Source organism: Cibotium barometz, chromosome 58, assembly GCF_041138505.1.
Source record: "Cibotium barometz isolate CiBa-2024 chromosome 58, ASM4113850v1, whole genome shotgun sequence".
NCBI lineage: Eukaryota > Viridiplantae > Streptophyta > Polypodiopsida > Cyatheales > Cibotiaceae > Cibotium > Cibotium barometz.
The window spans coordinates 34,247,190-34,391,368 of NC_141103.1; the positions used below are offsets into that span (position 1 = coordinate 34,247,190).

The 144,179-nt window shown below is 43.0% G+C and overlaps 2 protein-coding genes and 1 pseudogene across 3 annotated transcripts; 2 read left to right on the forward strand and 1 right to left on the reverse strand.

Annotated features, from left to right (window-relative positions):
• Positions 1-10,332: 10,332 nt before the first annotated feature.
• Positions 10,333-11,890, forward strand: LOC147606205 (uncharacterized; annotated as a pseudogene).
• Positions 11,891-29,168: 17,278 nt separating this feature from the next.
• LOC147606206 (pentatricopeptide repeat-containing protein At4g19191, mitochondrial-like) lies at positions 29,169-75,852 on the forward strand. 2 transcript variants are annotated; one of them, XM_086792360.1, is made up of 4 exons: positions 29,169-32,942; positions 33,061-33,215; positions 75,180-75,284; positions 75,516-75,852. In XM_086792360.1, exon 1 carries the CDS (start codon positions 29,266-29,268, stop codon positions 32,443-32,445), a length of 3,180 nt encoding a protein of 1,059 aa, XP_086648486.1. In that variant the 5' UTR covers positions 29,169-29,265; the 3' UTR covers positions 32,446-32,942; positions 33,061-33,215; positions 75,180-75,284; positions 75,516-75,852. The 2 variants fall into 2 exon arrangements, with proteins under 2 accessions (XP_086648486.1, XP_086648487.1); XM_086792361.1 differs by having other exon boundaries at positions 33,061-33,210.
• Positions 75,853-87,227: 11,375 nt separating this feature from the next.
• Positions 87,228-92,753, reverse strand: LOC147606207 (heat shock 70 kDa protein 15-like). The gene is made up of 9 exons (XM_086792762.1): positions 91,235-92,753; positions 90,900-91,139; positions 90,632-90,727; positions 90,312-90,539; positions 89,601-89,798; positions 89,168-89,314; positions 88,787-88,936; positions 88,553-88,683; positions 87,228-87,911 (listed from the first exon to the last, which is right to left on the reverse strand). The coding sequence occupies exons 1-9, from the start codon at positions 92,402-92,404 to the stop codon at positions 87,707-87,709; spliced, it is 2,565 nt and encodes an 854-aa protein (XP_086648888.1). The 5' UTR covers positions 92,405-92,753; the 3' UTR covers positions 87,228-87,706.
• Between the last annotated feature and the right edge of the window lie 51,426 nt (positions 92,754-144,179).

Genomic DNA, 144,179 nt, shown 5'->3' on the forward strand with positions numbered 1-144,179 from the left:
CTTTAGGATTAAATTCGAGTAATTTAGGGTTAGACTACGACCACATGAGAAAGGTGGGCCAGTAAGATGCTTACCCATCTCTCAAATCAAAAATTAAGCAAAACCTTGTGACCATTCCCATTTCTTTAGTACGAAGAATGGATTACCGATGATTTAGAGAAGTTTTCCTTAGACCCGGAATCATCGAGAAATAAGTCAAAAATTCATGAATTCATCGGTTGGTTACCGAGATACTAGTATATCTCATGTCTTGCCACTACATTCAGCAAAGGAATATGAAAAATGAGTAGGAAATGGGTCAATTTTAGTTACAATTGAGTTTTCTAGTTTTTCGTAAGTCAATGTAGACTCTGAGCTTCCCATTCCCTTTTGGGACCATGACTTAGTGATAGCCATTTTGATTTTTGTCCATAAGAAAGATGAATCCAACTTTTAGCAACTTGTCCACTTCTTCCTTGATTGCTTCTTCACATAGTTCAACTTACATATTTTTTATCCACAAAATGAACTGTTATGATGTATTCATAGTGTTTTTTTGTTATAATTTGATTCTCAAGGTTGTGTATCCTTGTCTAATTCCTCATCTCATATTGGTTCTTAAGAACTTACCGTGCTTTCGAAGATGTGGTAGTACGCCAAATCAGTGTCATCATTGAAATCAATGATACTAGTGTGGTGATGGCATATAACATATCTACATTCCTTCGCCTCCACGCCAAAGCAAGAGTAAGATCTAATGGTATAGTATGTAGTGGTTCTCTATCAGGACCCTACTTAGTTGGATCCACAGTAGGACGTGACTTTTGAATCAACCCCTATTTGTGGTCTCCCACCACAACTTTAATTAATCAAGTATAGACTTAATCTTGAACTTCCAAAGAGTGTAATTTATCCCATCTAATTTTCTATTACCAAATGATAGAGGATGCACACAAGCAACTATGTTATCTGAAGGTTGTCCATCTCTCCAAATTTTCCTTCAAATAGTAAGCTACCAAAAATAAGCTTTGCCTAGATCCTAAGCTCTGATACCATGTAAGAAAACATAATAATAGAAGTAGGATCTTCATAATACAAAGCAATGAATTGCAAAAAGAATTGGTGAGTAAATAATACTACTACTTACAAACTTTAATTACAAAAATAACTGGAGAGTAAACAGTATTACTACTTATAAACTTTGATTACAAAACTTGATGATTATCCACCCACCCATGTGCTTCAGATAAGGAGCTTTGATAACAATCTAGATAAAATCTAGATGGAGGATGTCTTGCTTACAAAAGTACTTGAATAGAACAAACTTGATTATGAATAAAAGAGACTGCCAAACTACTCTATATATAGTACCCAGGGTCAGGTTGGATATGGGTCTCCACATATCAGTTACCCCATGACTTATTAGTCCAAAATGACCAATTGACCATATCATCCAATTAGGATGATATTAGACTACAATAGACAAGCCTTACAACACAAGAATTGTGTTGTCTTGGTTTGCTATCCATCACTCACTATAAAGCGGTCACATGGCCTACACAAGCAAGCATTCTACTTGGCAAACCAAGTCTACACAAGCCATCTCCTAACTATCTGGACACATTTTGACCCCATCCAGTGTTTAAATAAGGAATTATTGGGTGCCCGAGTGCTCGTTTAGAATGGATACTCCTCATATAGAGGGCCTAACAAAATAGAACACCTCTGTCACCCACAATAACAACATGATGGTGGAGCATGGAAGAGAAAAAGGCTTTTCCAATAACCTTATGCTTATCTCATCATGCCATTTAGCTTAACCAATTGCCCCACCATGCTTGATGTGTTCAGCCTTCAAGGACCTCCTTTAAAAGATCCTAGAGATATTTATTTATGACCTTTTCTGCACTCAACATATTTCTCATCTTGGACTAGTTTTTGAGAGATGTGTACTCTCTATGGCATCTTATTGAACCCAACATGACAGTGTCATCCTTGGACACATTTATTGTCTCCAGAATGTGTTAATCCCGTTTTGGATTAACAAGTATGCTCCTTCAATTGAGGACATCAATAAGTGTCATGTAAAGGCACTATAAAAGTTGTACATTATGAGATATTGGCCACCCAAGGCCTTAGTTAAGTAAGTTTTGGGTGCCCAAGTATGAATAAGGGCCAAATGTATATAAGGCATTTTCTCATATAATGAATGGATACAATCCCCCTTTGTGCTATTGAGAGCTCTTCTTTGTGTCTTGAGAGAGATTGAGAGAGAGCATTCTAGAACTTGTGCCTCTTCTATGCTTGTATGTTGCATGCTTGTGTTGGAGAGTGAGAGAGAGTGATTGCCTTATGCGACAGTGTGAGCGACTCTTGGATGCCAGTGTGGAGGTGAAGTTTGTAGGTTTGGAGCTTAACAAGCTTGGAGGTCTCAAGGGAGCCAAGTTCAAATCATTGGTAAGTGCCCTACGACAGTTGTGTTCTATTGCTCTTCCCTTAGGTGAATGCATTGAGTTCCCTCTTGGAGGTGTGGTAGCCCATAACATTTTTGGCACCGCTGCCAGGGAAACACCTTTGTTTCTTCCTTCCTCTTAGAGTTTCAGCTCCCATTGCATTCTGGTAGTGCATTGTGTAAGAAATGAATGGATAAGATTCGTGTGGAAGTGAAAAATTGTGAGAAATTGGTTGTGTTTATTGTGTATTTTTCTGGTGGAGTTGTCTTGGAAGAGAGCTTCACTGTTTTTTCTAGTTAATTTTGATGTTTGCATCACTGGAATCATCAACGTGAATGAGTAGGTTGGTGTTATGTTTTTCTTTCTTTTCAAAATTCACAAAAATAAAAAAAATAAGGAGCCATTGACTGTGCCTTTAACTTGTATTACACTCCTTAGACATGGCACAATCATTTTGGAAACAATCTTATCCTCCTGACACCTTTGACACCACGAGGTTTGACAAAATTAAGAATCGTGAACGTGTAAAAAATCGTTCACGACATGAACTATTTCAGAGCACTTCATGGCATGAAACATTTTCATTTCAACCATTTTAGAATCCTTCATGGCGTGAACCATTTTTACTTCACGACGACGACGTGAAACCTTATCTCTTCACAGCATGAACTTTTTCTGCAATTTCACGCCTTAAATCAAACTCACAAACTTGGTTTAGTTAGATTAAGGCTAAGGAAGTCTTGAGAAAATTAAAAATCATAACAAGGTAACGTGGAATTCTGAGTCCAAAAGCAAAAATTTTAAACACATGAGTGCAGAATATCGTTCACAACGTGAACTGTTTTTTGACACTTCATGCCGTGAACTGTTCTCTACAATCTCATGGCCTCAAAAACAAGTTGATAGAATCTGACCAAAATTTAATTGGGCTAGAAAAATAGCTTATCAAATCATATATACATGCACTTGAGGTATCTGGAAAGCTCATCGGAGATGACCTCACTCCTCCTGAGACGATAGTGCATCAAATCACCCAGGATCTTCCTATTAAAAGAGTGTGGGTTCAGGCTATTCAGAAAGCACTCAATTGAGTGTCCTAAGGAATTTGACCACCGTGCTAGTAGTGAAGAATCCATGGAATAAGGGATGCGATACTCTAGGTTTGGGGAAGAGGAGAAACCACCCTCCCCAACCAAATCCAATGGTATCATTGATATAGCCCGGGGATTTTTTGGTCTCCAAACTAGCAATGATAAAGAAGCACAATCTGTGGGCATGGGTCCGTCAATCAGTGCTGGACTTGGTCCAAGGCAAGAAGTGCCTATCCAAACTTCAAATTCGAGGCTGTCAAACACTGGCACCCCCCGAATGAGTGTGGCCAGGACGGGTCGACCACCTCAAAGGAAGTAGAGTTAGATCTGAAAAGGATCGAGGAGGAACGGAAACCTATGAGATTTGAGCTTAAGGAAACAAGAGCTCGATACTCGAAGGGCTAGAGCTAAACAAAAAGAGATGGGAAGTATAAACTTACCCTAATCATGGGGTAAAGAGCTAGAAATAGTCATGGGACGAAGTGAGGGAGAAATTCCCAACTTAGAACCCATTAATGAAGAGCCTAGAGCAAAGGCAGGGTTTGTAACCCTAGATGAACAGGATAACCTACCAAGAGTGGCAAGCAAAGTGGAAGACCGCATGTACACCAAAAAGGACATCGGGCAGATGATCAATCATCCTATGTTCCTACAAGACATGGAACTCTTAATTCTACAAAGGCGTGTAGAGGTGGCTAATGATGAGCCATTCCAAAGTGAAGTGGCAGGACCATCCCATAGACCGGAGATTCCTAGAAGAGCCAACATAGGAAGAGGAAGAGGTATAGGTAGGGGGGGGAATAATTCCTCAAAAGACCAAGGGTGGATCCAACCATCGATCTTAATGCAGCCACAAGGACGGATCTATTGAATATGGCCGTGGAAATGGGTCGAGGAATGGTCAGGGAACTAGGCACACTGCTCCAGAATCTCGACCCTCCCAAATGAAGCCACACATCATTTCCAAGGTCGTTCAAAAATTCTTTGGGGATGGGAATCGTATTCAACATGTAGAGATTTTTGAATCCACGTGAAATCGGGCCAGTCCATGATGTAACAATGATTCATGCTTTGTCACTGACCCTAGAAGGGAAAGCACATCAATGGTTCCAAACCCTCAAACCCGAGGATAAGGTTAACTTCACACGACTTAAGAATGTGTTTGTGCCCAGCTTTGCCAGAAGTGGCAACAGATAGAGTCTTGTGACACAGTTGCACAATATCAAACAAAAGGAAATGGAGACGATGTGAGAGACTATGTATCTCAGCTAAAGCACTTAAATTCAAGGTACAAAATATAGGAAAGGCTAACTTGCGACCAGTTTTTGCCTTGCTTCCAGAGAGGAGTTAAAGACCACAAGATGCATGATTATCTGGTTGGTATGGTTAAAATGGTGCGCTTCCGGTACGATGGGCGAGGGCCAATGAAGCGGTCCCTGAGTGAAGTGTTAGGACACCTAAGGAGGATCCTAGAGGGTTCTAACTAGGCGATGCACGGGCTTGCGGCTGCTAGGACACCCATGCGTATGTCGAGGAAGATATGGATGGACTGGCAAGGAATTATCTATGTGAACTAGAACTTGAAATCAAATCTCATTGGTTGACTAGCTGGTCTTTAACGGAGAGTCCGGATGACATTTTGATTGTAAAACATTGGACTAGAATTTTGAGGATTATGATGGAAACATTATGGTTTCATTCCAATTCTGTTTTAAAGATAGCTGAATCTGTGAAAAAGATAATTTCATATTGGGTATGTAAGTGGTGTGTCTATTTTGTATTTTGCTTGAGTGCCGTCGGCGGCTAGGGGGCCCGGCTAGGGGGCCTGGGAACTCTTTTCCCTGGTACCCGGGACAAAACCAAATTTTTATAAAAAGGGATCCCACCAATTCAGTGGTTGGGTGGTTGGCTAAAACCCATGGGCTGACTGGATCGGTGGATTCCTACAATAAATTTAGATACGTTCAAGTTACGCTAGTTAGAGTAAGTCCCAGGAAGATTCTTGTTTTATGGGAAAGAATCAACGGCTGTGCCTCGCCTAAAGGGGGAAAAAGCGATGATTTCTATGAACCAAGTGCAAGTCCCTTCCTTGTTCTGGCCATGTGACCTACGGGTTCGGTCAGAATAGAAAGGATAGTTAAGGCCTTGACCCGTTAGATAAAATTTTCGTTAGAAGATTTTTCTTGGTGGAAGTCGCTCGAGTTTTCTGGGCAAGGGAAGTCTTTCTAGTCTCGGTTTTTTCAGAGGAACCGCCGGATTTTTTTATTTATTTTTTTCGAGAAAAGATCCTTTCATTAGTTATTAAAAAAACACCCGCTGGGCTACAAAACCCCTCTCTTGCTCATAAAAAAAGGCAGAGCAGAGATGCAATCAAGGCAGCTAGTGAGACTCTCCCTAGGTGCAAAAAAGTACAAATAAAAGTACACATAACTGAGAGGCTATATCATACAATAGGAGGGGGGGAAATCCAAACAGGTGGCCTGTAGTGCCAGCGGGGGGTACCCGCGTGTAGAGTATAGAAAGGGCCGCTGCGCCAAGTGGTGTGGAAGGCCTGGCGCCGCAAGATCGCTTGATCCGCCGAGTTGCCCCAGATGCAGTCATACTGTCCTCGCAGGGTGTGAATCAGCTCTCCTGCCAGATACTCCGAACAGTCTCTGCTGGTGGCTCCAGTCTCCCCTCAAAGGCCCTGAAACAAATGGGCTCTCCAGGTGAATCATATGGTGAGGCTACTGAGGAGCTCCCATCATAAATCCCTCTCCTGTGTCCAGTCGACAGACGAGAAGTCCGATGAAGGAACAAGGCGAGGCTGGCCCCTAATGAATCTGATGGCTTGGCTGTCCTGCTCCGTCTCGTATCCCAGAGCAGGCCCTGACGAAGTCGACCAAGCAGTGGCTCCCCACGTATACAAGCCCTCTGGAGGGAGGGGGGCCAAAATACACAGCATCCTCAGCCAAATCTGTTGCGCCTATGGACAGTCCCATAGGCAATGTCTCTGTGTCTCCAATGGGTGGCCGCATCGGATGCAGGCCGACGGAAGGCCACTGTAGACAAGCCAGGTGCCAACTGCAGAGCCCCTGTGGGGCAACCAGCCACCACTGGAAAGTCGAGATCCTGCATGCCTGTCGACTAGCCCAGAGCTTGGTCCAAAAATCCTCTAGGAACTCCTGTGAGAGTCCCTGTGCCGCCAATGCTCCGATGCAGCTGGAGAGACCATCCTCCTCGCAGTCAAAATATGCCTCCCCAGCCGAATAGTGTACTAGAAAAAGGTGATCTCTATGGCCTCGGGGGACGCATAAGGATCCTGCCACTTGTACTCGCCAAGGTCCCACTAGAGCCGGGCCAAGGGGCGCACAACATATGCCACTTCCGAGAAGCGGCGGCCACTACCCGTATCCTCTGAAAGATGCACTCTGCAACCAAAGGCGACTCCCTCTGAAGTCTGCCCTCATCCTGTATCTCATAGTAGAGGCATCTACCATCCTCAGTGCAAGCTCTGACAGCAATCAGGATCTCCAACTGTGTAAAGGCTCCCATCCACCGTGGGGCCGCTGGCTCGAAAGGCGTGAACCACTCCTTAGTGAGTGCCTCCTGAATGTCATCCCTCATAAAATCAGCCCCCCTCTGAAGTGTGACTCAGCCTCTCTGCCTGGATCTCCTCCGAGAGACTGCAAAAGGCCTGCCAATCTCCAAAACTGCGTGCTGGGCCTGCCCACCAATGGTCCCCAGGCTAGACGAGGCCGAGAACCCAGCATATGACCATGCTTTATGCATATCGCGGGGCTCCAGATGAGCGGCTGTCTGGCCCGCTCCTCATCACAAGTGGGAGGTCTCTAAGAAAGCCCCGGTCTCAGCAGCTCCCAAGCTCACAGGATGCTCAAGGCAAATATGTCCTCCCATCCTCTACTGAGGCATGTCCTCCTCATCTCTATGAAGATCCAACGTATCTCTAGTGCCCAAGTGCCCCTGTTGGGGGAGCTCTAGCTTGCAGCCGCTGAAAAAGAAGCTCCTTCCAAGGCTCAGCGCCTGGAAGCAGTCCCCAAATAATAAGCTTCCCCAACAAGGCTCTACTCTGATCAGTTGGATCTATAATGCCCAAGCCCCCCTGGGCCAACAGAAGAGTAATAACTCCCCAAGCAACCTTAGCCTGGGCCGGCTGACCATCCCGCCCAGACCAAAGAAAGTTCCTAATCAGCCTCTGTACCTGGCTAATGCAAGAGCTTGAGAAGATCCAGCAAGACGTGGTGTACCACATAGTCACTAAAGCACCTGATTTGTCACCACCACCCTCCCAGCCAAGGATAGCCGAGCTGTACTCTAATATAAAAGCTTCTTCTGAATGCTCAGAAGAAACGGGGTGATCTGCTGCTCAGGTGACAAATCAAGTCCAATCTGGCATCCCAGATACCGCACTGCTGTGCCAGGAGGAATCCATCTAAATCTCGGGTCTGGGCTCCATGCCGAAGCGGGAGCGCTACTGATCCAAAAAGCCACTGTCTTGCGCCAATTGATCAATGCTCCCGAGGCCACACCAAAAACCTGTAGTAGCGACTGCTCTGCCCTCTGTAGATTGGCCTCCTGGCCATGCAGAAATAATCGCGTGTCATCAACAAACTCAGAATCAAGCAGGTCTTCACCCCGGAGGACTGGAAGCTGGAGTCCTCTCAAACCTGTTGGGTAAAGGCAGTGTGCCTGCATCCAGTGTCCAGTCGCCCACATGTGTACACACATCTCCTTATTCTTTTAGTTAGTGAATAAGGGGCTCACTCTCTCTTGGTTGAGACAGTGGATAGCTCCACCCCCCATCTCTCGTGTCTGCTCTCCTCCTTCTCCCTCTCTTTCTCTCTCGTGTGTGCTTGCTCCGCTCCCGCATCGGTCCAACAACTGGTATCAGAGCGACAGGAGAGTCGGGGTGTGCATGCCTCGTGTGCGTGCTTGCGGTGTGCGGTGGAGCTTTTGGCCTCGAGTACGGAGCTCGGCCGCCATGGAAGCTTGAGAGAGAGCTTCAGGGACAGAGAAAGCTTGAGGGCCATCCCTAAGCTTGAAAGATCGATTAGTAGGTGTGTATGCATTTGTAAGTGCTAATTTGAGAGGAGGATTGCAGAAACAGATTTCCGCAGGTGCATTTTTTGGCCCGAAAATCACTTTTTCGGCCATAAATCCCTCATACGAACTCAGATCTGCACAACCCAAGAGCCTTTTTTGGGGTTTTGGCACGTTCCGAATGCAATGGTGGTGTTCATTTGACCTTATTCTAATCACAGAATTTTTTGCAGCAGCTGTGTGCATTTCGGATCTCCAATTTTGACGTTTTTCACAGGTTCTTGGTACTATGTTTTGCAGCTTTGGGGCTGATTTGCTCCAGTGCTCATGTACGTGAAATGTGGTGAGCTTTGGATTCCGCTCATGCATGAGCAATGATGCTCTTCGCACAGGATATGTATGCTTAAAGCAATGATTTGCAGGACATGTATGCTGATTGCGTGAGACAGGTTTTGTGTGCTCTTTTATGAGCATTGACAGGTTGCAGGTATCTCGCCAGGTCTTGTCTTTGAGCTACACGTTGTGTAGCGTGGCCGTATTGCACATTTTCTGGTAGGTTGACAGGACACGATTACTGGTAGAGATGTATGCCTATTGTGGGTCTCGCTTTTGAGCGTGTTGCAGGCTTGCAGGTGGGGTTATTTGTGGTCTTTATGCATGCTCCTCTTACAGCGAGTTGAGTTTTTCTCGTGCATGACCATAGCTTTGTTGTCTCCTACGAGCACAGGCGCCTTGTTGGAGTTTTCTCCAGTCCACAGGTTGCAGTTTTGGCAGCGTGTATGCTCTTGGTGCCCAGTGTGTTGGCTTAGAGCAGTGGATGCCCTGTTGAGCTCTGAGACACAGTGTATGCATTGTTGACAGTGACAGACTTTGGGTCAGAGTTGCCATGTTTGGCATTCTATGCTCAGTGGGACATATGCTTAGTTATATGCCTTGACAGCTCATGCCTTGGTACACTTGACATTGGCAGTGTTTGCCTCTTTGGTTGCTTGTTGCCGTGCTTGGCATTGTGTGTGCTGACAGTTTTGGGCTTTGCCATATGCATTTGTGAGCTGTGATAGCTCTTTGGCATTGTGGATAGCCCTATGTATGGTCATTGAGGACACGTACTATTTAGTCAGCTGATTGGATTGCAGCCATTGTTGAGGGTCGAGTGAGGTTTTCATTGAGCTGGGGGATACCCATGTCCGGGATCCTTTCGGTGATACAGGTACTGGAGCGATCCTGCGAGCACCATAGGACCCATGCATAGTGTCTGGTCACCTATGTCAGATGCAGTGTGATTCTCCGCAGTGATACTTTGTGTTGAGACTTGGTTGTGCTCTTTTGAGAGCTTTACACCTTTAGTTTTGGGCTATTTTTGCCTTGGCTGGTTATTTTGGTTTTTTGGCCATTTACTGCCGTTATGCTGTCGAAATTTTGTCAAAATTTGCAGCTATGTGATGCCTCTTTGTGCCATTGATTGGTAGCGTGTATTTCGCTACAATTGCTCTCGAGTGGGAGATTGTGGTATTCTCGAGCATTCGTTGCTCACAGAGGTTTTGGCAGTGTATACAGCCAGCTTGTTTTGATGCCTTGATATTGCCATTGGACTTGCAGTGTTGAGCACAGTTTGGTGCAAGTAGCACAGTGGTTTGCTGCGAGGTTTGCAGGTTATTCTTGTTGGTAGGCATCTTATGGTTTGGATTGCGTCAAGGATTCCGCATCCGCCACATACAGTTGTGCGCATTGGTTGCTTGTCTTGTTGTTCAGTGTTTCCTTGCACACACATGGCTCTGGATTCCGTCCAGCATGTTGTTGTCCGTGTTCCTGATACAAATGAGCAATCATTGTTGCCAGAGGTTGAGACGTTGAGGTCTCGTACACATCATTCTCGTTCTTCCCATCATATGCGTTGTTGGCATTGTGGCCACACAGGGCACATTAGGCATCGTTGCTTCAGGCGTATGAGGCAACAGAGACGGAGATGTATGCATGATGCACAGACTCCTTTGACACAGGTGAGAGAGGCAGCTACAGTGACTGAGTACGCCAGTGACGGTGATGTCACCTTTGCCTCTAGTGTTCCTCTTGCATACTTTGATGGATGCTCACTTTCTCCACATTGGTTGCTAGATGCAGATGCTATGTTTCACGTCACGTCTCATTGTGAGTGGTTTAGCACATTTTCTAGTGGGAGACTTGGTTGTATGCATCTACATGGCTCAGTGTATGAGATCGCAGGTGCAGGAGACATATGCTTGTCATTGCCTAGTGGTGTTTTGTACACACTTAGTCATGTGCGCTATGTTCCAGATTTGGGAGGACAGAGTCTCATTTCAGTGAGACAATTGTTTGACAGTGGGCTGTCATGTACTGCTTGCACAGCAGTCCTTTTCGATGCAGTTGGGTTCCTTAGAGTCATAGCTTGAGGAGCTAGGTCCTATGTTGTATACCCATTGCAGTTTTTGATATACGAGACGGTAGAGTCTTAATTACTACACTAACGTGTAATGAGCGAGAGACGAGGCGAGTCTCATTCGCGAGTGAGCTCCAGTATGCTCCAGAGACATAGCAGAGCAATGAGCTTGTTGTGCATGATACTCCTATGCTAGATAGACAGGTAGAGCGGTTCTGCTCTAGTGAGTCACGACTGGAGGTAGTTGTGCAGGAGTCTATGCATGGAGAGTTAGAGCAGATGTGCTCTAGTGAGACGTTATTCCTCCTAGGACGGAGATGCCTCCTTTGACGGAGATGAGTGACTTAGAGTTCTTTGACATGCTTATGTCAGACGAGTCATAGGACGCTCAGACATTGGTCGAGCAAGTAGAGTCAGCTATGCATGATACGTCTATGTATAGACAGGTAGAGCGTCTTTGCACTAGTGAGTCACAGTAGAGTATCGGAGAGGCCATACAGTGGCCGAATGATTGCAGTGGTGCTGATTCTTCGGTTTTGCAGTCATTCTCATCTTATATGCCTTTGCCAGATGATGCTGACATTGTGATGCATGGACAGGTAGATCCTGAGGATGCATATGGCACTAAGGTTGCCGACAGTGATAGGTTGGCTGAGATAGTGCAGGTTTCGTCAGCTTTCGAGTCTCTCATGTCTGACCTTTTGGTCTCGAGACCTGATCTTGCTTATGCGATTGGTGCATTTGCAGTGGGAGTTGTTAGCTGTTCGGTGGCTGACACTGGCATTGTGCATTGTGGAGCTTTGCAGGTCCTTACTAGATACCTACATGAGGTGCATGTACGCTCTAGTAGTGTTGCGCACTCTGAGTGGTCGCTAGAGCGCATACAGGTGCATGCACGTACTTGGAGTGAGCCAGTGGGCGTAGGTTGAGAGCCGTCTTCTCTCACCTCTTGTATATACTAGTTGTAGGCTAGTTTTTCTCTCCACTTATCGGCACACAGCCTTTAGTGGGAGAATGTTGGGTAAAGGCAGTGTGCCTGCATCCAGTGTCCGACCGCCCACATGTGTACACACATCTCCTTATTCTTTTAGTTAGTGAATAAGGGGCTCACTCTCTCCTGGTTGAGACAGTGGATAGCTCCACCCCCCATCTCTCGTGTCTGCTCTCCTCCTTCTCCCTCTCTTTCTCTCTCGTGTGTGCTTGCTCCGCTCCCGCATCGGTCCAACAAAACCAACCTCCTCTGCTGTCAGATACATGCTCATAGCCTCTGCAAAGAAGAGAAAATGGAACGGGGCAAGAGGGCATCCTTGACGGACTGATCTGGTCAACTCAAAACTCGGCCCCCGTCCTCTTGCCATCAACACCTGGCTAGAGTATAGAGCTACCACTCCTCGAATCCAGTCTGGCTCAAAACCCAGGCGAAGCATAGTGCATTCTCCTCTGCCTCTCTAACCTCCTGGCGTGCCTGGCTCAGCTGGGACGCCACCCACCCACTCACATGTAGGTAGCTACTCCTGAAGACGTTGAAGCGAAGCAAGGCTACGTCTCAAGCGACGCTCCCGCTCTCAAGTCTCTCCCAGCCGTGTCAAGGCTATATCGTGCAGAAAAGAGCTGAGCTCGATGAGTCCCTGGGCACACTGGCCTGCTGCATCTAGGTCAGAGCTCTGGCTATCATGCCATATCCTCTTAATGTCCTCAGAAAGACTGGGATCTGTAAGTATCCTCTCTGGGATCTTCAACTGCAAGCTGGTCTCCTCCACCAGTGTCAAGATAACTGGCGCATGGTCTGAAAAAGAGGTGCCAGCGAGAATGCCAATGGAGCCACCATGCTCCCCAAACCTGTCGCCCACATAGAAGCGATCAATCCGTGATAGATTAGTCCCTCCATGTTCGGCGATCCGACCGAGAAAAACTAAGACTGTCCCCTGAGAACGAGAGAAAGCCTCATGCTGCCATGCATCAGTGATCCGCAGTGTCATACAAAATCGCTCTCAAGCTGCAAGCTCCGTGCCGTGCACTGTAACATGATTGCCTCCCACCCTATCGGTCGGGTCCTCAAGCATGTTGAAGTCTCCCCCAACACACCAATGTGCGGCCTCGGGCAATGCATCTGTAACAAGGGTCTAGAACTCTGCTCTGGCACTAACATGGTTGGGCGCATAGACATTGAGCACACCAAAGTGCTCATCATGCATCCTCAACATAACATACTATGCTCTACCAGGCACAATGACCCCGCGATCCACAATGGCCTGCCGCCATACATCCGATGACCATACATACTCCTCCTTGCCCCCCAATGGGGCCAAAACCTACAGACCAAAATGTGTCCCATCTACCAGGCATCACCGAACCATATCTCTGAATCCTGCTCTCACTCAAATGGTGCTCCTGCATCATCAGAATATCAATACTACCCCCAACCAGGCATCTTTGAAGCTCCTGCCTCAAGCAACCACGATAACGTACATAGTGTGTGCCGCCAAGGCCCTGTACATTCCATGAGATGATCCTCATGGATGACCTGCTGAGGTGGAGGCTGTCTCAGCCATACAGCGGGCCTTCGCAAAAACAAGTGGCTTGGATGGAGAGTAATCCCCATCTGAGCGACTACGAATCTGCCCACCCGGTGTGCTGCAAGAGTCTCGGACCAGGCGCCAGTTCTATGTCCCATAGCGACTGCCTCCCGCTCGGGGAGAGAAACCTCATGTATGCATACATAGCTAGGGTCTCATGCTAGGTCTGCCACTATGCGAACCACCAAATGTCGAATCCCAGAGGCATCCGCACTCCCAGTATCAAAGAAATGTGCCAACTCCCAGAGTCGGCCTATCACATCTGTCATCTCCAAATCACTCACATGGTGAGAAAACTCAACTGCCTCAGTCTTCAAAATACTAAGAGCGAGATCCAGAGTCCACTCCCGATCGCTAGTGCCACAAAGAGGGAAGGAGAAGGCCACCGCTGAATCAAGTGCCTCCTCCCCTCGGGCTGGAGGTATCACCACATGAACTCTGATGGGTGCTGGCTCATGGGGGCCCTCCGCTCCAAAAAGGCATGTGAAGGAGTAGTCGAAAGCCTCCGAGCGCTGTCTAGTGTCGAGACTACTCAACCGACTGCGGATAGAGGTTATCCGTGAAGCACGAATCGGCATGGTAGGTCTCCTCTGCGGTGCTCGAGCAAGGTCGGTGCTCAGTGCCCGCCGGACTGCAGGTGAGCACCAGGGTACTGCCAGTGCCTCCCGGGCGGGGAGCTGAGGCAAGCGGAGGGGGAGGAGGGGCGGAGAAGGGGGTGGGGAAGGAGCCACTGAAAAAGCGAGAGCAGGAACGGGAGGAGGCGAAGGTGAAAGCGAGGCGGGATGGTGGGACGAGGGAGGGGGGGTAGGGGCGAAGGGGTGGTGCTGGCATCTCCTGATCCTCAGTCTACGCTGGGTTCTCCTCCTGGAGGGGAGAAAAGCTATTCCTCACTGGAACCCAGTGATGCTGAGGCTGTGACTGCTTCTGCGTCGGCAGTCTCTGGGCATGCTGCTGTGGCTGTCTCCCTCTACCGCGCCCCTGTCCAGGCTGCCAATTCGAGGTCTCTGTGGGCTGAGCAGGTGTCTCGGAGGCTGCCTGCCAAGCTGCATCTATGGGCAGGCCATCGGGGGTCTGCTGCTGCAGTGAAGGTCGGGGTCTCCTACGAGGGCACGCCTTGGCCAGGTGGCCGACCTGCCTGCATATAAAACACTGGTTCGGGAGCCCCGAAAACTCCACTCTCTGATCGATCCATCCCCCCTATCCTAGGTAACTGAATGACCTTCAGAAGGGACGAGATGTCAGGAACCAAAACTTTGACCAAAGGCCAGCTACTCTAGCCACCACTGAAGTTACTGTGGGGCCAGTCTCAAGCACCAAGCCCACCAATGATCCTATCCCTAGAAAGGAGCGGTAGGTACTCACGGCGAAGACCAGGAAAGCAAACTGTAACAGGGAATAGGCGCTCTCCCTGCTCGGCCGGCTGCTAGGTCGAAACCATGCTACCAAGGTTTGAAGAAAGCCCAAGCGCCCCTGATGTCAAGGGGACTCATGGCTAGGACCTGGGCCACGCTCTGGGCTGTCTCGAACTCAATCTGGTAGTGTCCGCGGCCCAGAAACTGAACGTCCAGGATCTTGCCCACATCTGCAAAAGAAGGCGGCGGGCCTGGAGAAGATCCCGGATCTCCCCTCTACTGGGGCGAGTGCCAACTATGCGACAGATGGTGGAATGTGCCTGGAGGCATTCCACCTCTGTGGCGAGGCTTGCTTCCTCTTCTGGAGAAAGAGAAAGCCTGATGGGGGTATCCTCAGGGGCGGGCGAGGGGGCTGCGGAGGAGTCCCTCTGAGGTGGGGCGGGAGGAACCTCCATCAGAGTCTGAAGCTGAGTCGAGGGCGAAGCGATAAACAGGGGGTCCTACAAGAGCCAAGCTGCACGAAAAAATGGAGCGGGGAGGGGAAGAGAGGGAAGGGCGAAAAAACAAAAAAGGGGGGGTGGAAGACAAAGGGGAAGGGGCGGAAGACAGAGGGGGGCGGAGAAAAAATAAATAAATAAATAAATAAGAGAAAAAGAAAAGAAAAGAAAAAAGAGAGAGAGAGAGAGAGAGAGAGAGAAAAGGGGTGGGCGGAAGGCAGATGCGAAGAAAAAAGGGGCAACGGGGAACGAAAGGGGGGGCGGGGAAAGCGCGCAAGGGGGGGTAGGGCGGGGGCAGGCAGGAGGGCAGGACGCGAAGGAAGGGGGGAGCGGTGGGCGCGAGGGAAACTGGGGCAGGCGGGCAGGGGGCGACAGGCGTGAAAAGGGAGGGAGCGGGCGCAAGAAACACAGGGGCGCGGAGGGGGGGTGCGAGCAAGCGGGGAGAGGCTAAGTCACGAGGGCGGGGAGGGGGGGTGCAAACAGGCGGTAGCTCGAGCAAGGTGAGGTGCGAAGGCTTCAGCGAGCACATTCGTCGACTTTTTTCTGTGATGGTGTCTCGACGAGGAACCGCCGGATTAGTCTCTCGTCTAGACATTCTCGTGGGCGAGGCCCTGAGTGGGAAATCTTGCCCCGTGCACGCGAGAGAGGGTGCTACTTCCACTGCTAGCTCCCCGGATTCGAGTGCACGGAGGGGGCAGGGGTCTCACAACCTTGCATTGGCCATTGCATCTTGACTGGCAAAGACACTGTCTTCTTCTTCCGGGCTCATCTCTAGAAAAACTAAGTTGTGATTCGGACCAATAAATTGGCCTCTTCCTTTCCGGGTGCTTTTTCCAAAGTGCCTCCTTCTATCTGGACTTTGTGTTGTTCCTGCTAGGTGACCCCTTTCTTCCCCTTCTTATCTGAGGTCAGTTCTTGCGCCACCGCCAGAGTCTTGGGTTGCATGGATCTGGTCACCGCCATGGGGCTGATGATTTGGTCTCGCTTGTGTGGTCAACCGGGTTACTGCTTGCTTATCTATAGCTTCGATTTCCACTGCATTTACTACGGGTGTGGAAGCTTGGGATCCCTCTATTTCTACTTTATGCTTTCTCCATATTTCACACTCTGAATTCCAGTGGCCTTGGCCATGGCAATAAAGGCATGTGAAGACAGGCCTTGGGGAACTAGACATGTCCCTAGGAGGAAAGTTTTCATGGGGACAGAATTGGGGTTTGCGGTACTGGTCTGGCGTAGCTATTGGCTGGGTGGGTTGGGACTGTGGCCACCACGAGAGGTTGGATTACCGGTTGTTGCGGAGGGGTTCTCCTGCCATTGTAGCGAAAGGCTTCAGTTGTATGTGTGGCCATCGTGTAGATGGCACACCAGAGTTCATTCAAGCCGCATTCATCGGCTCCATGTCCATAATTGTGACACTTCACACACCAAATGTCTCACCGGATGGGAGGAGTGGGCGTTGCACCTTCACTGGCCAACTGAGCCATGGCTACAGCCAAATCCTTGGTTGTCTTCCCTGCCTTCTTGCTCTTAGGCCTAGTCTTACGATCTTCCTCCTCCTCCTCCGATTCCTCATTGGCTGTGGAATCATCGGAATCATCCTCTTCGTCCAAAGATCCGGATGAGGATTTCTTGGATTTCCTTTTACTATTGGACTTTTCCTTGATTTTGACCAAGCCCACCGACACCCGCTCTGCTCTAAGAGCTGAGTCCACAAGCTACTCCATGGTGATTGTAGCTAGGTCAGCACTAGCAAACGGAGCATTTGAGTTGCTTGTTGAGGCCCTCAGCGTGCGAAATAAGAATTGAGAATTTCCTCCACGGGCCGATTAGCTGCATCTAGCCCTGGATAAGTTTTGGAAACTTTGTAACATAATCTTCCACTATCATTCTCTTCTAGTTCATTCTCCACAGCTTATCCAGCACATGCATGGATGTCTTGTCTTCTCTGAAGCATTGAAGGAATGCATCTCGGATGGCATCGTAAGTGGGAAAATGGGCGTACTTATATCGAGCAACCCAAAGAGCGGCACTCCGCTGGAGTGTGGAAACAAAGGCAGTCTTTTTGAGGTGTTGGTCAACCGGGCCAAGTACATTGACACACCAAGCCGTGTTGAACATTAGGATGTGAGCATCTACATCATTTGAGGATTTCTCAAAAAATTTGGGATACTTTATGTTGACAGCTGGTTGTTGCTGCATCATGCTGTGGTAGTAGAGGGAGCGAGGCTATAGGGGTGGTAGTGGAGGTTGAAAAGATGCAGGGGAGAAGAGAGCTTGAGCTCTTGCAAGCACACACACACTCACAAAACCCTAAAAGAGAACACACAAGGTAAGAGGTTGAAAATCCTTTTCTTCTTCACACAACACTCAACACAACATATACAAAGATAAGAGTACACCCAATATGAAAAGGTACTCAACCAAATACATACTAGGGTTCTCTATAGTGTGAACCCAACTAAATGAGCTGGCGCTATAACTATGCCAGTCTCTAAAATGGCTGTCACACACACAGCCTATCATCCCACTGGCCGCATATCACCCATGATCTCACCAACCATGCCAGTGGTGTAAGTGTGGGGCCTATCCCCCAAGCGGGTCATCAGTGTCCACCGCCTCACTAGATGAGCTCGATATCTCAACACTCCCCCTCGAGCTCAACTCCATCTCATGTACACCAAGCGAAGCCCTAAATCTATGGAGCTTCTCTATACCCAATGCTTTGGTGAAGATGTCAGCGACCTGATCCTGTGTGCTGACATAAACAAGGTCAACGTCTCCAGCCAAAACCTTCTCTCTGACAAAATGGTAGTGGACCTCTATATGCTTCGTGCGAGCATGAAAAACTGGGTTCCTGGGGCCAGCTGTATACTGCTAATGTTGTCACAAAAAATGACAACTTGTCTATCCACTGATAGACCCAAATCTGCAAGTAGCTTTCTCAACCAAGCTACCTCACATGCTACCATAGCAGCACCTCTGTACTCGACCTCTATACTGGATAGAGCAACTGTAGGCTACTTCTTGTTGCTCCAAGTCACAGCAGCACTCCCGAAAGAAAACATGAAGCCAGTAGTAGATCTTCTATCTGAGAGATACTACCAGCCCAATCAGCATCTGTGTACCCATGTACACAGATCTCTGTCCCAATTTCATAAAATAGTCCGCAATGCAAAGTAGACCTCACATACCTCAGTATGCGTCTCAATGCATCCAAATGCGGCTTCCGAGGAACCTGCATAAACTGACTCACCAACCCAACAGCATAGCTCAAATTTGGCTTGGTGATCGTTATGTAGATCAAGCTTCCTACTATGCGCCTATACATAGTAGGATCCTCCAAAATCTCTCCTGAATCTGCACTAACTTGCCATTCTGATCCAATGGCACTAAGATAGGCTTACAGCCTGTCATACCATACTTGGACAACATGTCTAAACCATACTGTCCCTGCAGTAATCCAATACCATATGGTGACCTAATCACCTCAATGCCCAAGAAATATCTGAGCTCCCCCAGATCCTTTATCTCAAACTTCTGTCTAAGGAAGATCTTTACATCAAAGATCTCTGCATCATGGGGCCCCGTAATGATCAGGTCATCAACATAGATGACAACAAGCACAACCCCTCTATCACTGTGTCTCACATACAGCGAGAAATCTGCATTGGCTACATGAAAGCCAATAGTGACAAGATATTCAGAAATCTTGTCAGACCATGCTCTTGGTGCTTGTTTTAAGCCATACAAGGCTTTCTTCAACCTGCAAACATGCTCGGGGTGACTCACATCCTCATAACCAGGTGGCTGCAACATATACACCTCTTCCTGCAAATCCCCATGCAAGAATGCATTCTTTACATCCATCTGATGTAAAGACCATTGCTTTGACGCAGCCACTGCTATCACAACTCTCACTGTTGCCATCTTGGCAACTGGGCTGAAAGTTTCCTCATAATCAATGCCATATATCTACGCATATCCTTTGGCTACCAATCTAGCCTTGTACCTGCTTATGCTTCCATCACTGTTATGTTTTACTTTGTACACCCACTTGCATCCAATGCCTTTCTTGCCTTCAGGCAATTGCACTAAATCCCAAGTCTCATTTCCATATAGTGCATCCATCTCCTCATCCATAGCTTTCTCCCAACACACATTCCAATAGCCTCATCAATGCATGTGGGCTCTACAACCTGTACAACTTTTGCCATGTATGCATAGTGATGTGCCACATAACCATCATAGGTAAACCTCTGCACAGGATTCTTCACTCTCCCAGATCTTCGCAGCTTTGCATTCATGGCTTCCATAGACTTCTTTACACCAGGTGTTCTCATAGCCGGTATCCCAAGATCCTCATCAAGGCTCACCTCTGAGCCACTACACTCTCCATCAACATGAGAATGCCCTGCTGCAGAAATGTCAGGCATCCTAAGGGGCTCAATCACTTTCTCTTTGCCTTTATGTGATGTACTCAGCATTCTGTGCAACCACATTTTCACTCACATCAGCCCCAACAGCTTCTTTTTCAACAGTATACCAGCTACTCATCTCATCAAAAACAACATCCCTACTTACCGTCAACCCACGTGTAGCAGGGTTATAACACTTGCATCCCTTTTGCTCAAGGGAATACCCAATAAACACACATTTTTCAGCTTTTGGATCTAGCTTAGTTCTCAGCTCATCTGGCACATGCACATATGCAATGCATCCAAAGACTTTCAGATGAGACAAATGAGTTTTTCTGTCGGTAAACCTCTCCTCTAGAGTTACATAATGTATGGCTGCAGTTAGAGTCCTGTTCATGATGTAAACTGCTGTAGAAATAGCCTCGGCCCAATAGCTATGCGGCATATTCTTCTCTCCCATCAATGCTCGCGCAATCTTAGCAATGTGCCTGTTTTTTCGCTCAGCAACTCCATTTTGCTGCGGAGTGTATCTGCATGTAAACTGTCTCTGAATACCATTCTTCTTCAAAAATTCAGAGAACTCATTGGAGAAGTACTCTCCCCCTCCATCTGACCTTAGGCACTTTACATATTTCCCTGTTTGCTTTTCAACCATAACTCTGAAATTCTGAAAATGAGTGAACACCTCACCCTTCTCCTTCATGAAGTATACCCACAATTTCCTTGTGTGGTCATCAATAAATGTCACATAATACCTGTAGTCTCCCATAGACATGGTCTTCGTAGGACCCCATACATCTGAATGCACAACATCTAATGCATTTTTGCTCACATTTTTGTCACGTGGAAATACATGCTTTGTTTGCTTTCCAAATTGGCATGCTTCACATATTTTTTGCATACCTTCAACTTTAAACTTTGGCAGCCCTGTCACAATTCCTTTAGTCTGCATAGACTTCATTCTCTGTACATTCACATGTCCAATTTTTTTATGCCAAATGTTTGTGTCTACAACAATTCCTGAACCATTTGCAAACATCGCAGCACTCACTTCAGGCATGTTTACATTCAATGTAAACATTCTGCCCACTCTATTGCCTTTTGCAACCAACCTGCACTTGTCTTTAAAGTCTTCAACATAACAATCATCAAGGTTAAACCGAACCTGCAAACCCTGCTCAATCATCTGGCCAACTGAAACCAGATTCTTCGTTATGTTCGAAACATGAAGTAAATCTGCAAGGTACTTCACTTTGCCATCTTGCATAGACAATGGCCATCTCCAACAACATGGGCAATTGGATGAGCAATGTCATCCCCTGTTTCCACAAAACCTGGTCTTTCAAGGTTTTTCATCTTCTTGAACCACTCCCCACCATGACTTGTCATGTGGTTCGAAGCACCTGAATCAACGTACCATACATCATCTTTATGTGCTGCTTCAACATTTTCACACATGGCATTAACGACATGCTGCATAACAAACAACCTTTCATTATCCTCATTGTTTCTGCTCGAGGATGCATAGTTGTTTTGCTGCAATTTCCCATTTTACATGTCAGCCTGCTTCTTATAACAATCTGCCTGCACATGTTCAGGCTTACCACAATAAAAGCATCCGTGTATCATTATACTGCCTTTGCCAATTTCCACGACCTCTTTGACTCCCCTTGCCTCTGAATTGGCCTCTTCCACCTGCGTGTTGTTGTTGTTGTTGTGAATTTTGGGACTGTTGTTGTTTTTGCTACTGGCCATAATTCTGATCACCTGTTCGGCCACCTCCTTGGCCACGTCCACGGCCTCCTCTACCTCGTCCTCTTCCTAAACTTGTGTAGAAGGCCTGTTGCTCTGAACTGTTTTTGTTTTGTGAAGACTGTTAAAGCTCTTCTCTTCTATAATCAACATAGACACCAAATTTGTGAAATTGGGAATGTTTTCCTGAGTCTGAATAGACGTCTTGAACGCCTTGTATTGTGGCCCGAGACCACGTAGACAGACTTCCACCTTATCATCATCATCTACTAAAACGCCAATAGATGCAAGGGATACCCTTGATCTTCAATGCATAGTCATTCATAGACATACTCTTTTTCTCCACAGTATGAAGTTCATTCTTCAACTGTATCTTTTGTGCCTTGGTATTCATTTCATAGAGTTTTACCAAGCTGTCCCATGCCTCCTTGGGGGGGACTTGGCATCCTGTATGTGCCCAATCATGGTGTCTTGTATACTGATAGAGAGTCAATACATAACTTTTCTGGCTCCTTGGTTCCAATCCTTGAACTCTTTCACATCTGCAGCAGTCGGATTGATCTCCGGTATCTCCGCTGCCCTCTTCATGCTCACCTTCTTTGTAGTCCCAGTAACCCTTTCCCATCAGGAAATTTGTCAACCTAAACCTCCAAGCATGTAAGTTGTTCTTGTCAAGCTTCTCAGCAACAATCTGATTTATGCCATCATTTGACATCTTGCTAGAAACAGCACTCTAGTGGTTTGTCCCCTGCACAAACTGCTGTATTTTCTACAACGATACTATACTACACTCAAATGTCACAAAACCAGTGACCTCAATGTACATACATTTGGTACAATTGAGGACTCAAATTAACCATTGGGTATGTGATACAAATCCCTATAACTTCAAATTGCAATTCGGAGATGGTTTGATACTCCAACCATTTAGTACAGATTTGTTACCCTTGGCTTCTTCCCACGCATAAGATCCCTTGTGGCATCATGCAAGCCAACATCCTATATATGTTTTCTCTTTCTCGCCTTTTTTGGGACACCTCTTTTCGTTGGAGTTTTTGTCAAAATTAATTGCAGCACCAGTTGTTTCATCTATTTGTGATGCCTCAGTAGTACGGTGAGAGCTTAAACCTGGAACACGGTGAACAAAAACCAAGCTAGAATTCTAAGCCAAACATCATGCTATTAGTAGAATATGAGTAGAAAAAGTAGTCAGGTGCATTATTGTTGGTGGTGTCCAGCACACATGTTGTGTTGACATTTCTATCTATTCCAAAAAGTTGTTCTAAAACCTAGAAAAGATCAATGTTGAACTTCAAAAGGCTAAATTTCCCTTCATTTTTGCGCTCTAATGTGATCATCTACTGATAGCTATCTCTCCCTCTGAAGGGATGTTTCTTTCCCAAACAGGGATCTCGCGGAAGGCTTCAAAAATGCACTTGTACTTCTCATAGGCTTGTTTCCAATCAATTATGACGCCATGTTTTGCACACATTCCAATAATGTCAATTGATTTCTCCTTCGTGTTTTTTACCTTTTGGTACAAATCAGAATCAGTACACATTTCATCGTATTGCATTCCAGGATGACTATGTCAAATCCCAAAAGAAGCGGCCTGAACTAGACTTGCCTTCCTGCTTTCTACGGTATTAGCATTCCTCTTGCCCCTTGCACGGAAGAACTTAGCAAACCACTGGTGTGGGATTTTCTTCATCTCCAATCAGGGCATGTGATGGTGGGTCACATTGACTAAAGTTTATGAATTTGTAAAAATCACCCATAGGGGGGTTTTGTGGTTGAGGGGTTGTGAATGCAAGTGTGGCTCACGCACGTCGGCATTGTAATAATGCAAAGGGTGGATGTGGAATAGCTATTGAGACTGGCTGACTAAGGAAGGGTTTTGAAAGAAGGCCTTTTCTCTCCCTCCATACATGTATTGTTCTTGCAAGATCGTTTGACTCGAAGGTGGCTGATTCACTTGACTCGAAGGTGGCTGACTGTAAATAATGATATCATCCTCATGGATTGATTCACTTGACTCTACATTCATTTGCTAGGAATGATAAGATGGCGGGGGTAGATGACCTATACATTCATATACATCAGGTCATCTAGTTGCGCCATATAGCCGCCAGTGATATAAATGTCGAACGGTCATGCAAGCACCTCGTGAGTGCCAGCTAATGTTGAGCTTGACATCTCAACACTCCCCCTCAAGCTCAACTCCAGTTCATGAACTCCAAGCATATCTCGAAATCTGCGGAGCTTCTCAGCTCCCAAGGTCTTCGTGAAGATGTCAACAATCTGATCCTTGTGTGCTGATGTAGGCCAAGTCGATGTCGCATGCCAAGACTCTCTCCTTTGATGAAGTGGTAATGCACCTCAACGTGTTTCGTCCGCGCATGGAAAACTGGGTTCCTGGCCAACTGTATACTGCTAAGATTGTCACAATATATGACAACCTTTCTCTCCACATGCAACCCCAAATCAGCAAGTAACTTGCGTAACCAAGCTACCTCACATGTTGCCACTGCAGCTCCTTTGTACTCTGCCTCTGTACTTGACAAGGCAACTGTCGGCTGCTTCTTGCTGCTCCATGTCACAGCAGCACTCCCCAATGAAAACATAAATCCACTGGTAGATCTCTTGTTTTAAATGCTACCTGTCCAATCTACATCTGTGTACCCATATAGCTCCAATGGTACACCTCCTGCATAAAACAATGCATAATCAACAGTGGCCCTCAAGTATCGAAGTGTGCATCGCACATTGTCAAGATGTGGTTTGCGCGAAACTTGCATAAACTGGCTCTCTAAGCCAACAGTGTAGCTCAAATCTGGCCTCCTGATCGTCGTGACAGATCAGACTCCCTACAATCTTCCTGTACATAGTGGGATCCTCCAACACATAACCTGCATCCGCACTAAGCTTGCCATTTTGATCTAATGGCACCAAGATTGGCTTACATCAATCAGCCATCCCATACTTGGACAACATGTTCAATGCATACTGTCTCTGTGTGACAACCAAATATCCTCAGGTGTGCGAATAACCTTAATTCCCAAAAAATAGTGCAAATCTCCCAAATCCTTCATCTCAAACTTCCTTTTGAGAAGACTTTTCACATGCTCAATCTCTTCCAAGTTGTCACCCCCAACAATAAGATCATCTACATATATGGTAATGATCATAATACCCTTATCACTCTTGCGCACATACAAAGAGTGATCTGCATCTGCCAAATGAAAACCAATAGTGACAAGACACTCAGCAATCTTGTCATGCCATGCTTGTGGAGCTTGCTTCAGCCCATACAAGGCCTTATGAAGCTTACATACATACTCTAGGTGACCTATATCCTCAAAACCTGGTAGCTGATCCATATACACCTCTTCTTGCAAGTCACCATGCAAGAACGCATTTTTTACATCCATCTGATGTAAAAACCAGCCTTTAGTTGCAGAGCCACTGCAATCACAACTCTCACAGTTGCCATCTTTGCAACTGGGGCAAATGTCTCCTCATAATCAATCCCATGTGTGCACATATCCTTTGGCTACCAATCTAGCCTTGTACCTGCTTATGCTACCATCACTGTTATGTTTCACTTTATACACCCACTTACAGCCAATAGCTTTTTTGCCTTCAGGTAATGGCACCAAATCCCAAGTCTCATTTCCATACAATGCATCCATCTCCTCATCCATAGCTTTCTCCCAACACACATTTCCAATAGCCTCATCAAAACATATGGGGTCTACAACCTGCACAACTTTTGCCATATATGCATAGTGATGTGCCACATAACCATCATAAGTCAACCTTTGCATAGGATTTTTGACTCTTCTAGATCTTCCTAACTTTGCATTCATGGCTTCCATAGCCTTCGTCACGCCAGGTGTCCTCATTGTTGGAATCCCAAGCTCCTCACAAGGCTCATCTCTGAGCCATTAGAATCTCCATCAACAAGAGAATGCCCTGCAGAAATGTCAGGCATACCAAGGGGCTCAACCACTTTCTCTTTGCCTTTATGTGATGTACCAACTACATTTTCAAGACTAGTATTATGGCGTAGCCTACCACTCCATGGTCTATCAACAGAACCACTAGATGAGGACTCTCCTGATCCACTCAATGACTATGATTGCTGACCTGCATTCTGTGCAACCACATTTCCACTTACATCAGCCCCAACAGCATCAGGTCCATGGTCTATCAACAGAACCACTAGATGAGGACTCTCCTTGTCCACTCAATGACTATGATTGCTGACCTACATTCTGTGCAACCACATTTCCACTTACATCAGTCCCAACAGCATCCTTTTCAGCAGCATACCAGCTACTCATCTCATCAAATACGACATCCCTGCTTACCCTTAATTCACGTGTAGCAGGATTATAACATCTATATCCCTTTTGCTCAAGGGAGTACCCAGTAAACACACATTTTTTTGCTTTTGGATCTAGCTTGGTACGTAACTTATCTGGACAAATTAGGTTTCTTTCCAGTAAACCTCTCCTTTGGTGTTACATCATGTATGGCTGCATGTATGGCTGCAGTAGGAGTCCTGTTCATGATATAAACTACTATAGACACAGCCTCAGGCCAATAGCTATGCAGTATATTCTTCTCAACCACCATCAATGCTCGTGCTATCTCTGTAATGTGCTTATTTTTTCGCTCAGCAACTCCATTTTATTTGTAGAGTGTATCTACATGTAAATTATCTCTGAATGCCATTCTTTCGTAAGAATTCAGATTCTTGCTCCTTGATTCCAATCCTTGAACTCTTTTATATCTGTAGCAATTGGATTAATCTCTGGTATCTTCGGTGTCTCCTCATGTTCACCAATGTAGTCCCAGTAACCTTTTCCCATCAGGAAATTGGTCAATCCAAACCTCTAAGCATGGAAGTTGTTCTTGTCAAACTTCTCTGCAACAACAATCTGATTTATTCCATCATTTGACATCTTTTCTGCAACACAAATTTACCAGCAACAACACTCTTGCTTGACTTGCACAAACTGCTGTATTCTTTATAGCAATACTATACTGCACCCAAATTATCACAACGAGTGACCTTACTTTGCATACATACACTCAATGGAAACTTTGAGACCTTTTTGCAGCACACACAGTGTCTGCACAAACAATCGCCCTTCCTGTAGTTCCAATAATACAGTTTTGCAAAGAATTGAAACTTACCCACAGTGCTTGTGAACGCCTGTCTGCGAATTGAAAAACAGAGGTCCAGACGTGTCCAAAATGCATTTTCAGCTCGAAAAACTCTATGGGACAATATAGTTGCCTTGTAGCTTTTCTCCCGCGATGAAGAAAGCTCTTCAATCGAAGTTCGTTTGCCGGTGCCTCCCGAAGAGCTCCCGACAAGGGTGTAGTAGCTAACACAAAGAGGGAAGAGTAGATGAAGCTCTTACCCTCGTACCGCTTCCTGTGCTTCTCTTGCTTGTTGCTCCCTTAGCATGAACCAGTTTCTGATACCATGAAAAGATGCAGGGGAGAAGAGAACTTGAGCTCTTGCAAGCGCACACATACACACACACACACACACACACACACACACACACACACACACACACACACACACACAAACCTTAGAAGAGAGCACACAAGGTGAGAGGCTGAAAATTCTTCTTCTTCTTCACTCAATAAAAGAGGTCTACAAAGAAGATAAAGTGACTAATACACATAATAGAGTATATACATGCAGTCCATAATGTGAACATGCTAAGAGGAGTAAGTAGATGTGGACTAGTCGGTGTAGTCCAGCTGTAGAATCTCTAGTGAAGATATGTCGGTGCTAGCTACCAAACCCGCCAGTGATATAAATGTTGAACGCTCATGCAGGCGCCTCGTGAGTGTCAGTTCATGTTGAGCTTGACATCTCAACAAATCATAGCATGAAGAAAAATACACAGATAAATGTGAAGATATCATGAATCTCTTACCAATTCGTTAGAGTGTATCGAGTTCCAACATGCTTCTTCCTCAATAGCAAAACATGCTGTGTGCAATATAATCCATTTGAGAGCAACCCACTTCTTTTGTAGCAGAAGTGCTAGAAGCAACCGTGTTTGTTATTGTTTGAAGGGGCCTAAATCAAAGGCTTAATTCATGTTGTGATTGGGGTGGGACTACAAATGAAATGTTTTTTATAGGGGGGGAAATTTGGAAACTTTATCTCGCTCATTGCCTAATTGGCTACACTTTTCATCATGTGGCTCTCTCTCTCTCTCTCTCTCTCTCTCTCTCTCTCTCTCTCCACTCCTTTAGTTGTCAAGCACATAAGTGCCCTTATTTTCAGAGCATGTAAACTTTTTGACCATACATAATAGGGGCTCATTGTGGATGGAGTAGAGATCCATTCTCTGTCTCTCTCTCAGCTCTCTGCATCTAAATTGGTAGTGAGAATAGACATTTGGGAATGAAACTAACAAGGGGCAAATTAACATCACGATGAAAGGGAAAATTTGAAATGCACATAATTCAATTTTGTACCTGCGAATCAAGAATGATGATAATCAGTATAACAGCAAAGCGGAAAAGAAGGCCTTCCTTCATGCAATTCATGTCGACGATCATAGCGATGCATGCAACTATATGTATTGTTCCATGATCTTTCGCCATGCAGCATATTTGGCAACACCCCTCCTAGTAGGTTTTCCTTCGCAAAATCGAAAACTAGGTCGTTCAAAGGCTTCTTACATGGATAGTACTATATTTTTCTTGGAAGAAGACTAGGCAGAATGGACAAGGTGGAATGGCCCACAACCATGCGTGCATGGCTGAGCAAGGAGGAGGTATGCATTTTGCAGGACCGAGCCGAAGACAACTTGCGAAGAAGTCGATCACCTAGGATACATAATAGGGGCCCATTGTGGATGGAGCAAAGATCCATTCTCTCTCTCTCTCTCTCTCTCTCTCTCTCTCTCAGCTCTCTGCATCTAAATTGGTAATGAGAATAGGCATCTGGGAATGAAATTAACAATGGGCAAATCGACATCATGATGAATGGGCAAATAAGAAATGCATATAATTCAATTTTGTACCTGCTCTGCGAATCAAGAACGATAATAATCAGTATAACAATAAGGGGGAAAAGAAGGCTCACCCACCTTCATGCAGTTCATGTCAATGATAATAGCAACGCATGCAACTAGATGTCTTGTTCCATGATCTTTTGCCATGCAACGTATTTGGTAGCACCTCCCAGCAGGTTTTCCTTTGCAAAATCGAAAACTTGGTGGAAGGCAATTCGCTTGGAAGAAGACCGGGTGGAATGGACAGGGTGGAATGGCACACAACCATGCGTGCATGGTTGAGCAAGGAGGAGGCATGCATTTTGTAGGACCGGGGGCTGAAGACAACTTGCGAAAAAAGGGGGAAGAGGTCGATCACCCAGGATAGAAGGTCCACACCGGCGGCTATATGCGCTGCCCCTGCAAGGAGTGTGATTTTTTGTGAGGTGTATAGGGAATAGTGGGGGCCCCGATATTTTCGTCCCCCGAAGTAAAATATACTAAATTTTGGTATTCAATCATAGTTTTTCTCAAGAGTTCCTCTAGGGAAATTGTAAAATCGACCACTAAGGCCTTTGCCTTTGGCAGGCCAATATACGAGAATTTATTCCTTAAAATACATGAGCTACAAGATATGCAAAGGTTCGAGTTTATGCGAAGCTTGCGCTCGCCATCATGGCGGGCTTGGGATACAGTTGGAAGTGTTACTCGAGTACTACTGTCGTTGTACCAGCCTCGACAAGCCCTCATTATCTTCAGAGGAGGCAGGAGCGGTTGTGGGAGCATCTCTTCTCAAGCCCTTCCGAGTGGTGGGACAACCGGCACGACAAGAAAAGCCCTTGCCACCCAGACTTCAGACACAAGCACACTAGAGAGCCCCTCTGGTTGATCCATCAGCACAAACCCTCTTGGGTGGACTCCAAGCTGCACACCCTAGATGCATACCAGGCTTTATCAGGCCATGCATTTCAAACCCTCTGTGAAGAAGGGCAGCTGGACATGGCCCTTGATGCCTTGTCCCACATGGACCAGCTTGGGACTACCCCTTCTACAAGCATGTACTGGTCCATCTTGAAGGCCTGCAGGAAGAATAAGGCCTTGGCTCAAGCCAAGCATGTGTATGCGCATCTGGCTCGACATCCTTTGCAACCCATCATCGATACCTCCCTTGGTGAGTATGTGGTCATCACACTTGCCAAGTGTGGTGGCCTTGACGATGCTCTTCAGGTGTTTCACATGTTGCCCTCGCGCACTGTCTTTGCATGGACAGCTGTAATTTCCGGATATACCGAATGTGGAAAAGGTCAAGTGGCTCTGAACATGTACCAGTCCATGAGAGAAGAAGGAGTGGAGCCAAATGGATATACCTTTGTCAGCCTTTTCAGAGCTTGTGCCAGCATACCTGATTTGGAAGAGGGCAAGCGCCTTCATATGGAGGCATTGAAATATAGGTGCGATTCTGACTTGTTTGTTTGTGCAGCCCTCATGGACATGTATGCAAAGTGCGGGAGCATCACACATGCACAGAATGTGTTTGATGGATTGTCCCAGCACAATGCTGTGTCATGGACTACGATGTTATCAGCATATGTGGAACATGGACAAGCAGAGAAAGCATTGCAGCTCTACAAACGGATGCAAGATGAAGACACAAGTCCAGACGAGCGTACCTTTGTGAGCGCCCTTCAAGCGTGTTGCACACTTGCTGAGAATGAAGAAGCTGTTGTCGTGGGTGGGCAGTTCACTAAAGTTATGTCTTTGGAAACTGGCCGGGCCATACATGCTGATGCTCAGAGCAAGGGCTTCCATTCACATATTTATGTTTGCAACACTCTTGTGAGTATGTATGGGAAGTGTGGAAGCATTGATGAAGCAGAGAGTGTGTTTGGTGGGTTGTCTCTTCACACCGTTGTGTCATGGACAGCGATGCTTACGGCATACGTTGAGCAAGGTGAAGGGGAGAAAGTTCTACGGTTGTACCGACAAATGCAAGATGAAGGTGTGAGTGCAAATGAGCGGACTTTTGTGATCACAATTCAAGCATGTTGCACACTTGCAGAGAAGGAGGAGCCTGTGGAAGGACAACCATCTTTTTACATTGGCCAGGCATTGCATGCTGATTCTTGGAAGCAAGGTTACCATTCGGATATCTTTGTTGGTAACACTCTTGTGAGTATGTATGCAAAATGTGGGAACACTTTGCTTGCAGAAAATGTGTTTGGTAAGTTGCCTCAGCGCACTGTGGTGTCATGGAACTCAATGCTCTCGGCATATATTGATCAAGGTGAAGCAGGGAAGGCTTTGCAGCTGTATGCACAGATGCAAAGGGAATCTGTGAATCCAAATCAGCGCACCTTTGTAATTGCCCTTCAAGCATGTTGCATACTTGCAGAGATAGAAGAAGCTCTTGATGTGGGAGGGCGACTGGTCAAAGTGATGTCTTTGCAAATTGGTCAGGCATTACATGATGATGCCCGGAGGAAGAGATTTGATAAAGATATCTTTGTTGGCAACAGCCTTGTTAGTATGTATGGCAAGTGTGGGAGCATTTTTGAAGCTCAGACTGTGTTTGATGGGCTATCTCAGCCCACTGTGGTGTCATGGAATGCAATACTCTCAGCATATGGCAAGTCCGGATGCATCACAGTAACGGAGCGTCTGTTTAATAAGCTACCACAGCGCAATGTTGTGTCATGGAATGTAATGCTTTCGGCATATGTGGAGCGCGGTGAAGGAGACAAGGCTTTAGAGCTGTTCAGACAACTTCAACAGGAAAATGTGATCCCAACTGATGTGACTTTTGTGATTGCCCTCCGAGCATGTTGCATGCTTGCAGAGGAGGAGGAAGCTGTGTTCATTCAAGGGGAAACAATCAAAGCGAAATCTCTAGAAGTTGGTCAGGCACTGCATGCGGAAGCTCGGAGGATGGGCTTTGATATAGATATTTTTGTAGGTAGCACCCTTGTGAATATGTATGGTAAGTGCGGAAACATTATGGAAGCAGAAAACATTTTCTTTAAGTTGCCACAGCACAATGTTGTGGCATGGGACGCGATGCTTTCAGCATATGCTGAACTAGGGAAAGGAGAAAGGGCTTTACAGTTATATAGGCAGATGCTAGAGGAGGGTGTGACTCTTTCTGATACTGTGCTCCTCTGCATCTTACAAGCCTGCATCAAGGTAGGGAGCATAGAGATTTGTAGGCACATTCATTTCACTACAGTTTTTGCTGAATATGAACTGAATCTTCTGTTAGCAAACACTTTAGTTCATGCTTATGGGAGCTGTGCAAGCATGGTGGACGCTTTGGCTGTCTTTGAGACACTTCCTTATCCTGATGTGGTATCGTGGAATGCATTGATTGCTTCTTATTCTCGTCATGGAGACTATGTAGCAAGTCTAAAATTGTTTGAGGAAATGAAGTGTACAGACACAAAACCTGATCGAATTACTTTTCTTTCAGCTCTTTCTGCCTGCACTCATGCCGGACTTCTGGACATTGGTGTTGAGTACTTTGAATGCATGAGTAGAGATTATAACATTATCCCAGAAATTGAGCATTATGGCATCATGGCAGACCTTCTTGGGCGTGCAGGAGACTTCGAGAAGGTGGAAGACATGCTGTCCAAAATGCCAATGCAACCTGATTGGGGCATGTGGATGTGTTTGCTGGGTGCATGCCATAGACACTCTCTTGTGGAATTTGGAGAACAAGCATTTGATCATGCAGTTCATCTACAACCCAAGCAGGCTGCTGCGTATGTTCTGATGTCAAACATCTATGCCGATGCTGGGCTGCATGATTGTGCAGACAAGGTGGATAGCAGAAGACAAAAGGAAGGTGCATGTGAATAGCCTGGCCAAAATTGGACTGAGCATTGGCAGAAAGTACAAAGTTCGCCTGTAGTCTACAGGATTTGTATCACCTGTAGGACACAATAGGTAAAGCTGATCAAGAAAGGAAGATTTCTGGTGTCAGTTAGAGAAGCTGACAGTAGCAATGGTGCCTATCATATCTATTGGAAATACAATTTGTGGCATGTATGCAAATATCATCACAATGTTGCAAGAGTAGACAAGCTGTGCTTCTCAGAGCCAAAGACAACAAACGGAAACCTGGTGCTCAGTGTAGTGCAATGGAGGGGAAAGTCACAAACAGTGGCCATACAGCAACCATGGATGAGTCCATGTCGAGGGTGCCAATAGATTTAATGAGCCACAGATGGATCCAGCAATGATGTACTTGAGAAGTCTACGATGTTGCTGGCAACTATTATTGAACCTGATGATCATGAGTGCGATTGGCATCTTATCAAGGAGTATGACCTTATGGGGCGAGACTACCAAGAAAGGTACTACCATGATAATTTTACACATGGAACTATTGAAATTAAATCACATTGCATCCAAAGAGGGGTTTGTATTTTGGTAAATACCCAGAGGCTTTGATGCTTATATTATCACGTGCAGCCAAGCTCAACAGATGGCTCTTCGAGAAGGAGATGACATGGTGGGCCTACTTCAGCAAAGCTACTTTCTGGAGGATGCAGTGGACCCTCCTCAAATGGGCCTTTTGGCAGTGGGAGGGGATTTTAATATGTTTGAGCGACCCCAATACAAGTAAGGTCTCTCTTTCTCTCTCTTCTGAGGTAGGTGGGTTTGATATTTTCATTAAGATGCATTGTTAGAAATCTAAGCTAGGGAGGATCAAAGCACACCACTAAATCCATGATCAATAGTTAACACAATGACAAGAAAATGAATAAGGATAATCTCAAAGTTAGTTGTATTACTAACCTTTCACACATGTATAATTAAGAGCAAGAGCTTACATTAATCTATAGATTAAAAAGAAGCATCTAGATCCTCAATTCTCTTCTTGATTTCTCAATCAGTCGTGGATTCTTTCCACTAGTTCATGTGACACTATGTGCCCACCATGACATCATGAATTCTGCAGCCTTTCTTACATCAAGAATCTCTACTTCTTTTCACCTTTTTTCACCAATCTAAACCAAATGAGCTCTTGTTACGGTAATTAATTTATTGTTGGGTGACCTAATAAGTGAAAAGAATATCTTAGGCTAAGTTGATTGTGAGTGAATCCGATCAATGGTAATGCGTGTGAGACGTGCCGAGGCTAAGTTGATTGTGAGTGAATTCGATCAACTTTGTGAACATGTGCGATTCGTGTGAAGACATTGTGAGTGAATCCAATGTGGGAGTGAATCCAATTAATTATGTTTCACATAGTGTGAGAACATTGTGAGTGAATCCAATTAATCATGTGTGATGCATGGTTTATGTGCGAAGCATGATAGAAAAATGATTTTCATTTGTTAGAATTATTTTTGTGAGTGATTCCAAAGTAATTGTGATCTAACATTATGGACTATGTTGAGTATAGATCATAAGTTTGGAATAACCAAGGTGGACATTGGGGAGATTATCTAGCCAAGCACATGTGTGTTAAATATTTGATTTTGTATGGTTTGGCCATTGTACATATGTTCGGCAAGGTTTATTTTTATGAGATACTTTAAAAGCATTGAACTATGGTTCAATTTTGTAAAAGCCCAATTTTGAAAAAGCTATGCTATTTATGGCTCCAATGGGTAAATTTATGATTTAAATACCGCGTGTGGGAGTGGAGCTACACACGCACCCAATTTTGTATTCTTTGAATTTTATGCTCTTGAATTATGTTATGGTGTTTATGGTTTATTTCTTCTATTATTCAATTTGTGGAATATTCTAATCTCCATGTACCATGGTCCTATAACAGTGGTATTATAGCACGGCAAATTCAAGTATTGAATTTGAGTCATGGAGAATTAAAGAAAAATCAAGAAATTTATTTTTCTCAAGGTTATTGGCTTGGAGCAAATTTTTGAAGGCTTTTTTTCTATTGTTAAATTTTTGCACGAGAAAAAGGAAGCCTGTAGCACAAGGAGTACATGTACTTGAGGGATCTATTACTCTTTGGTTTGAAAAGACAAAAGGGAAAAGATCTTTGGGCAAAGAAGAGAAGCTTTATGTGAATTTTCAGAGCCCTTGGATGTGATTGAAGATCAAGGGCAACCAAAGAAGATGGAAAACCACTTTGCACAAGACCAAAACCACCTTGGTTTTTCAATTCTCTTAGTCTCTTCTTGATCCGTCAGTATGGATGAAGTCTGGAATTGAAAAAGGATTGGGCTTAGCTTTTGGATTGCTAAATTACTAAGCATGACAGATTTGTATAATGGAGGGTTCATATTAATCTTTCAAATTAAAGATTATCCAAATTATCCTCATGGAAGAAGACTCTGTGCGCCGATTTCAAGAGGGAGAAATTATTTTTAAAATTTAGTCAAATTATTTTTAAATTCCATTAAACCATTACTAATCTTCATCTCTCTCTTCCCCTGGGCGACGGCGATTGTTACGGTTGCTCTTCTCTTTTTCTCTCCAAATCGTGCTATGCGCAAGTGGGTTATACCGTGTGCGGCCTACAATCGTTGACCGTTTGTTTGCTAAACTTTTTACAAAGCTTAAATAAGCTTTAGACAAGCCTTACAAAAGCTTTGATTAAAGCTTAGTATCCAAAGCTAAAGTTTTTTTTTTTGTTATTATAAGGCTTACAAAAGCTTTTATATATCTTCTAAGAACATGTACAAGTGCAGATTGTGGGAGAGGTCGGATATATTTTTTTTCTTCTACTTTCCAATTTGGATACCCGCTCCACAGAATTACAGCCATGGAGAAGCTTTATCAAAAGCTTAACTTTTGTAAGCTTTAAAGCTTAAAACTATTATAAGCTTTACAACCTTCATTGGATACAAAAAGAGATAAAGACAAGGAGCCTTACAAAATTACTCCTTCTACAAAAGAAATTCAGCAAGTGATCAATTGGGTTTCTTCTTCGACAATTTAAAAAAAAACTCATTTGAAGACTACAACAAGATATTACTTGGGTTTATTGTCGATATCAAGGAGATAATTGGATTATTATTTTTATTCTTCGTTGACACCATCGATTTCAAGCACTTCAACAAGCCTTCTTTCGAAATACACAAGAGTCAAATAAGCTTGCTACTTTATTTTATTTTATTTTTGCACTTTCATATTATTTTGCTTGCTTCTTTTACAATGGTTACAAATCCACAACCACTTACTATCCAAGATCAACTAAACACACTTCAATTTCAGTTGTTGAGTGAGAAGAGGCAAAGAGAAGATCTTGAGTGGAAATTTGCTCACAAAAAGTGAAGACGTACATATTTCGAATCTGATTCTTTGGATTCTGAGGAGGATCCTATCCAAAGGACTGTGCTATTAGCACACTCATCCCCAGTTTCTACCCATTTCTGGTGTCCTTTTAGTCCCTTTTGCATGGCCCTTGATTGTGGGTTGGCCACCCCTATTTTACATATTTTTTTGGGATTTTTCCCAGCCTGTATGGTTTTTTCCTAGTCGGCCAGCTTATGTAGCTCCAGTCGGCAGCTCTCCCCACCTATTTATAGGTGGGCTGGCCTCTTAACTTTTTCATCTTGCCTTGTCTATCTTTTGCTCCCTCACTTATGAGACTACTTCTGTCTCTTGCTTGGGGTTGTATTGCTTCAGTATATTCAGCATAGTTGCTTCATATTTCTCTCTCTCTTGCACTCTCTATTCAGCACACTCTAGTGCTCTTTTGCTTCCGCGCCTTTCATGGTATCATCGTTCCCGGTTTAGCGATTCCATCTGTTGCCCCAGATTTAGTCCTATTTACAGTCCCTTAACCTCTGCGTTTTTCTCAGATTTGCAGCTTTCTACTTGCTGCGTTTTCTGGACAGCTTCTGCTGGTTGTTTTCCTTCAGTTTGGCTTCATCGCTTGCAGCCAAAAGGTAACTTTCTCATCAGGGTTTCACTTCTGCTTGGAGTTTGGATCTAGGTGGCCTGTTTTTTAAGGACAACAGCCCCTCTTTGGCTGCATTTTTCTCTCCGGTGGACATTCCCTTGTGCAGAGGGGGATTGTGGTGGTTCGGGCTTTGGTGGCACCCTTGGTACTTGTGGAGGACGCTTCCTTCTTTTGAGATGGTGCATGTCATGTGCATCATAGATGCCATGGACATTTTCAGGGCTAAATCCAGAAGAGGCAGCCAGATAAAGAGTATGAACCAGGTAGAACCAGAATGATAGAGCACAGGGCACTTTTGGCAGTGTAGACTGGAGACAGGCGTGGAGAGCAAGCTGAAGATCAGATGGCTGTCGGCTGCTCATGGAAGTGGTCGGCTGAACCAGAAAACAGGGGCAGCAGGCGCATCATGCTCAAGGAGGAGATCCAGTCGGGGCTACGTTAAAGCATTTAATGCACTTATGACTGGCCGACCAGCAGTCGGCCAGCATAAAGGGTGTCCAAGACCCATATAAAAAGGCAAGGGTGCTCATAGATTGAGTCATTCATTCCTGTATGGAGTGGATCATTAGGGTCCTAGTTTAGGACAAGATTTTGGGTGTTCACCACCTTTTATGTAAGGCAACCTATGGCTGTAGATTAGGGTGTACCTTTTTGTACCATATGAATATACTGAATTTTCCAGCACATCTCTCTCTCTCTCTCTCTACTCTCTCTCTCTATATTTGCATTTTGCATCAGATGGTTTCCAGGAGTGTTTAGGGCTGAAAGAAGACTCCCAGAGCTTCTACGTGTTACATTGGTATCAGAGCATCAGGCTCAGCAAACCTAAACACTGATTGAGTCCCATATGATGGTGTACAGGTCCAAGGTACAGGAAAGTACACGGATTCAAAGCCCAAGGCAAGGAACACAGATCGGGAAGAACTCCCAGGAGGTTGGTTGGTGGTGTTCCACAGTGCCAAAGGGGATGGCAGTCCTGTGAGCCAGATAGGTTCCCGGGTAACGGTCCCAAGGGAGGTTTATCCTCCAAGGGTGATGTGAGTGCTAGACTCATTTCTCAGGAAAGAAGACCAAGACGGTGTTCAGAGTCAGGGTAGGAATGGATTGTGGACTAGAGGAAAACCGATGCATAGATCTCGTCAGAGACAAAGTGGTTTGGAGAATAGGCCGGGTGTTCAGAGAAAAAGTGTTGCCAGGGATGGATGATGACAGAGGGACTTCGGGACAGGATTGGGATGATGACAGTCATCCAAGAGCAGGTTGGAATCCCGTCATCAAGTTTAGCAGAGGGGGATGTCATGTGCATCATAGATGCCATGGACATTTTCAGGGCTAAATTCAGAAGAGGCAGCCAGATAAAGAGTATGAACCAGGTAGAACCAGAATGATAGAGCACAGAGCACTTTTGGCAGTGTAGACTGGAGACAGGCGTGGAGAGCAAGCTGAAGATTAGATGGCTGTCGGCTGCAGGATAGGTGTTGCTGGCTGCACACAAGGCTGTCGGCTGCTCATGGAAGTGGTCGGCTGAACCAGAAAACAGGGGCAGCAGAGCAGGCGCATCATGCTCAAGGAGGAGATCCAGTCGGGGCTGCGTTAAAGCATTTAATACACTTATGACTGGCCAACCAACAGTCGGCCAGCATAAAGGGTGTCCAAGACCCATATAAAAAGACAAGGGTGCTCATAGATTGAGTCATTCATTCCTGTATGGAGTGGATCATTAGGGTCCTAGTTTAGGACAGGATTTTGGGTGTTCACCACCTTTTATGTAAGGCAGCCTATGGCTGTAGATTAGGGTACCTTTTTGTACCATATGAATATACTGAATTTTCCAGCACATCTCTCTCTCTCTCTCTACTCTCTCTCTATATCTGCATTTTGCATCAGATGGTTTCCAGGAGTGTTTAGGGCTGAAAGAAGACTCCCAGAGCTTCTGCGTGTTACAGTGCATATTTTTGAGATTGAGCCCAAGCTTTTGTGATGGTTGCTTCGACTACTCTTCATATGTTCTCTGAGTCTGCAAAGTTGGATGGTTCCAACTACACCTTGTGGAAGGTAAAGGTGAAATCAGCCTTGCGCGGCGTGTATCTCTGGGATTGGCTTGTTACACCGGCCAATGCCACCCCTCCCACCCTTGCTTCTGCTGGTGTGACTCAGGCACAAATTGATCTTTGGCAGGCAAATGATCGTCGTGTTTTCTCCTTTCTGATATTGAACTGTCAGGATTTTGTTCTCTCTCATGTGCGTACAGCAGATGCTGCACATGAAGCTCGGAAGGCTTTTGCAGATCTCTACGAGATTAAGTCTCTGGGTCAGATTTTGGCGTTGGAAAACTATTTGTGGCAAGGATATCTCTATCGAGGACATGGCTATTTGGCTTCTCTCCAAGCTTCCAGAGAGGTTTGATGCTTATTTTCAGTCTCTTGTTTCTGTTGGAAGGTTGGCGATTTTGAGCGTGTGATCCATGGCTAGAAGGTGCCTTGGATTATCCCAGAAGTGGAAGCATGGGAAGTTGAAGAGCCATATATAGGCTAGAGTGGCACCTTGTCATAATCATCTCCTCCGGTTGGTGTTTTGGGGGGCAGTGTAACATGCGGAAGCTTCGGGGAAGAATCGGTAACTTCAATACTCAGAAATCAGCACTCTTTTCGCGACGGATATTAACGCACAAACTGAAAGGAGAAGTGCAGAAAATAGAGAGATAAATAGATAGATAGATAGATATATTAACGTCTACGAGAGGCCAAAGTCGGCCTATGAGGCAAAAAATAATACAAGTGTGTTCTTCCGGTCATCAGAAGAAAAGAAAAAGAAAGAAAAGGAAAAGAAAGAAAAGAAAAAGTGTGCATGTGTCTGGATACAACTGTGAATCATCATGCATCGGCGGTGGAGCCCATATACAAACAATATAAAGGGGGGTGGGGATGTGGATGGAGTGGTAAGGCAAGATGCATCTCTATATGCTGAAGGGGTAGTACAAGCATGTTATGCAGATCTATGTAACTCCATCCAGTGCCATAAGAGGGATATAAGATATCATACATCGCCGATGCTGAGGCTGTGAGAGTGGCGTGAACATGTACCTCGAGTCTGAATGAAAGCGAGCTAGCCTCTCCTGTGTCTCCATCTGGTGTCTCATCAGGATAGCTACTATCTCTCGGTGACGGAGTCGGGGTGCTCTATGTCCAGTCTGTCTAGGTCTCCTCCTGGCTCTCAATTCCTCTGCTCTCTGTGCAGTCACCCCACGTGGTACATCAGCTGGCACTGGCATAGCTCTCTAGAAGAAATCTGTGAGCTGAAACTGTCTCCCACCCCTAGTGGGAGCGGGTGTCTAGAGGAGTCTCTCTCGAGAACTATGAAGCTCTAGTAGTAGCTGCCAAGCTGTCGCTGGTCCGAGGCCTCCATCAAGTGATGTAGTGAAGAGTGCTCCTCAAACAATCCTACATATCTATCTCTGGCCCCCCTGGTGGGCTCTACATCTACATACTACAGGTTGAGAAGGTGATGCGCCTGAATTCCAATGGCTGGGCAAGGCCTTTGCACACATCCCAAGGGCTGGGCAGCCTGTATGGGCTGCCCCATACTTGCCCTACAGCCATGTAAAGGCTGTAAACTCCTGGAATCTGCCTTATTCTTGCCCTAGGGCTATCCTACAGCCCCTCCATGGCTGGTGGGTTCAGCCTGGGCCTTCCTGGCCCTCATGGGGGTGGTTCCACACCATTCCCATCCCCACACTAAGATCCGGGGTAGCCCTATGGGCTGGCCCCTTGTCCTAAACACTAACTACTCAATGATCTGGCATCCGGTACCATACCAGATACACAGAATCACTGACATCATTCTAGAGGGAGACTCACAACGCGGACTGGCACTGTTTCATGTGCAGGACAGTGCACACCTGACCTTAGACTCCTGTGCAGGACAATGCACACCTGACCTCGGACAACTAAGATGGATCCTTGGCTGACTCGTCCCGGATTGGGCTCACATGGGAGTAGTTCACCATCCTAGGTCCTGCACCTTATGTACAGAAATGTCTACGTGGCATCCAAGTGCGGGATGCACGTGACATCCCCTTCTGCTTAACTTGATGGAAGCTGCATAGCCTCCAAATAATCCATCAATAACGCCGGATAGTCTTCGAAAAACTCTTTGTCAAGCCATACCGCTTCATGAGTTCCTCGGTCCTAAAACTTCGTGAGGAACTGTCGTAGTCTTCGGCTTGAGCCATGCCTGAAACGGTGCAAAAGGATCTGTTCTGGAACCATAACTTCTGCTTCATCCACAATGTCTGGTTCTGTTTCGTCTTTGACCTCTGAGGGGTTGGACCTGCATATGGCTTTAACCAACTGACATGAAATACATCGTGCATAGTCCAACTCGGAGGTAGCTTTAACTGCATAGACACCTCATTAATCTTTTTCCGGATGGGAAAAGGTCCGAAGCTCCTGAAAGACAACTTTGGGCATCGCTTGTCCACCTGTTTCAGTCTTTGCTTCATAATCCGAAGATAAACCCAATCCCCTTCCGAAAACTTCATATCCCTTCGGTCTTTATTGGCTGTCGAGTGTAGGTCTCTTGCGCTTTAGCCAATCTGTCTTTTATTGACTCTAAAATCTCCTAGTAAGACTCCATCACTCTGTTCGCCTCCGGTACTGAAGACGAAGTCCTGGTCAACAACGACTGGAAAGGTCTTCCAAACGCTGTCTCATATGGAGTCCTGCCAATAGCTGAAGAAAAAGAATCATTCAAAACAGCTTGAACTAAAGGCAAATATGATTCCCACTTACCTTGCTGATCGTGGACATAACACTTCAGCACATCAAAGGCCAACTGGTTGTATATCTATGTCTGGCCGTCTGTCTGTGGGTGGAATGCACTGGAAAAATTCAACTTATTACCAAAATTATCAAACAATGCCCTCCAAAAATGATTGGTAAACTTGGCATCTCGGTCTGACACTATGGTTCTAGGAATCCCGCCAATCGGGTACCAATGCCGAATGAACAACTGGGCAACATCCTCGGCGGTCACATTGGCCCTACAAGGAATAAGCATAACAAATTTGCTAAACCTATCAACTATCAACAATAGTTAAGCACTACGTATTACGCTTACTCGGACTGGGAGGCAGATTCGTGACAAAGTCCATGGAAATGTCTTGGAAAGGACCCTCAGGAATTGGCAAGGGCTGTAATAACCCTATCTTCTTTCCACGAGGAGCTTTCACCTTTTGACAAATGTCACAGCGTTGTACATATGTAAACACATCACGCCTCATCTTTGGCCAATAGTATTACCGTTCCAATTTCTCCAGAGTCGAATTCATGTCCCTATGACCACGTGTAATGGCGTCATGGAGAAGGGCTGCCTTGAATGACTTCATGACACATAATCGGCCTTTGTAGAAAAGCCAACCATCGCGTATCAGAAAGTGGTATGGTCCTGTGGCATCCAATGCCTGTTCCCACTGAGTACTGAATTCCTCAGACTTCGCGTATGTGTGCTTCATGTCCTCTAGTCCTGTACCAACAAGGTCAAGTCTAGTGGTCTGAATCGTAGACATTTGTCCCTTCCTGCTCAAAGCGTCGGCCACTGGATTGGCCTTTCTTGGAAAGTACTCAATCATACCACCGAATTGCTGGAATATCTGACTCCACCAGTGTTGTCGATCACTCCACTGTGCACTTGGCATTGTCTGAATCCAGCGTAATGCCTGATAGTCAGTGTGAACCTCGAAGTCACGGCCATACAGGAAATGTTTCTAATGTTTCAAGGCCTGTATCACTGCTAGGAGTTCATGATCATAAACTGAGTAGTTCTTCTCGGCGGGCAGTAACTTACGAGACATGTAAGCTATTGGATGATCATTCTGTTGCAATACACCTCCAATAGCGATGTTACTCGCATCGGTGATCACCTGAAATGGGTCGTCCCACGAGGCAAGAGCTAAACAAGGCACTTTTGATAAAGCCACCTTGAGGTTCTAGAATGCCTCCAACGCTCGTGGAGTCATTCGAATCTTTTGCCTTCTTGTTTTCACTCCCTTTAGCAGATCGGTGAGATCTGCCGAGAGGTCAGAAAACTTGCCTGGCATATACCCACAAATGATTTGATGTCATAGACTGTCTGAGGTACTTCCCAGTTGACAATCTCGACCACTTTAGCCGGATCAAGTCGAATGCCTTCAACACTAATTATATATCCCAAGTAATGCACCTGGAACAGATAAAATTCCAACTGCTTTTCATTGACGTAGAGCTCGTTGCTTTCCAGCAACTTAAGGACTTTCTCCACATCAACGTCATGCTACTCAACCGTAGCTGAAAAAACCAATATGCCATCCAGAAATATGAACACACTTTCCAATCAAATCCCGGAAAACACGCATCATCATGCGGTTAAATGTAGCTGGGGCGTTCGTCAAACCAAATGGCATGACCACAAATTCATAGTGGGCCCGTTCTGTACAGAAGACTGTCTTGGGCATGTCCCCCTCCACAATCCGCACCTAGTGGTACCCACTCTTTAAATCAAGTTTCGAGAACACCTTTGCTCCATTCAGTCTCTCGAGAATATAGTCAATTCGAGGCATCGGGAATCTGCTCTTGATAGTTAGCTTGTTGAGTGCACGATAATCGACACACAAACGGGAAGATCCATCTTTCTTCTTGACAAATAAGATCGGTGCTGCAAATGGCGACACGCTGGGGGGGATGAAGCCAGATTGCAACAATTCTTGGAGTTGGCGGTCCAACTCTGATTCCATTGCCTTGGAAAGGCGATACGGAAACTTGCTCGGGGGTTCTGAGCCTGGGAGGAGGTCTATCTTGTGGTCCTCCGGTCCGGACGAGGGGAGCTGGGGAGGGAGGCTGTCCTGAATAAAAATCTTTTGGAACTTTTCATGGAGAACCGAGTACTTCTCGGAAGCACTGGCCATTGTCTGGGCTGTCTGGATGTAAATCATCGCACACTGCGCCTTTTTCCTGATTGCTTGCTTAGCCTGCAAGTGGCTTATGAGCGGAAAGTTCGGAATTCCTAGCTCACACTTAATGGTTACCGGGACGTTTGACACATTCCGATTAATCTGGAACATGTGCTTGTCCCACTTGACATCAGGAAGAAACTTGTGAAACTACTGAATACCCAAAATTATGTCTGCTCCTACAAGAGGGGCAACCATAAAGTCACGCACAAACTCTATGCCTTGAATCACTAACTTAGCACCTAGAGCTTCATACTTGATGCGCGTTGTCATGCCTGTGCTAAAACCCTCAACCTGTTTGTCCACCAAAGTCAGCTCGAAACGGGCACGCCTAGCGGCCTGTTCCGTGACCACATCCTCCGTGCTGCTGCTGTCAAACAAGACAACGACTCTCTGGCCATCTATGTAGCCAAAGGACTTGAGCAATTCGTTGCGCTCATACTCCTGGTCATGGGCGCCCTTCTGCTTATCTTCGAGCTCCCGGCTAATAATTGCTCCAACTGAAGCACCGGGGTTTGAAGAACTAGGGGTAGCCGCTGGGGTCTGTGTGGGAGCTGAGCTCACCACTGATGGGGAGAATCAGCAATTAGGGTTAGGTTAGAGTATTCATGGGAGACATACACAGAGAAGCACCAGGGAGAGAGAGAGAGAGAGAGTTGTGGGGATAAGTCAACTCATGAGGTATGAGTGTGTGACTCCCCTATCACACATGTATATTGCACTAGTACACATAGTGCACTTAGTACATTAAAAGTACTAAGTGTACTATGTACTATAACTTATGGGCTTGTACACACTATAAGGGTGGGCATAACGCCTTTACCCCAACAACCTCCCACTTAAAGGCAAAGTGCCCTTAAGTAAAGGAAAAGAAAAAAATCAGCATGTACATGATAATATACAAGGCCATATCAAGGCTGAAAATGGCCTCATCCAATGCCCATCAAGTGTCTGCAATGAGCAAACCGCTCCGGAGGCAAACTCTTCGTCAACAGATCAGCCGGGTTGTCATCCGTGTGAATCTTAACAAGCTGAATTTGCTTGTTGTAAACCGGCCTCCAGAAAGCAAAGGGCGGTGGAACAAACATTCGCACATAAAACACTTCAACACCATTGAGGACCTAGAAAAGGAAAACAAACAGGGGGAGCTAGAGTGCTCCTGCAAATAGTACACGGACACCGATTGGCCCCAAATCGCAGTGGCGCCCCTTGCGGTATTTCTTTAATTGATTATAAGAGCTTTGATTACAATATAAAGCTGGTAATTCAGCCGTCCCAGTAGAACTCCTGAAGCCTGCAAAGAACCTGCATCTGGCTTCTTGTCCACATGGCATCCACAAATAAATCCAGCCATTGTTCACATCAAAAGACTCTTACACATTGAGTCTGCATACAGAAGCTTTCTCCCATGATCAAGGCTGCCACAACCATCCATAGCCTCTCACACTATGAACAGCATCACACCCTGACACATCCAGTGCTCCTGCATCACAACACAAACTCCCAAACTGTCTCTCAAGAGAGTATCACAGCACAGCATACCATACAGTTGACACACTTGTACAAACCCTCTCTACCATCCAAGGGTACTATCCATCTCTGTCATGGATTTCCTGTCCCCTGTCCTATCAGTAGCAAGGCTGTACCAAACATGTGTCCACTCCTGTACCTTCTGCCTGCATGTGACCTATCTCCTGGAGAAACCCAAAAACATGTTTCCTCGAGAAAACCTACGACCTGTTTCCACATGAAACCCTTAGGCCTGTTTCCCTTTGAAACTTATGTCCTGTTTCCATACATCTAGTTACCTGTTCCCTCATGAAACATCTGGCAACATAGAGATGCCCATAACTGCAGGTCCCACTGTTCCTTTCTAGCAGGAAGAACACAATCTGCTCCATGAGCACGCAGCCATGCGAGCTTGCATCACTCCCATGCCAAGAAACATAACCACATGACCTGTACTTGCAGCCAAAAACCCAAGCACATGGCTGAATTTGCGACCAAACAAAAACAGCCCATAAACTGTCCCAAAACAGTCCTGAATCAAAGCATAGAAAGGCTGAAAGTTCCATCTGATGAACGCCATCGACATGATGTCTATGTTCATGGAAAAACCAACCTCTGCCCACCTTTATGCCGACTTTGAATGTACAGATCTGAAAAACAGCCCCGTACCCGTCTGTACCACCTCGGGATACGTGCCAGGAGTTGTACTTGCGCAATCAGTCTGCTGTCCACTCATGTACCTGCCTGAATCTGAGTACACAGTTCTGTCCAGCACTTGTCTGCACTGCCTGCAGCAACTGTACTTGCTGTACCAGGCTGTCCGTACACTGTACGGTAGCCGTACAGTATGGTACAGCTGTTGTACCTGCTGGTACAGCCTGACCAGACCCTGTGTGCAGCAGAAAACCTTGCAGCAGCTCCTATGCGCAGCCAACCAACAGAAGAGAAAGAGGGTATTTGCAGCAGATCTGGCCGTACAGTGCTGTACGGCTGGTTTGCACTCAGAAAATCAGCAACAGCAGCACGGCTTCTCCAACGATCCTTCTCTTCTTCTTTTCCACGCTAGAGAACATGCGCTTCAAGGCTCCTCCACGACTCCTTTCCCAAAAGCTAGAGAGAGAGGGAGGAGAGAGAAGCACTACTCCAAAAGTGGCTCCTCCCCAAAAATAATCCCTAGGGCCCCAAACTTTAATAAGTTCCTAGGGCCACTAAGGCCTAGGGGCAAACTTTAATAAACATTAAAGTTTAATGTTTCTAGTTCCCCCCTTCACACCTAGGGATGTCCACACATCTTAAACTCTGTCCGGGCACCCCCCATGTGAATCATAAAATATTCTGACTCTGCTACCACCATGCCCACACTTGTACTGTTCCATTTTCACAGGGCCATGACATACCCCCCGCTTGAAAAATGGCAAGCGTCCTCGATTGCATTCTGGTGATGCATCAAAATATCCCATATGGCAAAAACAATGGCCTTCCAATGCATCTGGGTGATAAAACAATCATCCTGCACAATAAGCCACACTGTCCTCTTGCTTGTTCCTTCAGAACCTACAGCAAAAGTCTAAAACCAAATGGAAACACATTAACTGTGTTAGCCAAAAACAAAACCATGCATCATTCTACATATGGCACACATATGCATGACACACACATGCATTCGCAAACAATATGCTCCTCAAAATGCTCTACCTACTCCAAAGTAACAGTCTAAGGGCTGCTCGCAAGCCTTACGCCCATGGGCATCCCGCAGGACCCACGACTGATGGTAAAACATGAGCATATGAAAGCACTCAATGCATCCAAACACTACATCTACCAAGTACTTTCCCACATATGTCTCATGGCCATCCCGCAGGAGTTACACCCAATGGTGCATCCATGACATAATAAAGCACTTGATGTATCATACCAACATACATGCAGCACACGACACAATGCAGAGTATTTCCCAATGTATTCTCAATGGTACCAGGATCCAATGGCACCAGAATACAAAAATACCTCTACCTCAAAAAAAGTGTATGCATACATGCACAAATAGAGTTCGATCCATATTTCCATGAACCAAACCAACTCTAGGACTGCTCGCAAGACTTATGCCCTCCATAGAGTTATCCATAGTTGCAGTTATAGTTCAAGGTGCGCGCGACTGCCAACTTTACCATCTCATGTGACTAGTACACAATATCATAGAAGTCCCATAAGCAGATGTACTGTCAGCCTCAGTACCTTCGGGTGAATACAAAGATGTCACCAAGCGACTCCTAGATAACAACTGAGCCTGTCTGTAACAACAAGGGAGCGGAGGTGCTACCCCCCTCTTGAGCATCAGGCAATGCTCCAGACCCATGCTCTGCTGAACCTGAATGAGCCGTAACAAGAGTCGACTCCAACTCATAGGCATCAAGATAAAGCTGCAACTCCTGAGGTGAATCTGCTAAGTCACCCTCCTCCATCCACTTCGCATCCATCAGTGAACCTCCTCCATCCACTTCGTATCCATCAGTGAACAACTCTTGAACTTCACAGGATAGCGATGGGAAACCTTACCCTGTACCTTTCTTTCCTTATGTGCCAGTATATGCTCAGGAATAAGAACCTCGTCAAGTTCCTCCACTTCCATCTGAGCCTCATCTGATACATTCTCAGGCACCCAAAACCTGCTTGCACTCCACCCAAGTGATAAGCACAAGTCCTCGATGAAGCATAGTAGATCACCACAAACATAGAAAGAAACTGTCTTCCGAACCCATGAAGCCTCTATGAAGATACCACCGGTGACAAACTGTCGAAAGCCATAGCCTTCAACGCATCTCCTGCACCATAACACTTCAACTGCTTCTTGTTCCTGGCCGACTACTTCTTGTCCTTGGTGTCTTTTCTCCTGAGCTTCATCTTCAGCTCTTGCTCTTCACCTCATATAGGCAAAGACACAAAATCCTGTACTGTGTCCTGCACTTCCTTGAAGCTTTTGATGTGACTCTCATGAGACAACCACGAGCTCACCCCCTTAGGAAAGTTGGCGATTGTCCCGACCAAAGCAACCACGGACTCGCCCACTTGAGAAAGTCGACGATGTGTCCCGGCAAACGGAACCTTGTAAACCGGCCTCCAGAAAGCAAAGGGCGGTGGAACAAACATTCGCACATAAAACACTTCAACACCATTGAGGACCTAGAAAAGGAAAACAAACAGGGGGAGCTAGAGTGCTCCTGCAAATAGTACACGGACACCGATTGGCCCCAAATCGCAGTGGCGCCCCTTGCGGTATTTCTTTAATTGATTATAAGAGCTTTGATTACAATATAAAGCTGGTAATTCAGCCGTCCCAGTAGAACTCCTGAAGCCTGCAAAGAACCTGCATCTGGCTTCTTGTCCACACGGCATCCACAAATAAATCCAGCCATTGTTCACATCAAAAGACTCTTACACATTGAGTCTGCATACAGAAGCTTTCTCCCATGATCAAGGCTGCCACAACCATCCATAGCCTCTCACACTATGAACAGCATCACACCCTGACACATCCAGTGCTCCTGCATCACAACACAAACTCCCAAACTGTCTCTCAAGAGAGTATCACAGCACAGCATACCATACAGTTGACACACTTGTACAAACCCTCTCTACCATCCAAGGGTACTATCCATCTCTGTCATGGATTTCCTGTCCCCTGTCCTATCAGTAGCAAGGCTGTACCAAACATGTGTCCACTCCTGTACCTTCTGCCTGCATGTGACCTATCTCCTGGAGAAACCCAAAAACATGTTTCCTCGAGAAAACCTACGACCTGTTTCCACATGAAACCCTTAGGCCTGTTTCCCTTTGAAACTTATGTCCTGTTTCCATACATCTAGTTACCTGTTCCCTCATGAAACATCTGGCAACATAGAGATGCCCATAACTGCAGGTCCCACTGTTCCTTTCTAGCAGGAAGAACACAATCTGCTCCATGAGCACGCAGCCATGCGAGCTTGCATCACTCCCATGCCAAGAAACATAACCACATGACCTGTACTTGCAGCCAAAAACCCAAGCACATGGCTGAATTTGCGACCAAACAAAAACAGCCCATAAACTGTCCCAAAACAGTCCTGAATCAAAGCATAGAAAGGCTGAAAGTTCCATCTGATGAACGCCATCGACATGATGTCTATGTTCATGGAAAAACCAACCTCTGCCCACCTTTATGCCGACTTTGAATGTACAGATCTGAAAAACAGCCCCGTACCCGTCTGTACCACCTCGGGATACGTGCCAGGAGTTGTACTTGCGCAATCAGTCTGCTGTCCACTCATGTACCTGCCTGAATCTGAGTACACAGTTCTGTCCAGCACTTGTCTGCACTGCCTGCAGCAACTGTACTTGCTGTACCAGGCTGTCCGTACACTGTACGGCAGCCGTACAGTATGGTACAGCTGTTGTACCTGCTGGTACAGCCTGACCAGACCCTGTGTGCAGCAGAAAACCTTGCAGCAGCTCCTATGCGCAGCCAACCAACAGAAGAGAAAGAGGGTATTTGCAGCAGATCTGGCCGTACAGTGCTGTACGGCTGGTTTGCACTCAGAAAATCAGCAACAGCAGCACGGCTTCTCCAACGATCCTTCTCTTCTTCTTTTCCACGCTAGAGAACATGCGCTTCAAGGCTCCTCCACGACTCCTTTCCCAAAAGCTAGAGAGAGAGGGAGGAGAGAGAAGCACTACTCCAAAAGTGGCTCCTCCCCAAAAATAATCCCTAGGGCCCCAAACTTTAATAAGTTCCTAGGGCCACTAAGGCCTAGGGGCAAACTTTAATAAACATTAAAGTTTAATGTTTCTAGTTCCCCCCTTCACACCTAGGGATGTCCACACATCTTAAACTCTGTCCGGGCACCCCCCATGTGAATCATAAAATATTCTGACTCTGCTACCACCATGCCCACACTTGTACTGTTCCATTTTCACAGGGCCATGACATACCCCCCGCTTGAAAAATGGCAAGCGTCCTCGATTGCATTCTGGTGATGCATCAAAATATCCCATATGGCAAAAACAATGGCCTTCCAATGCATCTGGGTGATAAAACAATCATCCTGCACAATAAGCCACACTGTCCTCTTGCTTGTTCCTTCAGAACCTACAGCAAAAGTCTAAAACCAAATGGAAACACGTTAACTGTGTTAGCCAAAAACAAAACCATGCATCATTCTACATATGGCACACATATGCATGACACACACATGCATTCGCAAACAATATGCTCCTCAAAATGCTCTACCTACTCCAAAGTAACAGTCTAAGGGCTGCTCGCAAGCCTTACGCCCATGGGCATCCCGCAGGACCCACGACTGATGGTAAAACATGAGCATATGAAAGCACTCAATGCATCCAAACACTACATCTACCAAGTACTTTCCCACATATGTCTCATGGCCATCCCGCAGGAGTTACACCCAATGGTGCATCCATGACATAATAAAGCACTTGATGTATCATACCAACATACATGCAGCACACGACACAATGCAGAGTATTTCCCAATGTATTCTCAATGGTACCAGGATCCAATGGCACCAGAATACAAAAATACCTCTACCTCAAAAAAAGTGTATGCATACATGCACAAATAGAGTTCGATCCATATTTCCATGAACCAAACCAACTCTAGGACTGCTCGCAAGACTTATGCCCTCCATAGAGTTATCCATAGTTGCAGTTATAGTTCAAGGTGCGCGCGACTGCCAACTTTACCATCTCATGTGACTAGTACACAATATCATAGAAGTCCCATAAGCAGATGTACTGTCAGCCTCAGTACCTTCGGGTGAATACAAAGATGTCACCAAGCGACTCCTAGATAACAACTGAGCCTGTCTGTAACAACAAGGGAGCGGAGGTGCTACCCCCCTCTTGAGCATCAGGCAATGCTCCAGACCCATGCTCTGCTGAACCTGAATGAGCCGTAACAAGAGTCGACTCCAACTCATAGGCATCAAGATAAAGCTGCAACTCCTGAGGTGAATCTGCTAAGTCACCCTCCTCCATCCACTTCGCATCCATCAGTGAACCTCCTCCATCCACTTCGTATCCATCAGTGAACAACTCTTGAACTTCACAGGATAGCGATGGGAAACCTTACCCTGTACCTTTCTTTCCTTATGTGCCAGTATATGCTCAGGAATAAGAACCTCGTCAAGTTCCTCCACTTCCATCTGAGCCTCATCTGATACATTCTCAGGCACCCAAAACCTGCTTGCACTCCACCCAAGTGATAAGCACAAGTCCTCGATGAAGCATAGTAGATCACCACAAACATAGAAAGAAACTGTCTTCCGAACCCATGAAGCCTCTATGAAGATACCACCGGTGACAAACTGTCGAAAGCCATAGCCTTCAACGCATCTCCTGCACCATAACACTTCAACTGCTTCTTGTTCCTGGCCGACTACTTCTTGTCCTTGGTGTCTTTTCTCCTGAGCTTCATCTTCAGCTCTTGCTCTTCACCTCATATAGGCAAAGACACAAAATCCTGTACTGTGTCCTGCACTTCCTTGAAGCTTTTGATGTGACTCTCATGAGACAACCACGAGCTCACCCCCTTAGGAAAGTTGGCGATTGTCCCGACCAAAGCAACCACGGACTCGCCCACTTGAGAAAGTCGACGATGTGTCCCGGCAAACGGAACCTTGTAAACCGGCCTCCAGAAAGCAAAGGGCGGTGGAACAAACATTCGCACATAAAACACTTCAACACCATTGAGGACCTAGAAAAGGAAAACAAACAGGGGGAGCTAGAGTGCTCCTGCAAATAGTACACGGACACCGATTGGCCCCAAATCGCAGTGGCGCCCCTTGCGGTATTTCTTTAATTGATTATAAGAGCTTTGATTACAATATAAAGCTGGTAATTCAGCCGTCCCAGTAGAACTCCTGAAGCCTGCAAAGAACCTGCATCTGGCTTCTTGTCCACACGGCATCCACAAATAAATCCAGCCATTGTTCACATCAAAAGACTCTTACACATTGAGTCTGCATACAGAAGCTTTCTCCCATGATCAAGGCTGCCACAACCATCCATAGCCTCTCACACTATGAACAGCATCACACCCTGACACATCCAGTGCTCCTGCATCACAACACAAACTCCCAAACTGTCTCTCAAGAGAGTATCACAGCACAGCATACCATACAGTTGACACACTTGTACAAACCCTCTCTACCATCCAAGGGTACTATCCATCTCTGTCATGGATTTCCTGTCCCCTGTCCTATCAGTAGCAAGGCTGTACCAAACATGTGTCCACTCCTGTACCTTCTGCCTGCATGTGACCTATCTCCTGGAGAAACCCAAAAACATGTTTCCTCGAGAAAACCTACGACCTGTTTCCACATGAAACCCTTAGGCCTGTTTCCCTTTGAAACTTATGTCCTGTTTCCATACATCTAGTTACCTGTTCCCTCATGAAACATCTGGCAACATAGAGATGCCCATAACTGCAGGTCCCACTGTTCCTTTCTAGCAGGAAGAACACAATCTGCTCCATGAGCACGCAGCCATGCGAGCTTGCATCACTCCCATGCCAAGAAACATAACCACATGACCTGTACTTGCAGCCAAAAACCCAAGCACATGGCTGAATTTGCGACCAAACAAAAACAGCCCATAAACTGTCCCAAAACAGTCCTGAATCAAAGCATAGAAAGGCTGAAAGTTCCATCTGATGAACGCCATCGACATGATGTCTATGTTCATGGAAAAACCAACCTCTGCCCACCTTTATGCCGACTTTGAATGTACAGATCTGAAAAACAGCCCCGTACCCGTCTGTACCACCTCGGGATACGTGCCAGGAGTTGTACTTGCGCAATCAGTCTGCTGTCCACTCATGTACCTGCCTGAATCTGAGTACACAGTTCTGTCCAGCACTTGTCTGCACTGCCTGCAGCAACTGTACTTGCTGTACCAGGCTGTCCGTACACTGTACGGCAGCCGTACAGTATGGTACAGCTGTTGTACCTGCTGGTACAGCCTGACCAGACCCTGTGTGCAGCAGAAAACCTTGCAGCAGCTCCTATGCGCAGCCAACCAACAGAAGAGAAAGAGGGTATTTGCAGCAGATCTGGCCGTACAGTGCTGTACGGCTGGTTTGCACTCAGAAAATCAGCAACAGCAGCACGGCTTCTCCAACGATCCTTCTCTTCTTCTTTTCCACGCTAGAGAACATGCGCTTCAAGGCTCCTCCACGACTCCTTTCCCAAAAGCTAGAGAGAGAGGGAGGAGAGAGAAGCACTACTCCAAAAGTGGCTCCTCCCCAAAAATAATCCCTAGGGCCCCAAACTTTAATAAGTTCCTAGGGCCACTAAGGCCTAGGGGCAAACTTTAATAAACATTAAAGTTTAATGTTTCTAGTTCCCCCCTTCACACCTAGGGATGTCCACACATCTTAAACTCTGTCCGGGCACCCCCCATGTGAATCATAAAATATTCTGACTCTGCTACCACCATGCCCACACTTGTACTGTTCCATTTTCACAGGGCCATGACATACCCCCCGCTTGAAAAATGGCAAGCGTCCTCGATTGCATTCTGGTGATGCATCAAAATATCCCATATGGCAAAAACAATGGCCTTCCAATGCATCTGGGTGATAAAACAATCATCCTGCACAATAAGCCACACTGTCCTCTTGCTTGTTCCTTCAGAACCTACAGCAAAAGTCTAAAACCAAATGGAAACACGTTAACTGTGTTAGCCAAAAACAAAACCATGCATCATTCTACATATGGCACACATATGCATGACACACACATGCATTCGCAAACAATATGCTCCTCAAAATGCTCTACCTACTCCAAAGTAACAGTCTAAGGGCTGCTCGCAAGCCTTACGCCCATGGGCATCCCGCAGGACCCACGACTGATGGTAAAACATGAGCATATGAAAGCACTCAATGCATCCAAACACTACATCTACCAAGTACTTTCCCACATATGTCTCATGGCCATCCCGCAGGAGTTACACCCAATGGTGCATCCATGACATAATAAAGCACTTGATGTATCATACCAACATACATGCAGCACACGACACAATGCAGAGTATTTCCCAATGTATTCTCAATGGTACCAGGATCCAATGGCACCAGAATACAAAAATACCTCTACCTCAAAAAAAGTGTATGCATACATGCACAAATAGAGTTCGATCCATATTTCCATGAACCAAACCAACTCTAGGACTGCTCGCAAGACTTATGCCCTCCATAGAGTTATCCATAGTTGCAGTTATAGTTCAAGGTGCGCGCGACTGCCAACTTTACCATCTCATGTGACTAGTACACAATATCATAGAAGTCCCATAAGCAGATGTACTGTCAGCCTCAGTACCTTCGGGTGAATACAAAGATGTCACCAAGCGACTCCTAGATAACAACTGAGCCTGTCTGTAACAACAAGGGAGCGGAGGTGCTACCCCCCTCTTGAGCATCAGGCAATGCTCCAGACCCATGCTCTGCTGAACCTGAATGAGCCGTAACAAGAGTCGACTCCAACTCATAGGCATCAAGATAAAGCTGCAACTCCTGAGGTGAATCTGCTAAGTCACCCTCCTCCATCCACTTCGCATCCATCAGTGAACCTCCTCCATCCACTTCGTATCCATCAGTGAACAACTCTTGAACTTCACAGGATAGCGATGGGAAACCTTACCCTGTACCTTTCTTTCCTTATGTGCCAGTATATGCTCAGGAATAAGAACCTCGTCAAGTTCCTCCACTTCCATCTGAGCCTCATCTGATACATTCTCAGGCACCCAAAACCTGCTTGCACTCCACCCAAGTGATAAGCACAAGTCCTCGATGAAGCATAGTAGATCACCACAAACATAGAAAGAAACTGTCTTCCGAACCCATGAAGCCTCTATGAAGATACCACCGGTGACAAACTGTCGAAAGCCATAGCCTTCAACGCATCTCCTGCACCATAACACTTCAACTGCTTCTTGTTCCTGGCCGACTACTTCTTGTCCTTGGTGTCTTTTCTCCTGAGCTTCATCTTCAGCTCTTGCTCTTCACCTCATATAGGCAAAGACACAAAATCCTGTACTGTGTCCTGCACTTCCTTGAAGCTTTTGATGTGACTCTCATGAGACAACCACGAGCTCACCCCCTTAGGAAAGTTGGCGATTGTCCCGACCAAAGCAACCACGGACTCGCCCACTTGAGAAAGTCGACGATGTGTCCCGGCAAACGGAACCTTGTAAACCGGCCTCCAGAAAGCAAAGGGCGGTGGAACAAACATTCGCACATAAAACACTTCAACACCATTGAGGACCTAGAAAAGGAAAACAAACAGGGGGAGCTAGAGTGCTCCTGCAAATAGTACACGGACACCGATTGGCCCCAAATCGCAGTGGCGCCCCTTGCGGTATTTCTTTAATTGATTATAAGAGCTTTGATTACAATATAAAGCTGGTAATTCAGCCGTCCCAGTAGAACTCCTGAAGCCTGCAAAGAACCTGCATCTGGCTTCTTGTCCACACGGCATCCACAAATAAATCCAGCCATTGTTCACATCAAAAGACTCTTACACATTGAGTCTGCATACAGAAGCTTTCTCCCATGATCAAGGCTGCCACAACCATCCATAGCCTCTCACACTATGAACAGCATCACACCCTGACACATCCAGTGCTCCTGCATCACAACACAAACTCCCAAACTGTCTCTCAAGAGAGTATCACAGCACAGCATACCATACAGTTGACACACTTGTACAAACCCTCTCTACCATCCAAGGGTACTATCCATCTCTGTCATGGATTTCCTGTCCCCTGTCCTATCAGTAGCAAGGCTGTACCAAACATGTGTCCACTCCTGTACCTTCTGCCTGCATGTGACCTATCTCCTGGAGAAACCCAAAAACATGTTTCCTCGAGAAAACCTACGACCTGTTTCCACATGAAACCCTTAGGCCTGTTTCCCTTTGAAACTTATGTCCTGTTTCCATACATCTAGTTACCTGTTCCCTCATGAAACATCTGGCAACATAGAGATGCCCATAACTGCAGGTCCCACTGTTCCTTTCTAGCAGGAAGAACACAATCTGCTCCATGAGCACGCAGCCATGCGAGCTTGCATCACTCCCATGCCAAGAAACATAACCACATGACCTGTACTTGCAGCCAAAAACCCAAGCACATGGCTGAATTTGCGACCAAACAAAAACAGCCCATAAACTGTCCCAAAACAGTCCTGAATCAAAGCATAGAAAGGCTGAAAGTTCCATCTGATGAACGCCATCGACATGATGTCTATGTTCATGGAAAAACCAACCTCTGCCCACCTTTATGCCGACTTTGAATGTACAGATCTGAAAAACAGCCCCGTACCCGTCTGTACCACCTCGGGATACGTGCCAGGAGTTGTACTTGCGCAATCAGTCTGCTGTCCACTCATGTACCTGCCTGAATCTGAGTACACAGTTCTGTCCAGCACTTGTCTGCACTGCCTGCAGCAACTGTACTTGCTGTACCAGGCTGTCCGTACACTGTACGGCAGCCGTACAGTATGGTACAGCTGTTGTACCTGCTGGTACAGCCTGACCAGACCCTGTGTGCAGCAGAAAACCTTGCAGCAGCTCCTATGCGCAGCCAACCAACAGAAGAGAAAGAGGGTATTTGCAGCAGATCTGGCCGTACAGTGCTGTACGGCTGGTTTGCACTCAGAAAATCAGCAACAGCAGCACGGCTTCTCCAACGATCCTTCTCTTCTTCTTTTCCACGCTAGAGAACATGCGCTTCAAGGCTCCTCCACGACTCCTTTCCCAAAAGCTAGAGAGAGAGGGAGGAGAGAGAAGCACTACTCCAAAAGTGGCTCCTCCCCAAAAATAATCCCTAGGGCCCCAAACTTTAATAAGTTCCTAGGGCCACTAAGGCCTAGGGGCAAACTTTAATAAACATTAAAGTTTAATGTTTCTAGTTCCCCCCTTCACACCTAGGGATGTCCACACATCTTAAACTCTGTCCGGGCACCCCCCATGTGAATCATAAAATATTCTGACTCTGCTACCACCATGCCCACACTTGTACTGTTCCATTTTCACAGGGCCATGACATACCCCCCGCTTGAAAAATGGCAAGCGTCCTCGATTGCATTCTGGTGATGCATCAAAATATCCCATATGGCAAAAACAATGGCCTTCCAATGCATCTGGGTGATAAAACAATCATCCTGCACAATAAGCCACACTGTCCTCTTGCTTGTTCCTTCAGAACCTACAGCAAAAGTCTAAAACCAAATGGAAACACGTTAACTGTGTTAGCCAAAAACAAAACCATGCATCATTCTACATATGGCACACATATGCATGACACACACATGCATTCGCAAACAATATGCTCCTCAAAATGCTCTACCTACTCCAAAGTAACAGTCTAAGGGCTGCTCGCAAGCCTTACGCCCATGGGCATCCCGCAGGACCCACGACTGATGGTAAAACATGAGCATATGAAAGCACTCAATGCATCCAAACACTACATCTACCAAGTACTTTCCCACATATGTCTCATGGCCATCCCGCAGGAGTTACACCCAATGGTGCATCCATGACATAATAAAGCACTTGATGTATCATACCAACATACATGCAGCACACGACACAATGCAGAGTATTTCCCAATGTATTCTCAATGGTACCAGGATCCAATGGCACCAGAATACAAAAATACCTCTACCTCAAAAAAAGTGTATGCATACATGCACAAATAGAGTTCGATCCATATTTCCATGAACCAAACCAACTCTAGGACTGCTCGCAAGACTTATGCCCTCCATAGAGTTATCCATAGTTGCAGTTATAGTTCAAGGTGCGCGCGACTGCCAACTTTACCATCTCATGTGACTAGTACACAATATCATAGAAGTCCCATAAGCAGATGTACTGTCAGCCTCAGTACCTTCGGGTGAATACAAAGATGTCACCAAGCGACTCCTAGATAACAACTGAGCCTGTCTGTAACAACAAGGGAGCGGAGGTGCTACCCCCCTCTTGAGCATCAGGCAATGCTCCAGACCCATGCTCTGCTGAACCTGAATGAGCCGTAACAAGAGTCGACTCCAACTCATAGGCATCAAGATAAAGCTGCAACTCCTGAGGTGAATCTGCTAAGTCACCCTCCTCCATCCACTTCGCATCCATCAGTGAACCTCCTCCATCCACTTCGTATCCATCAGTGAACAACTCTTGAACTTCACAGGATAGCGATGGGAAACCTTACCCTGTACCTTTCTTTCCTTATGTGCCAGTATATGCTCAGGAATAAGAACCTCGTCAAGTTCCTCCACTTCCATCTGAGCCTCATCTGATACATTCTCAGGCACCCAAAACCTGCTTGCACTCCACCCAAGTGATAAGCACAAGTCCTCGATGAAGCATAGTAGATCACCACAAACATAGAAAGAAACTGTCTTCCGAACCCATGAAGCCTCTATGAAGATACCACCGGTGACAAACTGTCGAAAGCCATAGCCTTCAACGCATCTCCTGCACCATAACACTTCAACTGCTTCTTGTTCCTGGCCGACTACTTCTTGTCCTTGGTGTCTTTTCTCCTGAGCTTCATCTTCAGCTCTTGCTCTTCACCTCATATAGGCAAAGACACAAAATCCTGTACTGTGTCCTGCACTTCCTTGAAGCTTTTGATGTGACTCTCATGAGACAACCACGAGCTCACCCCCTTAGGAAAGTTGGCGATTGTCCCGACCAAAGCAACCACGGACTCGCCCACTTGAGAAAGTCGACGATGTGTCCCGGCAAACGGAACCTTGTAAACCGGCCTCCAGAAAGCAAAGGGCGGTGGAACAAACATTCGCACATAAAACACTTCAACACCATTGAGGACCTAGAAAAGGAAAACAAACAGGGGGAGCTAGAGTGCTCCTGCAAATAGTACACGGACACCGATTGGCCCCAAATCGCAGTGGCGCCCCTTGCGGTATTTCTTTAATTGATTATAAGAGCTTTGATTACAATATAAAGCTGGTAATTCAGCCGTCCCAGTAGAACTCCTGAAGCCTGCAAAGAACCTGCATCTGGCTTCTTGTCCACACGGCATCCACAAATAAATCCAGCCATTGTTCACATCAAAAGACTCTTACACATTGAGTCTGCATACAGAAGCTTTCTCCCATGATCAAGGCTGCCACAACCATCCATAGCCTCTCACACTATGAACAGCATCACACCCTGACACATCCAGTGCTCCTGCATCACAACACAAACTCCCAAACTGTCTCTCAAGAGAGTATCACAGCACAGCATACCATACAGTTGACACACTTGTACAAACCCTCTCTACCATCCAAGGGTACTATCCATCTCTGTCATGGATTTCCTGTCCCCTGTCCTATCAGTAGCAAGGCTGTACCAAACATGTGTCCACTCCTGTACCTTCTGCCTGCATGTGACCTATCTCCTGGAGAAACCCAAAAACATGTTTCCTCGAGAAAACCTACGACCTGTTTCCACATGAAACCCTTAGGCCTGTTTCCCTTTGAAACTTATGTCCTGTTTCCATACATCTAGTTACCTGTTCCCTCATGAAACATCTGGCAACATAGAGATGCCCATAACTGCAGGTCCCACTGTTCCTTTCTAGCAGGAAGAACACAATCTGCTCCATGAGCACGCAGCCATGCGAGCTTGCATCACTCCCATGCCAAGAAACATAACCACATGACCTGTACTTGCAGCCAAAAACCCAAGCACATGGCTGAATTTGCGACCAAACAAAAACAGCCCATAAACTGTCCCAAAACAGTCCTGAATCAAAGCATAGAAAGGCTGAAAGTTCCATCTGATGAACGCCATCGACATGATGTCTATGTTCATGGAAAAACCAACCTCTGCCCACCTTTATGCCGACTTTGAATGTACAGATCTGAAAAACAGCCCCGTACCCGTCTGTACCACCTCGGGATACGTGCCAGGAGTTGTACTTGCGCAATCAGTCTGCTGTCCACTCATGTACCTGCCTGAATCTGAGTACACAGTTCTGTCCAGCACTTGTCTGCACTGCCTGCAGCAACTGTACTTGCTGTACCAGGCTGTCCGTACACTGTACGGCAGCCGTACAGTATGGTACAGCTGTTGTACCTGCTGGTACAGCCTGACCAGACCCTGTGTGCAGCAGAAAACCTTGCAGCAGCTCCTATGCGCAGCCAACCAACAGAAGAGAAAGAGGGTATTTGCAGCAGATCTGGCCGTACAGTGCTGTACGGCTGGTTTGCACTCAGAAAATCAGCAACAGCAGCACGGCTTCTCCAACGATCCTTCTCTTCTTCTTTTCCACGCTAGAGAACATGCTCTTCAAGGCTCCTCCACGACTCCTTTCCCAAAAGCTAGAGAGAGAGGGAGGAGAGAGAAGCACTACTCCAAAAGTGGCTCCTCCCCAAAAATAATCCCTAGGGCCCCAAACTTTAATAAGTTCCTAGGGCCACTAAGGCCTAGGGGCAAACTTTAATAAACATTAAAGTTTAATGTTTCTAGTTCCCCCCTTCACACCTAGGGATGTCCACACATCTTAAACTCTGTCCGGGCACCCCCCATGTGAATCATAAAATATTCTGACTCTGCTACCACCATGCCCACACTTGTACTGTTCCATTTTCACAGGGCCATGACATACCCCCCGCTTGAAAAATGGCAAGCGTCCTCGATTGCATTCTGGTGATGCATCAAAATATCCCATATGGCAAAAACAATGGCCTTCCAATGCATCTGGGTGATAAAACAATCATCCTGCACAATAAGCCACACTGTCCTCTTGCTTGTTCCTTCAGAACCTACAGCAAAAGTCTAAAACCAAATGGAAACACGTTAACTGTGTTAGCCAAAAACAAAACCATGCATCATTCTACATATGGCACACATATGCATGACACACACATGCATTCGCAAACAATATGCTCCTCAAAATGCTCTACCTACTCCAAAGTAACAGTCTAAGGGCTGCTCGCAAGCCTTACGCCCATGGGCATCCCGCAGGACCCACGACTGATGGTAAAACATGAGCATATGAAAGCACTCAATGCATCCAAACACTACATCTACCAAGTACTTTCCCACATATGTCTCATGGCCATCCCGCAGGAGTTACACCCAATGGTGCATCCATGACATAATAAAGCACTTGATGTATCATACCAACATACATGCAGCACACGACACAATGCAGAGTATTTCCCAATGTATTCTCAATGGTACCAGGATCCAATGGCACCAGAATACAAAAATACCTCTACCTCAAAAAAAGTGTATGCATACATGCACAAATAGAGTTCGATCCATATTTCCATGAACCAAACCAACTCTAGGACTGCTCGCAAGACTTATGCCCTCCATAGAGTTATCCATAGTTGCAGTTATAGTTCAAGGTGCGCGCGACTGCCAACTTTACCATCTCATGTGACTAGTACACAATATCATAGAAGTCCCATAAGCAGATGTACTGTCAGCCTCAGTACCTTCGGGTGAATACAAAGATGTCACCAAGCGACTCCTAGATAACAACTGAGCCTGTCTGTAACAACAAGGGAGCGGAGGTGCTACCCCCCTCTTGAGCATCAGGCAATGCTCCAGACCCATGCTCTGCTGAACCTGAATGAGCCGTAACAAGAGTCGACTCCAACTCATAGGCATCAAGATAAAGCTGCAACTCCTGAGGTGAATCTGCTAAGTCACCCTCCTCCATCCACTTCGCATCCATCAGTGAACCTCCTCCATCCACTTCGTATCCATCAGTGAACAACTCTTGAACTTCACAGGATAGCGATGGGAAACCTTACCCTGTACCTTTCTTTCCTTATGTGCCAGTATATGCTCAGGAATAAGAACCTCGTCAAGTTCCTCCACTTCCATCTGAGCCTCATCTGATACATTCTCAGGCACCCAAAACCTGCTTGCACTCCACCCAAGTGATAAGCACAAGTCCTCGATGAAGCATAGTAGATCACCACAAACATAGAAAGAAACTGTCTTCCGAACCCATGAAGCCTCTATGAAGATACCACCGGTGACAAACTGTCGAAAGCCATAGCCTTCAACGCATCTCCTGCACCATAACACTTCAACTGCTTCTTGTTCCTGGCCGACTACTTCTTGTCCTTGGTGTCTTTTCTCCTGAGCTTCATCTTCAGCTCTTGCTCTTCACCTCATATAGGCAAAGACACAAAATCCTGTACTGTGTCCTGCACTTCCTTGAAGCTTTTGATGTGACTCTCATGAGACAACCACGAGCTCACCCCCTTAGGAAAGTTGGCGATTGTCCCGACCAAAGCAACCACGGACTCGCCCACTTGAGAAAGTCGACGATGTGTCCCGGCAAACGGAACCTTGTAAACCGGCCTCCAGAAAGCAAAGGGCGGTGGAACAAACATTCGCACATAAAACACTTCAACACCATTGAGGACCTAGAAAAGGAAAACAAACAGGGGGAGCTAGAGTGCTCCTGCAAATAGTACACGGACACCGATTGGCCCCAAATCGCAGTGGCGCCCCTTGCGGTATTTCTTTAATTGATTATAAGAGCTTTGATTACAATATAAAGCTGGTAATTCAGCCGTCCCAGTAGAACTCCTGAAGCCTGCAAAGAACCTGCATCTGGCTTCTTGTCCACACGGCATCCACAAATAAATCCAGCCATTGTTCACATCAAAAGACTCTTACACATTGAGTCTGCATACAGAAGCTTTCTCCCATGATCAAGGCTGCCACAACCATCCATAGCCTCTCACACTATGAACAGCATCACACCCTGACACATCCAGTGCTCCTGCATCACAACACAAACTCCCAAACTGTCTCTCAAGAGAGTATCACAGCACAGCATACCATACAGTTGACACACTTGTACAAACCCTCTCTACCATCCAAGGGTACTATCCATCTCTGTCATGGATTTCCTGTCCCCTGTCCTATCAGTAGCAAGGCTGTACCAAACATGTGTCCACTCCTGTACCTTCTGCCTGCATGTGACCTATCTCCTGGAGAAACCCAAAAACATGTTTCCTCGAGAAAACCTACGACCTGTTTCCACATGAAACCCTTAGGCCTGTTTCCCTTTGAAACTTATGTCCTGTTTCCATACATCTAGTTACCTGTTCCCTCATGAAACATCTGGCAACATAGAGATGCCCATAACTGCAGGTCCCACTGTTCCTTTCTAGCAGGAAGAACACAATCTGCTCCATGAGCACGCAGCCATGCGAGCTTGCATCACTCCCATGCCAAGAAACATAACCACATGACCTGTACTTGCAGCCAAAAACCCAAGCACATGGCTGAATTTGCGACCAAACAAAAACAGCCCATAAACTGTCCCAAAACAGTCCTGAATCAAAGCATAGAAAGGCTGAAAGTTCCATCTGATGAACGCCATCGACATGATGTCTATGTTCATGGAAAAACCAACCTCTGCCCACCTTTATGCCGACTTTGAATGTACAGATCTGAAAAACAGCCCCGTACCCGTCTGTACCACCTCGGGATACGTGCCAGGAGTTGTACTTGCGCAATCAGTCTGCTGTCCACTCATGTACCTGCCTGAATCTGAGTACACAGTTCTGTCCAGCACTTGTCTGCACTGCCTGCAGCAACTGTACTTGCTGTACCAGGCTGTCCGTACACTGTACGGCAGCCGTACAGTATGGTACAGCTGTTGTACCTGCTGGTACAGCCTGACCAGACCCTGTGTGCAGCAGAAAACCTTGCAGCAGCTCCTATGCGCAGCCAACCAACAGAAGAGAAAGAGGGTATTTGCAGCAGATCTGGCCGTACAGTGCTGTACGGCTGGTTTGCACTCAGAAAATCAGCAACAGCAGCACGGCTTCTCCAACGATCCTTCTCTTCTTCTTTTCCACGCTAGAGAACATGCGCTTCAAGGCTCCTCCACGACTCCTTTCCCAAAAGCTAGAGAGAGAGGGAGGAGAGAGAAGCACTACTCCAAAAGTGGCTCCTCCCCAAAAATAATCCCTAGGGCCCCAAACTTTAATAAGTTCCTAGGGCCACTAAGGCCTAGGGGCAAACTTTAATAAACATTAAAGTTTAATGTTTCTAGTTCCCCCCTTCACACCTAGGGATGTCCACACATCTTAAACTCTGTCCGGGCACCCCCCATGTGAATCATAAAATATTCTGACTCTGCTACCACCATGCCCACACTTGTACTGTTCCATTTTCACAGGGCCATGACATACCCCCCGCTTGAAAAATGGCAAGCGTCCTCGATTGCATTCTGGTGATGCATCAAAATATCCCATATGGCAAAAACAATGGCCTTCCAATGCATCTGGGTGATAAAACAATCATCCTGCACAATAAGCCACACTGTCCTCTTGCTTGTTCCTTCAGAACCTACAGCAAAAGTCTAAAACCAAATGGAAACACGTTAACTGTGTTAGCCAAAAACAAAACCATGCATCATTCTACATATGGCACACATATGCATGACACACACATGCATTCGCAAACAATATGCTCCTCAAAATGCTCTACCTACTCCAAAGTAACAGTCTAAGGGCTGCTCGCAAGCCTTACGCCCATGGGCATCCCGCAGGACCCACGACTGATGGTAAAACATGAGCATATGAAAGCACTCAATGCATCCAAACACTACATCTACCAAGTACTTTCCCACATATGTCTCATGGCCATCCCGCAGGAGTTACACCCAATGGTGCATCCATGACATAATAAAGCACTTGATGTATCATACCAACATACATGCAGCACACGACACAATGCAGAGTATTTCCCAATGTATTCTCAATGGTACCAGGATCCAATGGCACCAGAATACAAAAATACCTCTACCTCAAAAAAAGTGTATGCATACATGCACAAATAGAGTTCGATCCATATTTCCATGAACCAAACCAACTCTAGGACTGCTCGCAAGACTTATGCCCTCCATAGAGTTATCCATAGTTGCAGTTATAGTTCAAGGTGCGCGCGACTGCCAACTTTACCATCTCATGTGACTAGTACACAATATCATAGAAGTCCCATAAGCAGATGTACTGTCAGCCTCAGTACCTTCGGGTGAATACAAAGATGTCACCAAGCGACTCCTAGATAACAACTGAGCCTGTCTGTAACAACAAGGGAGCGGAGGTGCTACCCCCCTCTTGAGCATCAGGCAATGCTCCAGACCCATGCTCTGCTGAACCTGAATGAGCCGTAACAAGAGTCGACTCCAACTCATAGGCATCAAGATAAAGCTGCAACTCCTGAGGTGAATCTGCTAAGTCACCCTCCTCCATCCACTTCGCATCCATCAGTGAACCTCCTCCATCCACTTCGTATCCATCAGTGAACAACTCTTGAACTTCACAGGATAGCGATGGGAAACCTTACCCTGTACCTTTCTTTCCTTATGTGCCAGTATATGCTCAGGAATAAGAACCTCGTCAAGTTCCTCCACTTCCATCTGAGCCTCATCTGATACATTCTCAGGCACCCAAAACCTGCTTGCACTCCACCCAAGTGATAAGCACAAGTCCTCGATGAAGCATAGTAGATCACCACAAACATAGAAAGAAACTGTCTTCCGAACCCATGAAGCCTCTATGAAGATACCACCGGTGACAAACTGTCGAAAGCCATAGCCTTCAACGCATCTCCTGCACCATAACACTTCAACTGCTTCTTGTTCCTGGCCGACTACTTCTTGTCCTTGGTGTCTTTTCTCCTGAGCTTCATCTTCAGCTCTTGCTCTTCACCTCATATAGGCAAAGACACAAAATCCTGTACTGTGTCCTGCACTTCCTTGAAGCTTTTGATGTGACTCTCATGAGACAACCACGAGCTCACCCCCTTAGGAAAGTTGGCGATTGTCCCGACCAAAGCAACCACGGACTCGCCCACTTGAGAAAGTCGACGATGTGTCCCGGCAAACGGAACCTTGTAAACCGGCCTCCAGAAAGCAAAGGGCGGTGGAACAAACATTCGCACATAAAACACTTCAACACCATTGAGGACCTAGAAAAGGAAAACAAACAGGGGGAGCTAGAGTGCTCCTGCAAATAGTACACGGACACCGATTGGCCCCAAATCGCAGTGGCGCCCCTTGCGGTATTTCTTTAATTGATTATAAGAGCTTTGATTACAATATAAAGCTGGTAATTCAGCCGTCCCAGTAGAACTCCTGAAGCCTGCAAAGAACCTGCATCTGGCTTCTTGTCCACACGGCATCCACAAATAAATCCAGCCATTGTTCACATCAAAAGACTCTTACACATTGAGTCTGCATACAGAAGCTTTCTCCCATGATCAAGGCTGCCACAACCATCCATAGCCTCTCACACTATGAACAGCATCACACCCTGACACATCCAGTGCTCCTGCATCACAACACAAACTCCCAAACTGTCTCTCAAGAGAGTATCACAGCACAGCATACCATACAGTTGACACACTTGTACAAACCCTCTCTACCATCCAAGGGTACTATCCATCTCTGTCATGGATTTCCTGTCCCCTGTCCTATCAGTAGCAAGGCTGTACCAAACATGTGTCCACTCCTGTACCTTCTGCCTGCATGTGACCTATCTCCTGGAGAAACCCAAAAACATGTTTCCTCGAGAAAACCTACGACCTGTTTCCACATGAAACCCTTAGGCCTGTTTCCCTTTGAAACTTATGTCCTGTTTCCATACATCTAGTTACCTGTTCCCTCATGAAACATCTGGCAACATAGAGATGCCCATAACTGCAGGTCCCACTGTTCCTTTCTAGCAGGAAGAACACAATCTGCTCCATGAGCACGCAGCCATGCGAGCTTGCATCACTCCCATGCCAAGAAACATAACCACATGACCTGTACTTGCAGCCAAAAACCCAAGCACATGGCTGAATTTGCGACCAAACAAAAACAGCCCATAAACTGTCCCAAAACAGTCCTGAATCAAAGCATAGAAAGGCTGAAAGTTCCATCTGATGAACGCCATCGACATGATGTCTATGTTCATGGAAAAACCAACCTCTGCCCACCTTTATGCCGACTTTGAATGTACAGATCTGAAAAACAGCCCCGTACCCGTCTGTACCACCTCGGGATACGTGCCAGGAGTTGTACTTGCGCAATCAGTCTGCTGTCCACTCATGTACCTGCCTGAATCTGAGTACACAGTTCTGTCCAGCACTTGTCTGCACTGCCTGCAGCAACTGTACTTGCTGTACCAGGCTGTCCGTACACTGTACGGCAGCCGTACAGTATGGTACAGCTGTTGTACCTGCTGGTACAGCCTGACCAGACCCTGTGTGCAGCAGAAAACCTTGCAGCAGCTCCTATGCGCAGCCAACCAACAGAAGAGAAAGAGGGTATTTGCAGCAGATCTGGCCGTACAGTGCTGTACGGCTGGTTTGCACTCAGAAAATCAGCAACAGCAGCACGGCTTCTCCAACGATCCTTCTCTTCTTCTTTTCCACGCTAGAGAACATGCGCTTCAAGGCTCCTCCACGACTCCTTTCCCAAAAGCTAGAGAGAGAGGGAGGAGAGAGAAGCACTACTCCAAAAGTGGCTCCTCCCCAAAAATAATCCCTAGGGCCCCAAACTTTAATAAGTTCCTAGGGCCACTAAGGCCTAGGGGCAAACTTTAATAAACATTAAAGTTTAATGTTTCTAGTTCCCCCCTTCACACCTAGGGATGTCCACACATCTTAAACTCTGTCCGGGCACCCCCCATGTGAATCATAAAATATTCTGACTCTGCTACCACCATGCCCACACTTGTACTGTTCCATTTTCACAGGGCCATGACACTTGTTCTCTATCACCTCTCTGATGATGTGATACTTCACATCCACATGCTTCGTCTTTGCATGAAAAACAGGGTTCTTTGCCAACTGAATGGCACTCTGACTGTCACAATGCAACAATGGAATATCCCCTGTATAACCCAAATCAACCACTAACCGAGATAGCCATAATGCCTCCTTGCAAGCCTCTGTGGCTGCAATATACTCGGCCTCTGTAGTAGATAAGGCAGTGCACTTCTGCATCCTAGATATCCATGACACAGCACCTCCTGTGAATGTAAATACATAACCGGTAGTAGACTTCCGGTTATCTGGATGACCGGCATAATCCGAATCCGTGTAACCATGCACTAATGCATCCTGTTTGCCAAAGCAAATGCACATATCCTGTGTGCCCTTCAGGTATCTCATGACACCTTTCACTGCTTCCCAATGCTTCTTGCCAGGGTTGGCCATGTATCTAGAAACCACTCCCACTGCAAATGCAACGTCCGGCCTAGTAGCAACCATGGCATACATGAGACTGCCACATGCTGAAGCATACGGAATCTTGGCCATATCAGCCCTGTCTGTATCTGACTGTGGGCTGTCCATAGCACTGAGTTTCACATATGGAGGCAAAGGAGTACTAGCTTTCTTCCCCCCCGTCCATATTGAACCTCTGCAAGACTTTGCCAATGTATTCCTTCTGAGACAAATACAACACATGCTGATTTCTGTCCCGAAGTATCCGCATACCCAAGATGTGATTTGCATCACCCAAATCCTTCATATCAAAGGTTTCATGCAGCCTCTTTTTCAATGCATCCATCTCTTTACGAGATTTCCCGGCAATCAACATATCATCAACATACAAGATGAGGATCAATAGACTGCCATCCAAAGCTTTCTTGGTGTACAAGCAGTGATCTATGTCACTTCTCCTGAATTTTTGAGATTTCATGAATGTATCAAATTTATGATACCATTCTCTTGGTGCCTGTTTGAGCCCATAAAGACTCTTTTTCAGCTTGCATACAAGCTTCTCCTTTCCACTTACTGCATAACCCTCTGGCTGCTGCATATATATCTCCTCATGGAGATCACCGTGAAGAAAAGCAGTCTTCACATCCATCTGAATCAAGTCCAGATCATCATGCGCAACCAAAGCCAACACAGCTCTAAGTGTGGTCATTTTGACCACTGGAGAGAAGATCTCCTCAAAGTCCACACCATATTCCTGCTTACAGCCCTTAGCCACTAACCTGGCTTTGTATCTTGGCTTTGCATCTGGTGCAACTTTGAGCCTGTATACCCACTTGCATGGCAAAACCTTCTTGCCTGCAGGCAAATGCACCAACTTCCATGTTTCATTTTTATGCAGAGAATCCATCTCTGACTTCATGGCACGCTCCCATAGAGCCTTGTCTGCCCTCTGTAAAGCCTCCTTATAACATGAGGGCTCCCCACAGTCAGTGAGCATCAAGTAGTCAACCCCTGGAACAAACCTGTCAGGGGCTCTGGAGGGTCTAGTGGACCTCCGTACCCAATGACCATCATTTGCAGGTTGTTGTCCAACCTGCATATCACCCATTGGTGGCTCCTGTTCCATGCCATAAGGCTGAAAAATCATGCCCGGTATATCCTCTAACTGTGGTATATCCATAGGGATATCTTCTGCCATCTCTGGCTGTCCATTTGGACCATTTTCAGCACCATTTAAGGGCTGATTTTCTTGCTGTAATGGCTGATTTACAGCCCTTTGTTGTTGTCCATGATGTCCATCATCATCAAAGATGACTCTGCCAGGCTCCTGTTGCCTTGCAGGCTCCTTATACATGCATGTTTCATCAAAAATGACATCATTGCTGCGTATGATCTTTCTATTCACGGGATCCCAAAGTCTATACCCCATTTCACCTCTGTCACCATATCCTAGGAATATGCATTTGTGAGACTTAGGATCAAGTTTGGTGCGCATTTCCCTGCGTATGTGCACGTACGCAACGCAACCAAACACTCTCAAGTGCTTGTATGACGGAGGCTTCCCTGTCCATACTTCTTCTGGCACTTTCCCACCAAGCCTCGTGTTAGGTGACCTGTTTATAAGGTGAACGGCTGTCATAACAGCTTTAGCCCAAAAACCATGAGGTAATGCAGCATGTGACAACATAGAACGGACCTTCTCCTGTATGGTCCTGTTCATCCTCTCTGTTGTCCCGTTTTGTGGAGGATCATAAGGAGTAGAAAGCTCCCTCTTGATGCCTTTTGCATCACAAAAGTCCTGAAACTGTTTGGACATATATTCTCCACCATTGTCGGAACGCAAAGCCTTCAGTGTTTTGCCAGTTTGATTCTCAACAAGAGCAACAAACTTCTCAAACACTGAGAATGTATCACTCTTCAAACGAAGAGGATAAACCCACACCTTGCGTGTGGCATCATCAATAAAAGACACAAAATATTTTGCCCCTCCCAAAGAAAGCTGAGGCATCTCACATACATCTGTATGCACAAGCTCTAACTGAGCATCTTTCTGTCCAAGAGCTTTCTTGTGGGGGCACTGTAGTTGCCTACCATATATACAATGCTCACAAAACTGAAAACTTGAAAACTTTAGAGAAGGCAAGTAACCCAAACAAGACAATTGCTCCATTCCTTTGACACTCATGTGTCCCAACCGGCTATGCCACATAGAAATTTCCGGCAGCTCGGTTGCATTTACATTAGCATGGTGACAAACACCTGCATGCATGAAATAAAGAGTGTCCACCTTAGAGCCTCTGGCAACAACCAGTGAGCCCTTACTAATCTTCCACTTTCCACTACCAAATGTGGTGACATAATCAGCATCATCAAGCTGTCCAGTAGAAAGCAGATTCTTCTTGATCTCAGGCACATGCCTGACATCATGGAGCATAAGCTGTGAGCCATCTGAAAATACAAGCCTTACATCACCTCTGCCAAGAATCTTGCATGCATGGTTATCACCCAAATAAACCACTCCTTCATTGCCAGCAATGTACCTGACAAACAAGTCTCTGCAACCTGTGACATGAAAGGAGGCACCTGAATCAATGATCCATGAGTGCATACCATGACCACCTATAAGAAGTGAATGGGCATCAAGTGAAGAAGTAAATAGGACCTCATCCTCACTGCCACCTGCATGTGACACATTGATTTCTTCAATCTTGACTCCACTTTTGCCCTTTGGCTTTACATCTTTGGCTTCATCCTTCTCTTTGTCTTTGCCTTTTCCCTTTTCTTTTTGATCATTTTTCCATTTGTAGCATTGCTTTTTAATGTGTCCCTTCTTGCCACAATAATGGCATTCCAAATCCTTTTTGGAGCGAGACTTGCTCCTTCCCCTTTCTTGGCTTTTTCCCCTTTGCTGGGATCTCCCACGTGCATTCATTGCATTGGACTTTCCAACAGAGTTGTTTTTCCTGTTCATCTCTTCTTGAAGAAGAGCACCCTCAACATCTGCATATGACAGCATAGCATGCGAATTGCTAGTGGCTGTCCTAAATGTGTCCCAACTCTCTGGCAAAGTGCATAACAAAAAAGTGGCTTTGAACTCATCGTCCATTGCCAACTTTTGATTAATGACCTGGCTGACAATACCATTAAACTCATTTAGATGGGCTGTCATAGACGCCCCTTCCTTCATCTGAAGACCTATGAGTTTCTTCAACCAATACACTTTGCTTGAGGCACTTTGTTGGGCATACAAGTCCTGCAATCTCTGCCACATTCCCCAAGCTGTCTTCTCTTCACGAATGCTGAAAAGTAATGAGTCTGACACAGACAACATGATAGTAGATCTTGCCAGCTCATCCATATCTTCCCACTCTTCAGCAGTAAGAGAAGCCGGCATCACACCCCTTTCTTTGATAGGCTTGTGCTGCTTTTTCTGGAGCAACACATTGTAGCACTGGGTTTGCCAAATATCATAGTTATGCGAGCCTTCAAGCTTCTTGATGTGAAGCAATGAAGAGCTCTCACCTGTGGTTGCCATAGCAAAATGCAACCTGTCAATGCCTGACTCCCTGCAAATGTGCAAACACTGCACCCAAGATGTGCAAACACTGCACCCTAAGCACACAAAGTGCTCACAAATGTTCTCCCAAGCTTTATCTCCCATTGCGGAAGCAAGAATGCAACTTTTCTCCCACTTTATGTGATGAAAACACCAAAATCTGGTTGCTGCAGATTTTGGACAGCACCTTAAATGTGCTCTTTTGCCCTTCCAAAGTACTGTACAGCAGTACCAAGTGCTCACCAATGATGTACCAAACCTGTACCGGCAATTTCAGCAGCTGAAATTGAATCTTTTGGTCACTCAAAACAGTGTACAGCCATGCCAAAACTTGCACAAAGCTGTGCCAAATCTGTACCAGCAGGTACAGTAGCAATAAATGCTCTCCTGGCTGTCCAAATGAGTGAAAATCAGATTTTTACAGTCACGAACACTGCATACAACAGTTCCGAACAGAAATTGGGCAAAAGCCCCTTGACTGCAAGCTGATTTCTGAGGATTCAAAGCATAAATGTCTTGCCTGCTGCTTTGCCAAGCTCAACAAGCATACAAACTTGAAAAGCCCCTTGATTTAAGATCAATTTCTGATCATACATGGTACATTGACGCACATGAAGGTATCCAGAGTGTTTACGATGCTTCCCCTTGGCCACATATACATCCAATACATGAAAGCCCCTTGATTTACAGGCACATTGAGTGCTTGTAAGGCATCAACACATTTTCCACAGCATCAAATGCGATTGCCTGCATGCAAATCAACCAAATCGGCACAAAAGCCCCTTGATTTGCACTGCAATTTGCTGCAATTTTGCCCAAATGTGCGATTTTTCACATCATACAGCATGTATGAGTGCTTAATTGCACAATTACATCAAAAGCCCCAAATTTCGACATCCAATTTCCTGCAAATTGATCCTGATTTGACCAATTTCCTGCAAATTTATCCTGATTGTGACCAATGTCACCCAATTTTGCCAATTTTGCTCAAAATTGAGCAATTCGACACCTGTATCTGCTCAATTGTTGATTGTACTTGCTCAATTGCAAATCCCAAAAAAAAATTGAGGAAAATACCTTATAATTTCTGATTTTTCTTCAATTTGCAGGCTGTTGCAGGAAAAGAGGGGTTGATGATTGCTGCTTCTGTTCTGTGCAGGTGAGGGGGCACTTCTAATGCAGGTGAGGGAGCACTTCTGTGCCGGCCTAGTTGCTGCAGAAAGGTATTGCTTTTTATTATGTTTCCAGACGAGTAGGTGCTGCTGCTGCCGCCTAAGGAACTGCTGCTACTCTTCCTCTGACCTAAAGATGGATGCAGGCAAGATCGCGCAGCTGAAGGCTTTCATTCAGCTCTGCGACTCCAGCCCAGCGGTCTTGAAGGACCCTTCTCTGCGTTTCTTTTGGAATTACCGGTCACGGCAGAGTTCAACGAGCGAACACGTACGGTGGTGCACGTCAGTGGGGGCAACAGATGGCTGAAGCGAGGGCGGCTTTGGGCCACGCGCTGATGATTAACACGCCTTCGCCAATTTTAACGCCCGCCAGTGCTCCACGCTCGACGCCTACACGATTAGAGTCGCTCACGTAGCTGCTTACGCTTTGCTTCGCCGTGCGCCTTCTACACGCCTGAAGTCGACGGGCTCCTCTTCTGATGTGACTGTCATCAGAGGTTGCCACAGCAGCCCCTGCCTTGTCTTGGGCGTAAGTCAACCTGCTTCGGCTCCTGCTGCTGCACTACTGCGGGATGTCTCCTCTGAACTGCGCTAGTGAGTAGCTGCAGCTTGCTTGTCCTCAGCAACACCTGAAGAAAATCCTACTTCTTTCTCCTCGAAGGAACTGAAGGCTCTGATACCAGTTGATGGGGAGAATCAGCAATTAGGGTTAGGTTAGAGTATTCATGGGAGACATACACAGAGAAGCACCAGGGAGAGAGAGAGAGAGAGAGTTGTGGGGATAAGTCAACTCATGAGGTATGAGTGTGTGACTCCCCTATCACACATGTATATTGCACTAGTACACATAGTGCACTTAGTACATTAAAAGTACTAAGTGTACTATGTACTATAACTTATGGGCTTGTACACACTATAAGGGTGGGCATAACGCCTTTACCCCAACAACCACGGAAGCTGTGGAGGTGGCGGCGGCGGGCTTTGGAGGCTTCTTTGGACAATCCCGAGAAGTGTGTCCTTTTGTATGACAAAAGAAACATCTTGTTGGTGTTGGACTCACACACTCACACACACAAACCTGCACATTAGGGCTAGGTGCAGGGTAGAGAAGCTCACACAGAGAAATGAGAGAGAGAAAGAGAGAGCCAAAAGTGTGGTATCCACAAAATGCAAGTCAACCCTTGCATGTGTGCCACATCCATATAATATAGAAGTACAAAATATTATATGTAGAGTGTCCTTTCACACTTGATATCCAAGGGAAAAAACCACATGGGAAAAAGTGCCCTTGGTTAAGCCCTGTTCACACATAGCACTACCATAAGTGAGCATATGCCTACAAATCCCCCCTGTAGTGGAAGTGTGAACCTGTACAAGGTAGCAGATCACTCTCTGTATGAGAGTAAGCCCAAAGCTTTGCGGAAAGCTTCAAACTTTTCTCGAGGTAAAGCCTTTGTGAATAGATCTGCAACATTATCCTGTGTAGGGCAGTAAGATAAACTAATCTCCCCTGCATGTAGCCTCTCTCTGACATAGTGATAATGTTGGTACGTGCATGAAATACTGGATTTCGTGCCACGGCCATAGCACTCTGGCTATCAGTGAGAATGGTGGTGGGTGTCTGTTGACACTCACGAAGATCAGCCAATAGTCTCCTCAACCATACACAATCTACTGCAGCTGTGAAGACTGCCCTGTACTCAGCCTCACAAGTAGATGTGGCAACAGTGGGTTGCTTTTACTCAACCAAGATATGCATGAACTGCCAAGAAAAAAAACAATTCCCACTGGTGGATTGCCTGGTATCATAAGCACCAGCCCAATCTGAATCATTGTAGAGGGTTGTGGAGGCCCTTAATTTAGGGAAGACCTTCTGTGGGTCCACACATGGCACACATGACGAAGCATGGTGTTCAAACCCTATCTCAGAGTGTTTATTGACGAGTATATAAAATTTACCATGCAGCTAGACATTCTATGTGGAGGTAATTTTTTTTGCATGGCACGATTGATTCTAAATATGAACAAAGAAGCTTCTGTTCTGGATGAACTTCAAGTTTGATGCTTTATCATTTTGATCTCTGCTATTTCTGAGAACCTTTAGTTCTGTCTCTTTCTTCTTTGAAGGACTTGGATGGTATTTAAAGTAAATGAGGATAACCCTTCCTTGTTATTGCTTGTCAATGCTAATGCCCAATTTTCATGCTTTTTTTTTCTGCAGGTGCAAGCAGTCTAACTGGCTGAGCGTGCAATGACATGAAGAACTATTCAACGAGATGCTTTGAAACATGTCATGCGGCTTCTCTACATGCTCCATGCTTGCAAGGTTCTACAGCAAAGCTCATACCCGTGTATTTTGTAAGGCAGCTCTAGATATTTTTGAGAGATTCCTTTTAAGTAAAATAAAAAGCATACAAAGGTAGATCTCAAACCAAAAGGTAGGGAGATCTCAACCAATCGAGGGCACTATGCTGCCATAAAAGCCCTGTAGGAGTGTAGGAGGAAAAAATTCCATGGTTCCACTCTCTCATAAATCTACTGCGTTTTGTTTGCACAGCTCTACAAGATCCCTGTATGCGGGCCCAGGCAGCTCTATATATTGATTGCCAATTTTTGAGAAAGCAGCAAAAGATGTTGCTTGTGAGGACACTTATGAAGACCTTGAATGACACTTATTCTACAAGCTTGACAAAGAGCCTGGTGCCTTGTTGTTTTAGAGAGTTGAAAGAACAATCTCTTTACAAATGTGCAAAGCCAAGAAGATAACTTTATTGTTAGCCATTTCAATGCAAAAATATCTTGGCTGCAGTGATAGACGATCAGTGTAATATTGTAAATTAGGATGATAAATCGGGTTAATATTTATGAAGGAAATACATAAGAGTTATTTCAAATTGTGGTGATCTGAATTTTAGCTTGTGGGGAAACTCTTGAAGCACTGACTATAAGACAATACTAAATGTTTATTTTGCATGAATGCAGAAGGTGCCTGCCAATTCTTGGTTGAGGTTTCCTTGCATTGTAGTGACTAGGGTTATTACCACAATTGATCCAAGCTACAAAAATTAACTCATCCATGTATTGTAAGCTAAGTCAGCCCACTTGCTTAGAAATCTACTTGGGATAGTAGGTGAAACACTTCTGGAGAGTACAATATTTGGGATGTCTTTTAAGGTTTTTGATTGTTATTAACTTTAAAGACTGATGATGAGAGGTTCACGAGGATGAATGTAATTTAGATGCTTAAGATTGATTGCATGTAGTCATCTAATGGGAGTAGGTGCAATAAATCGTTAGCAAGGAATAGTTCTTGAATGTGTGAAGCATCTCTAAGATTAAGTTATAAGAATGCCAATATGAAGACATCACTTTTGTTTATGTAAAGCAGCATTAAAAAATACTTTGTACAATCTCTTATCTATAGTTAACTTTTTGCTTTAGGTTGCATTATGTGGACTAGTTTAAACTCTCAAGAAATTATTATCATGTTGATGAAGTACTCAAGTTGCAATAGGTATCACGATCATATATTGTTGGAGTATTTGTTAGACAACAAATGTAGAGATAAAGCAAAAAGTCTTGCACATGCTATGAGAACATTTACACATGCTATAAGAGTTCCACATACTATAATCTTTTAGCATTTGGGAGGCCTATATATATGACACTGATTGATTATCAAGGAAGATGGAAAAAGCAAGCTTGACACCTTTTCCACATTGAGTTGAATTGGATGTCATGTTTAGGTTTTCCTCTCTTTCCATTCACGGAAGAAACCCCTTCTTCACTTAGAGAGAGCCACCAAGTAAATAGCTAGTGATTCTAGTTGCTTGTTGTGTAAGCTAATATGAAGCCATGCTCTTTGCTAGTTAGAGCTAGCATCCATTACTTTGACACCAAAGTACTTGTGTTTGCAACATGTATGAGATTTGTTCCATGATTGTGTTGTGCTTGTCGAGGGAGTGTGGTATTTATGAATGCGGTAGCAAGGCTTATCACAAGCTTTGGATGGAGGGAGAGAGAGAGAGAGAGAGAGCGATGGAAAAGTCTAGGATGGGATAGGCTCCTCAATGAGTTTTTTACAAAGTATGTTGATGAGTTGAAGGTCCCTCTTGCATCTATTTTTCAGAAGGTGTGGAATACAGGTATCATGCCTACGAGTTGGAAGATTGGGCTTGTACGTTTATTGCCTAAAGCTCTACATCAATGGAGACCAATCACATTGATGGGAGCCATGTATAAGATATTTGCAAAGTTCTTAGCCAACAGGTTGCAGCGATTTCTTCCTACTTTGATTCATCCAAGACAAAATGGATTTATTAAAGGTCAGAATATTTTGCATAATATACTAGATGTAAAATTTGGAATTGATTATGCATGGGCTTCGAGGCAAGAGGTGGTTATGATTCAACTAGATATTGAAAAGGCTTATGATCATGTTAGTTGTCTTTCCTTTCACAGCTTATGTAGGCTATGGGATTTAGCCCTCGCATGTCTTCTTTGATTTAAACTATTAGCCAACATGCAGTGGCTAGGCTTATGATTAATGGTGGGGTGACTGAGCCCATTCATTTGACGAGATCGGTTAGGCAGGGATGCCCACTTAGCCCTCTCTTGTTTGCAATTGTTACACATCCAATCTTATCTCAACTGGGTAAGCTAGTGGAAGACGGTGAAGTTATAGGGCTTACTCTTCCAAGCGGAGAGCTGATGGTCGGCCATGCATTGGCAGATGATTCTTTCATGTTCCTTAAGGCTCAAAGAGATAATGTTCAGAAGGGTGTGGCTATTTGGAATACTTTTTCTCTTACTTCAGGGTTATACATTAATATGCAGAAATCTGCTCTGATAAGCTATATCAAGGGGGATTTGCTTGGTTTGGGATAGAATGGACAAGTCATACAAAGGGGATGCATCATACGCCACTTGGGTTATCCAGTCTGAGTTGATGTTGATTCACAAGCTTTGTTGGCATGGATTTCTGCAAGGATAAATGATAAGTTTGTGTATTGGAAATCTGAGGGTTGGCCTATGCATGTTCAGCTAAAAGTGGCACAATCCATTATAATTAGCATGATATCTTTTTTCTTCTTTTTATTGCCATGGACGGAAAAAACTTTGCATCAGATACAATAGCCAATTAGATTTATGCTATGGAAAAGAGCAGGAAATTAGCTAGGGCAGACGTGGATTTCTTGGGAACATGTTACTACTTCGAACAGGAGTGAAGGGGCAGCCTTATTAGATGTTAGATTACATATGGTCGCTACTAGGAGATGGCCTTTATTGCAAGATATGTGTGTATCTCAAGAGCCATGGGTGGTAATGGCTAAGGCCCTCATAAAGGAGGTCACACTTGTGCATGGTAATACCAAGACTAATGGTACATGGTGGGATGTAGTGAATGGTTCCCAACAGGTTCGAGTGGTGGCTTCACCTTGCCTTTCTCATTTGATGATCTCATGGAAGGAGGTGTTGGCACACACTAAATAGAAGCCTTTAGATTAGTGGTTTTGCAGCAGTTAAATTCTATGGTAGGCGAGGTGTTGGCTATTCACGACTTTTGGAGTGGCCTTACAAACTTGTTGAGCGGCCAAAATTCAATAGAATTTCTCGATTGGGACTAGTGAGAATTATGGATACTTTGTTGCCACACAAAGAGGCCGCTTATCAAAAAATCCGTCATTTTCGGCTTCCGCGTGGATATATATAGTTATGGGAGAAGGTGAGGGCAGGACTTACACCGTTTGGTCATATTCTTCGGTTGAGGATCAGCAACCTTGGTTAGATTAGGCATTTTGAAAGCCTCAAAACATTGTCCAACGTACAACAAATCAAGTTTACCATATGATGGTGGAAGATAAGCGCTGGATCACTGAGAAGACTAATAGAGTATGGAACATCAAGAAAAGTAGGGCCTGGTGAAATGAAGTAATCTTACAGGGCTGGTGGTCTAAGATTCCATATCAAGGGAAGGTGTTCCTATGGCGCTTACTAGTTGGACGCCTACCATTGGGAGACCAATTGTGCGAAAGCGGCAGATTGCTTTTGGTAATTGTGTGTTTTGTGCTACATGCTTGGAAACATGCTCGCATCTTTTCATTTCATGTTCGGTGGTGGCAAAGAAGGTGTGGGATTTCCTTTCTCGCGTATGGATTCCGTTGACAAATAGGTCCGTAAAGGTTAAAGACTGGATTTTTGCCAAGATTTCAAATGGGCCGGATAACCCAGAACATTCAGTTTTCTTTCATTTTTTTAGGTGGACAGGTTTGTAGCATATCTAGTTAGCTAGGAATGCCTTCATATTTGATGCAAAAGTTGGTATTGTAGCTCACATAGGTTGTATAAAAGGGCTACTATTGTGGCAAGTCTCTTCATTGCGGTCAACTCATTTGGTGGAGAATGACATGGCTATATATTGGATGAGGGTACTCCGAGCTACACCTGTGGTTGTGAGGGAAAGCTAGCATCTCACATGGTGGCCATGTGGCCATTTGTAAAGTAAATTTTTGGTAATATATCTTCTATTACGAGAAAAAGAGAGAGAGAGAGATATATATATATTAACGTCTTCAAAGGACCCAAAGGGTCTATGAGACCAAAAAAGTAGTACAATGTAACTATGACAATGGAAAAAAAACGGAATGAAACTAGCTACATAAGGTAAAATATCAATTCCTCAATCTAGGAGGTACTAGAGAAGAGAGAGAGAGAGAGTGAGAGATGTGTATTGCTCAATCTAAGAGTATTAAGCATTCTGCATGCCAAAAACATTGCCTGAGTATTGTGTATAGCCGAAACTGCATGTGCATAGTGCTCAATGCTAACAAGTAAACGTTCGAGCATTAGTGCAACTAATTAGGATAACATATCTTAAGGGCTATACTTTGTTTCCTCCATGTAAAAGTTTGAGCATTAGTGCAACTAATTAGGATAACATATCTTTAAGGGCTATACTTTGTTTCCTCCATGAACATAATTTTTTTTTAAAAATTTACTTTTTGAGGAATAAATTGATTGATCGGCAAATTTCAACTCTCCTATTTTTCCCGTGGGGATCATAATTTCCATCCTGCCAACCATAAATGAAACGTTAAGTACATTCAATGTACAGAGCATCTGCTGGCTCTCGCAAAATGCGCTACCGAGATTTAATAATATACTGTTAACAAGTTTGTTGCATATACCTGTCGATGGAGACTATAGAGGGGGGGAGAGAGAGGATAAGCCGCGAGAGAGGGTCTCTGCCCGTCCTCCACATTGAGAGGGTCTCTCTGTCATGTCCTTGGGTCTAGGAAACCTTACAGATGTTACCACATCAGCATCGAGAAATTTACTCAAAAAATTGATAGCACATCAACATAGAATGTTTAAAGTAGAATGCTTGGGTACTCCTATCCACTTGATTGCTTGAATGAACTTGAATTTGAAAGCATACTTGGAAGGAATGCTAGAGAGACATCTACAATTGATGAACCTCAAGCCTATGCTTACATTTGGCGGAGATGTCAAAGTACCTTGGAAGACAAAACGTTACAAATTCATTACCACGTTTGAATCAAAGTTCTATGTCATTAGTCAAGTCATGTACTTTTGTTGCTTGTTTGTGTGAGTCATGGAAAAAAAACCCATATATAAAGTATGGTGCGGAGTTGGCTTCGTCCTCTCCAAAAATAATAAACATAGGAGAATGTGCCCTTCCCCTGTTTCCAAAATAACACTTTCGATATCGAAAGTGGACCAAAGATACACTTTTAATGTTGAAGGTGGCCTTCATACCTTCACCACTTTGCATTGCGGAAGTCTGATGCCCTCCAAAGCTTGAGAATTTGATACACATCCTGCAGATGCTCCAAGAAGGTGCCGTGCTTGTGCTAACACTCTGACACTCTGGAAGTCATACGAATTTCGTGCTTGTTTGTGCAAGTGAAAAAAAAAACATACATAAATTATGGCAGGGAGTTGGCACAATCCTCCTCAAAATTTAATAAACATAAGGAAACATGCCCTTCCCTCATTTCCCAAATAACACTCTTGGTATCGAAAGTGGACCAAAGATACACCTTCAGTGTCGAAAGTGGCAAATAGTAGTTGGTTCGAATATAAAAGAGAGAAAAATAGGAATACCTTTGTTAGGATGCGATACTGAAGTCAATGATGCAACCAGTCTCGTGTGATATTGTTTCACAATCATTGATTAATGTAGAGCAATAACCGATGTCAGTATCCACGAGTTATCTTCGACCTTGTAACCAAAGCCACAATCTACAAAAAAACATTCAAATCAAGAACAAAATTAAGATGCAAGCAAAGCTTCTCCTACAAGCAACTATCAAGGCAACTTGATCAAATAGCTAAGCCTAAAGAGGGCATGCTTGAGGAGCTTCTTGCTCAGGATATAAGTGCACTAATTTGGCATACATATCAAGCATAGTCCTCTAAAGTACCATTTGCCATACATGCACACAAGGGCGGATCACACAAAAACACAACCTAGTTCAATGTAATACTAAATCTAGCTTGTATCACTTTGGAACTCATAGTCTCCTTTTGGATGTGGATTGGGTTTGTGCTTATGATGTGGAATTGACATGTATGAGGTCTTACTGCCACCTTTTGGATTGGATTTGGTACTTGTCTCTAGAATCAGGATGATGTGAGCTCTCTCTCAACTGTTCCCAAATGATCCACTTTTTTGTTGCTGTTGCCTAATCCAGATTATAATGATACTTTTGGTGGTTATGTTGCCACAACAGTTGCTAGCATGTGATGACTATTGGTGCTTCACATGGACTCTGCTTGCTACCATAACACTTGCAAAGGCTTCTTCTTCTTGGGTCAGCATTAAGAAGGGTCTTAACATGGCCTTCATTACCTATTGTGTTGATTTCTTCTTTTTTTCTTTTATGTGCGCAAACATGCTGCTCTATTTTACACTGCCTGGTTGGGTAAATTAGCTCTTATCACTTTGGAACTCATAGTCTCCTTTTGGTTGCAAACTGGGTTTGTGCTTATGATGTGGAATTGACATGTATGAGGTCTTGCCGCCACCTTTCAAATTGGATTTTAATCCACGCATATCGGATAGGTTGAGGTGGGCGTCATCAAGGGTCATGAAGCAATTAGCGAGCTCCTTCTTTCCCTGGTCCCTAGCCTCCTTCTCGGGGCTCCTCACTTTTTCCTATGCCAAGTGGACCTTTGAGCTTGCTTGCTTTGCTTTGTTGCAAGGTTCTTAGGCTGCCCAAAGTTAAAAAAAATGGACGTATTAGAACTTGACACATAAGCACATAAAATGCTAATTTGATACATCAACACAAGATCTTTAAAAAGAAGAGGACTAGTTAAATCACCAAGTAGAATTGTTTTTTAAAAAAAGTTTCACTACCCAAGACCATGACAGTCAGGAGAGAACAAGAGGTTTCCTTTCAAGTAGGAGCTCCTCTAACATGGCTCCCAACCTACGATTGGTCTCACCACATCACCAGGAGTTCCTAAAGGACACCTCTTGTCCTTTCCCTACTACATCACCTCTCTCCTATGCCATCCCTCCCATAGTCTCCATGCCTCTCACCCCCAATGTGCTTCCTTGTATTGCACATGCCACTCTCCCCACATGTGCGAGGTGAAGATCCTCATATGCAAGCAGATTATGTATAATTAGTTGAAGTCCTTCACTCATCCAGTGTGAGAAAAATATGAATATATGCACAAAAATAGCGAGAAATAGGGAATTATAGTGAACTATATTTGGGGAATATTGGCAAAATAGTATGTTTTGAGGTAATTTAGGGTGGTAAAATTGATTTGCATTGAATAGTGTCTAGGAGTTTGGAATAGTGTGAATAATAGTGAGGGTGCATAGTATCTAGGAGTTTGGAATAGTGAATAAGAGTGAGGGTGCAATGAGTTTATAAAGTGATTATGGAGATGGATGATCACTATACTTTACTATAGTAGGGAAAAGTGAGGGAAAATATGTATATAGTGTAAACTATAGGGAGGGTTATGGACTTTTGGAGGGGGGGGGGACTATAGTGAGCTTGTGAATGAGCTGGAATGGATTTGCCTAAGGGTTATGGCTATAGTGAGAAAACAATGAAATAATAATGTGGAAATAGTATGTGGTACTTATACTTTTTTGAGATTATTTTAATTACGTTGGAACATGGAAAGAATGTTGTTATAGACATGTTTTAGAGGTAATTGTGTTAGAATATGGAAAGTATGTTGTTATAGACATGTTTTAGAGGCAACTGTGTTTTTTTCCAATAAAAAAACAAAATTAAAGGGGCATAAAACTATGCTTATGGCCCCCCCACACTTGATTAGTGAGTGTCCTTGCATACATAAAAGACTTGACCACATATCATTTGCAACAATCAAAACCACTTTTGAAAAGTAAATGGAGTTGAAGACAAAAAGTTTGAAAATGTGGAAAACTTTATTTCTTTTGAGAATTACATCATCAAACACATTCTGCAGATGGCAACATAATTATGTATAGCTTGTAATTAAAGGAGAGTGGCACTGTCACTTCAACTATGTTATACACAACCCATCAACCATCTAGAGAATGGTTCATTTTCTTTGGTGCTTCAAGAAGGATGCTAAGGAATGACATCTCTTAATCCCACGGGCTTCATCCATATAGTATAATAGAGCATTCTTTAAAAATTGCAAACTACAAATTCTTTTAATGGGAACTCCATAGGTGGCTGCTAATGGACTCACAATGGAAACATAGACCATCCACCTCCATACTAAGAACATCTTCATTAACATTGATTTTTTTTTTGGATTCTCTCGTTGAACAAATGCCAAGAAAACCATAAAAATGATCTGCAAGCTTGATACTCGATCATTACTACCATGATGTGTATCATAAAATAATATGTAGGTCTAGTAGAAGTGGCTTGGTTGGCTCCAATCTCCTGTCATGAAAGGCCAATTAATAGAAGGTCCCATAAGAGTGTCAACCTTGGCCCATTGCCTACGAGTCATTCCCGCATCAAAAAGTGGATGAAACTTGACAGTTTTGGGAGGAATTGAACATTCCAGTACCTTAGGTAATGGAACAAATTGAGGTTGTGGAGAAAAGTCAAAAATATGGAACTATGAGAGAATGATTGGTAAGAAGGTAAGGAAAATTCACAAAATGTGAAAGTGGATGGGAGTAAAGGAAATAATATGAGGGGAAGAGGGGTTAAAATGGAATCTCCTCAAATATGATTCAAACTATGAGATTCTTGGTCCTACTCTTACTCCTTCACTAGATCTTCACCCAAAGATAGGCAAATTTAATGCCCTTTGACAAACAATGGTGATATTCACTAAGCTAGTTAGTGAATTTGGAGCTCAGAGAACTGGCTCCCATTTCTGAGAGTTCTATTGTCCTCCACTCAAATCTACGTCTAGTTGGCTCATCTCGTCCCAAAGCTTCTCATTTGAAGTAGATCTGAAGGAGTCTTGCATTCTTAACATGAGGGCACTTTGTTGAGTGTTGTGATCGTTTGTGTTATTACCATGTGAATCAACCTTTAGTACTTCTTGAAGAAGCAGGTCCAAAAATAAAGTCAGACCAGTCTGTGCTCTACTCAAGCTACAAAAAAATGAATTCATTTGTATTAGTTTGAGGTTTTTTAGTTTTTTGAACAATTTTTTTTTTGTGCTAGGCTCAAATCTCTAGAATCATGTATGTAGCTACGCTCACGTTTGTAGGCTTACACCTCTAGGCACATCTAATGGGCTCATGCCTCTAGACTCACAAATGGTGGACTCACGCCCTTTTTTGTATGAAATAGGCTCACACAAGTCTGGTGAGCTAGGCTCACATCATGCTTGGTAGGCTCATGCTTATGTCTCTAGGCTCACCCCTTGTAGGCTCACACCTCTAGACTCACCACTCACATCTAGTTAGAGTCACGGATTTTTTATGCAATAAGGTCACAATTTTTAATTTTTATGAAAAAGATTCCTAGTGCATGGGGCTCCGGCCCCTTACAAGGTTGGTGAGTAATTATTGGATAAGAATTGTACTTAATGCTCTAATAATTATAAAGGATAAGAATTTTCCCTTAATATTATAGCTGGTTGAGATTGTATAACATAAAAATCTTATTAGGACATGAGTAGGTATGTCCTTATAAATCTCAAGGCTATTTAAATTAGTTAGTATACCTGTATCTGGACTCATGTCTCGATGCTCACATCTGCACACAACTCCAAACTCATAGCTCACATGCAGACTCTAGGCTCACGTCTCACGTGATTTGGCTAAACTTGCATCTGTTTTTCACGAGACTATGGGCTTACGTCTCTCATGAGAGAGATAGCTTGGTCTAGTTTTAAGATTTTTTGGACTTGATGGGGATGATTAAGATTCTTAATCATAGTTTAAGTATTTATACAAGTGGGTAAGTGTTTTTGGTTGATTTTGCACGCTTCTAAGCTACCAATACCAACAATGCATGAATACATGAACAAAAATTCATTTGACACCTAACCATATCGGCGGTATGGCAACGAGTGGGAGAGAAGTGCAGCATTATGAGTAGCTTTCCACATGTGATGGTGAAGCTCTAGAGAGCTTGGAGACTTAGTAAGTTCCCCACAACCCTTCCTCCCACAAGGCTAACCCTTCCTCCCACAAGGCTAAACATAGTGCTGTTTAAGTATAACACCATAATAGTAATGCTAATAGCAATCTCTAGGACATTGCTTTTGGGTTCCATGTAATCCCAATCAAACAAATTATCTGATTTTAGAGGCAAAGAAGCCTCAACATTGTGTATGTCCTCTAAGCCTTCATTCAACAGTGTTACATATATTTAGGAATCAATTCTATCACCATGTAGCATTAATGCTTCATGACATGGCGATATCGGTGGAAATATTGTTAGCAATAGTGGAAGTAGGAAAAAGTAGTTAACATCTAGCAGGGGCTTGAAGTCCAGGCCATTTAGATGAAAAAGACAAAAAGACAAAAATATGCATCGGTTTTTTTCGTAACAGGTTAGACACTAAAGATCTCCCGTGTCTATTTACTTATCTATAAAGATCTCCCGTGTCTATTTACTTATCTATCACTCAGCACAAATATGCATCGTTTTTTTTCGTAACAAGTTAGACACTAAAGATCTCCCATGTCTATTTACTTATCTATCACTCAGCACAGATCATGCTTCGAGGGGTGAATACACTCAACCTTTGGTTTCGAAAGCAACTGATGAGAACGTCAATTCCATAAAGGGGAGATGTATGTGAGGTGGGATTACTATCCAAGTCCCCATGGTGCGTTAGGGGTATACTAGCCCGCACCGAAAAGTATGCATCTATACGGGGATGAGGTGCAAGGGAACGATGTAGCACGGACCCATGTTAGGCACACGTAGAAGCACTCGCGTGTAGGCACGTTAGACCTCCCGTGTTGCCGAGTGCCTAACATGGGTCCATGCGACGCTGTTCCCTCTCACCTCATCCCCATATAGATGCATACTTTTTGGTGCACACACAAACACAACACAATTCTCACATGCAAGAAAAGTAGACAAACGAATTGAAAATAAGCTATCTATTGTTGAGTGGAGGCAGCAAGCGTCGGGACAAATGGAGAGAATGAAATAGGTAGGAAGATGTATATTGCATAAATTGATTTACCCTATTTGATTTACTTCTAAACTCACTTGTACTCTGATGTCTGTTTAAGGAAGTGCAGAAACACACATACAAACATATATATATTAGACATGTCATTCGTGTCCTATCATGTCTCACGATGGGCAGCCTCAACATGTCCCCTGGCTTCCCACGAGAAAAAAAGATTGACAAAATCCAAGCTCGAGTCTTGAAAAGAAACAAAAAGATGAGATATCTAACAATAGAGGAGAAAGGGAATGAATGGTGTGAAGCTCCTCAGCCGCAAAGGATGAGGTGATTAAACTAGCTGAAGCCAATTGAAACTAGATGTACGAAGAAGAAATGAGCAATTCTGCAGTATCCACTTTCTACTACCGTATTTACCTTGTGTAGGTGTAGAGACCCACCACAATAAATGCTTCCATTGTCTCATCAATTTTGTAATTTTAAGCACTTACCTTCCATAGGTGAAATTCAATACTACTTCCACTATGGATATCCTCTTATTCTATTGTGAATTAATAATTATTAATATGTGATGGTAACTTGCTAAACAGTGTTTGTGGTCTAGATTCTAGATATGGTAGAAGTAGAAGAGCAATATTCTACGAGACATCACATTACAGCAATGAAGTAAATAACATCAGAAGCCACAATCTTTATCGCCCTCCTTAGAGGTACTTACAAAAGCACCAGCCTCAACAAACTACATGAAAAGTAAATGTAGGTAAAAGCTTAATGTAAAATAAAGCAAATACCTTAAGTTTTTCCAAGCAACCCTCTCAACTTATTTTCTGCTCTACAGCATAACCACAAGGGAGCATATATTCTACAGTAAAGCACACAAGTAGCTAGATATAACTCCACTCCTCTCCTTTCTAAACTTACTCTTCTCACTAACCCGAGAAAATGGTCAGCCCTTGCTATCTACTCATGCCCAAAAGGCATCCAAGAGTGTTCAACTTGGACATGCTAAAAACCCCTATCACCATCAACAGAAAAGTACAAAAATGTCAACCAACTGCTATAGCTCAGCTCAGCAGATTCCATTCCCTTCATCCAGTATAGTGCATCGTTCGCAGGGGTTTTTTGACAAAACTTCTTGGGTTGTAATTAATCTGTCTGCATTGTCTCTCCCTCTTGATGCAGATTCTCCGTGTCCATGGGCTCAGTAGGCTGAGAGTCCCCACCATCTGCTGCAGATCCATTTGTAGTACTGCTCTCTGACTCCTTGCTGGCTGCTCCCTTGGATTCTGAAGAAGGGGATGCTGGTTTTGGAGGAGGAGGCCGAGACTTTGTCATGATCGGCTTGCAAAACCTGAACATGCACCAATAATAAGTTTACAGAATCTGAAAAACATAGCAAGACACATAAGTGAACTCAAATGCTTGGATGGAAAGAACTACATAGTTCATGAAATGCATACTGTACATATCTGTGTATATTTACATACTGTACAAATGCACAACACGCATGCATCAAATTAGTGAAAGCGTTGCTTAGATAGAGAGCATCCTGAAGATGTCTACGTACTGTAGTAGGTATTTATATGTAAATGCACATATGTATATGTATGAGTATGTACATGTACAGTGTGTGTGTGTGTGTGTGTGCTCCCTACATCAATCTTTCTTCGATTGCATGCAGGTTGACCAAATAGATCATGATGTATATTTGTCTTATATTGACATCTTCAGTTGATGTACTTTGAGACTATCTACTTTGGATAGTCATCTTGTAAATCTAATATACTTATGATTCCACAAAAAAAAAAAAAGTGTGCACGCGTAGTATGCGCACACACACACACACATACACAAGCACATATAGATAAGAAGGAGATAGAGTGGCATTTGAGGGTAAGGGTGTGATACAACAGAAGCCATCAAGACACAAACTGCACAAGCCCAAAGAGTGGACTCACTGATGGCAATGCATGCAAGGCTGGCAGTACTCACCGATCAAGCATATCGGCTTTTTTTTTCAAGTCTGCGGAAAGGAGTATCGGGTTTGCTGATCTAGGGAGGAGATCTTGCTGCAGTTTTCTTTCCCTAAACCAATCTTCTGCCTTGTTGCATTCAGCAATGACCTGTATATCCATGTCCAGGTTTTTGAAAATATCAAAATGTTGTCTTGGTAATCAACTCAAAAGGTAAATATTCGGCAGTTCTGTACATAATCAAAGGACTTACCTTATCTTTCTCTGAAGCATCAATATGATCAAATTTGGGATCCTGCAACTTAGCAGCTTCACGGAAACTGTTGAGGCAGTACAACAGCTGCTCTATACAAGGCCCTCGTGCTTCTTCCTCCTTAAACCTTTCTTCAATAGGATCCCCTAGCTAAACAGAAGTAAAACGAGCAAATGAATGAATTTTTTTACTAGACAGATTATATTTAGCTGGCATCCAGCACGTGTAGGCTGACAGGAGTCAAACACAGGCAAATCCAATCCCTTTACCGCCAGGCTACAGCCCCACGGACACAACACTGAAAATAAACACATTTGTAATTCTATGGTACAAATACTGTTTCCTTTCAATATGTACTAGGGAAAGTGCATAATAACAAACCTTCTTCAGCTCTGCCAACTTAGCAACATAGACACCTTTAGATTCATCTTCTCCTTCTTCATATAACCAGTCTTCTGTCTCTACAAGCTTCATGGCCAACTCTTCTCGATCTGCATCTGTGGCATAGTCTCGATACTTTTCATACATCTGCATCATTATAACAGGAGATTTACATGTTATGGAGATATCATCATCAAAACAGTCCACCATAACGATGCTTACTTCCCAAACTTGAAAGGGAGGGAGTGCCATCATCTGCTGCTACTCTTACAACTTTCCACTGACCCCTTTAGAAGAACCTCCTTCACAGCAGGAAGCTTCAACACAAAGAGCTACTAGCACAAACCATGGGCAAAGGCTTCCTCTTAAGTCCACCTACATGCATTCAAATTCTACAGCAAAACCGACACAATCACGTCTCTTTTTGGAGTACCTTGTTCCGCATCTCATAAACATACGACTCCACAGCATTTTTCTTATCTTTTGTTTCTTCCATAACTCTGTCCTGGAGAGCCATTTCATATTCCTTTTCAATAGACTTTTGCAAGTCACCTTGAGGAAGACCGCCAACAACACACTCATTCACTGCAATCTCCTTTCTTTTGCTTTTCTTTTTCTTTGGCACATCTTTCTGCAGGCAAAAGATCAGGTCAGTAGTAAATCCTCTTTTACACGCTTACTGTTACATCCAAAAGCCCAAGACAGTTAACAAATCTAACCCTAGGTAAGGTTAATCTAGGCACAGGGATAGTGGTTAAAATAGTCTATAGACTACAGAAGTCAATTATAAGGCACCGTTCAAAGGAGAGGGGCACCACAGTTCTAGGCTCATACTCCGTGTGACGATACCAAAGGCATATGTCCTGGTGGTGTCAGACGCACGCACGTTCTGCACACATGAGCCATGTCTCTAGACATTTCTAGACCTCGCGGCATGGGGGTGAGCCGGAGGAGCTCTTTTGGTAGGCAGTGAGCTAGATACCAGGTTCCTTACATTCCTCAGTAAGAAAGGGAACCACGAGTAATCTTGCAGGTTTGAGACCTCACATTTAGCATCAAGACTCAAACCTGTTACCCATGGCAATTTCTTGAACAATATTAGATACTTTACGACAGCCTTTTGAAATGGCAATCAAAGGCAAACCTTAGAGGATTCAACTTCCATTTGTGTAGGTTTTGCTTCACCAGCTGGGCCTCCATTATCAGTTCCACAAGGCTCTGTAGCATTGTTTTCAGTTTTGTCCATCTTTAAATCATTAGAACCAATAGGAACCTCCATGCTATCTGCACTTTGGTCTTTCTCCACCTCCATAGTTGAAGAGGCTTCCTTGGGCTTTCCAACAGGAACTTCCACTTCCTCCTCTTCTATCATCTATCAGAAAAACCAAACCTTCAATTAGTCACTAAGCCTGCTACCATACTCACTCTCTTGTAAATCGACAAATGCTGATATCATCATCTTACAGTTGCTGATTCAATTGAAACAATTCCATGCAAATTCAAACGAATCTTCACTTTGATCTTAGCCCTCTCTGCTTTTGAGGGTTGGAAAGGACCAATCTACAAAAAACAAGAACCGTGAGAATTAGTGTAATCAAACCTACAGGGCACTATAAACATGATGTGGCACACTCAACATGCTACCTGAAGATGAAAAACTGTTATACGAGTCATATGATTCAGATAGAGTCAACTCTACAGCACAAAAACTACTTAAAGTTCTGTTTCTTACAGTAAATGTGTTAATTTTCTGCGGAGTTCCAGGAGGCAGATCATGCATGTCTCCATACAACACATCAATGTTAAAGGTTCCTGATCTATAGAAAGTCAGCATCTTGGTGCTTGGCACAGGATTGCCTTTTGGGAACACAACACTACTATAGGGAGTTTCCACAGGTGTCCCTCCCTCTTCTGGTTCTGGGGCAGATCCTTTCCATGCAAGACAAATAGAGAAAGGGAAGGCGTCTTGAACCTGAAGTCATTGTATAAAAAACAAAGATATATCACAGATACATGAAACCATTTGCTTTCAGGAACATCAAAATCACATGTTACTGTTGGCCATACCTCAAACTCACGAACTTTAAAGGTTGGGCTGAGCATGGCACACTGTAGTGCACAACCCCGGGCAATGCATTCACTGGCATTCATAGTCCGACTGGGCTCCTTCTTGAACACACTCGTAAGGATCTTCAATATTGATGGGACCCGGGATCCTGATCCCACAACTTCCACGGCATACAACTTTTCTGTGGAAATGTTAGCCTCTGATTGGGCTTTTTCACAGAGAGCCCTCACACGTTCAAGAATGGGCTGCGCTAGCTTCTCAAAGTCATCCCGCTTCATGAAACCCCTCACATCCTTTTCATCCATGAGACACTCAATATTCAAAGGGGCCTCCGGATTGGCACTGAGCACCTTCTTCATCTTTTCACAGGCTGACCTAAGCCTTTGACATGCCCTGGGATTTGAAAGCACATCAATCTTATACTCCTCCTTGAACTTCCCACAGAAATAGTGGAAAAGGACTTCGTCAAAGTCTCTGCCACCCAGAGATCGGTCGAAGGCATGTGCCAAGACCTTGAGCTGGCCCTTTTTGAAAGCAACTACGCATATCTGCATAGCAGCATGCCCTACATCCACAAAGACGATATTGATGGGATCATTATCAGGCAAATCGGTCTTGTAAATCCCATAGGCGAGGGCAGTTGCAGTGGTTTCATGCATCAGACGAAGTGGACGGAGGCCGGCAATGGCAGCTGCGTCGAGCATGGCCCGGCGCTGAACCTCGCTGAAGAAAACGGGGATTCCAATTACACAATCGGCAACGTGAGTCTGCAGGTTTTTCTCCGCGATGCTCTTAAGGTTCGCCAAGATCATGCCCAGAATCTGCGAGGGGGTGAAGGATCTGCTCTCGCCGAGGTAATGGACATGGATGAGGGGAGTGCCATCGGGACCTTCTGTAACTGTGAAGGGCAAGAGGCGCAAATCTTGCTGGACTTCGGGGTCGCGGAATCGTCTCCCTAGCAAGCGCTTGATCTGCGCGACAGTGTTCTTGGGGCTCATGGTGAGCGACGCAGAGGCCGCCGTGCCGATGAAGCGCTGCTTGTCGTTGAAGGATACGAGGGCTGGGGTCTCTCGCTTCGACTCATCGTTCAGCACCACGTCGATCCCGCGCTGCCGGGCAACGGCCACAATGCAGTTCTCGTTGCCAACGTCGAGGCCGACAACACTCATGGCTGCAGCGTGGCGTTGTATGGTGCTGAGGTCTTGCTGATGGAACTCACAGACCGCGGAGAGGTAGGGTCTACGGGTTGTGATGATGCGTGGCTATGGTGGTTAGGGCTTCTGATGCGTGGGTGTGATGTTCCAGGCTTGTGCAGAGAGAGACAGAGGCGATGAAGAGAGGAGCATTAGGGTTTTTTGATGCAAAGGTGAAGGGAAAGAAGCAGGCCTCGGCTTTTTCTGTTTGTGTGCAGCTGAGGGTTTGTACAGATGATGAGGCGAAATCAAACAAAAATTCTGGCACTCCGTAGGAGCTTCCAGAACATTCAATAACGGCCGCATTTCCACAGCTCTTTCCATGACGCCATAAACAAATTTTTCTTTTTCTTTTTCTTTTTCGATGATACCCTTTTTTTGGTTTGAGGATATTTTTCGATGATACCCTTGGAGAGGTAGAGTTTTTGAACTCTCGACCCACCACCATTAAACAAATTTGTTCAGGGTTGTGCTTTTAGACTATAAGAAGCATGCAATTCAGTGAAATTTCTCCCTCTAGTAATGAATCCTAAGTGTTGTTAATAAACAGGAGAGGAGAGGACAAGGAAAGGGGAGTATGAGACACGTATATGAAGACAAATCTCTTCTATCAATCAGATGCACCCGTACTTAAAGGATTGCATGGTGTGTATATGCTACACTTTTAGACTGGGGGGAGAGATGAAATAGATTACATGGTGCATGCTAGATTAAATTGAAATATATATTAAAATTGTTGAATTCAAGAAACCCTCCACAGCTTCCTTTTCCACATTCCTTGAGTTATTGTATTCCATTGCGAGTGTATTATTTGTCTTGCTCTGGTTTGTTCTAAAGGGAATTTTGTGTGTCATATCTTTGTTGAAATTCTTAATCTTGGATTTATTCCAATGTTATGAAGAACTAAGCTTGTTGAGCCTGCAAACATTCACTAGACCCTCTGAATCCTAAGTGTCGTTAATAAACGGTAGGCAGCTGCTATCAAGGTGGAAGCCTAGACGCATACCCTCTGAATCCTAAGTGTCGTTAATAAACGGTAGGCAGCTGCTATCAAGGTGGAAGCCTAGACGCATACTCTTAGAGTGTTCTCTCTCTCTCTCTCTCTCTCTCTCTCTCTCTCTCTCTCTCTCTCACACACACACACACACACACACACAAATGTGGTTTGGGCAGTCTCCCTTCCCTTCTCAATTGTGGTTTGGTCAATCTCCCTCCATCACTTGTGGTCTAGGCAATCTCCCTCCTCCCCTTGATGTGTGGCCTAGGTGTTTGACATCATGGTGGATCATAGTGGATTGGAAAACACATTATGGATGCATGATTATGAGCTTGTAACTTAATGGAAAAAGCTTAGAGATAATCACACTACTCTCTATCCTAAAGAGTAGTGTGTTGGTTTTATTAGTCTTTAGAAAGCCCTGTTGTCCTTGATGTAGTTGGCCTTGGTGGGTGAGTCCTCTTCTTCTTTCTCCTCAGCTTCTTCATTTGCTTCACCTCCTGCAAGGTAGGCCTTCTTCATTTGCTTCACCTCCTGCAAGGTAGGCCTTTTAGGGCTTGTTTCTATGTGAAAACAATCTTTTTCCTCGGGTTAGGTTTCCCACAAAAGTTATAAGCCTTCCTTGAGAAATCCTTCTTCACTTAAGCCCCCTTGGTGAAAGTCTTGAATCTTGCTTTCCTTGAGAAATCCTTCTTCACTTAAGCCCCCTTAGTGAAAGTCTTGAATCTTGCTTTCTTGAATGCAACACTTTTGTTGTAGAAAGCTCCCTCTTGGATGCCGTGCCGCTGCTTGATTTTCTGTTCTTCCTCTAAGAGTGATTGATGCTTATATCTCCACAAGCTTTGGGAGAAGGAATGTTAGTGACGGTGGTTACTATGTTTCCATAGTCTTCTTGTGGAAGACTCTTTAAGAGCATTGCAATGCATCCATCTATTGGGACACTGTATCAAGGGCCAATACAACAACAATGCGCACAACATTAAATGAAACCTTTTGGCCAACCTTAGGGCCTTCCCCCACACTCAAATCCCATACAACCACAATTAAAATTGTGGGGGATAATAACCAGCATGTGAGCCCTGTGCCTTATATACAAGGCCTTAATGCCCAACCATTCACTTCAACAAATGGGACAATCAACCTCCACGTGGAGCTCTTGGATGGCACTACTCCAACACCCTCGAGATAGGTTGCCTACCTCGCCCATCGATGATGCCCAGCAACCCTAACACACGGGTTAGAGCCTAGAGCATTTACAACTGGCTATACCAACAACATGTCCATGTGGTGCACATAGCAACATGCCCACCATCACAAGGGAGGAGATCAACCAAGGCGATGCTTCAACAATAACAAGTGCAGGCACCAACGACCTCAACAAGCTTTAATACCATTGTTGAGACACATCATCAAAGGGCAAACACAGTAGTAAGGTGCACAACATCACGCGAAACCTTTCGGCCAAAACCTTAGGCCTTCCCCACACTCAAATCCCACACAATTGAAATTATGGAGGATAACTAGCATGTGAGCCTCTATGCCTTATATACCATTAATGCCTCACCATTCACTTCAACTATGGGACAATCAACCTCCACCTGGAGCTACTAGATGGCACTACTCCAGCATTTTTATGCCAGCTAGTTGAGTAAGTAAGCTCTTCATGTAGTTTAGGTGTGCAGGCATAGAATCTCCAGAGTTCATTTTTTTATTTTAAAATACTTAATTAGCAAGCCAATAACGCTAATTTTGGAACTCTTAGGTTGTGTGCCAAAGAGCTTTTCTAGCTCTTCTTCCCAAGCCTCAAATGAAGTATTCTTACCATCTAAGTGATGGATGAATTGGTCATGCAATCCCAAGGCAATAATGGGCAAGGGCCTTCTCGTCTTTGGCTATCCAAAGTTTTTCAGCATCCCTAGTGATAGCGTTAGTCATAACCTCTATGGGGATGCCCATTATTTTATTTTGGGATATTTTATTTTGGATGTACCTTTTATTTATATCATCTACCAGTTTTAATGTGTTTAATCAGGTGTGTGTGCTGGTTTGATATAGTCAGTATTAATGTGTTTAATCAGTTGTGTGCACTAACTAATATTATTTTGGATATAGGTGATGATTGAGTGGCAGATTATGTGTTAAAAATGTGTTCGACCACTATGAGATATTTTGGAATACATGTGAACGTCTTTTATGGTTTCATATTTTGGTATTAATATTTTTGTAAGACTAAGGCCTCAAACCAATTAGTATTTTGTACTTTTGGTTGGCCCAAGACTTTATATTTGTAGCTTGCTATATTTTTTGTAGAGCTTCTACACTCAAAAACTCAAAAGCACTTGTGATTTGTTTTTGGAGTTATCGTTTTGAAAAGCAAGCTTTAATACATATAAACATGGGTGAGTGATATGGGGAATTTTTTTGGCAAGCATTTAGCCGCAAGCTTTTTTTGCGAGCTTTGGTTCCATGGAATTCACAATTCGCTTATGTGGACTACCCTACTGATGTGGCACTTGACGTGTCCATGTAAGCATGTGACATGGACATAGATGCATCATGGACATACATGCTATCATGTGCACCATGGAGATACATGCATCATCCACATGATGGCCATGCACGATGTCATAGATCAAGGCCTTAGATGGTTCATAAATGTGTGGAATGTGTTGTATGGGATCTCCACATGCTTGGCCTTCTCTTAGTGTACTCTGTTTGGTCCATGTTGTTCGCATATGATCGGAATGGGCTCTATGTGGTTTCTATATGCTTGGTCTTCTCAAGGTGTGCTTTGCCTTGCCCTTTGAGATATGTACATGGTCCGAATGGGTAGCCCGAGATATTTACATACTCAGTGTTATCTTGGTGTGGTTTGCATGGCCTTGGATTATCCATGGTATTTAAATGCATGGCCTTGGTGTGGTTTGCATGGCCTTGGATTATCCATATGGTATGTAAATATGCGAGATGGGCTGTATGGGATCTCCACGTGCTTGGTCTTCTCCCAATGTGCTTTGTACGGTCCATGTGATCTACATATGGTTGGTATACACTCTATGTGATTTCTATATGCTTAGTGTTTTGAAGGTCTGCTCTATGTGATTTATATGCGCTCTATGTGATTTATATGCGCTCTATGCGATGTCTATATGCTTAGTTTTCTTAAGGTGTGCTCTACCTCATCCTTTGTGATTTGTCCATGGTCCAAATGGGCTACTCCAGACCTCTACATGCTTGGTGTGGTCTACATAGCCTTGGATGGTCCATATGGTCTGTACATGTGCGGAATGGGCTCCATGGAATCTCCATATGCTTAGTCTTCTCCCGATGTACTCTACATGGTCCATGTGATCTGTATATGGAATCTCCATATGCTTATTCTTCTCCCGGTGTGCTCTGTATGGTCCACGTGATCTGTATATGGTCCGAATGGGCTCTATGTGATTTCTATTTGCATGGTCTTCTTAAACTGTGCTCTACCTTATGTTTTGTGATCTATACATGGTATAAACAGGCTATTCGTATGGTCCATGTGTCCCCCCACACATGGTCAAAATGGGCTCTATGTGATCTCTACATGCTCATTCATCTCATGGTGTCCATGTGTCCCCCCCATACATGGTTAGAATGGACTACTTTAGATCATTATATACTCAGTGTCATCTCAAAATGTTACGTGCAATCCATGTAATCCGCATATGATTGGAGAACAAGCTTCCCAAGATCTTTGCATGCTTCACCTTGGCCTATTGTGGCTTGTATGGTCCATATGGCAACCAACTCAAGCACATACATGGTTAGAATAGGCTACCAGAAGTCTTTACATGCTTAGTATCATCATGACGCGGCTTGTATGGTTAGAATGGGATGCATGTGATATTTATATGGTTGTTATATCTCCTATGTGGTGTCTATAGCTTTGTGTGTAGGCGTATATGGGCTTTGTATCTCGTTGGTGCACATGCTAAGAATGGGATTCTTGAGTGGTTTATATGATCCACATGGTTTTTGTATGGTTAGAATGGACTACATGTGGTCTTGTTGTGGTAGTATTGTTCCTAGCTCTACTTCATATGGTCCATTTAATCCATATAGTATCAGAATGGGCTCCATGTGATCTTTACATGCTTAATATAGTCTTTGTGTAGTCAATATGGTCTGTATGGTCCACATTAATTCAAAATTGATTGGATGTGATCTTTATGTGTTCGGTATTGTAAGGTCTATATTGTCTATTTGTATGGGTGGGGCAATGGACTGCATATGATCTTTATGGGTTCAGTATAGTCTGTACAAGGTCCGTATCAACTATATGTGACAATGGGCTGAATGCATGGCCTATATGGTCCATATAGCACGTGTTTGATCGAGATGGAATCTAAGTGATATGTATATGTTCAATATAGCCCATGTCTAGTCCATATGGTCTTTCTGGCTCGTATACTATGGCAATGGACTTTATGCGGCATTGACATGGTTTGCAAATAGTCAGAATGGGCTAACCGAGATCTTTACATGCTTGGTGTCATCTAGGTGTGATTTGTATGGTCCATATTTTATGTACATGGTCGGAATACTTAGGTTTAATCCCCCCTTGGTAAGCCAGGTACTGTGTTTGTCACACCGGCATTGGTCAATGACCTGAAGAGCAACATTTAGTTTTTTAGGAACGACCTTGCTGCGTCTCACACAGCCTTGTAAATTGAAACCACTAGGATCATGGGGAGACACACCATCCAACCAAATACCAACTGGTTCATCACTTCAATCAAATTACCATAACTGAAAAATTAATAAATAATCATAAAAGCATAACATAGCATAAAAACACAAGAGAGAATCATTGGGTGCAATCTATCCCCCCTCGAGAAGTGTCAACTTTCTTCCACTTCTTAGTATTTATGCTTTATTAATAAAAAAATAGCCCATAAGCCAAAAATAGATGCACGCTTATGCATGGGCTTGCAAAAATGGGGGTTGCTTTTAACACAAGCTTAGGAAAAGTGTTCCTATCTAAACACTAAAGGATAATTACAAAAAGAACCCCAAGGGCTAATTCACATGCAAATAAATAAATCTACGCCCAATATAACAAAAGCGGGTGGCTTAATAGTTCCACGCCTAAATACATTAAAATGGGGCGACCAAATACGAAATCTCGTAGTAGACACTACGGCAAAAATATCAAAATGAGAACCATCCTGATAATAGCTCGCACCATATCACCGCCATCACGTCCCAACCAATCCGGCTTACGAGAGCACAAGGCCCGTCAATCTCACCAACCTACAAGGTTGTCCATTCAAACACACTTCAAGTTAGCAACACATGTTACAAGTCCACGAGACAGCACATAAAGTAATAAATCCAACACTTAGTTCCAGCTATCCCTAATGTCATGTCCTACACATGGAATATTTGGAATCACCCAAGTACCATGCTTTGAACATAGTGGTAATTAGGCATCCCCAATTAACCATAGAAGGATGGACCGACAAACCGTGACATCCCTCCTGTCCGGAATAGCAACTGTCCTCAGTTGCATTATATCAATCGATCCGTGTTTGAAAGTAAGATTGGATGATGTCGGGATAGGTGCGGAAAAACCGCTTAGGCATCCATTTAGCATTTTCACGAGGATGATTTTGAAGGTTAAAAGATATCTATTATATACAATACTTGTCCGAGTAGTAGTGGTCTCAGGGTCAATAATAGCCTCACGTTGAAGTTTTTCTACTGGTGCTACCTCATATATAAGATGTTTAGGAATTGGTTCCCTATAAGGCCTCAAAAGACTAATATGAAAAGAATTATGAATTCTCCAATGAGGAGGAAGTGAAAGCCTATATGCTAGGTCATTAATCTTATGAGTAATTTTAAAATGACCAAAAAAATGAGGAGCTAACTTAACAACAAGATTAATCTCAACACTTTTAAGACGTCTCTTTTCAATACGAAGCAAAACATATTGACCTTCTTGAAAAACCATGTGCTTCCTTTTCTTATTAGCTTGTTTAGTGTATTTCTCTTGTGCATTAGAAATAGCTTTACGAACAAGATCATGAATGGAAGTGAAATCAATGGTGAATTGATCTGCATCTTCAATAGTGTGTGACAAACGAGTAATAGGAGTAGGTAAAACTTTTCCATACACAATTGCAATAGCCAGTGGATGAATGCGGTGTGTTATTATATGCAAATTGCAAAATATGGATATACTAATCCCATTGTTTAGGTTGTGATGAAACATATGCATGAAGTAAATCCAATATTGTGCTATTTGTCTCACTTCTGTTTGACCATTAGATTCAGGATGAAATGCAATGGAAAAATCCAATTTAGTGCTTAGATTATCAAACAATGTAGTCCAGAAATCACCGTAAAACTTAGAATCTCAATCAGAAACAATCACTTGAGGTAAACCATGATGTGTGAAAATGTGTTTAACAAACAAATGTGCAGCTTGATGTACAATAAGAGTCTTTTTACAAGGAAGAAAATATGCTTGTTTGCTAAACCTATCAACAATGGTCCAAATCATATCATTAGTCAGTGGAAAACCAGTGAGAAAATCCATAGAAATCTGTTCCCAACAAGTAGTGTTAGGAATAGGAAGTGGCATGAGTAAACCAAGTTTCTTACCCTTATAACTTTTCACTTTTTGACAAACATCACATTCAGACATAAATTTAGCTACATCATTTTTCATTTTAGGCCAATAAAAGTCATCAGAGATAGTTTGGAATGTAGATGAAACACCTCGATGCCCCGCATAAGGTGGCTGATGTAATTCCTCTAAAATAGCTTATGTCTAAAAGGTCGAATAATGCATAATCTTGTCTGGAAGAAAAGATATTCATCATCATAGGAATACTCAGCAAAAGGAGTCCAATGATTTTCTCTCAATCTAGACCAAATATCACTAAAGTCGGGGTCTTGGTCTAAGTCTCATGCATAGAGTCAAAAGATGTATTCTTAATCACAGAAATATTTTGAATGAAAGGTCTTCTACTCAAAGCATCAACAACTACATTTTCTTTACCAGGTTGGTTGAAAACTTTGAATAAAAGTTACCCATTTAATATGTCTATCCGAAATAAGTGGTTGAGAAAGCAAATGTTTGATACTCTGCTGATCAGTCTTTATAAGAAATTTTGAGCCCATCAAATAATGTTTCCAAATTTTCAATGCATGGACTACAGACAACTTCTTGTCATTGGTGCTATACTTACTGTCAGCAAGATTTCCTACTCTCGAAAGCAATAGGATAACCATCTTGCATTAATACAGTACCAATGCCCTTACCACTAGCATCAGTTACAACTACAAAGAAAGGACGTGAAAAATCAGATAATTGTAACACATGTGCATGAGTAAGTGCATATTTTAATGCAAGAAAAGATTTCTCTTGAAGTTCGGTCCATTCACAAGGTTTGGTTTTCTTGAGAAGTTCAGTGAGATAGTGCGCCTTATATGTAAAATTACAAACAAATTTGCGATAATAGCTACACAACCCTATAAATGATCGTAATTCATGAAGGTTCTTAGGACGTGGCCATGTCGCAATAGTTTCTATTTTCTTAGGATCAATATGTATGCCTTTAGTAGAAACTATATATATACCTTTAGTAGAAACTATACGTCCTAAATACTCAATCTCACTTTAGAAGAAACTACACTTTTCGGGATTAATGTAAAGTTCATTTTCCTTAAGAAAATTAAATACAATTTCCAAGTGTTTTTCCTGCTCTTCTTCAGATTTACTACTACAAACTAAGATATCATCGAAAAAGACAACCACAAAGTTTTGATGTTCAAGAAAGATTCTATTTATCATACGACTAAAAGTCGCAGGAGCATTAGTAAGACCGAATGGCATCACTAAAAACTCTCAGTCTGAGCTCTAAAAGTAGTTTTATAGATATCTTGCTTGGCCATTCTTACTTGATGATATCCAGATTTTAGGTCAATTTTACTAAAGATGCTAGCTCTCCTTAATTTATCAAGTAGACCATCAACTTTAGGATTTGGAAATCTATTCTTGATAGTGTTCATGTTGAGAGCCCTGTAGTCTACACACATACAATAAGTACCATTTTTCTTTTTTACAAGAAGAGCTGGCGCTTCATATGGTGAACTACTTGGTCTAAGAAGTCCCCGAGAAAGTAAGAGGGTTAACTTTATAAGGTGGTTTACAAGGTGGTGCATTACCAGGAATAATGTCTATGTGATGATCTTTAGGATGTGATCTAGGGAGTCCAGGAGATAACTCATTGAGAAAACAGTCAGAAAATTTAGAAATGAAAGAGTCATGGAATGTATTCCTAGGAGGTGGTTCTTGAGAGCACTAAGTTGGTTAACCAAAATAAAAAAAGTTTTCTCCCTCTTCCTCAAAGCCCTTTTGGCCTGAGTATGGCTTAAAAGTAGTTGATCCTTACCCTCAGAAATTTCTTGCAAACAAACATTTTTACCATGATGTATAAAAGACATTGTGTGCTTTGTATAGTCAATATGTGGTGTGTACTCATGTCGAAAAGGCAAGACGTTCAGAAATAAAATTGTGTGTACTACCATCATCATGCAAGATTGTGATTTCCTTATCTTGAATTTTTTCCTTCATTTTAAGTAGAGTATGTGGTGAAAAAGAATGAGGATTAAGGTTGATGATCAGATTTACCATTGTACTCGTTACCATTAGACTCTGGCTCGTAGTCATCGTTAAGCATCATCGTTGTCTCCATTGCCAGTGTCTTCATCTCCATCCACCATGTTAAGCCATGCCATTGACTTCTTCTTCTTGTTGTTATTGTTATTTGGACACTTATTAGCATAGTGTCCCCTCTGATGGCAAGTGTAACATTGAACATTACTTGCTTTTTCATCTCGAGTCAATGAATCTGGAATATCTGTCTTCTTTGGTTCTGCACTCGCTCCATTACTATTGTTGTCAATCTTTGCTTTGTTGTTGTTGTTGAATTGCTGACTTCTTTGATCTTGACCCTTGTTAAAAGGTCGCTTGAATGAAGAACGCCTGTTAAAACCACTAGAAGATGTCGAATCTTCGGAGAATTCAGAAGTACGATTCTCCTGTTGGAACCTGGGCACATCATTTTTCTTTTCACAATTTAGAGCAAGAGATTTAGTAGAGGAAAGAGTGTGAGGACGAAACATGTTAACCTCCACTCTAATATTTGGATCCAATTCTGAGATGAACTTCCTTTTAAGATACTTTTCATGCACTTTTTCTATAGATTGCATTTGAATGAGAGTATTCCAAAAATTTTCAATATAGGTTTGGACATCCTCCCCTTTTAATTGCCTAAGAGTGTCCCAATGCTATTGGGCTTTAGCCTTGTATTGAGGAGGTAGAAAATGTCTCTTAATATCGTGCTGAAAATCCTCCCAAGTACGAGGTTTATGCTGCCCATTCTTAGTAGCATAAAGCAGCATTCTGAATCAAGTGAATCGCATCACATTTGACCTTGTCTTTCTTGGAAAATCTCTTTTCGAAAAATAGCCATCGAATTGACTAAGCCAAGCCAAAAGAGTGCGTGCGTCCTTCCATCAAAATTTTGAAAGGAAAAAGCCTTGCAACTAATGCGAGATTCTTTTCGAGCCGTTTGAGCATCTAAAGTTGCTTTCACGGTTCGAAGAATAGAGTCGTCACATCATTATCGCCTGCATTGTCATGCTTATGCCTTTTATGTGATTTCAATTGATCTTCTAATGCAAGTCTATGAGTGTGTTTATTGACCAATTGTGCTTGCAAAGCTATGAGTTATTCTTAAATAAACGGAAGTGCAGGTAGATCAGCCATGAATGCTAAAAAGAAATAAAGATAGGAAAAAGTTAGAAATACTTATATGATTTTTCGCTCATGGTAATAATTTTGAAGATCTTGAATCCCGTGGCGATTAGAACAGCGGTGTGGCCATCCAATGCAATCACCAAAGTGCTTGAAGTAGTCTCGAAGCGTCGGAAGGTCGTCTGGTAGAAAAAATATTGAGAATCGAGAGTGAATTTAAGCTTCGAGAGACGGCGTAAAATAACCAAATTTGAAAATCCCTCAACTTTGAATTTCTGTAATTTTTTGAGCCAAACCAGAATAAGAAACTGAAAATATTTCAGTTCAAAGCCGAGCCAAATTCGGGGACGAATTCGGGCTGATTTTTTGATGAAGTTTTGGCTTGAAGAAACTTTGCGTATGAATTTTCTCTTATCTTTTTAGACCTTTTTGAGTAAAATAAAATATGTAATTTTTCTCCACCTTTGATTTTTTGATGAAGTTTTGGCTTGAAGAAGCTTTGCGTATGAATTTTCTCTTATCTTTTTAGACCTTTTTGAGTAAAACAAAATATGTAATTTTTCTCCACCCTTGATTTCTGCCGAGCTTCCTCCACTGTTGCAAATTCAAATCCTTGGATCTTCCACAAAACCTCTTAGACAGGGTACTGGATTTATGCAAGAGAACACGCTGAAAGCATCTGACGGAATAGATCTTTGAACTGGTTGCAGAATTGTGGGTTAATTTTTCCAAGCAAAGAAGATGAGTCGTTCGCTGGCATGACGGACAAGAATTAGCATAGTCGTATAGAAGTTTTGTGTTAAAGCTAAGCTTAAGCTTTAGTTAAGCTTCATCTTAAGCTTTGTACTATGCCTTGTTTAAAGCCTTGGATAAAGTCTTTACCTCATGGATAGTTCCTTGATGTGATTTGAAAAAGAAACCTTCAATCAAGCCTTCATCAATTCCCTTGAGATTTTCTGAATTTTTCTTCTTTCACAGAAACCAGAAAGTTGCACGTACCTTCTCTCTTTCTTTTGCAAGCCTTCCTCCCTTTGATTTTTCTCAATATTTTTCACCTTCTCTCCCCCCTTACCACTGAAACCACTAGGATCATGAGGAGACACATTGTCCAACCAAATACCAACTGGTTCATTACTTCAATCAATTTACCATAACCGAAAAATTAATAAATAATCATAAAAACATAACATAATATAAAAACACAAGAGAGAATCATTGGATGCAATCTATTCCCCCTCAAGAAGTGACGGCTTCCTTCCACTTCTTGAGTATTTATGCTTTATTAATAAAAAATAGCCCATAAGCCAAAAATAGATACACGCTTATGCATGGGCTTGCCCTTTACAAAAATGGGGGTTGCTTTTAACACAAGCTTAGGAAAAGTGTTCCTATCTAAAAACTGAAGGATAATTACAAAAAGAACCCCAAGGACTAATTCACATGCAAATAAATAAATCCACACCCAATATAACAAAAGTGGACGGTTCAATAGATCCACGTCCGAATACATTAAAATGAAACGACCAAATACAAAATCTCATAGTAGACACTACGGTAAAAATCTCAAAATGAGAACCATCTTAATAATAGCTCGCACCATATTGCTGCCATCACGTCCTAGCCAATCCGGCTTACGAGCACAAGGCCCATCAATCTCACCGACCTACAAGGTTGTCCATTCAAATACACTACGAGTTAGCAATACATGCTACAAGTCCACGAAGACAACACATAAGTAATAAATCCAACACTTAGTTCCAGCTATCCCTAATTTCGTATGTTCTACACATGGAATATTTAGAATCACTCAAGTGCCATGCTTTGAACATAGTGGTAATTAAGCGTCCCCAAAGAAGGATGGATGGACAGATGGACGGACTGGACCGACAAACCGGCTATCCCTAATTTCGTATGTTCTACACATGGAATATTTAGAATCACTCAAGTGCCATGCTTTGAACATAGTGGTAATTAAGCGTCCCCAAAGAAGGATGGATGGACAGATGGACGGACTGGACCGACAAACCGACAAACCGTGACACAAATCCATCCATATTTAAGAAGGGTATGTAGTCGCCCAGGTTGAACACGCCTATAACGTCAATCAGGTTTAACACGCCTATAACGTCAATCGCTTCTAATATTAGGGCCACAATGTTCTATGAGGGGTCAGCCTCCTGCAAACTGCTACCGGCCAGCTCCGATAGTCTCTTGCCTAGCACCATCCGGGAGATGATGTGATTGGTCTTCGCAGTGAGCAGCTTTGGGCGGACAACGAATGGTGCTTCCATGTTCTCTACTGCAAGAGGGCACCCACCTCTTATGTTCTCACCGACCTTAAAAGCTCCAGCCTCTTGTTGGCCGAAGAGATTGGTGGCGCAGAGCTGCCGGATGAGCCTCTAATAGGAAGGAGTTGGGGGCGGGAAGAACGTGATGGCTGTGCAGCCGCCACTGGTGAGAGATGAAATGCGGCAACCGTGCGAGGGCGTGCAAGCGAATGCCTGTTCGTGCGTCTGCAAGATTTGCCTGGTCATGTCCAGCGTGGAAGCAACGATGATGGAGACGGTGCCCAACCTCAAGGAGATCAAGGGCCCATGGAGCTTACTGAGATTGTAGAGAGAGCGGTGCGGGAGCTTGCCCACTATAACACACAGCATGATAGTAGGGACCAGGTAGAAGAACGAAGAGAATGCCTCTCAACTCCACTAGGCCATTATCAAGCAGGGGTGGGTGAAGTGGGACTCGCACTTCACAAACACAGATTCATATAGACTCCCGATCTTCTTCCACATGGGCTCAGACTGTCAACACCATCGGTTGTCGTCGTCGCGGGCGCTGCCGTGAGGAACTGCCACACTACAAAAAAAAAAGGAGGCTGTAGAGCCGCTACAGCCCCCTTTTTTTTAAAGGTTGAATGCCTTCTCTCTCTCAATATATAAATATGTATATATATATATATATCTTTAATCCAATTTAATATATTTATATTTATATTTTTTTTCTCTCTCTTGTAATCTTTCGAGAGAGAGAGAGAGAGAGAGAGAGAGAGAAACATATTTATATCACCGAGAGTAATTATGTGCCTCCCTTGGCCATGCCAAGATCTACCCATTTGCCCATATTTTCCCTCCCTCGTCTCCAACTCCTTGCCTATTCTTTGCAAGCCCCCTCCTCCCTTGCAATTTTGCCCACAAAGATGCAACCAAGCAAACATGAGCCACTTCAACTATGGCACTGAACCCAAAGAGGAGAGAGAGGTTTAACCAAGAACCCAGCGAGAGAGAGAGAGAGAGAGAGAGAGAGAGAGAGAGAGAGAGCTCTAAGCACGAACCCTTTAAAAAGGAGAGAACTCTGACCATAAACCTTAGAGATAACCCAAGAGAGAGAGGTTTAACCAAGAACCCAGAGAGAGGGCATGAATGTCCCATTCTTTAGCCAACGGGTCATGCACTCAGAGAGAGAGAAGGTTGACAATAGACAAGAGAGAGAGAGAGAGAGAGAGAGAGAGAGAGAGAGAGAGAGTCCTACAATATAACAAGACCAGATACTATGAAGTTGGACAAATGTCTAAAACACTAAAAACAAGTATCAATAAACTAAACCACTATACCATGCAAACCTTAACCAATAAATAAATAAATAAAATTAATTAATTAATCCACTCTAGCAAATAAAAGACCATTCTGACCATGGATAGCCCAATTGGAGCCCCATTGGCAACTCACTCTCGACATTGGCAAGCATCCCCATTTAGTGGACTCCCTGCAAGTATGGCCATAACTCTCTCTATTATGGATAAGTGTTCTCCAAGTTAGACAACCCATTATAAGACCAATCTAAGTGTTCCATGGACATCCCATGACAAGCATGGCCATACCTCTCCCCATACTGGAAATAAATGTTCTCCAAGTTGGAGAACCCATTCTAAGACCAATCTAAGCATGGACATATGATGCCGATAATGGACAACAAAGAGTCCATCTAGCTCAAAAACAGCGCATCCCATCTTGCACATATACAGCCCATCCAATGCACACGTGTAGTCATGCTTACATGCAACATGTCTTGCACACATACAACTTATACTGCTCATATGCAACCTATGTGGTGCCCATACAACCCCTCCTTCCCATATACAACCAATCCAAACATGTCCTATGGCCATCTCACACATTATAGTCCATCCCATGCACACATGCAACATCACACTCACATGCAGCCCTTCATGCACACGTAGAACTCATACAGGTCACATACAACCTATACAGTGCCTATACAATCCATCTCGCACACATACAGCCTATCCCACACACAGACAACCCATCTCATGCCCATATAGTTCCTCCCACACACATTTAGCCCTTTTAGCTCACAAATAACCCATGTCATGGCCATTTAGTCCATCTTGTGCACATACAATCCATCTAGATTACAAACAACCCATCCCACATCTATACATCCCATCATGCACACATACAACCTATTTGGTGCCCATACGGGCCCTCCTGTATACATATAAACCATCCATCTCACAAACAACCCATCTCGTGCACATACAACCCATCTACCATCTAGATCACAAACAACCCATCCCACATCCATGGATCCCATCTTGCACACATACAGCTTAATTGGTGCCTATATAGGCCCTTCTATATACATACAACCCATCTAGCTTACAAACAACCCATGTCATGGCCATACAACCCATCCCGCACACATACCACCCATTTACCATTTAGATTACAAAGAATACAGCCCACCCCACATCCATACATCCCATTCCACACACATATAGTGAGGGAGAAGGTTCTAGCATGGGATGTGGATTTGGTTTATGTCAGCACATAGGATCAAGTGGCTAACATCTTCATGAAGACATTAGGTACAGAGAAGCTTTATAGGTTTAGGGCTTACTTAGACTGTAGCGTATAGAGTTGTGACTATTGAGATATTAAGCTTAACTAGTGTGGATGATATACAAGTATGACAATAGTGTGGATGATATACAAGTATGATACCTCCACACGTATGCCACTGGCATGGTTAGTGAGATATATAGTTAATATGATAACAATGGTTTACAAGATTGATAGCCACTTTGGTTTACTAGATTTATGGCATAATTATAATGTTGGTTCATATAGTCGGTTTCACACTACTATTTGGTGCCTATATAGGTCCTCACACATACATATAGCCCATATAGCTCACAAACAGCCCATCTCGCACACATACAGTCCATCCATCTCATAAACAACCCATCCCACGGCCATTCAACCCATCCCACACATACAACATGCATGGCATATCATGGACATACATGAGGGCATGCATGACCATCATGGTGATGTATACATGCACATTATAATCCCATGCTAACATGGACACACTCTTATGACCTCATCACCTCGGGTCCACATCAGCAAAACCTTGGCACCAAAAGCTCGCCAAAATGAAAAAAGCTTGCCACCAAATGCTTGCCAAAAAAATAACCTCGAGTGATACAAGGACCACACTCATCTAGGGGAGATTTAACCCAATCTTATGTCGAGGGTGATCCCTTGTCTATTCTATAGCTCTTTTGTTTATTTAATTTTGTTTATTAAAATTTATGCTTTTAATTTGTGTAAGTCTATGTTATGCTCTAATTCTTGTGCTTGAGAATTAGAATTTCTTCTCCAAGTGTCACAAAAGGTCCTAACAGTGGTATCAGAGCTTTCGAGACCACTCAAGGAGAAGGACTTTTGAAGAAAATTTCAAAAGCAAAGTTTACGCATATTGGAGCGGATTTGATAAATACTAAAGCTTTAAATAAAGAAGGAATACTTGTACGAGAAGGCCAAAGAATTGGGACATTATCAAGAAATTGATTGTGAAGTGAAAGAACAATAACAAATCAGTTTTAACCATTGGATAATACTTCTTCTCCTGGTAGCTAATGCTAGTGAACATGGTATTGGTGCTATTGATTAACAAAGTAATATTAAATATTTATTTTCACAACCTCAATATCATATAAACATATTAAGTGGGCATCTTTTATTCAAAGTTTTCAGCCAGCTATTCAATATACACCTGGACGTGAAAAAGTTGTTGCTGATGCTTTGAGTAGGAGACCTACCATTAATAATATATCTGTTATTGAAGGCATTTCTTTTGATAACATGAAAGGAACATATGAAAATGAGTCTAACGTTTCTGATGAATACAACAATATGAAAGATAATAATTGGTTACCTCATTCGGATTATTCATATGATCATGGTTTTCTTTTCTTCCAAAAGAAATTATGCATTACTAGACCATATAGGCAAGCTATTATTGAAGAATCTCATCACCCACCTTTTGTTGGTCATACAGGAGTATCATCTACTTTGCAAATAGTTGCCATAGATTTCTTTTGGTCTATTATGCATAAAGATGTTTGTATCTGGATGTGTTGTTTGAAAAAAGATTACAAGTCGTAAGGAAAAGAATTTTGGTTTGCTTATGTCTTTACCTATTCCTAATGAACCATGGGAACAAATAAGTATAGATTTTATTACTAGTTTTTCTATGACTGCTAACAAAAATGATATGATTTAGGTTATAGTAGATAGATTTAGCAAACAAGCTTACTTTATTGCTTGCAAAAAGACATTGATCGCTTATCAAGTTGCATATGTTTTCATTAAACAAGTGTTTGTGCATCATGGTTTACCAAAGATCATTGTTTCAGATAGAGATAGAAATTTTTGTAGTGACTTTTGGACTACTTTGTTTGATGATCTTGAAACAAAACCTCTACCGGTTTTCATCTTGAATCTAATGGACAACTCGAAGTAACAAATGTTGGAAATAGGATTGCAGAAATGCACACACACACACACACGCACACACACACACACATGGGAGAAGCTCAAGAGAGCACACAATGAGATGATAAATAGATAATGAATGTGTGTTGTACAAAGAAGAAAAGTATACCCTAAGATGGGTCTATACTAGTACGGGGGAAAAAACCTCTTAAAGAGGGAAAATGTGTCTCGACTAGTCCTAGTGTGTTCACACACATCACTACCAAATATGGCTACAAATCCCCCCTCAGAGTGATGATGTGAACAAGGGGTGAGCTAGCACTAGAAGTACAGAGATGTGTCAAGGTCTTTGGACTGCGATAGGGAGCCTAGACTAGTCCCCCCAAAGGAAACTAAGTAAGTTTAAAGCTTTGCGAAAAGCTTTAAATTTCTCCTGTGGGAGAGTCTTCGTCAACAAATATGCCAAGTTGTCTTGTGTTGGCACATAAGCCAAGTTGATTTCCCGTGTAGAGCATCAGCCCATCAGCCCACTACCATCTTCACTGATAGTTAGAGTGTTATGGTAGTTGCAAGAAATCCAGTTTTTCATGCTTGCACAAAACACAAAGCACATTGAGGTGCACTATCATTATGTCAGGGAAAGGACTCGCCAATATCCAAATCAGCAAAATAAGGTGACTGAGCCAAACACACTCAATTATAGTTATAAATGCTACCCTATACTCAAATTCACAACTAGAAGTGGCCAGAGTGGGTTGCTTCTTAGCCATGATATACATGAATCACCAAGGCAAAAAAAAAACCCACTCGTGGGCACTCGTGTTTCATAACATCTAGCCTAGTTTGATTCAGTAAATGCATGTAGTTGTGATTTATCCCCCTTGGGATAAAATAAACCAAAGTGTATAGTGCCCAAAAAGTACGGAACACCCGTTTGATAGTCTGCCACCCAATGCTTTGTGCTGCCTGGCTATGCATAAATTTGCTCAATATTGAGACCACATATTTAATGTCAAGCCTACTGTTGCATAAAAAGATAAGGCACCCAACAGCTTCTTGATACAAGCCAACATCAAAAGAGTCACCTGCATCTTCAAGACTTAGTCGTAAACCTGGCTCCATAGGTATAGTCACAGGTTTACAGTCCTCAAGATTGAACCTCTTCAATCTATGTATTTCCTTTGTAGCTTAATAATGCCATCATTACACTGCCAAAAATCAATGCCTAAGTAATAGGGCAACGATCCAAGATCTGACATCTCAAAATACTTCTCTAAATAAGCTATAAAAGATAAAATATGATCATCATTAGGGCCTGTGAGTAGCATGTCATCAACATATAACATGATGACCAATAAAACATCCTTAGTCTCCTTAATATAGAGAGTAATGTAAGTTTGGATGCTGCAAAAACTCTGTGCAACGGAGTATGCATGTATCTTTTCATACCATGATCTGGGAGCTTGCTTAAGAACATATAAAGCTTTCTTCAACCTGCATACTTCTGATTCTTGACTTTTCTGAAAAAAAAAGCACGAGGTTTAGATACACAGAACTCCTCATGTAAATCTCCATTCAAGAAAGTAGTTTTGATATCCAACTAACATACATTTTAATCTTTATATGCTGCAAATGCAATGATAGTCTGCATTGTAGTCATATGACATGTGGGTACAAAGGTTTCACCATAGTAAATGCCTTTCTCTTATGCATAACCCTTTGCAACAAGCCTAGCTTTGTATCGCTCAACATTGCCATTTTCTTTACGTTTGAGCTTGTAAACCCATTTCGTACCAATGGCCTTTTTGCCAAGAGGCACATCTACCAAATCCCATGTATCATTTTTGAGTATCGAATCATACTTCGATTGCATAACACTCATCCAATTTTCATATTCCTTTGCTTCATCAAAGGAGATAGGTTCCTCTTCATCACATAAACTCGCAACAATAAGAGTATAACTTGCATCAACATGAGATGCATGATAAGAACTCGCACGTGCTCTGCTAGAGGCAAAGGAGTGGCCAAATTTTTGTTACGTAGTGTTTGTACCAGCCATTTTGGCATACTTTTAACTCCACAATTTTCCTGCTTTCCTCATCAACTACATCATCCACATTTTCCTCATCAATAAGATGATCTATGGGTTGAAAAACATGCTGATTTGTAACCTGTGTGGGCTGATTTTCAGCATTCCTTAGATTACCCAAATGTTCTATATCAATGTTTCTTGCATTGAACAATGGAAGGAGAGTGTCGAATATGTCCCGCGAACATACATTTTTCTATTTTTTAGATGAAAGCAAGGGCTGAATTACATCTTCCACAAATACAACATCTCTACTCAGAAGAATCTGCTTGGTAGTAGGATGATAGAGATGGTAACCCTTACTTTCTGAGTTGTATCCCACAAAAATACATTTAATAGCCTTATCATCAAGTTTGTGAAGTTGCTCAGGCACAAGTGCATAAGCAAGACAACCAAAAATGCATAAGTGAGCCACAGAGGACTTTTTGTTATTCTAAGCTTCAAAAGGCATAATTGTATGCAAAGCCTTTGTAGGACACTCGTTCAAAACATATGTTGCACACATGATTGCTTCTAGCTGGAAACCATGAGGTAACTCCTAACTTTTGACCATACAATGTATCATCTCCACGAGAGACCTATTTTTACGTTCAGCTACACCGTTTTGCTAAGGTGTATAGGGCACATTATATTGGTTTTTATCCCATTATCAGCCTTGTATGCATGAAACTCCTTGGACATATACTCCTGCCCTCCTCGATTAGTATGTAGGATACCAATATTACATTAGTATGCAGGGTACTAATCTTAAATGTAGAAGCATTTTGAACCATAGCAGCAAAGTTCCTAAAGCACATAAAAAATCTATGATTTATGTCTCAATGGATATACCCAGGTATGTCTGGAATAATCATCAATGAATGTGACAAAATAAAGGTAGCCCCCAATAGATGGTGTCCTCATAGAGCTGTGTAAAAGCTGTAATTTTCGGATAGCTCTAACTGAACCATCTTTGGGAAATGATGCCTGACTGCATTTTTCCAAGAATATAGCTCTCACAAACATGTTTGATAGGGGCTTCAAGATGTGGCACAGCTTAGACACCATGTCATGTTTATATAAACGCAGCAAACTACCAAAGTTCAAGGGACCAAAGCATGCATGCCACATCTTAGCATCACCCATTGCCTTCGTGGCAGAAACTATACATGCAACATGCCTTTGTCTCTCATATGCATTTAGCGTGTAAAGGCCATGAGACAAAGTACCAAAAGCAACAATTGTCTTGCCATCACTGCGATCATGAACATTACATCTGTCATCTTCAAACTGAACCACAAAGCTAGCCTTAGTAATGGTGGCAGAGATAGATAAGTTTTTCTTGATCCCTAGTACATACTGAAAGCGTGATCGTGCCACCATTTGTAGTAGTGCAAACAATTTTACCAAGTCCTTTTACAAGATATGAGGAGTTGTTTACACATGTTATAGTGTTTCCCTGTGGAGAAAATTCAAGGATGAGAATTAGCCCGCGATGAGAAGTAATGTGCTTACTAGCACCACAGTTGAAATACCAGACATGTATATCTGCAGCCATGCATATGTTGAAATTATGGATCGAGCTCTCCTAATGACAAGATATCTACCTAATGATAAACTTATCCTACACTAATCACAACACTAATCTACTCCAATGACATTGCTAATATAAGGTGGATAAAAATGAAAGAGACTCATTGTGATGAGTGTGTGCTAATTAAGTTTAGACTCAAGTTTAGTTAGGTTACAAGATGGAAACTTGTACTCATAAAAAGACTTGAGATGTTGTGCTTGTATTCCATTTCTTGAAATGTCCTCTTTTTATATGAGGAGAGTACAACTTAGCTTTTCTCTTGCATGTGGGATAATTCTCACTTGGTGATGTGGCTTCTCACACTCACTCCATATTTTCCTTGTGCTCTTTGGCACCACATTTCTCAACACCCCCCCTTGGTGCCAAATCTTTGGGTTACTCAAGGTGGTTGGATGTCGGTTACAAATCTTGTTTGACTTTTTTACTTTCTACATTCCCCTATGTGCTGTGAGCAACTTTGGCCCATGTGCTACTTTGGCACTTCCCTCCCCTTAATGCTACGTTGGCTCTAGGTGAGAGATAAAATTCTAGCTTGGGTACGTCATCGGTCCCAGAGAGGCTAGATACAAGCACTTTTTGTAGGAAGTAGGATTTCCAAATTTTTTTGGTAGTGAGGTGGGTAGCTTCTTTGATGTGGACTAGATGCAATTTCCCATTTATGGTTTTCACACATATGCTTGCATACTCATGTGGTTGCGGCATTTTTACAAAGATTGTACTTTTTCTTTTCACACACTAGCGTACTCATTTGGCCGCTTACAATGATGATTTTCCATTTTTGTTGGACAAATGTCCTTTGGTTGTAAAGGATAAAAGATCGGGCATAATGTTTAGTGTGGGTGGATATAAGCATGCTTGAGCGAAAGCTGCTATGTTGCACAAGATATAAGTGTCATGGCTGATATAGATATTTGGCATAAACATATTGGTCACGTTAATGTGCAACCAACAATTAAAGTCTATGCAAAATTCAGAGATTATTACAGGTTTGCCAAAGTTTAAGGTGGATGGAATGCATAAAGTATGTGACGCATGTCAGTTTCAAAAAACAAACAAAGAGTGCATTTCCACATGACAGGAATGTAAGTAAAAAAGCACTTGATGTGGTGCAATCAAATGTATGGGGGCTGACAAAGACATCATCAATGAGAGGATGTCGTTATTATGAATCTTCATTGATCATGCAAGGAAGGTGTGGGTCTATTTCATGAAAGAGAAAAGTGAAGTGCTTAATCACTTTTAGAATTTCAAAATGTTGCTAAAAAGTAAATAGGTTTATAGGTTAAGTGCCTAAGGTCAGATGGAGGGGGAGAGTACTTCTCTAATGAGTTTAGTGAGAGTACTTGAGAAAGCATGGAATTCAGAGGCAATTCACTTGTAATTACACTCTACAACAGCAAAATGGTGTTGTTGAGAGGAAGAATAGGCACATTGTAGAGGTTTCTTGTGTATTGATAGTAGGTGAGAAGAGCATGCCTCTTATTGGGTTGAAGTAGTTGGTGAGACTATAGTTTATATTATGAAAAGGACCTCCATAATGACAGTCCATGGTGTGACTCCATAGGAGAAGAATATTGGCAGAAAAGTAGATTTGTCACAATTAAAAGTGTTTGGATGCATTGGATATATACACACTTCCAATGATCTACACAGTAAGTTGGATTCAAAGGCTAAAAAATGTGTGTTCATTGGTTACGCCCTTGAGCAAAAGGGGTACAGATCTTATAACCCTATCACACATCAGATGAGGGTGGGTAGTGATGTTATCTTTGATGAGATGAGCAATTGATATGTTGCTTGTTGTAAAAGATTTGATTGAGGATAATGCACAGGAGCAAGTGGTTGCACACAATATAGGTCAGCATCATCATAGTCATTAAGTGGACCGAGAGAGTTCTTTAGTAGTGGTTCTATTGATAGATAATTAACTGGTAGGCTATTATGTTAGAAAATCAATTTTGTAGGTACATAAAGGTAAAGATAAGATTGATGAGTCTCTTGATTTTCTTGACATTTTAGCAGGGCATTCATATGTTGATGGAGAGTCTAGTGGCTCAAAGAAGAGCCTACAGAGGAGTTTGGGATTCAAACTATCAAAACACCTACTAGTGTAAGGAAGGCTAAGGTAGCCCCACAAGGACACCAAGGATAGATCCAGGATCACACAGGTCAAGTAGGATAAAAAACCCTATTCAAAGATTGACGGATGGTGGTTATGTAGCTCACCATTATGCATACATGGCAAAGGTTATGCAGGAGGTTGAACCCACATGTTTTTAGGATGGTGTTGGGGCATGTACATTAGGAGAAATCCATGGATGAAGAAATGGCTACATTGGATGCAAATAGGATATGGGAATTGGTGCCTTTGTCTAAAGGTAAAAAGGATATTGGATGTAAGTACATCGACAAAGTGAAGCACAACTCAAATGGAAGCATTAGTAGGTATAAGGTGAGATTAGTTTATGCTCAAATCTATGGCATTAATTATTAGGAGACATTCAGCCTTGTTGCCATGATGGCAACCATGAGAGCTATCATCCAAAACATTGGGTTTTGCATTAGATGAATATAAAGAATGGATTCTTGCATGGTGAGTTACAACAAGAAGTATATTTGGAATAGCCACTTGGTTATGAGGATTTGAGTCACCCAGGTTATGTGTGCAAACTATGTAAAGCCTTATATGGCTTGAAGTAGGCATTAAGAGCATGGCATGATAAGATTGTACAGTATCTTATCACCATTGGCATTCATATGGTAGATATGCTGATCATTCACTCTATGCACAAAAGAGTGATAAGGGAATTGTGGTGGTCAATCACCATCTATGTGGATGACTTGATTTTTGGGGGTGACAAATGAAGAGGAAGTTGAGAATGTAAAGGGTCTCCTCAAGAAGAAGTTTGACATGAATAAGTTTGGGTGAGCTGAGATAATTCCTTGGCATTGAGGTCATCAAGACTCCTAAGGGCATATGGCTGTCACACAGAGATAGTATGCATTAGACATGTCCAAATATAGTATGGCTAGCTATAAACCCATTTTTGTACTATTGGTTCAGAATGGCAAGCAAGTTGAGTGCAAACATAGGTGATATTTTGGAGAATGCCACTATGTATAGAAAGATAGTGGGCAGCTTACGCTACATGACGATCATAGGCTATATATGAACTACATAGTTAGGTTAGAGAGCCAGTTTATGCAAGTTCCTTGAAAGCCACATTTGGATAGTGTGATGCACACACTATAGTATGTGAGATCCATAGTACATTATGGCCTCTTGTGTATGAGGCTCGTATGCAGTTGTAAGTGTACGGATACACTGATGTAGATTGGGCTAGTAGCATCTTGAATAGAAGAACTAGTGGGTTTATGTTTTCTTTTGGGATGGTGTTGGAGATTTGGGACTAAATGTGTACATGCAAGTTGTCATCTATTGTTGTGAGACAACCTTCATAGCATATAATTGGCCAGGAACACAGTATTTCATGCATAGACAAAACAATAGAGGTCCATTATCACTTTATCAAAGGGAAGGTCTTGGCTAGAGATGTTGATCTCGTATACATCAACACAGAGAAGCAGGTAGTTGGCATTTTCACCAGTAGAGAAGTTGACATTTTCACCAAAGCAGAGTATAGGGGTGCTGTGAGATGATGGCAACATATGAGGTAGCTTGGTTACGTAAGCTACTTGGAGATTTGGGACTACATGTATACATGCAAGTTGTCATCTATTGTTGCGACAACCTTAGTAGCATATAATTGGCCAGGAACCTAGTATTTCATGCATAGACTAAACACATAGAGGTCCATTATCACTTCATCAAAGAGAAGGTCTTGGTGGCAGGAGATGTTGATCTCATGTACATCAACACAGAGAAGTAGGTAGTTGACATTTTCACCAAGGCCTTAGGAGTAGAGAAGCTTCACAAATTTCACACTATGCTTAGAGATGGAGTTAATCTTGAGGGGGAGTGTTGAGATGTCAAGATCAACATGAGCTAACACTCATAACGTGCCTAGGTGACCGTTCCACCTTTACACCATTAACAAATTTGGTAGCTGACATGATAAATATTCACCAATGATTCTATAGCTAGACTATATCTAACTAGTCCAACCAAGTTATGGCATACTTATCTTTCCAACTCACCTACTTAGTATGTTCACATTATGGACTACTTGTACATAGTTCTCTAGTACTTATATTGGTTTTCACTTATCTTTTTTTATAAATCTCTTTTGAGAGCAACAAGTCAAATAAGATTTTAGCCTTCCATCTATGTGTGTGTCTTCTCCATTATTGTAAGAATGTGTGTGTACTTGTAAGAGCTCAATCTCTCATCCCCCAATATTTTCAATCCTAATACCTCCTAATTGGGATATTATTTCCATGTGCATATAGATGGCTTGGCTTTTGCAATGGCTATATTTTGGCACAACTAGGAGAGTATAACATGGATTTCTCTATTAGCTTTGTCAGCTACCAAAAAACTATGTTGAACAAAACTACACTACCACAGAAAGCGAAGGACTCTCAATGGTCTATGCTGTAAAGAATTACCACCATTATCTTTTGTTGGAAAATCAATTCATGTTTTTTGTGGATCATCAAGGGCTTCCTACTTGGTCAATAAGCCTTGTGCTATAGGAAGGATAAACCCGATGGCTCTTGATCTTACTAGAGTTTAATTTCATGCAGTGACCTGTGGAAAAGCTGACAACATGTGCATGCCCAATCACTTGTCGTGCATCCCCAATGGAGAAACACTGGTCAGAGTGGAGGATGAACTACTTGATGCCCCAGTATTCAAACCTTGCATTATTTTGGAATGGACCAAAGAGATTGCCAATTATTTAGCTTACAAATTTTCCCTAGAGAGGTCCCTCAATCAAGACAAAGCACATTGCCTTATCAAAAAGGCAGCCCCTTGCCAATTAATTGTAGGATAATTGTACAAGTTAACCAAGATGAGATCATGAGGTGCTGTCCCCTTAGGAATTTGAATACCTTGATATCCTTGAGCAATCTCGCTCTGGTGTGGCTGGTAGACATTTCTTGTCAAACATCACCATAAAAAAAAGTTCTATTAGTAGGCTTATGGTGGCCTACTTTGTTCGGAGATGTAGCGTAATTTGTAAAAGGCTATGAGATGATGAGTGCAATTCACTGGATTCACAACTATGAAAAAATGCCCATGTACACCCAATAGTATCTCTACACAACTATTTGAGAAATGGAGCATTGACTTTGTTCGATCGATTAGTCTAGTGGCTCGAGGAACTCAAGTATGATGTATCATCACTGCTCTATGGACTATTATACCAAATCGGTAGTAGCTTGTGCTACCACAAAGATTGGCAACAACCAAATTACTTTACGAAAATATAATTATTGTATTTGGGTATCCACTCGAACAACTAGTAGTGACAGAGGGACTCACTTCATTAATGATGTAATCATGTTCTATTGAGTCATTCATGGTAGTGCACTGCAAATCCTCACCCTACTATCCCTAAGCCAATATCCAAGATGAGAGCAGTAATTAGAATATATGTGCTATCTTGACCAAGATAGTGGAAGCCTCACATAATGACTCAGGACAGAAGTTACCATCTACTCTTTTGAACTAGTACATAGCGAAAGAGGGACTCACTTTATTAATGATGTTATCATGTTTTGTTGAGTCATTCATGGTAGTGCACTGCAAATCCTCGCCCTGCTATCCCTAAGCTAATAGCCAAGCTGAGAGCACTAATAAGAATATATGTGCTATCCTGACCACGATAGTGGAAGCCTCACATAATGACTTGTGACAGAAGTTACTAGCAGCTACTCTTTGGGCTTATAGAATAGACTATAAGGTAGCCATCCACGTGACACCTTTCAACTCGACATACATAACAAATGCCATCATGCCCATGGAATTTAGAATCAAGCTTAAGAAATTCCATCACAAAAAGGTTGATAGGAAGTGTCCTAACCGACTGATTATTTGAACTTAAACAATTGGAAGAAGCCATACTTCTATGGAATGATAGTCAAAAAGTTGAGGTGCAAGGAGTGGTTCAATGAAAAAATCAAAGAAAAAGACATTGAAGTTGGGGACATGGTTCCCACATACAACATGAAGAATTGGGAGTGTAAGCTAAAGTATAAAGGGATGGGACCATCCCTTTTGTGCAAACTCATCCCCTAAGGATCTACATGCATTGGGATTCTTCAATAGTAGCAAACTTAGATGCTACTATGGCCCATTAACTATACAAATCCCTTGAAGGCCATTCATTAAAAGAAAGAGGAGAAATGAAAAGAAGCCATACTAAAATATGAGGGGCCCAACATGAAGCTAAGGCTGGACAAGAAAAGTTGCATAACCACACCCAACTAACACCAATATTGTTAAAATGAGGGGCCCAATGTGAAGCTAAGGATAGACAAGAAAAGTTGCGTAACCACACCCAACTAACACCAATACTGTTAACATTTCTAACCTTGTAGAATCAAGACCATTGGTGCCACGCAATAGTCTCAAGCAACACCAATGTTTCCATGATAAGGGAAACAAGTGGTTGGGTAGTACCAAAAGTAATGCTCTAGGCCCAGGGTTACTAATGAAGGGCAAAGGGGAATCTAGGTACCCAAAAGGAAGGTCTAGTATACACTAAGTCAAAGCCACACCACCACTAACTCGCCCACATAGGAAAACATCGTATCCTAACTCCAAAACCAAAAACATGGTTCATAAAAAAGGGGTTATTGGAAGCCCAAGGATACTATGTTGGATAAAAACAACTGTGGCTAACCCAAAGTAGTGCAATCAAAACCAACCTCTTAAATAAGACAACCTCGACAAAAATGTGCTACCTAAAGATGGTGGATACGACCATCTCTAAACACACCATGCACAAGATATTCCTTCCACCCCAAACTCAGAAGATTATGATGCAGTTGAAGGCCTTGATGAACCCATTTCCATGCCGCAATCGGCATCCCTCTCAAGCATCGCTAAATGGGCCAAAAATAGGTACCCCGCACTTGCTAAATGAAGAGGGATACCAATTAGAAAAACTAATAAAAAATGTCAAAGTAAGCGGAAAAAAGAGTCAAGAAAAGAAGTTGACATGGGGCAAAGAAGAAAGCAGAAAGAAAAGAAGGATGGAAACTTGTAAAGGACAGTCACAGCAAGGAAGCCAATACTATCTATGTAAAAAGGTTCTCTAATCACTAGCCTTCTAGGTACATCTTAGAATGGGGGGGCCATGGTGGGTGAAACATCCATGGTACATCCCATCACCAATGATCAGAATGCCACTAATTAAGGAACTCCTCCAATCTCAAAAAAGAAGACGAAGAGAGAGTTGCACGTGCGCATGCATGTTTCATCTACGCACGCATGTTTTCAATTACACGTGCATGTTTCCACATTTCATCTGTGCAAGAACATTTCATCTATGCATGCACATTCCATTTACACATGCACATTTTTGTTTGCATATGCACGTTCATATCTGCACATGCACATTTTCACATTTCATCTATGCATGTAGGTTCCAGAGACTAGTGAAGGTTTTTGTGTACACATGTTCCCAAGAATGGTATGCAAACATATGCACCAATCTATGTGCATATGTTCTCCTATGAAAAAACTATATAAACATGGGTCCCTCTTCTCATTTTCCACTATTCACTAAACTCTTGCCAATTTTCTCTAGAATTCTCCCTGTCACCTAGCCCTCTATCTTCTCCACTATCATCATGGCAACTACAATAGGGCCATCAGAGACCTCCTTGGATATTGTCCTACTCACATCCCCACTAAGAAGAGGAAGGGCACAAATGTAGCCAAGCACTTGGAGTACCAGTTAGCCACACCGCCACCACCCTGATATCTCCCCACCACTAGGAGTGGAGTTGCTCTAGGAAGTTGCCGGAACAAAATCCAATCCGAGAAGAAGGTGGAGGACAAGCTCACCTATCACACACAGGAGTGCTACTAGGTTGCCAAAAGACCAAAAGTCATGGAGGAACACCTAGATAGACTCGGACTTGGTGGGCTAGCCACTCTTTAAGATTGGGGACCAGACCTTATCACCTACTTTAGATTCATTTTCTCTTATGACACCCACCTCAATACTGGCACAATCCGTGAATCTACCAGTGCTGAATTAAGCTTGGCCCTCACTGTGGATATTCTCCGTATTAATCACACTGTTGATGGCAGTTAATTGGGTGATTAGCTTAAGCAGGCCCACTAATTAATTTTTTGAAGGCCATCTAAGCGTAACAAGTGATTAGCATCATTAGATTACTTTAATTGGGTCACTTGTAATGTTTTTTCCACTCGAGCGGGTTTTTTTAACACTTCATGTATTATCTTACGGATTTTTCTTGCTCAAATGAGCGCATCACGATGTAAACAAGGGATTTCCAAGCTAAGTGTAATGCCGACATCACATACACATGTATACTAGTAGGTGTAAATACACATATTTCTTATTTTTATACAATGGTCGCCCAAGTTTGGGTGCTCGGCCACTTATAAGTTTTATATAAATAACAATGTAAGGAATGAGAACACACACTTTCCTTGTGCAATCTTAGAGCTCTTGTGTTCTCTTGCTCTTATCCTCTTGCTAAAGTGTGTGAGTGAGAGTTTCTTGTAGGTTATTGGGTTGCATCACCATAGCTATGGAGCTATGAGTGGGTATGTCTAAGAGAATCAATACAAACATCATTTGATGACAAGCGGCGCGAGGTAAGTTTGCACTAGCTACTTCTCTAAGTGGTTGGAGAGTCTCCCTTGGGAAGCTCTAAACGGATTTCCCTTGCATCCCCAAGACAAGTAAGTTGTTTCATTTGTTTCTCTCATGTTGGGCCTTTCATTGTTGGTGTGTTCATAATGCTATTGCTTGAGTTTTCTTGAGAGTGTGGTCAAATGAGTTTAACATGGGTGCCGCTATCGGGGAGGTAAGGGCTTAAATCTTGGTTGCATTCTTGCTTCTAGTGCTCTCTTGTATTTTCTTCCATTTTTTCCCATTGTATGTGTATTAGTTGGTTGGTTTTGTATTTTTGTGTGGTTTTTGGTTGTTTAATGTGTCGATTGAGTTCTATGTAAGAAAAATGAAAAAAAAAATTCGTTTTTGTTTTTGTTGTAGGACCATAATATTAGGCTTAATTAACCCCAAATTAAGTTTTTTAGGTTTAATATTGTCACCAGATTAATATATTAGCTATTAACTTTGGATTTCCATCATTACAGTAGCATCTAAACTTGCATTTGCATTAATATTGGGTGAAATATGATTTTCATTTTTTTGCCTTAAAGCCCCTTTACAGAGTGCTCAATTAGCCCAAAATTGGATATTTAGCATAAAAACTAACTAATTAATCCATATGCTAGGTAATAGCTTTGCATTTTAAGCATTATAGATGCATTTAGACTTGCATTTTACATTAGATTAAGCATATACTAATTACTCTATAAAGAGAGATTATTGAGCTTAATCTCTAAATAACTCAATTAATAAGACTCTCATCCAAAATCCAAGCTTGGATTTGGAATCATGACACCTAAATTGAGTTATTTCAAGCCTCAAAACCACATTTGACCACTCTTGAATTTTTGAGGTAATTAATAGGGCGATTAATTAAGTTTAATTTAATTTAATCATGTTTGGGGCTTCTCTTGAATGGATTTATAGTTTTTAATTACTTATAACTGATCTTTGTTCATTCCATGTAATATTGGGGGACTTGGAAGCTATTTTGCCGGTTTTAGTCACTTTGAAGCTCTATAGTGAGGAGAAAGTGGCCTGCGCGACGAGCTCTTATCTCTCCAACTAGGCATCTGATATTGTATCTAGGGACATATTCAAAATTAGCCTGGTAATATCTACAATCCCTTAATTGCATTTGGCTTAATTTTCACTTCCAAAAATTTACTTAAATTTGAGTATGGCTGAAAATTGCTTGTTTTTGGTGAATGTTGGAGTGGTTTTGGCTTGATTTTTGGATTAACCGTAGGGGCTTGTGGATGAGCTTCTCATATTCTTGGCAAGTATACTAAAAAATCACCACTACGGTAAGTACTAGTAAGTGTCCTAATCTATTATCTTTGCAAGGAAAGAATTTAGTTTGAGGGCATACAAACCCCCTCAAACACTACTTCTCCCTCGTAAAGATCTTAGATTCAAGGCAAGTCTCATCTTTTGGTGAGCAAGGTGGAGCTGCTTTGGGCTGAATAGGATCATCTCCAAGTGCTAGCGACTCAACCAAAGCTGCGGGGGCTTCACCAACGAGAGTCTCAAGCCATGGTAAGTAAGGTAAGGCTCTTGTACTCCCATCCCTCACACTGGCACTCTTTAGCAACATACTCTTTCAGGTCACTGTTGCAAGTCCTATTGTGTCCACACTTGCACTTGGTAAAGAACCAAAATGCTGCTGAATTTTTACATTTTTGCTAACCCATGTACCATTTGATTTTGTAAGAAGAATTAGTACAAGGTTTAAGTGTACAAGAGAGCCGGTGGATAAGGAGCTTCGAGAGACATGATTTATTCAACATTTGGGACATTTTACGAGATATTAAGATATGTTGAGCTCTCTAAGTAAGCTCTAAACTCTAATTTGTGCATGATTTTATCCCAACTTATCATATCTACGCTTGCTTAAGGGTAAAACAATCAACTCAAGTAACAAAGGAATCATTTGGATCAGGGAAAGCGCTTAAGAATAGGGTCGAAAAGTTGCAGTTCCCTGAACTGCAATAACTTTTGACAAAAAATCTAGTTCTGCACATTTTTTTTTTGTAGATTTGCATGCCTTGTTTTCTTTAGATAACTTTTGACTACTTGAACACCCTAATCAGAGTTCGGAGTCAAAAGTTATGGCTGTCCGAAGTTTACCATGTCAAGAAGGAGTTGTCCAAGATGGGGCTGGGAGCCTCCACGTTTGGATTTTGTGCTCACACGAGGTATCCAAACTCAATTCTGACTTTTGGCTTAGGCTAAGGATACCTTGGACTAACTTCTTACTACCAAGTCTCACCCTGATTGGCCAAATTTAGAAATTTGCTATTTTAGGTACCCTATTCGAATTGGTTTTTGAAGTTGGCTATAATTAAACATAGAGATTCTTGAATCTCAAACTTGGGTACTAGGCTCATAGACCTAATAAATTACTATGACCATACCAAGCCATGGAGAAATTAGATTATTCCTGATTCATTTACAGAAACTCCAAAAGTGCAAGTTCTCTTGCCAGGTGTTGGTTAAGAGTTAGAGTGTAAAAACCCTCTCTCAAGAGGGATTTTGGTTGGGCTCTACTAGCCAAGCTGCTTACCTGATTCCACCAAGGGTTGTTAGGTGAAAAGAACTTTATAGGGGATATTAACTTAGCACATCTAGCTTAGGAGAAGTGCTTTAATATGCTAGTTTTGATAGGCTCAAAAACTCTTCCAAGCCAATTTTGCATTTGAGTGTTGCAAAAAGCCTCCATAGGGAGAAGCTTGAGTTTGATTCCCCTGGTTAGGGGATTAAACGAACCTTGAAAAGGATTTTTAGAGGGCTGAACTATACTTGGGCCCACCCAAGGGTGTGTTTACACTCCCTTATCCTTTATTGAAGCCCTCAAATTTTTGTCAGTACACAAAGAAAACAAAGGGAAACCCTATAAAATGTTACAGTTCCCTAAACTGCAATAACTTTTGATAGAGAATTAGAAATGCACAGTTTATGTAGATTTGGATTCCTTGTTTTTGTAGATAAATTTTGACTACTTGAACACCCCAATCGGAGTTCGGAGTCAAAAGTTACAGCCCGATCAAGTTGACCCTGTCTGAAAGGTGCAATTCTAGAGAGCCTCCACGTTTGACTCTCATAGGCGCACCAGGCATCCAAACTCAATTTTTACTTTTGCTTGGTGTTATTAACCTTAAGGACTAGGACCCTACCAAGTTTGGTCCCATTCTGCCAAAAATAGAAATTTACCATTTTGGGCTCCCTGGGCCAACTAGGTAGAAGCGAGCTACTATAAATAGTAAGTGAGAACCCCAAATAAGAGGTTAAAGTGCCAAGACTATTGACAATAAGTTGGACTACAACCATACCAAGCCACGCACGGATTGGACTCTTTAGGACCTTAGTTTAGTGCCCTCCAGAAACGGACTTTACGCATGGACTAAGCTGAAAATTTAGTTTATTTTGGACTCATTTTTAGCCCTTATTCACTTGAATATTGTTCTTGGATAAAGTATTGGTTTGGAGGAAGCACTGGGGTGGTATTAGTCCTTACCTTGGCCCTACAACCCTACTTTAGCAGAGTTAGCATTTTGCAGGGCAGCAGAGGAAGAGAATACGAGCTGGTTAAAAACCCTTCTTCAAAGGCTAAGAAAGTCTTTGTTTGACTCCAGTGAGCCAATTGGGCATCTTTCCGTGCAATCGAGTTTATCGAGTCTCTAGTTGCACTTTAGACTTAGTACCTGCCCATTTTAGTTCAACTCTGACATCATTAGTCTAACTGCTATTTTTAGTAAATTAGAGAAAAAGATGAATAACTGACTAGACTAAGCCCTTTTGAGTTTTAGCCTTGTTCGGGCACACTTTTTTAATGCACCTACTGAGAAGTGGTAGTTAGATCGTTCACTAATTCTTTGAGAAGCGCATTGGACAAAGCTTTGCACGCCCCTATGACAGGTAGCAGTGCAAGCAAGAACCAATTAAAAGAAGCTCTTCCGGGGCCTCAACTAACCTTGAGAGATGTTAGTGAGCCGGATCGCCTTTCCTTATCTAGTGACGATTCTTGGTTTTCTAGGAACCCATTCTTAAAATGTATAAGGAATGCTTGAATCCTTTCCTTGAGATCCTTGGTGAGCGAACCAATGCCACGTGATTGGGCAAGAGTCCTAGAGGACACGACAATATTGAAAAGACACTACATGGCTTCCTTAAGCAAGCATGTGTATTATATGGATGAAGCCCCTAGGGTCTTTAATCTAGTACCTTGTGAATGATCTTGCAATGTAAACCCCTTGAATCTTGTAGTTTTTAAGATTGAAAATTCGGATTTGGGATTCTATTTTTACGAAGATGTTTGGGAGAACATGTATCTTCCTTGTGAAGAACCTAAAATAAAGCAAGTCATATTGAGCTTATAGCCAAAGCTCATGAATTCTCCGTTGTACCTGACTTCGTGCCAACGAAATCAGGATTTGGTGAGTCATTACTTGGAGCTAGTAAAGGTAAAGAAGTCATGCATGAGGCACAATCCAAAGGCACTTGGGGTATTGGTGCTACTAGTGGATTTCCAGAGTTTACATACACTCTTGGATGCATCAACCCCTGAGTATGCATCTACATCGCCATTTAGCAATATGGTAAGAGAATAGGGAATCACATCAAGGGAGAGAAGGGACCTATTCCATACTCTTATGTTCACACAACAGTACCTCCTTTCTCATATGGTGAGTTTACCTTTACATCTAGCACGAGACTACCCTACCACATCTGGACCAATCCATATGGCTCAACCAAATGTAGATCCATTATACGCTACCCCAAGAGTCCACACTGCTCAAACGGGTGGTTTTCAAACTATGGATGTACATGCATGAGAGAGACTAGATGCATCAGTTTCTAGAGGTAATACAGCTCCTCCAGCAGGGATGCTATCATGCCATAAGAATGGCCAAAGCTATTGCTAGGGCAGTATAGCAGGTAGTAGGGAACCAACTGCCAAACTTCACTTGCGCACTCCTTTACCCTGAGAACGTGAGTGAGATAGGACAACATCCAAGGTTTACAATGTGTCAAAAGCAATGACCAAGTTCAATGGCACGGGTGATGCCCATGTTCATATTGAAACTTTCGAGCAAGTAAGTGAAGCATTGAGTGTAAATGATGATCCTACAAAGATCGGAGTGTTTACTTGGACAAGGTGCAACTAAATGGTTTCGGACTCTGGAAACAGATAACAAGGCCACCTATGAGGACTTGAAACAATCCTTCCTTATTGTTTATGTAAAAATTGGAGCCAAATAGAGTTTAGTTAATTAATTGAACACTCTGAAGCAAAAGGATGGTGAATCTGTGTGAAGGAATACATCAACTGAGAAAAGTACTTGTATAACCGTTTGTGAGCCCGAGGAAAGGCCCAACCAGACCCACTTCATCTCTTTATTCTTGGAGGGTTTACAGAGCGAGAAGTTTCATGATGCCCTCTACGCTCGAAGACATAGGACATTCAATGATATGAATGGGCCTTAGATGCCATTGATTATGATGACAGTTTAATGGAAACTCCAAAGGAGGTTAATGGTTCTGAAGCATCATTCAAGACTCCTTCTAAAAGTGGATCTCAAAGCAAAAAAATCATGAAAAGAAGGAGGACGCGGATTTGGTTGGATGACTGATGAAGCAACTCAAGGATGAGTTTAAACTAGTTTTGAAAGAGACGGGCAATCCCCATGGAGAACATTACTGTGGAACCAAGCTACGATTCTCCTGTTGAAATTTTAGAAAACAAGGAATATCTAGTCATGCCTCCTAGCTATACCATGGCTAACTACGAGGAGTATATCACCTTGTTAAATATGGTTGCGGCCAACAAAAGCAAGGACATCAACTCCTTGACTCGGAGAACTCCACTCTCTTGCTACACTTGTGGAGGTCCACATATAAAAGCCGAATGTCCTAACAGAGCATATAAGGACACTCCTATGGTTGTTACTCCTACTCCTTTGGAGAGGTGGTGTCTAGGGTGTAGAGTAGATCACCTACTCAAGGATTTCCCCTACAAAACACAACAATCTGCTAGTGCTAGCAACCCTTCAAGGTAGACTACTAGATTGAATATGATGAGTGTACTCCAAAATCGAGACACTGAACATTTTGTTCTATGTCTTTTCCACGTTGTGACTACAAGGGCTCAAGCCTAGAATGCTAAAATGGGGGATATGCTAAAACTGGGGATATGGAAGCTTCAACTTCCAAGAGTGCTAAGAGAATAATGGCTAAGAAAAAGAAATCCATAACGGTTGGCAATGGAAAAGACAAAGTAAAGATTACCGATAGAACAAGTTCATCATCCAGTAAGTCTCTTCCTTTGATTCTTGAGGATGAGGACTTCCGGTTTGTGAAAAGATCAACGGAGAATATCTTTGAGGCCGACCCTCAAACACTTTCTAAGAAGCTTGAGCAATACTTGAATCCTATTAAGGAAAAAGAACAAATTGCTGAAGCCATTGAGATGGTCCAAAAGACTCAACAAGATTTGGAAAGTGTTTATGGATTAGGACTATGCAACATCAATAGTTCCGAAAATCTGAGCAGTTAAACCTCTTTGAATTTCCCAATGATGACAATGCTGAAGGAATGCCATTAGGAAATACACAAGGACAAGTTGAAAACTTGATAAACCCTATTACCAATCATCAAGATCAACTAGAGTCTCATGATTTTTGGTTGAATCTTAGAAATAGATCTCCTCCAAGATCTAGAGTTCCCTCTCTCATCAAGGCCACTGAATCAGTAAAAGGATCTATTCCTACACTTCCTACTAACCTAGAGAGTGGTGAGAACTTTGAGGATGGGTGTGGAAAAGAAAGAGGATTCCCACCAGTGACGGCAAGATCTATGAGATTTCCAAGGTTTTCTGGAAAGGTGAGGAAGACAAAATAGCATAATAGGACATCTAACATGTTGCAATCCCTTTTTTCAACAACTATCGACATTGGGGGGATTTTTACAAGGTAATCCTACCTTGTGGGGGTATGTACAACATTGGTTAAAGAATAAATGTCCAATTGAGTCCTTGGACATGGAGTCTGAGAGAGAATTTAATATTGATAGGTATGATAATTCTAAATTTTATGATGCCCAGTACTCTTGAGGTACCCATCAACAAACTCGGGCAATATCAATACTACAAAAGGAGAGGATACTAATGCAACCATTCTTATTTCCTATTGTCGAGCCTTTCAACCACTCAATGGGACTCTTCTCTCATGCCTCGGGGAGCCTAAACTCCAACCCAAACCCAATATGCCATGGGAAACATGCAATGCATTAGTGAGGCAACTCTCACTTACCTCTATCTCGTTTGCTTGAATCGGGGACTCTTCGTGTGGTAGCTACATCAATGGAAGCATGCTAAAGTAGCTTAACAAAGCCGCCACCATGACACCTCAAGTGTAGTGCTCTCTCTCGCTCCCTCCCTCACACACACACACACACACACACACACACACACACACTCACACAAGCATTGGAGACAATAGATAGGCAAGGTTTGATCGAAGAATAGAGCAATTTCTTCACTTGAGAGCATACAAGAGTGCATACCAAAATGAGGATTTAGAGTTACAATTTGATCGTTATACTTAGCTCATAGTGTTCACACTTGGCTGGCCAATGTTAAAAATGAGGTCCTAGTATATCCAAGGCTGCCTACACTAGTGGAATCACCTTATCCTAGCTAGTAACTCTAACCTTATTATCCCATGGCGTGCCTTTCATATACAAGCAGTGATCGCACATGTAAAATATTCTATTACAAGAGAAATATGAATTCTCTAGTGCATAGGCCAATGAATGTCAAAATATGTGGTGACCGACCACAATGTCATAGAAGTCTTCGACATCACTTAACATGCCCCCCTTCCTGATGCAGATTCCGTCCTCGGAAGATGTGGTTGAAGAAGATTTGAGGTCACAGGATGAAAGCAATATAAGGCTTAGGATAATCTGTATGGCAACAAAAATAACAAGTAATATGTTCTTAGAGCAACAAGTAGAAGTTAACAAGGGAATAGCTGAACAAGTAGTTATGAAATCAGGGATAAGATTGGTTAAGCTTCCCAAAGATGCTACAAAGATGAAGATTAATGCAGATTTAACTTAGAAATAGGTACAAGTCTATGATTTATGAATTGAGTTCAAAAAATATGCCTATGGTGGTTATGACCATAGTCTCTAACACAATGACACACATACAAACCATCTAAAGCTATATGTTAGCCCTGGAAGTAAAATTGCATGTGATTAGATGATTTGTTTTTTTTGCTGCTTTTGTGAAATGAAGAGTGATAAACTACCACCACGTGGAGACCAAAGCAATGGCCCAGTGACTCTCGCTACCTAACGATGATGGTTTTTTAGTGAGGAAAAGACACAAGGTTTCACCCTATGAGAAATAAGGCATCGGTCTTATGGTACCATTGCTAGTTCTCCAAAGACCTACCAGGATTCCACATGGCGATGGCTATCTTCTCGGTCATATTTTTTTATTTTTTTTATTTTTGATTTTTTAAAAAATTTTATGCTTTTTATATTGTAGCAACAATCTTTTTCACTTACACATTACCTAGAGAGTTAGAATATAGCTAAAGATGGTTTAATAAATATAAAATGGAGGACTTGGCATACCTCTTTGGCATACTTTATCTTTATATAAAGAATCGTAACACTAGGACAATTTAAAAGAAAAGATGTTAGCATTAATATTCATCTTGGAAGCTACTAAGAGAAAGGAAAACCAGTCAAGTGCAATGCAAATATGCTCTCCAAGGGAACAATTGAAGTATAGAATTGAAAAAGAGAGATGTATGAAGAGCTAGTTTTAAATACACCTATTTAATTTGAAGCTCGTGAAGTCATTGCTTATCCTTTTTCTCTTGATCTTGGTGAAAGAATTTGTAACTGCTTATCGAAAGGATGAAGATTTTTGTGTAGGTATTTGTTTGTTTGTTGTAGAGACTTCGTTGTTGCATCATGATAAACCTATGAAATTCCTCAAGAGAAGCTCTACACATGTTGAATCGCTAAGACTATGAAGTACATGCTTACTTCTAATTGATTATTAGTGCTCTCTCTCTTACTTTTTTTTAAATTTTTGTGATTATGAAAGAAATAAATATTGTTTAAGTAGTGTACAAAGTATCAATGCTATACATGTTGGGTCAATACCAGCTCTTATGGTATTACATTTTCCAACAAGCATGGTGAAATGTCAGAGAATAAGGTGTCATAGAGGGTTTTAAGGAAGATGAGACTATCTCCTTGGGCCACCACCTCAAGTTTTTCCTTTACTCACTTTGGTGTAAGCTTGATGGAACCATCCTTTCCAAATGCTATGTTGAGAAGGCCTAGGTGATGGTACACATGTGAGTTCTTGAGAAGTGCTTACATCCAACTAAAGAGGTGGCAATGTGCTTTCATAAGAGTGTATTTGGCTTAGGTACTCTTTATGATGTATTGTGGCATGTTGATTTCCTCTTGAGGGGGGTTTCACTGAAGAGTTGAAGTTTAGTAGCATGAGTTGATGCTTTGATGTGTGAAGAAGCCTCTTGGCAAGGAAGTCTATGGATTTTTGATGTTGAATCATCCTTTGACTCCCCCCTTCTTGAGCTATGTTGTACCCTCAAAATCTTTTTAAGTAGCCAAGTTTGGAGAGGTGGGGATGTTGTAGATATATCCATAAGTGCCTTGCCCTTGTCTACTCTCAGTGGAGCAATTGCTACTGGTGGTGGAGTTGTCACAGTCTTAGTTTGGATAGGTTTCCTCTTCCAAGTGTGTTTTGGACATTAAGGAACATTGGTCATGATCATTGATAAAGAAACCTTGATATACTTGGGCTGGGGTAAGACGGTAGTTTGCTTTTGCTTAGGGACCCAAATCCAAGAAGTTCCTTTATAAAATCCTGGTGCTTGTAAAAGCTCCTTTTGGATCATTTGTAGCCTTGATCTCCTGCATTTGCTATTGTTATTTCTCCTACTTTTTGTAAGCTTTGGTTTTGGGGGAGAGGAGTCAATGGTTGAACAAACTATTAGAACTTCTTGGGAAGTCTGCTCCCCAGGATGGGTTTTCGAAAACTAGTTTCAAGGCTATAAAGAACAAAAATATTATTAAAAAACGGAAGCCTATAGCAGGTTGTGTGAAAACACATGGGATAAGAAGGAACAACTGTGCCTAGGAAATTCAAATGACAAGGGCAAAACAGTTGTGGATCAAGGGATATCAATATATGATAAAAAGAGGATTGATGAGATTATCCGCAATTTACCCTCCAGCGCAATGCCTAATTTAGGTATAGAAAATAGCACTCAACCTCCTGTTGGTTTATTTTCTGGGTTTGGAGAGAAACCATTGCATGGCCGAAGGTTCTCGGCCGGCAAGCAAGTTCAAGTTAAAGGTTCATCGGTTAACTATATGCCCTAATGCTCAACTACATTTTACCTGAATAGCTATAACTTTTGAGGGAATGAACAATTTTGCAAAGTTCTTTCAGATTTAGAATCCTTTTTTTTAGTAGATAACTTTTCACTATTTGATCGCCCCAATCGGAGCTGTAAATCAAAAGTTATGGCCTACGTGTAAGACAAGGGTGTCTATAGGATGAAGTGCTCCAGATAAGCTCAAAGGTGGTCCACGTTTGGCAAAACAGAGTATTAGATGATGTCAGATGCTTGCAATGCTTTATATGTATGTTCTTCGTCACGATGTCTACATGCATTCCAATTCTTGAGCCTATTGGAGTAGGTATGCTATGTTTTTATTGCACTCCAAATAGCCACATGGTAACATATTTACATGTATAGCCAAAGGAACAAAATAAAGTGTTAGACTGGAAAAAAGGAGACAAATCATGTTCCAATTGTTGAGATATTACATAGGGTTAATGTTGTTATGTGGATACTTAAGCATGAAAAGCATGGAAGTGAATTGATGCACCTAGCCACAGTCTCCCATTGGAGGGTTGGACTATGACTTAGCATCTTTTTGGACTGGTAAAGCCAAAGTCATATTTATTATTTTTGGACTTACCTCCATCAAAATGGTGCCAAATTTAATAATAATTCTCCTTTACATAGGGTTAATGTTGTTATGTGGATACTTAAGCGCATGAAAAGCATGGAAGTGAATGGATGCACCTAGCCATAGTTTCCCGTTAGAGGGTTGGACTATGACTTAGCATCTTTTTGGACTGGTAAAGCCAAAGTCATATTTACTATTTTTGGACTTACCTCCATCAAAATGGTGCCAGATTTAATAATAATTCTCCTTTATATTTTCCAATTGTGTCTATGAGAGGGATTTGGGGTCAGAGGTCAGAAAGTCAATTTTCAACACTGGCTATTTTTAGAAAGTACGGTGCTTTTTGCATTTTTGATGATCAGATTAGTACTAAACTGGATCCATGTTACTAAATTCAATGTGGATAGGTCATGGGTGAAATAGCATGCCCATCTGGGGACTCTAAGTTAGCGTATTCATTTGTCTCATGTGAGAATAGTGTAAAATTGGCAAAGAACCCACTTGAAGAGTCAAAGTTTGACCATCATGGAGTCTTCTTGTTAACCACATATTGGTTAACACATTCTTACGACAACTATGTCCGCACACTTATGTAATGGGAGCCGGCACTATGTATTGTAAATTTCATTATTTGATGAGGGAAATGACCTAAAGATGCTCCCAAGTATTGAGCTTCGATGGACAGATAAGAGGATCTTGGTCAATTGGCCAAACCATAGAGAAAAGCCTTGTAACTATTTTTTGGGCGTCTCGGTTCACTTACTCCCGGGTGGCCTAGTGGGAAAAGGCTTGGAACTATAAACACCAATTTCTCTTGTTTGTAACTCATCCTCCCATTTGTGCAATAGAAGTGGAGTGTTCTCTCTCTCCCTCTCTCTTGCAACTCTAATATAGCATGTGTGGTGTGCTCAGGGTTAGGGTTTGAGAGTGATTAGTGCTAATCACTTGTTCCCTCTTGCTTCCTCTCTCTCCCTCTTGCTTGAGTGATTAGGCTACCAACATGATCCTCTTTCGTGGAGATCCCAATGATCTTCGCGAGAGAGCTTGCATGACTTAATGGATTAGAGCAATTGCCTTGGGGTGACGAGTGTGGGAGGATGGTGGTGACAAGTGGCTACGGTGTGGAGCTCTTGAGCCTAGCTCGAGCGCGACAGATAGGTAACTTTCCATGACACATTAGGGTAGGGTTTCCTTAACATCTTTGGTGCTGCTACCGGGGAGTGCCATCCACTGCTTGTCTACGCCATCTTTGATTCGAATCCGATGGAGCCTCCATAGCCCGGTGCCAAGGCAAGCTCTTTGGCATGCGATTTTTTGATTTTTTGATGTATTTTGATATTTTGCTTGGATTTTTTAATGTTTTTTTTGTGATTCATGTATAGCTTTGTGTTTAGAGTAGGATTACTACTTGTTTGAGTGAAAAAACTTGAGATTTGGGTGATTAGAGAGCCTAATCAAGAGGGTTTTTTCTTAAACCTAAACTATTTTTTTAATTTTTAGCTTAATCTTATTTGTTTTGCATAATTCCTTTCGATAGGTAGGTTAGCATTGTTAAATAGAATCTTAATCCACCAAAAAACCTAAAAAATAATAATAAATTATCTCTTAATTTTCATAAATTATCACTAATCTATTGGGTAGTATAATTACTTAAAGAGAGTAAAAAACTAACAAATTGAGCCTAATTGCTTGTAATTAGACTAATTAGAGTGGCATTAGTGTTCTAAACACTTGCCTTGACCCAAATCCATGTTTAGTCCACTCCCATTAGGCCTTAATTAGCAAGAATTAGCACTAATTTGGTCTCTTTTGTATAATTTTTTCTCTTTTGAGTGGGTTAATTAGAGACCTAATTAGTGAGATTATTTAGGGAGAATTACATCTTTGGATTAGCCTAAACATTGCTAATCCACCTATCAAATCTCCATGCTTAAACTTCTCACCAATTAGGAGTAATTAGAAGAGGATTAAGGAGTGGTTAATAGTGGGATTAAGAAGATTAATTAAGTTAGAGTCTCTAAATTAGTTGAAATCCACTATTTTAGAGGTAGCCTCTAACTTTAGCCTTATCCCACCCACCTTGCATTAATGAGGGGTTTTTTGTTGTCTCCCACTCACTTCCTTTCCAATTTGAAATTCAAATTTCAAACTTGCTTACGGTCGTTCCAAACTTGCCACGGCCGTTCCATCCTAACACCAAGGGCATACACCTGTAAGCGTATAGCCATACCATCCCAAAAAAAAATTAAAATGAAAAAAAAAGCCACGGTCGTACCAACCTTTGCCACCATGGCCATACCAACCTAAGTATACGGACCTCGGGGGGCTCACCTAAAGATATGTAAGTATAGTATGTGAGTTCAAATGAAGGGGTTTTTTTATTTAGAATCTTAAGGTAAATTTACAAAAATACATTTATAGAAGGGTTTTTTTAATCGATTTTGAAAAAAACCCATAAGTTCATAAAGAAAAAGGGATCATTTTATTCATGAAAACTTCAAAGGTAAGGGGTTTTGTAAATACCCCTTGAACGCATGTGATACATAGGGTTTCTTAGTAGTGCACCACTTGAGGTATGGGCGTACCATTCCCAAAAAAATTACCACGGGCATACCATCCTAAGCGCACAGGCGCACCATTCTCGATTGTTTTTTTGCCATAGGCATATCTTCCTTAGCGTATGCTCGTACTAACCTTAGCCATGGACGTACCATCCTAAGCATATGGCCATACCAAACTAAGTGTATGGATATACCATTTTTGAATTAAAAAAAAACCACGGACATACCTTCCTAGGCGTACACCTATGTTAACCTTAGCCATAGGCATACCATCCTAAGCATACGGCCGTACCAACCTAAGTGTATGGACATACCATACTCTATTTTTTAAAAAACTTACCATGGGCGTACCATCCTAAGCGTATGCTCGTACCAACCTTAGCCATGGGCATACCAACCTAAGCATATGGACATACCATTCCCGAAAAAAAAAAAAGATTTCCAAATCTTTAGAAGTGCTTTTGGTCTACCTCCCCGACTCACTAGAGTCGTTTTTACACACATAAAATGCCTTAAAAGACCACTTTTAAACTTACGAGTGCATTCACGCACAAGGCAAAAGTGAGTTAAAACTCCTATTTTGGGCTTGCGCATGCATCATTGAAGCTTTTCTAAGATTCCCCACACACCATGGACACCTTTCGATCATGGTTGCATGCCCCCAATGCCTTCATTACATTCGGTGGTGCCCCGGCCTCAATTGCACATTCACATGTGGTCGCCATGCCACACATGTTTGGTCGTGAGTGCAAAACTATTTTTGAAGAGCCCTCATCTAGTGGGGCCCCTCCATACATACACCCCGACGTGGAGAGATGCTCCGTGCATACTCACGTACCTTCTTCTCTATCCATCATTTTTCCCCTCATGTGTCTCCTCATCCTTTAGTGCCTATTCCACAAGCGGCCAAGTCCAAATCCCACGTTCACATTGAGAACAACTTGATGAGAATAGTGACATAGAGTCTGACAACAATGACTCACGAGGTCTGCACACCAAATTTGATGAGCTGTTAAATCCTCCTACGGCCACCAAATCTCGACCTCCACCCTTGTCAAATAAGGACCAAATTGAACTTCCATATACTATTACTGGTCCACCCTATGATCAAGGCCCCCCCGCTCCTCAAGAAGCTCCTACTCATCAACATGACCTAGCCGGCCTCTCTGCCTTCCTTTCCTCCCAAATCCAAATACTCATTTGGGACCTTGTTAAAAGGTAATCCAAATTTATGGAATGACCTTTGGGATTGGATGAAATGCAAACTACAAGCTTCTATGGAGGAGGGTGCTACCTTAGATTCCTCGGATGAATCTAAGCCCCATCATCCAGACTTACTCCATCACCATAACCCACAACCCAAAGGCGCACCCACAATTCGCATAAATGCGTTGGGCCACTACTTTGAGGGTGATGACACCAAGCAGCCTTGCCCATTTTCTATAATGGACATGTGGTCAAAGGCATCATAGATGGAGGTGTTGGTGTAAGCATCCTCACACAAACATGCTAGGAAAACTAGGGCCAACTACGCCACATTGGTGATCATACCACATTGGTGATCACGCTTGCCAACGAAAAATCTGCAAAACCTCTGGGCATAGTGCATAACCTCAAGGTAAAAGTCTGACATGACATTCCACCTCACATTTGTGGTCATGGACTTTCGAATGCCGCATATGACAACATTTTCGGTAGACCATTCATGCAACAAACAAAACTGATCCATGACTTAGGACATGCATCATGTCTACCTCCGCAAAGGGTCTCTCAAACACTTAAGGTCAATTTATATACTTGGCACTCACATCCCATGGCCAAAGCTCCCTTTGCTGAAGACTCTATGACCACCACCAGAAGCAATGATGTCTTAGTTTGCGATGCTTGCCACATCAAGCCCTTGATGACGTGCGGGTGCCATGCACGGTCGCTTCTGTCAATAGTGACAAAAAAAAAACGACCACGATTGGCTTAAAATCCTTGCTACACATGACACCCTCCTAGACCGCAAACTCGGCACACAATTCATGCTCCCAAATGGCCAAACACTCCATGAACCCTATAAAGCCATTGTCTTGTTAGAAATGCAAGCAAGAGTGGGCTATGGTGGATCAAATATAAGGCAAGACATGATTAAGCATGTGATTAGCAAGTGATTAGTGAATAATTCACTCAATGCAATAGAGTAGGCATGGGAGATCAAATACCAACACATTCTCTCATTAGGCCAATGCCTCAATTTATAGCTTTTACATCCACAAGGTGCCAAGCACCCACTTCCCACTGATTTCTCCTTAATTTGTGCCACCTCCCCTCCATCTGGGGGCACCTTTTCCTAGAATCTTTCTGCACTCCTGAACTGAGAATGGTCTACAAAGGTGGGGACAAGCCCACACATATCCTATGGTTTGTACCAATCTCATATTCTTGGAGGCATGGAAAGCTCTTGGAAAATCCACACCAACAAAAGAAAACACTTACATTCAAATATCACACAAAATGTGTCTAATGAGAGTTAGGTATTTCATTCCTAAAGTTTCTATAGGAAATAACCAGTTGGAGTGCACATTTCATGTCATCGATGCAGGGGCACTCCAAGGCCAAATTATCATTGGAAAAGAGTGGATTGATGCCATTGCCAAATCAATTGACGCAAAGAAATGACCATCATAGAAATCCACGGCAACAAGACCATGCTCATGTTCTGTCCCCCCAAGAGGAAATCATACACACACCCTCACCCTCGACTGCCCTTCCCCCTCACGCCTCATCCTCATCATCGGCAGTCTCCCCTGTTCCCACACCCCATGCCTCACCAAAGATGGTCAATTGGGCATTGTCAACACCCTTCACCAAGGATAATCAAGCTTCATCGCATCGACAATCCCCCTAAACTCTACATCCTCAACCACCCACATAGCATGCACCCTGACCTCGTACCTTTATCATGACAATCAATGGTGGGTGCCCAAGACTCTTCTTGTATCTCAGGGCTTCTATGATGGCTACACAAAACTCTGGATCCCTAAATGGCCATCTTTGAAACCCAATCCCAAGAAACCAACGAAGCTAGAAAAAACCAACCCTAAGTCAAAGCTTCAACGTTGGCTCGTCCCCAATTGCTTGTTCCAAGCACAAGGCTACTATGAAGGCAACACTCACCTTTGGCTATCCAAGAACTCCGCTAGTGCACATCCACCACAAGAACTCCCCAAGAAGCAGCAACCACCACAGGTTCGACAATCCCAAGCATAGCAAAGCCACAACAACGATGGGTGCCTACCAATGTGCTCAAAGCCCACCAGGTCTAGATCCTATTTACTAGGAATTACTAACACCATGCCTAATCTCATCACTAAGCTAATGTGGACCTAACCCTAGACCTAGGCTTTGATACCATTTTAGAAATGCAAGCAAGAGTGGGATATGGTGGATTAAATATGAGGTAAGACATGATTAAGCTGTGATTAGCAAAAATAATTACCAAGTGATTAGTGAACAATTCACTCAATGCAATAGAATAGGCATGGGAGATCAAATACCAACACATTCTCATTAGGCCAATGCCTCAATTTATAGCTTTTACATCCACAAGTTTCTAAGCACCCACTCCCCACTCCACTGATTTCTCCTTAATTTGTGCCACCTTCCCTACATATGGGGCACCTTTTCCTAGAATCTTTCCGCACCCCCTATATTCACTCATGCTACCCTTGATTCTCTCATCCAGTAGATTCTTCTCACCTTTTCACTACTATCCTCTCAATTATGGACTCCCTTTTAAAATCTCTAGCTAACGGCTTGTTCCCACACACACCCATTCACTTGCATATTTCAACATGTCTCGCTTAACACCCTCAGTGTCTGTGTCACTCCCCAACTTGAAACAACTACCCTTAGGGTCTGGATAGATTTCCCCTATGGCAGAAATATGTAACCAAAACATGCCTTGCTATCACCCACAGCTAACCAAAACATGCCTTGCTATCACCCACAGCTAGCCACAATCTTTTTCTATGGGAAACATGGGTCTCTTTGGGCAAACCATCTCTTAAAATTTCCCATGCCAAAGTTCAATTGCCGGGTGTAAAACGCATGTAAAGCCTTGGGTCCTTTACACAAATTGTATATACTATATCTAACCCATTGTCTTGTAAGTTCTATATGTGGTTCTTATAGGTGAGATAAAGGAGGCAGTCATCCTTAGAGGAAGATAGGTCCAAAACATTACAAGTACAATCAACTCCGCTGACAACACATCCACCCTCAAGCTTCCCCAGAGCAAGGTAACAATGATCCTCTGGGACGAGGAGTGCCTCCAATCTGATCCTCTGCCCCCGCCAATTGCTTTCATAAAGGGTATTCTCACTCCCCCTAGAATAATTGGTAATTCTTTCACTATCCCTGAACTACCACTAGAACTCAACCCACCAAGAATATGGATTGGACTCCTGACCGAGAATGGTCTACAATGGTGGCAAGCCCACATATATCCTATGGTTCGCACCAATCTCATATTCTTGGAGGCATGGAAAGCTCTTGGAAAACTCACACCAAAACAAAAGAAAACACTTACATTCAAATATCATACAAAATGCATCTAATGATGAGTGTTAGGTATTTCATTCCTAAAGTTTCTATAGGAAATAACCAGTTGGAGTGCAGATTTCATGTCATTGATGCAGGGGCACTCCGAGGCCAAATTATCATTGGAAAAGAGTGGATTGATGCCACTGCCAAATCAATTAGCGCGAAGAAATGACCATAATGGAAATCCACGGCAACAAGGCCACGGTCCTCTTGTGTCCCCAAGAGGAAACCATACACACACCCTCACCCCCAACTACCCTTCCCCCTCATGCCCCATCCTCATCACACCGGTAGTCTCCCTTGTTCCCACACCCCATGCCTCACCAAAGATGGTCATTTGGGCATTGTTGACACTCTTCACCAAGGATAATCAAGCTTCATCGTGGTCGACAATCCCCCTAAAATCTACATTCTCAACCACCCACATACCAGGCACCCCGACCTCGTACCTTTATCATGACAGTCAATGGTAGGTGCCCAAGTCTCTTCTTGTGGCTCAGGGCTTCTATGATGGCTACACAAAACTTTGGATCCCCAAATGGCCATCTTTGAAACCTAATCGCAAGAAACCAACTAAGGTAACAAAAACCAATCCTAAGTCAAAGCTTCAACTTTGGCTCATCCTCCCCAATTGTTTGTTACAAGCACAAGGCTACTATGAAGGCAACACTCACCTTCGGCTATCCAAGAACTCTGCTTGTGCTCATCCACCACAAGAACTCCCCAGGAAGCTGCACAATAAAAGTTACCACAACCACGGGTTCGGCAATCCCAAGCATAACGAAGCCAACAATGCTGGGTGCCTACCAATGTGCTCAAAGCACAAGGCTTTCATGAAGGCAACACACACATGTGGATCCCTGTAAGATTCCTCCCCCAGCCCCTCAAGATGTCCAGTTTCTCCCCCTGTAATAATCAATCCCCTTTTCAGAATAATAACAGATCTTGTTTCTATCTGTTTTAGCCTAGAGAGAGGTAATTCAGTTTCTAGATATCTTTGGATGGAAAAATATCCCTTCTTATTAAAATTATTTTCCCTGAAATAGAAATTCAAAAAGAACTTTCTAGTGTACAATTGGAATAATTTGAAAACAGGTAAAAAGGACCTTAGCCTGAGGGTCCAGATTTTCTGAAAATTTTGGATTAAGGTTCCTATGGACCAATAAGATTAATCCAAATGTAGGGAGGAGATAAATTGAAGAGTAAAAGAAAAATCTCCCAAAAATGAGTAAATACTCACATAAGATGAAGAGTTGACTAAGGATAAGGTTATTAGTTAAAAAAGAAGAGATATTTAGAGAAAATGATGTATTTTTTGCTCAGTGTGGGGAATTCCCCTCATGAAGGAGACGCCTATTTCACATGTGTGGATGAGTTTTAAACTCACAAATAATGAGATTTTTTTATCTCTCCTCTCTCCTGTTTCAACTAGAACCAAAAAATAAGCTAAACTGACCTAAAAATGGTCAAAAAGTGACCAAACTGATCTGGAAAACTCTAGAATCAGTTTGCTTGGTTAGAGGCTCACTTTTTCTCCTATAAATAGAAGCCTCCTTCTTTGTAAAGGTTAATAGTGTTTTATGCACTGTTACTCTACTCCTCCTCCCCAGAGCCAAAAACATTGAATTCATTGATAATTCACTTGTTTTTGACTATTTCCTCTACAAAGAATGGGTGGCCACTCTTGATCCAAGCAATAGTAGAACCCTCAATCCCTCAAGCCAAAGGATAGCTCACAAAACTCCATGTAAGTTAGAAATTCTACTTTTTTCTAATTCTATTCTATGGTTTTATGATTTCTTGCTTCTTTTAAATTGAAATTGGATGTTATGCCTTGATGAAAAGGCTTCCCCCTCTTCATTGAATTAGATGTGTAATCAAATAAATAGAGTTAAACTTTTCGTATTGTTTTCTCTTAAAAAATGGGAATTGATTAAATTAGAGTGCTAAATTCATCTTGGGGTAAATTCTAAGTAGATTTAGAGTGTAAAAATTGAGAAATGGTCAGCCATACAAAGGAGGTTATGGCAAAATTTTCTTAAATTTTGTGGAAATAAGTTTTATCTTTATGTTATTCAAAAAGAGTAATCCCCTTCGTTTGTGTATTCTAAAAGTGTTATTTTCATTCTATGCTTAGAAAGATGCATATTGAAAATATTTCTATTGTAAAAGAGTTATTCTCATTAATTTTAATTTTATGCATAGAAAGATGCATAAAGGAATTTATTTTTATTTCAAAAGAGTTATTCTCATTAATTTTGATTTTATGCATAGAAAGTTGCATAAAGGAATTTATTTTTATTTCAAAAGAGTTATTCTCATTAATTTTGATTTTATGCATAGAAAGATGCATAAAGCAATTTATTTTTTATTTCAAAAGAGTTATTCTCATTAAATTTTATTTTATGCATAGAAAGATGCATAAAGGAGTTATTTTTATTTTGAAAGTGTTATTTTTCTTAAAATTGAATTCATGCATAAATAGATGTATAAAAGGATTTTTATAAAAGTGTTATTCCCACTGAAGTTGATTTTTATAAATGAATGATATGGGATGGATGTGGATGTATGTGAAAGGATGGATGTGGATGTATGTGAAGATGGATGTGGATGTATTTGAAGAATGGAAGTGGATGTATGTGAAAGAATGGATGTGGATGTATGCATGTGAAAGGATGGATGTAGATGTAGGTGAAAGGATAGATGTGGATGTGCATGTGATAAGTATGGATGTGGATGTATGTGGAAGAATATATATGGATGTGCATGTGATAAGTATAGATGTGGATGTGCATGTGATAAGTATGGATGTGGATGTATGTGGAAGAATATATATGGATGTGAATGTGATGAATATGAATGAGAATAGAGGCGATGAGATGTGATGTAAATTGGATAGGTATGAATGATAAGGGATGTGAATGAATGTGATGGCATGTGAGTCAGGATGTGAATGAATGATAAGGGATGTGTGTAAGTGGTGTGACTAGTTTTAAGTTTGCATGAATATCCGGCTAGGGGGCCTGGGAACTCTTTTCCCTGTTACCTGGGACAAAACCTAACCAAATTCCTAATTGGATCCCATCACTATAGTGGTTGGGCGGTTGGCTAACCCATGGGACTGGATGGTTGGACTGATGGATCCCTAAAATGAGACTCAATTCTATTATGGTACGATAGATGAAGTAAATCCCGGATAAAAATTGTTCTATGGAAAAGAATCAATGGCTATGCCTCTCAATGAGGAAAAAAGCGTTGGTCTCTATGATCCAAGTGCAATCTTTTCCTTGATCTAACTTTGATACTACGGGTTCGGTCAGATCAGTTCAGCTAGTTAATGCTTTTTGACTACGTTAGAGAAAAGTTATCCTGGAGGAATCGCCCGTGCTTTCCGAGCAAGGGAAGTTTTTCCGGGTTCGGTTTTGGAAGAACCAATGGATTAGTCTCTTGTCTGGATATGAGGCCCCAAGTGTGGGACCCTGCCCCGCGTGCAAGAAGTGCTACTTCCATGCTAGCACC

Coding starts and splice junctions, on each gene's coding strand:
- LOC147606206 (XM_086792360.1), top strand. CDS start 29,266: ATGGCGGGCTTGGGATACAGTTGGAAGTGTTACTCGAGTACTACTGTC.
- LOC147606207 (XM_086792762.1), bottom strand. CDS start 92,404: ATGAGTGTTGTCGGCCTCGACGTTGGCAACGAGAACTGCATTGTGGCC. Junction 90,540..90,631: donor TTTCAATTGAATCAGCAACT/GTAAGATGATGA, acceptor TTTTTCTGATAG/ATGATAGAAGAGGAGGAAGT. Junction 89,315..89,600: donor TTTATGAGATGCGGAACAAG/GTACTCCAAAAA, acceptor ATAATGATGCAG/ATGTATGAAAAGTATCGAGA.